The 121,896-nt window shown below is 49.6% G+C and overlaps 2 protein-coding genes across 6 annotated transcripts; one reads left to right on the forward strand and one right to left on the reverse strand.

Moving 5' to 3' along the window:
- Positions 1-54,100: 54,100 nt before the first annotated feature.
- NUP50 (nucleoporin 50) lies at positions 54,101-75,517 on the forward strand. Of its 4 annotated transcripts, none has more exons than XM_004279581.3 (8): positions 54,101-54,506; positions 59,439-59,517; positions 61,515-61,598; positions 65,318-65,504; positions 66,534-67,199; positions 69,174-69,255; positions 70,901-71,019; positions 72,024-75,517. In XM_004279581.3, the coding sequence occupies exons 2-8, from the start codon at positions 59,449-59,451 to the stop codon at positions 72,224-72,226; spliced, it is 1,410 nt and encodes a 469-aa protein (XP_004279629.1). In that variant the 5' UTR covers positions 54,101-54,506; positions 59,439-59,448; the 3' UTR covers positions 72,227-75,517. The 4 variants fall into 4 exon arrangements, with proteins under 4 accessions (XP_004279629.1, XP_033261119.1, XP_012392046.1 ...); XM_033405228.2 differs by having other exon boundaries at positions 54,118-54,506; positions 75,143-75,517; XM_012536592.3 differs by having other exon boundaries at positions 54,118-54,506; positions 71,282-72,132.
- A 1,442-nt stretch (positions 75,518-76,959) lies between these two features.
- On the reverse strand, positions 76,960-121,447 carry KIAA0930 (KIAA0930 ortholog). 2 transcript variants are annotated; one of them, XM_012536591.3, is made up of 10 exons: positions 121,188-121,447; positions 93,952-94,103; positions 90,142-90,267; positions 89,964-90,041; positions 89,555-89,656; positions 88,160-88,300; positions 87,384-87,578; positions 84,458-84,620; positions 83,143-83,301; positions 76,960-82,784 (listed from the first exon to the last, which is right to left on the reverse strand). In XM_012536591.3, exons 1-10 carry the CDS (start codon positions 121,408-121,410, stop codon positions 82,744-82,746), a joined length of 1,380 nt encoding a protein of 459 aa, XP_012392045.3. In that variant the 5' UTR covers positions 121,411-121,447; the 3' UTR covers positions 76,960-82,743. The 2 variants fall into 2 exon arrangements, with proteins under 2 accessions (XP_012392045.3, XP_049551008.1); XM_049695051.1 differs by lacking the exon at positions 121,188-121,447 and adding an exon at positions 113,405-113,474.
- Positions 121,448-121,896: the final 449 nt, after the last annotated feature.

Here is a 121,896-nt window from a genome sequence, read left to right on the forward strand (position 1 = left end):
ACTAGAAGCTTTGTGAACCTGCTTTTACTGTTTATTGTTTCTCCTGGGTTTTGATCATATGGTCTTATTTTCTTGACGCTCTCTTATTTTTGATTGAGTGTCAGACTCAATCATTCTATATGAAAAAATTATAGAAATAATTTGAGGGCTAAAATGATATATTCCTCCACAGAGGATCTACTTTTGCTTCTGGTAGGCACCAAGGGCCTCTAGAAATCCCAGGTTGCCTTAATCCAATTATAGGGATTAAGATTATTTGAAGTTTACTAGTGAGAATGGGAGCAGGAGATGGATTTGAAAACCCATCTGTTCTCTCTGCTAAGTACCAGAGATCAGAGCAAAACCAGCAGTCCAAGGCCCCATGGACCAATACCAGCAGCCTGGACACATATACCCCCCATCAAAGCGGCATTGTAGAGAAAGTGCTGTTTACTTGGCCCACCCCTTTTCGGCACGATAATCCTGTCCAACCATATGTAGAAAATAATATGTAGATGGAGTCTTTAATCCTAGGCTTTGTGAGATGACAAAAGGATTTTCTCAGAATGACTGAATCCAAACTCTGAAAAGAAACCTGTAAACATTTCTTCACAAACCCATGAATAATAGTCTCACTGAAGAATCATCAATGAGCCTTCATTATTTCATGCAAAGAAAATGTCCATCTACTCTGCCCCAAGCTCTTCAGTGCCTTTATACACACACACACACACACTCGATGCATATGTTCTAATACTAGAATGTTCACTTCTTGTTTTAGAACCAAGATTATCCAGCTTGGAAAATTCTAAGTCCTCGTTCATGCCTTTAGGCAAAGCACGGTCTTTAAGAACAGAACCTTCCAGTGAGCACTCAAGCCCCTCCACAGTCCTGCCTGGTGAGGGCTGCGGCCCTGCTCGATGCCAAGGGGCCTTATTCTCCCTTAACCCGCAGGGCCCGTTTACGTGCTTAGGACTCTGCTGTCTGGGTCACTGTTCTCCAGGCCAATCCTGCTCTTTCCATAGCTGTGATCTCTCAGCATTCTCAGACAGCAGTGCCGTAGCAGAAGGGGAGATATTTGAATGCTACTGGCAGTAGTAATCTCTTCTTGCTTGTGGACAAGATGCAACAGGCCCCCCATACTCATGCCCTGAATATGGCCAAACGTCATCATTCACCCTGAGGGACACTGCTGAACATCTTTGCAGGATCTCAGGTGCCAGTGACCAGCTAACTTGTCCTCCATATCGTGGAGGCTATGGGCAGAGTTAGAAGAAGTGGGATGCAGGCATTTCATCATTTTCACGGGTTTTAAGAGACAGAGCAAGACAGATCATTGGAAAAGGCTGAGTGAGCAGGAACTTTCTCCCCCCGCCAGCTCCTACGTGCACCTCCAGACTCAGCTCAGGCACCTCTCTTCCGTCGAGCTTCCTAATCTACTGCCCCTGTGCTTGCCTCTGGCCCCATCATAACTGTCTGTTTGTAAGTCCGTCTCCCCAGCTTGTCCGCGCCTCCAGGGCAGGGGCACGTCTGGTTAAGTGAGTGTTCCCCAAACCAGAACTGGGGTGGCATAGCAGATGCTCACGAGCCCCGCCAACAAGCGTATGGGGCCACGGGCGCACCCCCGCGTGGCACAGGGACACTGATCAAACCAGCTCTGTCTCCCTTCCTTGACAGGGGGTCTGGCCTAGGGGTCGGCCCGAGAGGCTCTCCTAAGGTGCCTCATCGGGCAGGAAGCTGGCGGGGAGCCTCCCAGAGTGCGGGCAGCCCTCAGGGCTCCCCCAGGGAAGGGGAGCCGCACTCTCCTCCCTCCATGGGGCTCTCACCCTCGGGGACGCAGCCACCCTGGTACAGCTCCCTAGAGGGGGGCTTCAGGGCCTGAGCTTGGTGGAAGGGCAGGAGTGATGTGCAGGCACCCGAGCTGCACTCCAGGCCTGGAAGCTCATCCCCTTTCTCCTCCGCACTTGGACTTTGGAGTGAGACTCACGCCTCATCTTACGGGAGAACAGCGGCCGACAGCAGGAGCACAGGTGTGTGGGTGGTGCTTCCCAAATTACCCGACTGCAAGCCCCTGTGCAGAAGCCTGGGGCGGGGGGCGGAGATGGGGCGGCAGGGGCAAGCACTCAGGTTATGAGAAGCAGAAGGGTTTCTGCCCCAAACAGTACCAGGAGCCACAGGTTGGATGGGACTCAGGGGGTCACAGAGCCCACCCTCCCCACGTGTGATGAATCGTTCCTCACTAAACGGTCACCCAGACCTTGCTGAGCGCCTCCTGAGACAGCCCACGGGATGGCCGGGGCTCTGCCATTTGCATCGGATGCCAAAGCTTTTCATTCCGCCATCAGGCCCTGGCACATCGGCCCAGGAGAGGCTGGAGCAAAGAAGACGGTGTTTCGTGGCCAGGTTTTGATAACGGGGGTTGGGAGGGAAGGAGAGGTTCCTGGAGGGGGAGAAGGGGGAGGTAAGAGAAGGGCATCTCAGGGGCCCCCGGCCCAGGACAGACTTTGCCCAATCCCTCTCCTTCCGGGGACCAGGTCCGCCTCAACCTATGGACGGCCACTGCTTTCTGGAGGTGAGGCGCGAGGAGGGGGCCGTTCCGCTTTGTCCGCGAGGGCAGGAAGAGGGGCTTATGATGGACAGAAACATCTTCCTGCTGCATAGTGACTATTCTTGACATTTTACTAAAATCTTACAAAGTATTTTCACATGAATTAACACATTTGATCCTCACAACAACCCCACTGCAGAGGCAGGGAGGACCTCACGCCCACCTCCCCACTGCTGCACACACACGTGCACCATTTTAGGGATGAAGAAACTGAGGCTAAAGACATGGCTGTAGAGGAAAGCTTCCCGGCTCCGCAGTGGCTGTAACGAAGGCACCTGCACCTCCACCGTGGGGGGCACCCTGAATGCCCCCCCACGGCCGCTGCTTACACAGCTCTCCTCACCTATTAACGTTGGTCAGAGCTCAACCCTCACTGGCTGATGGAGGAGAATTTAATGAAGAGACTTTATGTGAAGGTGTGGGCAGGGCTAAGAAAACCCAGCAAGGGCCAGGAAAGTACCTGGGACCAGCCAGAGTGGGATGTCATTGCCACCCCCCAACAGGAGTGAAGGGAGCAGAAACTGGAACCCCAGGATCTGTGGCAGGGAGAAGGGGGTGCCCCAGGAGCTGGGGTCTCTGGCAGAGGAAAGCCACCAGGCTCGCCCTCTGCAAACCCACAGGGGCTCACAGGGTGGCCAGATTTAGCAAATGAAGATACAGGATGCCCAGATAAATTTGAACTTCAGATTAATGAATAACTTTTTGTATAAGTACTTCCCAAAGATTGCATGGGATATACTGATACTAAAAATGTTTTTGTTTATCTAAAATTCAAAACTAACCGGGCATCCTGTATTTTATCTGGCAACGCTAACAGGGAAGGAGCCGGGGAATAAATACCCAGACCTCTCTCTCCTCCCAGTACCTCCCATTGGCCCGACCAAAGTGGAAACCCAGTGGAAAGAGAGCTGGTTTGATGAAGTCTGTAGAGATCAGCACCTAAGGGCCCAGGGAAGGAGGAGAAGCTGGGGGGTGGGGCTGAGGGAGCAGCAGGGACTAGCTCACACAGCATATTGTAAGGAGAGAAGCTGCTCAAACCCAGCTCGTGACAGCGACCCAAGAGGGCAGGTAGAATGGTGAAGACGCCCATCCCATAGCAACTCGCCAAGCGTCCTGGCAGCCCACTTAGCTGCTCTGACCTCAGTTCCCTAATCAATAGAAGGGGGAGTTATTAGACAATATTTATTTCTAAGATCCCTTCTAACGTTAAAATTCTTTGACTTGTAAATGACAACAAAAGAAATAGGTGCTCTACTGTTTAAAAAACATCTTACTGCACAGCAGCCCAGGACCCTCGTGCAGAGAATCCAACCAGCCTGGTCCCAAGGCAGATGCATGACCAGGACTCCAGGGTGCTGACCAGAAGTGGAATCCTACCCAGGACCCTCTGTTTCAGAATGAAAGAAAGTATGGGAATGTCAAATGGTGGAACCACTATGGAAAACAGTATGGTGGTTCCTCAAAAAATTAAACACAGAATTACCACGCGATCCAGTAATGTCGCTTATGGGCATACACCCAAAAGAATTGAAAGCAGGGACTCGGTTATCTGTATGCCCATGTTCATAACAGCATCATTTACAAGCGCCAAAAGGTGGAAACAACCCAAGTGTCCGTCAACAGATGAATGAATAAACAAAATGTGGTCCTTACGGACAATGGAATATTGCTTGGCTTCTAAAAGGAAGGGAACGTTGACTCCTACTATGACATGGATGAACCTTGAGGATATTATGCTCAGTGAAATAAGCAGCCACTAAAGACAAACATCGTATGATTCCACTTATGTGCGGTCCCTAGAGTAGTCACACTCGTAGAGACAGAAAGCACAATGGTGGTTGCCAAGGGCCAGGGCGAGAGCGGGTGAGGAGCTAGTGTTTAACGGGGACACAGTTTCAGTTTAAGAAGATGAAACAGTCCTGGAGATGGATGGTGGTGACGGTTGCACAGCAATGTGAAGGGACTGAATCATACATTTAAAAATGGTTAAAATGGTAAATTTGATGCTATGTGTATTTTACCACATTTTTTAAAGGATGAAAAAAAGTGTATCTTCTAGTTTAGAACAGTTTCTATCTAAAGCATTAAACTGGAGGACCTTAACTTTAAGTTAAGGTTAACCTTAAGTTAATTAAACTTAACCTTAAGTTAATTAAACTTAAAATCTTTTGCACAGCAAAGGAAACATCAACAAAACGAAAAGACAACCTACTGAATGGGAGAAAATATTTGCAAATAATATGAAGATAAGGGGTGAATATCCAACGTATATAAACAACTCGTATAACTCAACATCAAAAAACCCCCAACAACCCAGTTAAAATATGGGCAGAAGATCTGAATAGATATTTTTCAAAAGAGGAAATGCAGATGGCCAACAGGCGCATGAACAGATGCTCAACATCACTAAACAGCACGGAAATGCAAATCAAACCCACAATGAGATATCACCTCACCCCTGTCAGAACGGCTATCATCAAAAAGAACACAAATACCAAATGCTGGAGAGGGTGTGGAGAAAAGGGAACCCTCGTGCACTGTCGCTGGGAATGTAAATTGGTGCAACTACTGTGGAAAACAGTATGGAGTTTTCTAAAACACTAAAAATAGAACTCCCATATGACCCAGCAATTCCACTCCTGGATATATATCCACTCCTGGATATGTATCTGAAAGAAACAAAAACACTAATTTGAAGAGATACATGCACCCCAGTGTTCACAGCCTTATTTACAATTGCCAAGATATTGAAGCAACCTACGTGTCCATCAACAGATGAGTGGATAAAGAAGATGTAGTACGTATGTGCAATGGAATACTACTCAGCCATGAAAAAGAATGAAATTCTGCCATTTGCAACAATGTGGATGGACCTAGAGGGTATTATGCTTAGGGAAATAAGTCAGACAGAGAGAGACAAACACTGTATCACTTACATGCAGAATCTAAAAGACACAACAAACTAGTGAATATAACAAAAAAGAAGCAGACTCACAGACACAGAGAAGAAACTAGTGGTTACCAGCATGGGGTGGGGGACAATATAGGGAATCGGGGGGTGGGAGGTACAAACTATTGGGTGTAAGAGAGGCTTACAACACAGGGAACATAGCCAATATTTTGTAATAACTGTAAGTAGAAATAAACTTTAAAAATTGTATAAAAAAGAAAAAAAATTTTGGATAAAAACAACAAGTTAAACTGGAAAAAGGATTTTAGCCCACAAAGGAGTAGTCTTCAGTTATCTGGAAAGTTCATTTGTAGCAAAAGCAGCATTTTCTCATGATGTTGGATAACAGTGGTTTGATTGCAACTAGATCACCTTCATTAAGAATGTTTTGAAACATTAATCATAAAAGTCAAGTTGTATGGAGGGCCCTGTAGTGTCTTCATCACAGGACCCTCACACGTTCGTATGATCAATGCTTAGATTTTGTGACACTAAGAACAAACAGCCCATAGGTATTTCCTTTCAGATCTTTTTTTTTTTTTTTTGGAGTATAGTTGATTTACAGTGTTGTGTTAGTTTCTGCTGTGCAGCAAAATGATTCAGTTATATACGTACATACCTCCACTCTTTTTTAATTTCTTTTCCCATATAGGGCATTACAGAGTATTGAGTAGTGTTCCCTGTGCTATACAGCAGGTCCTTATTAGTTATGTATTTTATGTATAGTAGTGTGTATATGTCAATCCCAATCTCCCAGTTTACACCTCCACCCTTCCTCCTTGGTAACCATACGTTTCTTTTCTACATCTGTGACTCTGTGTGTTTCTGTTTTGTAACTAGTTTCGTTTGTACCATTGTTTTTGATTCCACATATAAGCACTATCATATGACATTTGTCTTTCTCTGACTTACTTCACTGAGTATGACAATATCTAGGTCCATCCTTGTTGCTGCAAATGGCATTATTTCATTCTTTTTTATGGCTAATAGTCCATTGTATATATGTACCACATCTTCTTTATCCATTCCTTCATCTCCTTTCAGATCTTTACATGTAACTTGTCTTCCGGATACATTATTCTTCTCTTCCCAGATCTTTCCAGAAAAGTAGGGAGTTCAGACTGACTTTCATTAATTTTCATGCCCACCTCAGTGGAGAGAGAGTGATCTTTTTTTTTAAAATTTTTTGGCCGTGCCATGCAACATGCGGGATCTAAGTTCCTCCACCAGGGATCAAACCCATGCCCCCTGCAGTGGAAGCACGGAGTCTTAACCACTGGACCGCCAGGGTAATGTGTCTGTTCATTTCGAAGAGTGAAGAGTCAGCCCTTCCCACTCTTCCGGAGCAGCGTCATGTCCTTCTCTGGGAGGTGGGGAAGTCTTAGCACGGGCTGAAAACAATTTCACAGAATCCCTACAGGCCCGCTGTGCAGGGCAGAGCAGGGCACACACAGGTGAGGAAGAACTGGTTCCTGCCTCTGAGAAATTTCTAATCTGGTGATGGATAAGGCTCGCATGTAATAACAATTAAACAGGGGAGACCCTTTTGCTCATACCCCGTCAGGGGAATTTAAGGAAAAAAAGAGACGTATCCAGCTAAAGGGTTCAGGAAAGGGCTCACAACTTCATAAGAGAACATATATGAATGAACACGTGAGAAGTAACTCAATATCACTAGCCATCAGGGAAATGCAAATGCAGATCACAGTGAGACACGTCTACACACACACGACAATGGCTACAAGTTTTATTTAATTGTAAAACCCAATACGAAGAGTTGGAAAGAACGTAGCAGAACTGAATCACTCACACATTGCAGTTTCACAAGCGAAAACATCTGTCAAAACTCATCAAAGCTTATGTAAATGGGTTCAGCTTATTGTACATAAATTATACTGCAATAAGGTAATTATTTTAAAAATTCATAAAGCCACAGTGCAAAAGGAGAAGAAAAGCAAACAAAAATGTCAATACAGTTGTTTAACAGCTATTCAGATATAATTGATATACCCCAAACTGCACATATTAACTGCACATATATTTAATGTATATAATTTGATGAGTTTGGAGAGAGAGAAGGGAGGGAGGAAAGGAGGGAAAGGAAGGAAGGAAGGAAGGAAGGAAGGGAAGGAGGGAGGGAGGGAGGGAGGGAGGGAGGGAGGACAGACTCCCTTCCTGGATTGCAGACAGCTGCCATGAAAGGACACAGCAAGAAGGCAGCTGTCTGTAAGCCAGGAAGAGAACCCAACCTTGCTCGTACCCTGATCTCACGCTTGCAGCTTCCAGAACTGTGAGAAATAAACATGTTATTTAAGCCCCCCAAGCTGTGGTATTTGGTTATGGCGGCCTGAGGAGGCAAATCCAGGCTGTTGACCTTTACCCCCTCTACCCACCCCCAAGCTGCTCTCCTGCTCAGCCGCTGTCCTTCAGCTCCCACCCAGACCACCCCTGAGGGTGCAGGGGCTAAGGGCGCCGGTTCCAAAGCCAGTGGGTGCATTGATGCCCCTTGACTTTCGCCTCACTGTGCACATTGTGTGACTCTCACTTCCCTCCAGGCCTGACTTCTCTGGCCATGGGACAGGTCCCCATGACAGCCCAGTGAGCACCTCCCACACCCCAAACTCCCTAACTCAACCCTCCCCAGTCTCCCAGGTCCTTGCAGTCGCTCAGGCTGCCAAGCATGGCGTCCTCACAACGCCTCTGTCATTCGCACATCCAATCCATCAGCAATCCCGGTGGCTCTGCCTTTGAGACACGGCCAGGCTGACCTGTCCTCCCCTTCTCCGCTGCCACCGCCAGACGCAGAGACTACCGGGCCGTCTTAGTCTCCTCTGGATGAACGCCCTGCTTCCACCCTCACCCTTGTCCCTCCACTGGGCCACAGTGGTCCTTTGAGACCTAAGTCACCTAAGTCAGGGTGTGTTCTTCCCCTGCGAGGCCCCAGCAGTACCCAACCCCTCCCCCTCCCCCTCCTCCCCCACCCCCCACCCCGCGGCTGCTGAACTGACTCCCGATGCTCCATCCCCAGAGTTCCCTGCCTGGACTACAGCGTCACCCTCCTCCTCCAGGTCTCCCTCCTCACCCCTCCTTCTTCCTGCTTCCCCCTCAATGCTCCATCAAGCAGCCACGGGGAGCAGGAATTCCAGAACATTCCCCTGCTTTAAACCCTTTCGGGCTTTTTCAGAACCCGCGGGACAGAGCTCAGACTTCTGACTGAGGGACCTCAGGGTGTGGCCTCCGCTCTTACCTACCCCAGCTTCCCCACCAGGGAGCGCGCCCGCCTCACTCTCCATCCTGCAGGGCCCGCCGGGAGGAGGGCTCCGTCAGGGGACGGGTGGTCAAGCCTAGTGGTCCTGCGCCAGCCCCCTGCTGCCCACCCCCCCCACCACACATCCCCGCTGCCTGGGGAGAAACCCCCCACCCTTCCTTCTCTTGCTAATTCCTGGTTGGCCTTCAAGACTCAGGTCTGGTGTCACTTTCTTCCAAAAGCTTTCCTTAATTAAATGAGGTATTTAATCAAACATTAGTTGAGCATCTAGCGAGTACAGTACCGGGGGACATTTCAAAGGCCTCAGAGCTGGACCTGCCCAGTCCCAAGGATTCAAGTTCGTCCCACGGATTCAGGAGCTCGGGATGTGGGTCCCTGGGCAGCAGGTGTCTTGTGAGAGACCCCCTTTGTGTACCCCTGCCGCCTGCGCTTTGAGCAAAGCTCGTCTGAGCACTGTGCAATGGGGTTGTACTCATACTGTGTCCTCTAATGATCACACCCCAGGTGAGAATAGATACCATTATTATTCCCATTGTATACGATGAAAAAGCTGGGGCTCAAGAGGGTTCCTTGCTCCAGGTCAGCCAGCTGGTAAGGGACAGAGCCTCTTACAGCTAGAAAGGATTTCAGGGACCATGTAACCCAGGGGCTCTCCACCCACTGCATCAGAACCACCCGGGGCTTCAAAACACATTTCTCCTAGAGATTCTGATTCAACCAACGTGGATGTTCTCTCTTCCCAGGGGACCCTCGGGCATGGCCGGAATCGAGAACCACTGACTAATCCAACTCTTTGACTTTACAGGTAGGGAAACTACGGTTTGGAGAGCCCAGATGATGTTTCCAGGTCACACACAAATTTGACAGACCTAGGATTAAAATGCAGGTTTTTCTGACACCGCATCTGATGTTCTTTCCAACGTGCCGGTGTTTTCCCAACAACTTTACCCCTTTTAGGGAGGATAATGTGGGCTTCTCCAACTAAAGACATTAGACGCTCAAAAACGTGGCCAACTTTCTAGTCAATGTGACCCCAGGCAGGGGACACTGCAGAGCAATCCCCCCACCCTGGCACAAGGAATCTCTACCCCCCAGGAGAAGGAGACAAAAGAGGTCTTTCTCCCCAAGGAAAAAACCCAAACTGCTCTCCGGCGCCATCTAGTGACACGGAGAGGTGTGTGTCAGCGCTTTCGGAAGCCGGGAAGGACAAACTGACTCGGTTCAACACAACTGGAGCTTTGGACACAGAAGTCCTCAGGTGAGAGTCTCCGCAGTGGAGGGGGCCACAGAATTGTCACCAGGGAGGTGAGCGCTGAGGAAAGGTAGGAATTTACATTAAAACAAAGCACTTTACTGAGAAGGGATAAAGACAATTAGGTATGGCAGCTCTCCAAAAAATTAAACATAGAATTACCATATGACCAGCAATCCCATCCCTGGGTATGCACACAAAAGACCTGAAAGTAGGGCGTCATGCAGGTGTTGGAACCCCATGTTCACAGCAGCTCTAGTCACAATAGCCCAAAGGTGGAAACAACCCAGGTGTCCATCGACAGAGGAGCGGGTAAACAAAATGGGGTCTGTACGTAAGACAGAATATTAGTCAGCCTTAAAAAGGAAGGAGATTCTGCAGGAGGCTACATCATGGCTGAACCTCGAAGACATCATGCTCAGTGAAGTAAGCCAGACATGAAAGGACAAATACTGTGTGATCCCACCGTACGAGGCGCCTAGAGCGGTCATGCTCATGGGGACGGAACGCAAACAATAGCAGGGTAGCTACCAGGCGCTGAGGGAGGGGGACATTACGGGGAGTTATTGTTTAATGAACATCGAGTTTCAGTTTGGGAAGATGAAAAACTTCTGCAGATGGGTGGTGGTCATGGCTGCACAACAATGAGAACGTACTTAATACCCCTGAGCTGTGCACTCAGAAAAAGGTTAAAATGGGAAATTTTATGTTACGTATATGTCAGCACAATAGAGGAGAGAGAGAGAGAGAGAGAGAGAGAGTTAGGCGTCAGGCTCCAAGTGCTGGGTGAGACTGAATCGAGCAGCGCAGCCCAGAACAGGGAAGGCATTCACTCCTCACTCACTCATTCATTCAACCACCAGCAAATACTGACACCACCACATGCCAAGAATCATTCCAGGCACTGCAGACCTGGTATCGAAACCAAGGGGATGAAACTCCCCACCATGCTGGAGCCTACAGTCTAATGACAACAACCAGATAAGCAAGTAAATACCTCAAGTGACAGATGGTGATTCTGCTGGAGAAAAGAGCAGGGCCGACGCAGGGGCCGGGCCGGGGCTGGTGGTTGAAGAAGGAAGGGAAGGGTTTTCTGACATGATGACATCTGACAAAGGATCTTGAAGACAGTGGGCTGCATCTAGGCAAATGGACTCAAGTGCACGGGTCCTGGAGGGGACCTTGCTCTGGGTGCTGGGGTGGGGATGGGGGAGGAGTGGGCAGAGGGGCAGAGAGGTGGCCAGGGCCAGATCCTGCAGGGCCTTGCTGGCCCTCGTGAGGCCTGTGGTTTTCCCCACAAATGAGCTTGGGAGTCACGGGGCGCGGGAGTTTGGGCAGAGCAGGGTGTGAACAGGATCATGCGGGCTCCTGTGGGAGAAGAGACGAGTGGGTGACACAGGTGGAGAGGAAGGCCAGGGTGAGGCCGCTGTAGAAATCCAGGCCAGAGGCAATGGAAGATTGACCAGGGAGGCCTGGTAGAGAGAGCCAAAGAAGGGTGGCCCGAGTGGGTCCACATCAGGAGCCATGGGATTTCCCGGTGGCGCGGACACAGGTAAGAGGAGGAGAGGAGTGAAGGGTGACTCCAAAGTGTTTGGCTTCTGTCCCGAGTGCCTGGAGGGAAGGGCTGTCCACTTAGTGAGACGGGAAAGAGGGGCGGGTTTGGGGAGAAGCAGCCGAATGACGCTCTGGGACATACTCGGCCTGAGATGGCTGTGCGATGTCCTAGGGGAGAGGCGGAGGAGACACGAATGGGGTGTCTGGGGACTGGAAGCCATGATGTGATCACACAGGGAGCGGATGCAGATGCACAGGAAGGAGCCCCTGCGTGCGGACTGCACAGAGGGGCCTGAGAAGGAGAACAGCGTGTCCTAGACAGCGAGAAGGAGAGGGGAGGAGACTGTGCTCGCTTTGAGCGCGGTCAGCCGAGTCAAATGCCGCTGACGGGTCAAGGTGATTACGACTGAGAACTGACCATTGGATCCAGCAACGTGCAGGCCACTGACCTTGACGAGTTAGACCCTGGCAAATGAGAACTGGAGTAGGAAGTTCTAGTTTTGTCATCCCCGTGTCCTTGAGGACCCGGATTCTTGTGGGGAAGAAGAGATGCACGTGCAACCTAGAAGAGGTTAAGGAAAACCGCTGCAGAACCAGGACCTCCCATGTGAGCCGTATCACCAGGTGGCCAACTAGGAGGTGAGGAAGCATCTCTTCATAGAAATATTCCAACCAATAAGAGAAAGTAGGGAGAGGATATCACCATTTTGCACCACCCCGTGTACTTGTGGACTTCAGCATGAACAACTGCTGACATCACCAAGAGGGAGGCAACCAGACATTATGATCCCCTCTGATTAAAAAAAAAAAAAAAAAAAAAAAAAGGCATCAGCATTAAGAGTCCTGCCAGCGACTTCCCTGGCGGTCCAGGGGTTAAGACTCTGCGCTTGCATTGCAGGGGGTATGGGTTTGATCCCTGGTCGGGGAACTAAGCTCCCACAGGCCACGTGGCACAGCCAAAAAAACCAAAAAAAAAAAAAAGAGTCCTGCCAAAGGAAGGCAACATAGCCTTCCAGTGCCAGCGTGCAGGAAACACAGCAGACAGAGGAGCAAGCTAAACTGCACCATGAGGACGAATTAGAAGGATCCAGACAGCAGGGAATGCTACAGGTCAAACAGCCCCCATCCCCAGCAGATACGCTGTTAAGGGAAAAAATACTTTTAAAAAGCACGGAGATGGAACATAGATGAAAAGAATTGAAACACATATTAAAATTTTTAACTACGCAAAAGTAAACTGTAGTGTCCAGGGATACATACTTGAGTGCTATCAAGAAACACGAGGAAGTGATTACTGTAAAAGTCAGGCTAACTGAACCCCAACCCTTGCGGGGGGAAGGGCGGGGGCTGGGATTGTGACAGGCTTACGGCGGGGCTTCTGGAATAGTTGCAGAGTTCTATTTGGGTGTTATTTGTTTTTAATCGTTTATTAAGGTGCACATTTGTTTGTGTTTCTTCCTGTATACGGCCCCCTTAGGGGGCATTTTGGAAACATGAAAAAGTTCCAGAAACGGATAGGGGTGATAGTTGCACAACAATGTGAACGTACTTAATGCCACTGCAGTGTGCACTTAAAAACGGTCAAAATGGTAAATTTGATGCCATATATATTTTATCATAATAAAAAAGAGGGGATAGCGTTACCCAGACAATTATTCAGAGCCCTCTTAGACCGAAGCTGTTGTTTTGTTCTGAGTTCACGGGAACATTTTATTCTCCGTTTTTGTTTTTTCCCTTCTTAATAGTCACGGGCCCCATCTTCCCCACGAGGATCACCTACGGAGTTTGCTAATACAGGTTTCTGGGCCCCTCCCAACACAGATGCGGTCAGCCCATAGGTCACCCTTTGAGAAAGACCCTTGCAGACCCTCTGGCCCGCTGTAGGCAGTTGGCCAAGTCACGTGAGCCAACGCCTAGGCCTACTTTCCTTCCTAGGAAACTGTCCTCACACTTAGGGCGACAGCGTGGAATTGCTTCGTGCAGACTTGGGCTCTGTCCCTCCATAACTGCTCTGAAGGTCCGTTCATTCCTGCGTTCGTTCATTCAACAAGCCTCAGCACCTACTTCGCGCGGGGCCTGTGGCTTAGCTGCTTCCCGCAGCCAATCGGAGTGCGCAGGCCAGGGTCCCACCTCCCCCTCCTGAAGTCCCCGTGGGAGCCAGAACAGCCGCCTGTGTCCTGCCCGAAGACAGGAGCTCCAGAGCACTCCCGTTTCCCATTCGGTGCGACACATTCCTTCCAAACACCGGACGGCTGGCCTGGCAGGCTCCTCGGGCCGGCCTCCCTGCCCTCCTGTTCCCAGGGTCTCTCTTGCCCTCCAGGCTGCTGTCACCTGAGGACAAGTCAGGCTAACAGCCCCAGTCAGCTGGCCGGGACCGGACTCCGCAGAGGTCCTGGCGGCCCTGCAGCTCCCACACTGGGCCCTGGGAGACCTGGTCTCGCCTTTGCCCCACCCCCAGAGCTCTCCTCCCAGGGACGACCCTTCTTGTCCCTCCTCCCCTGGGGGTGTGCCTCCTCTCTGTCCCCCCAACCAGGCATCCCTGGATTTCTGACACCCCTGGGACCTGGGAGGGGGCCACAATGTTCCCCCTTAGAATGTGAGAGCCAGACAAGAGCCTGTTACTGTGAAATGAAAGCATTTCACCATCTGCCCGTCAGGGTCTTTGCCAGCTGATCGATGCTAAGTGAGCACTTACTGTGTACACTTTGGGAATACAAAGACTAAGGTGGCTTGGCTTTGAGAAGTGAAGAATGCACATTAGCGGAGCCAGCCAGCTAATAATTCCAGCAGGGATACGGGGGCCAAACCAGTAGCTGTGACCTCGGAGAGGCAGCCCGTCTACTGGGTTCTGGGCTGGACTCCTAAGGTCTGTGGCCTGGGTCCAGATCTTCACTCTGCGTCCGACCAGCCGTGTGGCTGGGGCAGGTCACTTAGCCTGTCCTGCCTCAGTTTCCTGATCCAAGTAACAGGAAAGACGTCAAGTGGCGTGGTGCACTGTTGCATTACGTCGATTAACACAGATAAAGGATTTAGAACATGGTGGTCCCAGGGCCTCACAGAGTGGGTGTTGGCTGTCATCATCATATCGTCATCGTCACTGTCATCACTGTTGGCACTGTCACCACCCTCAGGATTTGGAGGCAAGGGGAGCACCAGTGGGCCGGGGATCTTTCACAGAGGTGGGTCTTGAGTTAGAGCTCAAAGCAGAGGGACCTGGCTGCATGCCTACACCATGAACACTTACATGGCCCTTCCTCTGTTCTTTACACACGTTACAGAGGGTTTACTAAGAAAGAGCGGGAATTGGATGCCAGCCAAACAAAAAGTTGTGCATGGAAATACAGAAAAGGGTTCAGGGATGTTTGCGAGCCCATAGAATATAGACGGAGTTAAGGATTGGCGTTCCAGTAGAAGCGCCTGCCAGTTTTTCTCATGCCGGCTTTCTAGAAGGAGTGACGTGACGCGACGCCCCTTCTCACCCCCAGCCTCGCTCTTCTACCCCTGCCCCCTGCCCCCATTTCCACAGGCTCTCAGTGGACTGACTGTTCAGGCCTTAACCACTCTGGAGAGCTATTATGATCTAGCAGGTGAAGAAAGTCATTCACTTTTCAAAGCGGTGTGTGTGATTTTCACCATTGACTGTAACAGCAACAGAGAATCATTTCAGCTGGCTGAGGGCATAGTCTGTGTGTGCTAAACTTCTCTAAGCGTGGATTTACACAATGAAGCAATTAGCCCCCGGGACCCACTCAGTGCCGTGGAGTACATAGTGTGTGTTTCATAGACGGGCTAAGCAGGTGCCAGAACCATTGCTCAGGACTCAACGTCGGTCTGGAGACCAGTGAACACTCAGAGACTGTCTTCCCAAAGCTTCCGTGGTGAGGCGGGGGCCCCAGCGATCACTCACCCAGCCAGCAAACAGGCATGATGTTCTGCTCATCTGCCACCAGCCAGTGAAAGAAAAGAGCAGAGGCGGGACCCCCCTGGTGGTTGAGTGGTTAACACTCCACGCTCCCAACGCAGGGGGCCCGGGTTCGATCCCTGGTCGGGGAACTAGATCCCGCATGCCACAGAGAAGATCCCCCATGCCACAACTAAGACCCAGCGCAGCCAAATAAGTAAATAAATAAATTAAAATATTTAAAAAATGAAAAAGCAGAGGAGCTGCCCAAGAAGGCGTGTGCCCCCTTGCTTCTCCCCCCTTCCCACGTTGACAGACTGTGCCCGTGAGTCCAGAGCCATCGTCAGACCGCAGACGAGAAAGCATCCGGGCTCCACTGCTGTGGTCATGGACACAGGACTGTGGTCTTGAATAAGAGCATTGCGGTCGCGACGGTTGCGTTGTCTGAAAGTGTTTCAGGACCCGCCTGGCTCCTTGACCCAGTCTCTCCATTCCCCACCAAAGAGTCTCCTGGGTCCTCCGTGGAGAGCTCAACCTGGCCCCAGGGGCTGGTCACCCTGTCCCGAGATGGGACACTTCAAGGAGCCCCAGGCCGGCCTCCACTCAAGATCCTCGAGACAGAGACCTGAGGAACTTACAATTCCGAGAGAAAAAAGCAGATACAAAGTTACACATACAGCAGGGATGACGCTCACCCGGGTATAGAGAAAGAAATATGCCCCCCTGTCAGCCAGCGTGACCTTTCAGAGTGAGTCGCTTCCTAATTCTTTGCATTTTCTAAAATTGTCTTCGATGAACAAGTGAGAAATAAGGAGTTCCCTCCTGCGATTGACACCTGTTCTTTCTTTCCTCTCAGATTCCTCCCCCCGCCTATGTTACTGTTCCCCACCCCACCTAGCCCTGCCACCCACTCCATGCAATTCCACTTGGATGTCCCTGCTTTTCCAAGTCACAGGGGCTCATGAGGCAGCCTGGCCAGAGACAGATGTGGTCCCTGGTGGGGCAGGAGGGCCTGTCAGCTGGGCAGAGCTGGACGCTGGGAGAAAGAGAAATTCTCCCTTTGGGGGACTCAAGCGCCGAGGATCACACAAGCCTGAAGCTGCCGATTGTGCGGCTGCATGGAGAAAGGCTGCTTCAGAGTGAAGCCAACGAGTGAGAAAACAGAGCTGAGGGACAGAGACCGAGTCTTGGGGATGTCACTTGAGCCCCGAGGTCAGCATGACCAAAGCCAGCCTTGCAAGTTCTTTTTACTGAACCAATAACTTTCCTTCCGGCCTGTGCAAGCCTGGGGGGGAATTTCTACCCCCTTGCCATGGGAAGATTCCTGACGGCACTGCCTTACAGGGCTGTGGTGCGGTGACGCTGCTTAGAAACACAAGGTGCACCCGCCGGGGTGGCCGACAGGTGTCCCGGGTGCCAAAGGCCGCCCACAGATGGGTTTGGTTGGCCCACGTGGGATTAAAAATTTGAGTCAACCCTTTAGAATCTGGATTTTATCTATAATTCTAGATTTTCTGTGTCTCTGAAAAAAATAACAAGACCTGGGAACACTGGGCTTATGTCCTACATGGCAACATTTACCTGGAGCTGCAAAGGGGCTGCCCTTTTGGTTGGGGCATTCATTCTCTAACAGCTCCCACGTCTCCTTATTTTCTCCCCAACACTGTGGCTGGATGTCAGTTAGCATTTGTAATTGGCCTGCAGGACTGACGGCCCCCAGTGAATCCCCCCTCCTGGGCTCTGTGCCCCTGCGTGGCCCCGCCCATGCTTACACCTGCCAGGCCATGTGACTTGCTTTAGCCAATGAGACACCAGCGTGTAACAAAAGCAGAGGTTTGATAAGCCTTGGTGTTGGGGTTGGCCCTCCTTGAAGATGGCGCTGGAATGAGACACCACAAGGGGAGAGAGGCCAGAGAGCCAGGAAGTGCTTATAGGATGAGGGAGACGCATCAACAAATACGGAATCTACTTCTGAAAAGGCTGCCATTGGCCAAATCTAGGAAGATTTGAGCATACAAATAAATAATGGTACCAATAATTAAAATCCACTGACTCTAATAGGAAAGCGTAAATCCACAGAGATATACATAAGTAAAATGAATACATCAAGAGTTAATGACGAACGGAGATCCTTGCAGAGTTTCAAAGAGCCTCCCCACAAAAATGGCAGAAAACCAGGGAAAGAAGTAACTCTTATTATAAAAGAGAAGCCTGGCAGGCACCACCTGCATCACATGGACAAGGAAACGTCACGGATGGGGCCAACTGAAACCACGAGCCACCCGTGGATGCGGTGAGAAAAATACGGCAGCGTTTCTGGGATTGTTTTACCAAATTGTCTAGGGGCTTGAGTAGGAGGGAGGGCAAACAAAGAGAATTACAGGGGAAGAAAAAAGAAATCACGTAGTAGTTCGAAAGTATTATCCTCCCAAGAGAACTGGAAACATGTCCACACAGAGCCCTGTACGTGAACGTTCATGACAGCGTAATATTCATGATCGCCCCAAAGTGGAAAGAACCCAAAAGTGCAGATGCAGTAGGTGTACCCAGACATTCCTCAACACGAAGGAATGAAGTACTGACATTTGCTACAACATGGATGAACCTGAAAAACAATACGCTCGGTGAAGGTCTTGCCTGGGTCACTGTCATAACCTCCTGACCTCATGGCGGCTTCCTGTCTCACCTCACAGCCCACCGTTTCCCACATAGCAGCGAGCAAGCTTCTAAAAACATGAGTCATACTGTGTCATTTTCCTCCCTTCAGTTCTCCAGGAGCTCTCCAGATAATTACTAGGATAAAATTCAAGCCCCTCCCCATGGCCCACCAGGGGCCGAGCGACCAGGCTCCTCCCCAGCTTCCAACTGCTCCTTTCCCCCCTCCCTGGCTCAGCAGGTGGCAGCCACACAGCCTCCTTTCTTCTCACCAAACACGCCAAGCCCTTTCCCACCTCAGGGCCTTTGCACTTGCTGTGAGAAGCACTCTAAGTTGCCCACCCCACCTCTCCACCCCCTCACAAGCCACCTCTGCTGTTGTTCCAAGATACCATCCCATCTCCTTCCTTCATAGCAGCTGGTCATCTGCAGTTGTTACATCTATTCATGTATTTGCTGCATCTTTCCCAACCAGAGACAACATCTCCATGAGTTCAGGGACCTGTTCTGTCCTGTCTCCACCATGTCACCAAGGCTCAATGCAGTACCTGGCATACAGTCATACAGAGCTCAATACATATTTGTCCAGTGAATGAAATAACCAAGAGCTGATCATGTCTTATAAGCTTTATAGCACTTCTTACAGCGTGTTCATTTATTTATTTACTTGTTGACTGTGGCTCTGCCCTGCCTAGAATGTAAACTCCATGCAGGCAGGAACCCTCTATGTCTCAATTCCCACCACACTCACAGCGCCCAGAGCACTGCCAAGCACAGAGCAGACCATTAATGAACAGTTGCTGAACATTGGGTGACTGTTGATGAAATCTTATCATTTCATCAAATTCCTGAAAAAAAAAATATATCTTTTTACGTAGGCTCCTGAGACAGCATCTCAGAGTTACTCTGCTGCGTAGCACGGAAGCTAGGCTTCACCTGAACCCCATCAACGACAGCTGAGGGCTGCTTCTGGGGCATTAACTCTGCTGCACTTCCCGCTTGGCTTGTCCAACGCCCAGGCCCAGGACAGTCTAAGAGCCAGGGGGAAAAGGCCTCAGGACTTGAGTCTCAGGGGCCCGTGGTCAGCAGCTCTCAGTGCGTAGAGACGAGGACTGAGGGAAAGGCAGGAAGCCAGCAGCAACAAACTCAGCCTAATTCTATTTCGTGAAAATCAGAACAAAAATATGAGAAATCCGATCTACTTAGGTTCCACCCAGGTTCTTTAATCCTTAACTATCAACTCAAATGTTCAATGTGGCCACTTGTATGATGGGAAGTCCAAAGATACTGATGCGGTGGGGTCTTGGTACAGAAGCTGGCTGACCATGTACCAAAGATGGCGCTCCAAGTTTTTGCTGGTACAGGAGCTGTTTCTACCACCTTAATCCCTTCCTTTCGGGTTGAAAGAGCCCATGCCCTGAATCAGGAGCTGGAAAGTGCATACCAAGCCTACCCTAAAGTAGTCTGCCCTATTTTATCCCTCGTGCCAATGTGCAGTTAGCATGTGGGGAAGAAAATGGGCCAGGCCTTGATACACCTCATTTCAGAGACTGCCAGCCACTCTAACAGAATCTAACCCTCCTCTTAGCTCTTACACATACAAACCCCAAGGTGCTAGAGTTGTGATGTAACTTGCTTCCTTCAAAAGTGATTAGAGCAAACTTACTCACTAGGGAAAGGCAACAAAGGAGGAGAAAAGATAGTCTAAATATCTTGGGCACATCCCTTGAGATGTAATTAGTGTATCTTGGTAATCACTCATTTTTAGCTCTGTCATAATTTTCAGCAGCAGGTTAAGCTGCTGAAAATGAAGTGACAGCTACTAATTAGCACATAGATTCAGCAAGTAATGATAAGAAATAGGAAAAAGATGGGTTTGGGGAATGGAAAGCATAAATCATTCTATACATCGATTCCCACCATAATTGTAACAGTCTGGCTATTGAGTTTAAGGACCAATGGCCTGGTTGCTGCACTGAGAGCCTGGCATGCTGCTACCACTGGTGACAGGGCAGTGTCACCTCTCCTGGGTGAAGCCTTCCCACACGAGCTCAGCCCAGAGTCACTCTCCTGTTCTCTGAATTCTGAGACCTGCCATTGATGAGTTCATCTCGTCCCATCCCGGGATACAGCTTTTGCTCATGCCTTCTATCATTGCTAAACTCAGACTGTCGTTTGACTTCTACTGTCACACTTAAATATTCCCTATGAAAATATAAATTCGAGGGTAGAGACCACAGCCATTCCCTACGTATCCAGAATGGAGTCCTGGTATCAACAGAGTTACTTAAGAAATCATGACAACTGTAATTGAGGGATGTATTACCTTCCTGCAGAAAAGACACTTAGCCCATCGAATGGGAACTTGTATATCATCAGCTTCAGGTGATTCAGAACTGAGGCCGTGGAACAGCAACTGACCAGTGCACAGGGATGGAGGGACCACTGAAACAATCTCAGGGTCATGGAGGCCGAAACCCAACATTGACTCACGGAGAGTGACTGTGGTGATGGAAATGGGAGCTAGACGTTCCTTGTTTGAACTAAATGTCCTTTTCCAAATATCCATAAAACTTCACTAGTCTCATTTGGGCTCTAATGAAAGTAACTGCTTTACCTTCATGGTCTAGCCCTTTTGGATACAGTGAAAGATCAATAGAGAAATCCTGAGTGATCCTGATTTGGGCCATGGAGACAAGCTTGGGTGTGTGTATTTGGATCTCTTCCATCAGGCAATGTCTTAGAGGACTGTTCATTCTTTCAAACATCAAATACGTACTGAGTCCTAACAACGGGCAAGGGATGGTGCTAGACACCATCTGGGGAAGGCTGGGTCTAGTGGGTGGAAAGGAGGATGGACAGACAGATGACTCAAAGATCAAGCCTGACCTCGAGATACTTAGAGATGAAATTGGCACATAAATAACTACAATTCTCAGACTTCCCTGGTGGCGCAGTGGTTAAGAATCTGCCTGCCTATGCAGGGGACACAGGTTCGAGCCCTGGTCCAGGAAGATCCCACATGCCGCGACGCAACTAAGTCCATGTGCCACAGCTACTGAGCCTGCGCTCTAGAGCCCGTGAGCCACAACTACTGAAGCCCATGTGCCTAGAGCCCGTGCTCTGCAACAAGAGAAGCCACCGCAGTGAGAAGCCTGCGCACCGCAACGAAGAGCAGCCCCTGCTCGCCACAACTAGAGAAAGCCCACACATAGCCATAAATAAATAAATAAATAAAATAACTACAATTCTATAGGGAATGATAAGGGGCCTGAGAAGTTCAGAGAAAGTTCTTGGAAGCACTGAGAAAATATGAAAGTAACTGAAATACCACAACATTGTGTAGATTACCTCTCTCTTAGAATTTCTAGCTGGAAAGCATTGAAACTAGAGAACCCTCTGGAACCAGGTAAGTGTCCATTTAGGGTCCCTTAATCATTTCATTCATTGATTTAAATACACTGTGTTTGTTTACTATGTATCTGGATACATTGTGTTTAGTTATATTTGAATACATTCTATTTATCAATTTAAATACATTGTATTTATTGATTTAAGGATCATGGTGAGTAGATATTGTGCACACATCATGTAAAAGTTGATGTTCCATGACAAATAAAATTACTTTGAAGTGGCTGCAAATGTGCCAATGCTTAAATGGCCTCGGTGGTTCTTCTCCAACAAGGGAGAGTGATATTTAAGGACCTTGGCTCAGGCATCCAAAACAAAGATTCAGTGCTAGACTGGGAGCAGGTCCCAGAGAGTTTCCTGTGGCCCAGAGTGCAGGCTCCGAATGCCAGCTGCAGCTCAGATATGGCCTCAGATACTCAACTGTGACCAGGGCAATCAGCTCAATCTCTCATGCCTCAGTTTCTTTACCCTTTCAGGTTGTTATGAGGATTACATGAGCCAACATGTAGAGGTGGAGAGGGCTGCACATATGTTAGCTTGTTACTACCATCATCACCACCATCATCACCACCATCACCATCATCATCACCATCATCACCACCATCACCACCACCATCACCATCATCACCATCACCATCATCACCACCATCATCACCACCATCATCACCATCATCACCATCACCATCATCATCACCACCATCATCATCATCACCATCACCATGATCATCATCACCACCATCATCATCATCACCATCACCATCATGATCATCATCATCACCATGATCATCATCACCATCATCATCTCATCGCCACCATCATCACCATCACCATGATCATCATCACCACCATCACCACCATCACTACCATCATCACCATCACCATGATCATCATCATCATCACCACCATGATCACCATCATCATCACCATCACTATGATGATCATCACCATCGTCTCATCACCACCATCATCACCACCACCATCACCATCACCATGATCATCACCATCATCACCATCACCATCATCAGGACTGAGGCAGACTCTGTCCTGATAGCTCCTAGCACAAAGACTAGCAGGCAGGTAAAGAGGAGAAAAGTCCAGAAGCAGCCAATCCAAGCTGATTTTAAACCTATAATCCTGAACAAGAGGTATGTAAGACTGTTCTTTCCTTTCTCCAAAAGATGGCAATGTCAGGAGACTGGCTGTCTTCAGTCTTGGAAGAAAGGGGGGGGGGGCAGCAGTGTGGTGTAGGGGAAGGACGTTCAGGACAGACTTGGCAGTGCCCTTCAAGAGCAATGCATGAAGCCCATGATGAGGGACTTTCTGTTCCCACCCTCTCTCTCCTGAGGCCTGCGGATAACCTGGGCACCAAGGCAGAGCTGACTGGGTCTGGCTGCAAAGCACGGAGAGTTGATTGGATTTTTCTGGCAGAAAGTATGGACTCTGATTTGCTTAGATTGGAAATCAGTGGAAAAAGAAAAAAGGCAGGGCAGTGGAGGGGGGAAATCTGGTCTTGGTGTGAATGGGAAAAAACATTTTTGAAATAAAATCTAACCCCCTGCTATGGTCACAAAGAAAAGAAAAATGGTTGATGAAAGTCACATACATTTCTTTTTTTTTTTTAAATAAATTTATTTATTTTTTAAATTTTTGGCTGCATTGGGTCTTCGTTGCTGTGCGCGGGCTTTCTCTAGTTGCGGCGAGCGGGGGCTACTCTTCGTTGCAGTGCGCAGGCTTCTCATTGTGGTTTCTTGTCTTGTTGCAGAGCACAGGCTCTAGGCACGCGGGCTTCAGTAGTTGTGGCACATGGGCTCAGCAGTTGTGGCTCACAGGCTCTAGAGCACAGGCTCAGTAGTTTTGGCGCACAGGCTTAGGTGCTCAGCAGCACATGGAATCTTCCCAGACCAGGGCTCGAACCCGTGTCCCCTGCATTGGCAGGCAGATTCTTAACTACTGCGCCACCAGGGAAGTCCCCCACATACATTTCTTTTTATATTAAAGACTTTGCCATGCATTTAATTTGCAATGATTGTTAAAAAATTATTCAGAGACACTTGTTAAAGACGGTAAGGCAGACTTTATTCAGAACCATCATGATATGTACAGGGAGCACTGCAATGGGATCTGCAGTCAGGGGAAAGAGATTGGGCTCTGCTCTGAACACAGGGTGGGCAGGTGGGGATTTAGAGCCAAGGAGAGGTAGGAGTCAGTGGATGGAAAACGACTAAGAGGAAACATCAGGGGTAAGGGGGATTCTGGCGAAGCCAATCTAACAGGATTCTTGCAGAAGACAGGTCAGGCTGTTAAGGCAGCACCTGGTGTGGGGCCGTGGGGAGGGCGGGTGGTGAGGAACCAGATCAGATTATCGAGGGTGATCAAGTATCAAGGATGAGGGTCCTGGTCAAATCGACTTAGCAGGGTGCTTGCCAAAGCTGGATTTAACAGGGACCCCCAGACTGGCCTAGGAGGAGGTTTAGGAGCCTGACTAAAGTTGGACCAAACAAATAATCTTTATCATGGTAAAATGTCTTCTTTTCAAAAAAAACGTAATATTAAGAGACCCTATGAGACAAACTACATTTTACAGCTAAGTAATCTGCAAAAAAAGACAAGATAAATTAAAAAGATAAACTACAAAGAAAAGATAAGATAAACTAGTTTCAAAAATATCTTGAACTAAATTTGTTCAAAGGTAGAATGTTAACCTGTGTGCTAGTTAAATAATGCTTTGAAATTTTAACTTTCAAACGAAACGCTTCAAGGATGGAAAAATACAAAAGAATGCATAAAAATAAAGCAGACACAAAAGGACAAACGTATGATTCCATTTCTATAGGTCCTATAATCGGTGAATTCATAGAGACAGAAAGTTTAACAGAGGTTGCCAGGGGCTGGGGGAGGGGGAATGGGGAGTAAGTGTTTAATGGGGAGAGAGTTTCTGTTTGGGCAGATTTAAAAGTTCTGGAAATGGATAGTGGTAAGGTTGTACAATATTGCAAATGTACTTAATGACACTGCATTATACACTTAAAAATGGTTAAAATGGTCAATTTTTGTTATATTTTGCCACAATAAAAGTTATCAATTAAAAAAATACAGGACTTCCCTGGTGGAGCAGTGGTTAAGAATCTGCCTGTCAGTGCAGGGGACTCAGGTTCGATCCCTGGTCCAGGAAGATCCCACATGCCACGGAGCAACTAAGCCCATGCACCACAACTACTGAGCCTGCGCTCTAGAGCCCGCGAGCCGCGGCTACTGAGCTCACGTGCCACAGCTACTGAGCCCGCGCGCCTAGAGCCCGTGCTCTGCAACAAGAGAAGCCACCGCAATGTGAAGCCCGTGCACTGCAACGAAGAGTGGCCCCCGCTGTCCACAACTACAGAGAGCCTGCATGCAGCAACGAAGACCCAATGCAGCCATAAATAAATAAATAATAAAATAATAAATAAAAAAGATATATTCATTAAAAAATACATAAGTACAGGGCTGTTGAATACCACCATGCCATTTTGCACCCTTGGACTTGTGCAGTGCACAACCTGTATATGGCATCCCTGTCCAGATATTCTATTTCCTGATAAAAAGATAGTAGTACTTGTATTCATATATTTTTTTCTTTAAGGCAAGACCCCAAGTTGACTTTTGTTTGAGAAAGAAAGAGAGGAAGGAAGGAAGAGAGGGAGGGAGGGAGGGAGGAAGGAAGGAAAGTTCATCAATGCACCAAAAAGAGCAAGGGTTGTATTCAGAGATAATAGGTGTGAGAGGAAGAAAACCAGGGAATCTTTAAGCAGAGGAAATGGATAAAAGTAGTTGAATACAGCAGGTTATGTTTCGGTGTGGAGTCAACCAGAGCTTTTGTTTAAAAATGGGATCTGAGAGAAAGGGACGAATCAAAGATGCCCTAGCTAGTGGCAGTGCTGTCCACAGGGACAGGGGAGGCTAGGAGAGAAGCAGCTGCAGGATGGGGCTGGTGCGGGGGAGAAACAGTTGGGTTTCGGCAGCATTAACGTTGAGAAGCCTTTAGACATCCAAATGGCAATAATGAGAAGGCAGTTGGATATGAGTCTAGAATTCCTGAGAAAGGTCAGGGCAGGACATATACATTTTTGAGTCAAAGTTAAAGGGATACATGAGATCACCTGGTGAGTGTAGGTAAAACAAGAGGAAAGAGCAGAGGACAGAGCCCTAGGGAACTCCAACATTTAGAGATCTGGTGGAGAAGGGGCAGTCTCTGAGGCAGGAAGGGATCCAGACAAGTGCAGTATCATAGTGGCCTCCAGAAGGAAGTATTTCAAGGAGAGAGCAGTCAACCATGGCAAAGGATGCTGAGAGACTTGGTAACTCTGGGTGTGGGAAATGGGGTAGTTCTCGTTTAATTACATCTCTGTTCTCCATAAAATATGAGGCAGTCATCAACTAAGTAGCGTCAGATATAAGGACAGGTGAAAAGCTATATAATAGCATGAAAGTAAATTTACTAGGGAAGTGTAGCAAGATTGTCTGGCAGTTTTGAGTTCCCATCTGAGAGTTGTGGTGAATAAATGAAAATGAAGTACCCACCTCATTCCATTAGGCCAGGATCACCATGATATTAAAACCAGTCAAAGACATCCCGAGAATAGAAAACTATAGATCCATGTCTCTTTTGAATATTATGTAACAGTCCTCAACAAAACACTGGCGAATTGAATCCAGAAACATATAAAATGGATTATGCAGCATGACCAAAATGGGATTTATCCCAGAATCAAATGGGATTCTTATCCCAGGAATGCAAGCTTGTTTTAACATCTCAAAATCAATTAATATATCGTATCGACAGAATAAAGGACAAAAAACACACGATCATCTCAATAAACACAGAAAAGGCATTTGACAAAATTTACTTTTTTATAAAGATGTTTGGCAAACTGAGAATAGAAAGGAACTTCCTCAACTTGATAAAAGTATCAGTGAAAAACCCACAGTTACATCACTCTTAATGATGAAAGGCTGAATCCCCCTAGAATTCCCTCAGGGTCAGGAACAAAACTGGGATGTTTTCCCTTGCTACTTCCTTTCAACATTTTTACTAGAAGTTCCAGGCAGGGAAATTAGGCAATAAAAAGAAATAAAAGCCATTCAGATTAGAAATGAAAGGGTATGGGACTTCCCTGGTGGTCCAGTGGTAAAGAATCCGCCTTACAATGCAGGGGATGCGGGTTCAATCCCCGGTCAGGGAACTAAGACCCCACATGCCAGGGGGCAACTAAGCCCGTGCACCGCAACTACTGAGCTCATGTGCCTCAACTAGAGAGCCCGTGTGCCGCAAACTACAGAGCCCAAGCGCTCTGAAACCCACACGCCCTAACTACAGAGCCCATGCATCCTGGAGTCTGAGCACCACAACTAGAGAGAAGCCAGCGCACCACAACAAAGGGCCCACACGCTGCAACTCAAGATCCCTCATGCCTCAATGAAGATCCCACGTGCTGCAACGAAGACCCGACGCAGCCAGAAATAAATTAAATAATTATTTAATTTATTAAATCAAATAATAATTATTAATAATTTAAAATTATTATTTATTTATTAAATAAATAAATTATTATTTATTTGATTTATTTTTTGCTGTGTTGGGTCTTCGTTGCAGCACGTGGGCTTTTTTCTGGTTGTGGCAAGCGGGGGCTACACTTCATTGCGGTGCAAGGGCTTCTCATCGTGGTGGCTTCTCTTATTGCAGAGCACGGGTTCTAGGAGTGTGAGCTTCAGCAGTTGTGGCACATGAGCTCAGTAGTTGCAGCTTGTGGGTTCTAGAGTGCACGCTCAGTAGTTGTCATGCACGGGCTTAGTTGCTCCACAGCATGTGGCATCTTCCCAGACCAGGGCTCGAACCTGTGTCCCCTGCATTGACAGGAGGATTCTTAACTACTGCACCACCAGGGAAGCCCAATAAATCTTTTTTTTTTTTTTTAAAAAAGAAATGAAATGAAAGGGTAGAACTATTTGTATTCACAAACACGATCTTATATGTAGAAAATCCTAAGGAATCCACAAAAACTATTAGAATAAACAAGTTCAGCAAAGCTACGGTATACGAGACGACTGTACAAAAGTCTACTGTATATCTATACACTACCAGTGAAAAATCTGAAAATGAGACAAAGACAATTGCAATTACAACAGCATCAATAAGAATAAAATCCTTAGGAAGAAACTTAACAAAAGATGTGTAAGGCTTGAACACTTCAAACTATGTAACATTGTTGGAAGAAATTAGAGAAGAGCTAAATAAATGGAAAATCAGCCGTACTCATGGATTGGAAGACTCACTACTATTAGAATGGCAACAGTCCCCATCCACAGAGTCAGTGGAATCCCTATCAAGAGTCCAGCTGGTGTAGAGGAAGCCAGACAGCCGGGTGCTAACGCTGCACGAAGGGAAATGATTGGAATGCTGCTCGATGAAAGCAACAAGAAGGGGAAGTGATGGGAGCATAGCAGATGATTAGTAAATGACCAGTGAGTGAATGAATGAATACATGAAATCTTCTCTAGCTGTTTCGTGTAGCTCTTGCTGCATAACAACCACCCCAAAACTTATTGGCTTAAAACAATAACTATTTCTTTGTTTCTCATGATCTGGGATTAACTAGAGCTCAGCTGAACAGTTCTTCTGCCAGTCTCCCTTGGGGTCTCTGATGGATGCAGCTGCTGTCAGACGGCAGCAGGGGCTGAAACCTCTGCTGTGGCTTTTCCCATGTGTCCAGTGCCATGGCTGGGACAACCGGAATGCTGGGTGGGCTCATCTGGGGCTCCCTCCTTCTCCTGTCAGTCCCTCTGTCTGTCTCTCCCTCTCTCCCCTTGTAGCCTCAGGGCTTCTCCCTCTCAATGTGGCTTCTTCACATGGTCTCTCTGGGTAACTGGGCTTTTTACATGGCAGCTCAGGGCTCCCAAAAGTGCAAACACATCTTTAAGGCTTAGACCCAGAATTGGTGCAGCATCCCTTGGGCCCCGCTGTATCGGTTAAAGTGAGTCACAGGGCCAGAGTGGGAGGGGCCCAGGCAGGGGGTGACTTCCAGGCGTGGGGTCCGTCGGAGCCATTGCTGGGACAAGCCACCACACCAGGCTCAATGTCAGTCCCCCAATCCCAACCACACCAGGCCCCTCTTTTTGCTACTTCTATCACCATCTTTATCAAAAGTAAACATCCACCTATAGCTAAGTACGTTTCACACACAGAAATAAATTGTCATGAGCCTCGCAGTCAGCACGATAAACGCCAAGCCGAGAATCCTGGGCCACCTTGATCCAGCAGCATCATTCTCGGAACCTCAGCGTCTCCTGCAGGTGCGAGAAGACAGAAATACAACATAGTTTGCCCATCTCATCCCCTCACGTGTTACAAGAACTTCAATAAAATAACGTAGCTAGCATTTCCCTGGCGGTCCAGTGGTTATGACTCCAGGCTTCCACTGCAGGGGGTGCGGGTTTGATCCCTGGTCAGGGAACTAAGATCCCATGTGCCGCGTGGTGAAGCCAAAAACAAACAAACAAACAACGCAGGTGAAGAATCTTTGGAAAAGCTTAGAGGACTGCACAGGTAGGTATTATTTGAAAAGAAAGTATATGAATATGTTAGCTCTGCATCTTCCTTCTTTAAAAGCCCATTTCTTTGGAGGGTCTGGCCCTCGAGGAGGATGCTGATTTATACACTGTCATGTTACTGTAAATATGAGAAGCTACAGGCTCTCATCAGCTGATTTAATGGGGTTCTTCTGTGCTGACGGCTGTTTATTTTTCTCAGTCCTTTTTGCTGCCATCAAGTCACCCTGCGTGAATACTGAATAAGTACTCGACCTCACTCTTGGGTTTGGTCTTCATGACTTAATGGGAAACGTGGACAGACTCTGTCTCCAAAAGGAGACTTTTCTGAATCAACTACAACCACCCGTGGAGGCTGAGATAATTATTCAAGGAACAGCCTATTTACAAGGCAATCAGAACTGTACTTCAGGCTACGCTCGGAGGCAAAACAAAACAAAACAAGACAAAACAAAAAACTTTCTTGCTCAGGACACCATCATTACAGGGCTTAACAGGGAAAAATCTCAGGTTACAGGAAATAGACTTTTGATGTAGATTAATAAGAATAGTCATCTGAGATGCTCATGTATAAATAAACACAGTAAAAACCATGAATTCTTCTCATCGACAGTTGTCACTCCACGACCAAAGATTTTCTGTCCTCTGGATGCTTGATTTGACTTAGTTTTTGCATAACAAACCCAAGGGTCTGTTTCTGAAAAATATCTATCTCCTGGGATTCAAGGGCCCTGAAAACATTGACCAATTTGGAAGACAGGTGTGGAGAGAGAAGTGTCAATGGACTGATGTATAGTGGCATCCTGAGAAGCCTCGAGATTCTCAGTAATTCTGGGAGAATGTTTCCTCAAGTGGTAGAATGGGGCTGCTCTCAAATGAAATGGCCATCCAGGCAGTAGATGCGTGTGCATCCCATGCAGGCCTCTGTCACCGTTCCCCAGACGGTACAGCAGCTTCCAAGCTCAGCTTCCTCTGTCACTCGTCTTACACTGCTCTTCAAGGCTGTTCACAGTCTGGCCTTTGCTGGTTCATGGGGCAAAAATAAAATGTTCCCCCGGGAATCCAGAGATAAGAGAAATGAGGCTGCTCTCCAAGATGTACCCTTGAACCCTTGGACGACGATAACACGAAGGATCTGCAGGAGTGATCAGGGGATTTCTAGAAATGTGAGACCCAAGATTTTGGAATATCCCCCCAAACTCCAATGGAGAAGTCCGGGCAGTGGTGTGCTGGTAAACGTTTAACAATGGGCTCTCTGGGAAGAAGTCCTGATCTGTAATATTTACAGCTTCCATGGCGTCAATGCTCCACCACGGCCAATGCAAGCTACTAACTCAAAATAATTGGCTGCAGAGTCGGGAAGAGACACGCCCAGTAAGTTCTTGCAGGCCAGTACGAGCTGGCTTCAGCACAGCCCGAGTTCTCAGAGAGACGGGACTCGAATGTTGAGTGTAAGTTACTGAGCAGAAACCAAGTTAATGACATTTTACCCTGAAAATTCTGAAGGAATTCTGTGCAAACTAAAAGCATGGTGCTCATAGAAAAGAGAGAAACGGGGAGACCAAGGAGTCAATCAATGGTGCCTCCAGGGACAGGGTGCCAGTTCTAGGGCTTGAGCCACCCACCACGGAGCAGCCAGCCCTTGTCAGGCTGACCGCACTGGACTGGAAACATGCAACTCTACCCCCACCAGAATCTGATTCCACACTCATCAAGAACTTTCTGATGAAGATCTGTCTGTCCAGGGAGGGGAAGGCATGGGCTGCTGAGCAAGTGCCTTACGGAACAGTTTTATTTCTCATTTATTGTTAATTAAGTGACAAACTGGGATTGTAAAACATGTCTCCATTCACAATCTTTTATCACATCCTCACTGCTTTGGTGGCAGTGGTCTTCAGTGTGTCCCCAGCACCCTGAGACTGCCGGAAGCTCTGGGCAGCACTTCTGCCTCTGGGCTCCATGCCACGAATCATCAGTGCCCTGAAGGGAGAGGCAGAGACCATATCCTGGTTGCTTTGGTTACTCACCAACGCCTTCAAACAGGTGTCTGGTATTTTATCCAGCTCTTATGATTGCTCATGGTAGGAAGGTTGGTCTGTTATAAGTACCCTTCGTAGCCAGAAGTGGGACCCCCTGAAAACACCCCTTTCCATGTTTGATGACGTTTACCCATATTTCAAGATCCTGTTGAAAGGATACCTCCTCTTATTTCTATCCAGGAAGAATGGCTGCCTCGGGAGCTGCCAACAATAGCTACTCGCTCCCATTGTCCAAGGAAGGGAAGGGAAGCTGCTGTGGTGTGCTGACTTCTTCCAGCCATGGGGAATTTCTCTTCGACTCCGTGGGAGCAGGTAGAGGGGATGAGGAACCTAGCAACAGGACCTGCCTTCAAAGTCAAGGTCCAAAAACGGGGTGGCCTCTGCTCTCCTGACATTTAGCTGCTCGAAATTAGACTGCGATCCGTATCAATGTTGCCACATGCCACGGGACACTGTGCTTCCTGACAGACGTGGACACGTTAATTAAGACAGCAAACGCTTGCCCAGTGAAAAGGCAGCTCCAGGGTGCTTTCAACATGCAGACACTCAGGGGGAGTGGAAGAAATGACAGCTAGGAATCAGAGGCTCACAAAGGAGCAGCTCTATGAAAGACCATCACGTGGATTAGTGGAAGGCAACCAACAGCCTAACCACCGTCTGACTACCGGCTCCACTGATGAATGTGTTATTGTGAGAATGGTGATGCTTGCAAGGAGGTCTAAACGGTCTTACATTTTCAGAAATGACATAAAGATCATACGTCTGCTCAACATTCTTTTTTAAACTCAAAGCATAGGATCCATTTTTAAAAAATCTTAGCACAGTTGATGACTGGGCACCTTTTCCTTAGACTCTTTGGTACTGACAAAGGCGATACACAGCTTTAAAGGACTCCAAAAATGAAAAGTGATCATTCGCTGCTGTGATTATGCCCATCTGGTTTGATCTCGTTCTTTACTATTTTATACTTTCTCATTTTGAAGCTCTGCAGCTGTCCTTTGTAGGTTTGCGAGAACGATTTGCAAAGCTTTGGAAACGTTTACCTCATTTCCAATCCTAATTCCCTACATAATTCTGGGGCCTATTGCTCGCGGGACCCCTTGGGTTCCCCCATCGTCTTTGGGATGTACTATGCACAGCACGGGGGAGGAAGGCATGGGAGGAAACACTCCTTTGCTCTCTTGAAATGAGCATCCCTGCTTTGGGCGAGAGGAGCAAACTCAACACTGGTTGTGCTTTCCAGGATTTTGCAGATAAATGTCCAAAGCGGCGGGGTTGGGACTTCCCTGGCGGTCCAGTGGTTAAGACTTTGCCTCCCAATGCAGGGGGTGCGGGTTCCATCTCTGGTGGGGGAGCTAGGATGCCTCACGGCCGGAAAACCAGGAACATAAAATCAAAACAATATTGTAACAAATTCAATAAAGACTTTAAAAAATGGGCCACATCAAAAAAATCTTTAAAAAAAAAAAAAAGACAAAGCTGCTGGGTTGCCTTCCACTCTGGGAGCACTCCCTTACTGCTGAAAGAAACAAGGGAAGGTAGCTATTCCTGGAAATAACAGGAGTGATGAGTAGCTGTTCTCTTAGGATAATGAAGCACATCGACCACTCTGTCATCCTTCCGCTGGACCGGACTTCAGCAAAGGCATCTTCCCGTCTGGCTAGTGAACCTGACGTGGTTACCAGCCCATGCTGGCTGAAAGGCAGCTTCTCAGAGGCCAAGAAACATGGCTTTACCTATCCCTTTGTTTGGGTGATGGACGTCGGGTGACTGTTCAATATATAAATTATGAGAGAGGCATTGTTTTGACCAATAAAATAACGCCAGGGGCTTCCCCAAGCTACCTTGTGCTAGTTTAATTCACATACGGCTGCACAATGCCAAAAGTATCCCACTTTAAGCAAAATTTCTTATGATATTCAACCAAAGCATGTCTTTTAATATACAAAGAGTCAGTCAGGGATGCCTTTAAACAGCCAGCTCAACTCCACAATCCATCTAAGGTACATCTAAAGGTAGTAAACATCCAATTCAACATACAGATCTGTGGAAACAAGTGAGAGTCCATGATTAAGAGCAGTTACTTACTATACAAATCATTCCTAAAGAAGTACCCGCTCTTGGAGTGTTTATGTTCTAAGTTGGCAAAGGGGAGGACAGAACATCATTTCCTTTATTTCCCCTCTGCTTCCTTGATGTGAAATTGTATGAAAGGGAATAGCTGTTTGTTGGAGTGAGGGGTGTGGTTATAAAAGAAGGCTCAAGTATGAGAAAAGAGTAGTGTGCCATCTTGCAGCAAAGAGGATGGAGGAGCCCTGCAAGAGGTTTCTAGTCCAGCAAAAAGTTGTCCTGACACACTCCCACCAAAAATCCCAAAGTTCTAGATTAAATGTAAAAAGCGTCCTCTTAAATGCATGACTGGGCTTATGAAAAAGAAAAGGAAATTCTCAGATGCTAAAAACAAAGCAGGAACAGGGATGCTGGGAGGAGAACCAGCCCTGAGGCCTGAGGCCAGCCCTGAGGCATCCTGTGTCAACTGTGGGAAAGAAGAGCTTCAGTTTTAGAAGACTAGTCTCAGGCGCACACAAGGGGGGCATTTCCATCAGAAACCACTGAAAGTGTGAGCAAGAAAGAATCTGCCCTGAAAAGGGGTCAGTGAGGAAATGAGTCTGTCTCAGCTTCAACTCTGGGTGGAGGGGGAACGGCTGCCCTGAAAAATCTTAGCAGCTAACCAGTCCTCACACAGGTTGGTGGCTTCAGTTAACACTACTACCTGCATGGCCAGAAAAACATCAAACTGAGAATTTCATTCAAAGTGGTCCCAGGTTGGTGGTGTACTCAGGAGCCTGACAGAATCAAACTAAAATCTTCGCCCTCAAGCAAGTCCTCAAAGAATTCCCAGTGACAAGGTTTCAAGCATCTTGAACTTTTGACCAAAATACACGCACACGCACACACACACACACACACACACACACACAAAGAAATAAGTCTCCATGAGAGAGAATGAGCAGATACAACATAAAGTAGACTAGCAAAAGCTCCAGGTTTTGAAAATTATCAGATACAAAACAGAAAAAAGTATATCCAACACAGTTAAAGAGAAAATTGAAAATATGAATAAAAATGAGAAACTATACAGAAAAAGACCATGCAGATTTGAAAAAGAATCAATTAAAACTTACAGAAATAAAAAGCATAAAACTTGAAATTAAAAACTCTATCAATATGTTAAACAGCTGGTTAGACATAGGTGGAGAAATAATTAGTGAACAGGATGATACATCTAAAGAAATTACACAGAGTACAATACAGACAGAAATAAAGATGGAAAATATAAGAAGCTGAGAAACAAGGAAGAGGTTCCAGAAGATGACAGAAGAATAGGGAAGAGAAAGTAGTTGATAATTTTCCTAATTTAATTAAAGAAATGAATTCTCAGATTTGAGATTCTCAGTGAATTCTAACCTGGGTTGTTGGTTTTTTTTTAATCCATACTTTGAAATATCACTGTGAAACTGCAGAATACAAAAGACAAAAAGGTCTTTTCACCAAGTGTGAAAACGAGGCCACTTGTAAAGGGACAATAATTAGACTGACAGCTGACTTCTGAACAGCAATAATATTGATAAAAGACAGAAGCCAGTGGAATGCTATCTTCTGAAAAAATAAATAACAGGATTGTACATAGTATGAAACCATCTCTCAAGAACAAGGACAAAATTAATTCAAACAAAATTGAGAAAGTTTACCAGAAATATATCCTGTCAAAAGGAACAAATAAAAGATAATTTCAAGGGACCTCCCTGGTGGCGCAGTGGTTAAGAATCCGCCTGCCAATGCAGGGGACATGGGTTTGATCCCTGGTCCGGGAGGATCCCACATGCCATGGAGCAACTAAGCCCATGTGCCACAACTACTAAGCCTGCACTCTTGAGCCCGCGAGCCACAACTACTGAGCCCACGTGCTGCAACTACTGAAGCCCATGCACCTAGAGCCCATGCTATGCAACAGGAGAAGCCGCTGCAATGGGAAGCCACACACTGCAACGAAGAGTAGCCCCCGCTCACCGCAACTGGAGAAAACCCATGTGCAGCCAAAATAAATAAATTAATTAATTAATTTAAAAAAAAAGGATAACTTCAAGAAGAAGGACAGTTATCCCAGAAGGAAAGTCTGAGATACAAGGAGTAAAGGTGAGCAAAGAATATGGCAAATACTGAGGAAACCTTAACAAATTACTGTATAATATAATAACAAAAATAACAATAACGGAAATTTGTTAAGGTTTTAAAGATCCCAATAAAAAGCATTTCTTTTCCATATATGGATTATGAATGGATTGTAAAACAAGAATGTACAAGAAGGCAGAGAGAAGGATAAAATTTTGCTTTTATTACCAACGAAACTAATGTTGGGAAATGTAGCTTATATCTGCAGGCAAATACATCTCATAATATTGAACCCTAGAATTAGGCCAACTTACCCAGCCAGTCACAGGCAGTTCCAGGTCTCCACAGCTGCACCGTCACCCTCCCTTCTGCCAAGTACATGGGAACCTGCCTCTGTAAGACTTACAGCTTGGAGGTAAAGAATCATATGTGTTCTTCCTGAAAACAACTCCCTCTCAAGAAAAGACAAGGCTACACATGCCTAGTTTCCCTTCCAAATTCACCCATTAGTTTAAGTCAGGCAGAGAAGGGCTAGAAGTGTCATGCTAGCGAATCTCCATACACATAGAGGGAAACAGAAGGAGTAATGAATAAACCATACTACCTTACAATAAAGACTAATGTCAGCGAGAGAGGGGTAAAGCTAAAACACTCAACAACAACAAAAACACATAAGCTAAAAGGGAGGTGCCTGGAGTTAAAATGTTATAAGGTCCTTATATTATTTGGAAGGAAGCTAAAGTTATTAAATTTAGACTTCAGAAAGTTAAATGTGCCTGTTAAAGTATTTCAAGCCTAAGTATTAAAAGAATAAAAACAAAGTTTACCCCTTTACAACAGCAGAAGGAAAATAATGGAATGAAAAAATAAATGAATTCCCAAGGATTTAAGAAAAGAGAATTTTTTAATTTAAAAAGGAGGACAAATAGAAAACATAAAATAACATGCCATAATTAACTCTATACTAATTACAACAATAAATATGAGTGGACTGAACATTCTCGTTAAAAGACAAGGATTGTCAGATTAGATATGAAAAGAAAAATTAATAATTTGTTGTTTCCAAGAAACTCACATAAAACATTAGGTCACAGAAAGGTTGAAAGTAAAGAATACAAAAATATGTACCACACAAATATTTACCAAAAGAAAACTCTGTGTGTTAGTCAGAAAAATATAACTTTCATTTAAAAAATTACTATAAAACCCACGAGATGTCACTTTACACTCATGAGAATGCCAACTATCAAAAAAAAAAATCCGGAAAACAGAAGTGTTGGTGAGGGTGTGGATAAATTGAACCCTTAGTACATTGCTTGTGATAATATAAAATGGTGCTGCCACTGTGGAAAACAGTATGGCAGTTACTCAAAAAATTAACTGGAATTACCATATGATCCAGCAGTTCCACTTCTGGGTCTATACAAAAAAAAACCCAAAAAACCTGAAAGCAGGGATTTGAACAGATATTTGCACACCCATGTTCATAGCAGCATTACTGACAACAGTCAAAATGTAGAAGCAACCAAAGTGTCCATTAGCAAATTAATGGGCAAACAAAATGTGGTCTATACATATAATGGAATATTATTCCACCTTAGAAAGGAAGGAAATTCTGACACATGCTACAAGATGGATGAACCTGGAAGATATTATGCTAGGCAAAATAAGCCAGACACAACAGGACAAATACTGTATGATCCCACTACATGAGGTACCTAGAGCAGTCAAATTCACAGAGACAGAAAGTAGAATGGTGGTTCCCAGGGGCTAAAGGGAGGGAGAAAAGGGGAATTATTGTTTAATGGTGACAGAGTTTCAGTTTTGCAAGATGAAAAAGTTCTGGAGATAAATGGTGGTGATGGTTGCAGAACAATGTACTTATGTCTCTGACTTCTATACTCAAAAATGATAAAAATGGTAAATTTTATGTTATGTATGTTTAACTACTATGAAACAAGAAAGAAAATTGCTACAGATAGAGAGCTAATTTGGGAAGTTAAACACAAAGACGGAACAATTCTAAATTTGTGTGCATCTAGTAATATAGCTTCTGAAGATACAAAGCAAAAACTAAAATAATTACAAGGAGAAATTCACAAGTCAACCATCACATTTGGGAGATTCTAACATATCTTTTTCCATGACTGAATAAGCAAGGAAAAATCCAGTAGAGAGATTCTATAGTTGAAAATCAAAATTAACAAACCTGAACTAAGGGACATATACACAACAGTATACTCCGGAATACGCTCTCACATACACAGGCAGGAAACAGCTTCCGCTGTTTAAATATTATATTTAAAATAAGGCAATAACAATATATATTAATATAAATAGATAATTCTTTTTCATAAGGATAAAAACCCATCCACAAAATCTATATATTACTCTCCACTCCTTCATATTTAAACATTCAATACAGTTCAACTTAATGTTCTATTTGTTCAAAACTATTAAATTTTAAAAAAACTATACTAAGGTGTTTATAAAATGTTATAATAGCTCCTTGGAGACATGGTTGACTCTAGGGCTTGGGCAGAGAAAATAGGAGATAACCCTGGAGCATCTTGTAGTGCCAGAAAGAAAGGAAGTGTTCGAAAAAAAATGCGGCACGTTGAACAAAAGAAAGAATGTGGTGTTGGATTACAACAAAAGTATAAAATAAATAGATATGAGTGCACACTGATATAAATAAATGATTGAATACAAAAAGGGGGAAGAAGAGACAAATCTTCCTTTCAGAAGGATTCCAAATGATATATGTAGATACTCCCCCCATAAAGAGGTGGCACTTCACTTCCTAACCCCACCCCTTTGAGGATGACCTTAATGACTCTGTCCCAAAGAACAGAGCATTGGAAGAGGAAAACAGTAACTTCACAGTGGAAATGTCCGGCAGACACCACCTCAACCAAGTGATCAAATTTAACATCACAGTATTGTCATGTTGAAATCATGTACCTCTGAAATCATGGGAAAAGGAGGGCTTTTCATCTCTGTTTTGTATTCACCCCCAAAATCCCAAACACCAGTCTAAACATGAGGAAAACATCAGAGAGATTCGAATTGACGGATATCTACAAAATACTTGACCAGTACTCCTAACTGACTAAGCAATGACAAACAAGAACTATCACAGACCAGAGGAGACCAAGAGCCCATGACAGGTCGATGCAACATGGGATCCTTCATCGGATCCTGGAGCAGAAAAAGGATGCTAGTGAGAAAATGGTGAAATAGGAATAAAGTCTAGAGTATAGTTAATAGTAACGTACCAATGTTAATCTCTTAGTGGTAACAAGTGTGTCATGGTTATATGAGATGTAAGATTAGGGAAACTGGGGAAAGGGGATGAGTGAACTCTATTATCTTTGTAACTTTTCTATAAATCTAAAATTATTGCAAAATTTAAAGTTTATTTTTAAAAAATTTTATAATCTAATATTGTAGTATCAACTAGTAAACTGGTTTACATCTTTTTTTTTTTTTTTTTGCGCTACGCGGGCCTCTCACTGTTGTGGCCTCTCCCGTTGCGGAGCACAGGCTCCGGACGCGCAGGCTCAGCAGCCATGGCTCACGGCCCCAGCCGCTCCGCGGCATGTGGGATCTTCCCGGACCGGGGCACGAACCTGTGTCCCCTGCATCGGCAGGCGGACTCTCAACCACTGTGCCACCAGGGAAGCCCTGGTTTACATCTTAAATACATGTATTGTACAAAAGAAAAATTTCCAAAACTCCACTTGGCTAATTCCATGCAAATTAACACAAGGGAAGAAGTTGGTGGGGAAAGTGAAAATAAGATAACACTGAGTTTCACAAAATTATCTAAATAAAACAACAGTCAATTCTGAATAATCTTCCAGGTAAAGCTTTCCCAATTAGTAACCAAGCTGAATTTTTCTGTGTAAGAACTTCACTGTGTGTCCCAATCTGCTCTTCCTCCCCCTCCCTGTCCAGTTCACTGATGTTTAGAAGTGGACATAGCTTGCCCTTTCAGAACTATCCGTGCCTTTGTTTTTGCAATTTCCTCTGTCTAATGCCATTCTGCTGCCCCTTCCCCACCTACCAGGTCCTTGTGTCTCCTTCAAGGTCCAGCCTACATATTCCCTCATCAATTTATTCATGACTTAGGAGGCTTTTGCAATAGTCCGGGTAGAAATGTTGGTGGCTTGGGCCAAGGTAATCATGGAGGTGGTGAGGAATGGCCTGTGCTCGAGTTCTCCAGAGAAACACCCAAGAAGATGTGTATAGTTCTCTGGTTGTCTAGTAGCCGGGGTTCACGAGTCCAGGAGTCAAGGGGTGGAAATGGCATCACTTACTCTTACCCCTAGGGTCCTACTAGCAGAGATTTTTGCTTCCTATACCTGTGACCTATGTTCAGCTGGCTTTGAGGTCTTAGTTCCAAAGGGAGGACATGCTTCTACCAGTAGATGCAACAATGATTCCACTGAACGGAAGTTAAGACTGCCACCCAGTCTCTGAATTGACAGGCAAATAAGGGAGTTGCTGTGCTGGCTGGGGTGATTGACCCTGATCACCAAGGGGAAATTGGGTATGTCTGGAACACGGGAGGTCACTTAGGGCATCTCTTAGTATTATCACGCCCTGTGATAAAAGCTGATGGAAAACTACAACAATCCAATTCAAGCAGGACTATAATGGCCCAGACCCTGCAGGAATGACAGTTTGGGTCCCCCCACCAGGCAAAGAACCACAACAAGCTAAGTGCTTGCTGAGGGCAAAGGAAATACAGAATGGGTAGTAGAAGAAGGTACTTAAAAATACCAATGACAGCCACGTGAAGAGTTACAGAAATGAGGACTGTGGCCGTCATGAGCATTTCTTCTTTCTCCAGAGAGGGATTTACTATAAGGAAATGGCTCACACAATTATGGAGACTGGCAAGTTCAAAATCTGCAGGGTAGGCCTGCAGGCTGGAGACCCAGGGAAGAGCTGATGTTGCAACTCAAGCCCAAAGGCCACCTGCAGGCAGAACTCCCTCTCCCTTGGGGGAGATCAATCTTTTCCTTAAGGTCTTCAACTGATTGGATGAGGCCCACCCACATTAAGAAGGGTAATCTGCTTTATTCAAAATCAATTTATTTAAATGTTAATCTCATCTAAAAAAATGCCTTTACAGCAACATCTAGACTAGTGTTTGACCAAATACCTGGGTACCATTAGCCAAACTGACACATTAACCATCACATGGTCAGATGGTGGATGTGCATAATTTGGAGAGCCAATGGGATGCATCTGCTGATTATATGTGGGGCCTGAGAGAAGGACAGGTTTTCTATAAATAGAGTTGCCACGTGATCCAGCAGTCCCACTCCCAGGCACACACCCAGACAAAAATATAATTCGAAAAGGTACATGCACCCCAACGTTCATAGCAGCACTATTTACAATAGCCAAGACTTGGAAACAATGTAAATGCCCACTGACAGATGAATGGATAAAAATGATGTAGTATATATATACAATGGACTATTAGCCATAAAAAAGAATGAAATAATGCCATTGGCAGCAACATGGATGGGCCTAGAGATTATCACACCACGCAAAGTAAGTCAGAAAGAGAAAGACAAATACCACATGATATCATTTATATATAGAATCTAAAATACAACACAAATGAACCTGTCTAAGAAACAGAAACAGACTCACAGACATAGAGAAGAGACTTGTGGTTGCCAAGGGGGAGAGGGTGGGGGAGGGAAGGATTGGGAGTTTGGGATTAGCAGATGCAAACTATTATATACTGAATGGATAAACAAGTACAGGGAACTATATTCAACAGCCTTTGAAAAACCATAATGGAAAAGAATATATATATGTATAACTGAGTCACTTTACTGTACAGCAGAAATTAACACAACATTGTAAATCAACTAAACTTCAATAACATTTTTAAAAAATAAAAAATAAATCAAGAAGGAGAGGTTTTTTCCCAAGTACCTGGGGTTATGGAGATACCATTAACTGACATGGGGAGACTGCAGGGGGCAGTAGACAAGGAGGTAGAGTCAAAGATGGAGATCAGGCTTTGGGGGTTCAGGCTTTGAAATCTGACATCCAGATAGAGATGTTGTGTAAGCAACTGGATATATGGAGCTGGAGTTCAGGGTAGAGGTTCAGGCTGGAAATTAGAGTCTCATATCATCATCTCTGTGAGCCTTTTGTAAGATTTCCCACACAGATTCCTAAATTAAAACAAGTCCTTTGTGCCCCAGTTTGGGCTGCAGAAAGGAACTATAATTAAAAAGCCAAGAAGGATTAAAACCTAGAGAGGCCAGCTTTACAGAAGAAGCAGAGGGTTAACAGGCTGGATTATAAAGGTTGACAGGAACGTGCCAGCTGAAGCGATGCCAGAAGGAAAGTTAATGAATTGCCTTCGCTGAAAAGATGAGAATGACATTAAACCAGGATTGCCCTGGAAAACTGGTGATAGCTGGGCGCCTGGCATTTTGGCGAGTTGCTTTCCTGAGACATGATTTATGAACAAGGGCCAGCACGTGATGATGTCATGAAAAGCACACCCTCCAGAGTGATTTCTCTGGGGTTTCAGTCCCACAATTTCTTTTAACCTAGAACGAGTAATTTAACTTCTCTGCACCTCTGTTCCTTTGGCTGTTAGATCAGAATCACATGGCTGCTCACTTCCTGGGCTGTTGTGAGAACTCAGCGCTATGACTGCATGGCCCGAAGTCCATGCTCCACGAACATTAGCTCTGATCATGGTTACCTGTCTCCCCCACTTCTCTCTGACTCCAAGAGAGCCTTAGATTCGCTCTCACTTACCTCACCAGCTCATAGCCTAGTGTCTGGGAACAAGTATTTGTGGAGTTGAATTGAACAGAAAAGTGGCACCTTCCATAGCATTAAGGACGGGACTGTCACTACCCAGACTCACCTGTGCCCGTGAACATCCTCTCCTCCTTCCCTCCTGCTCTCCTGGGTTAAGCACCCCCGTGTGCCCTGGGTCCCAGCCCCTCTCACCTTCTCAAGAACTGCATTCTATTATCCGTCTCTCTTCTTTATTTTCAGCCTCTTCTTAGATCATTCCGCTCTGCATGTTAACATGCTCGGGACTCTTCTACTTTGAAAGACATTTAAAAAAATCACCCCTCCACCCCACTGCCCTCTCTGGCTATTTCCTGATCTCTGAGCTTCAGTTCTCAGCCAAACCTCTGTAAAGTAATGTACAGTGTCTCCGCTCCTCATTTCTCAAACCACTGCAAAGGGCTTCTACTCAAACTTCCCTTCTCCAAAATGGCTTCCTGCAGGGTCACCAATGACCAATGATTTTGCTAGATCCAGTAGATATTGTACAATCTTCATCTTACTTAACCTTTCAGCACATTCAAGACCCCTAACCATTCCCTCTTTCTTGAAACATTAGACACCTTCCCCTAGTTTTCTTCTTATATTTTGAGTTGACCGTCCTCAGCATCCCAGGCTGGCTCACCATCCAACTAGCAATTTTTAATACAATGGAACTCCTCAAGAACACGCCTTCCTATATACCATGGAATACTACTCAGCCATAAAAAAGAATGAAATAGGGACTTCCCTGGTGGCACAGTGGATAAGAATCTGCCTGCCAATTCAGGGAACACGGGTTCGAGCCCTGGTCCAGGAAGAGCCCACTTGCCACGGAGCAACTAGGCCCATGCAACACAACTGCTGAGCCTGTGCTCTAGAGCCCGTGAGCCACAACTATTGAAGGCCGTGCGCCTAGAGCCCATGCTCCGCAACAACAGAAGCCCCTGCTCGCCCCAACTAGAGAACGCCCACGCGCATCAACAAAGACCCAACGCAGAAAAAAATAAATAAAATTAAATCTTAAAAAAAAAAAAGAAAAAGAACTAAATAATGCCATTTGCAGCAATATGGATGGACCTAGAGATTATCATACTAAGTGAAGTAAATCAGACAAAGACAAGTATCATATGATATCAGTTATATGTGGAATCTAATAAAGATGATACAAATGAACTTATTTACAAAACAGAAACCGACTCACAGATCTTGCAATCAAACTTGTGGTTACCAAAGGGGAAACATGGGGAGACGTGATAAATTACATCCCAGGAGACTGGGATTAACATATACCCACTAGTATATATAGAATAGATAACTAATAAGAACCTACTGTATAGGGGACTCTACTCAATACTCTGAAATGGCCTATATGGGAAAGGAATCTAAAAAAGACTGGATATATGTATATGTATAACTGATTCACTTTGCTGCACACCTGAAACTAACACAACATTGTAAGTCAACTATACTCCAATAAAATTTGGAGGAGAAGGGGCAGCACCTGCAGGGACCCGGCCAGTGGGGTCCCCCTCGCTTGTCTGTTCTGGGTCCTCCTCCAGGGCTCCTCCTTTCAAGGCCTCTGTATAGTGTCCTGGGGGGGCAGGGACAAAGCTCCACAGGCTGTGGGGTTTGCACAATGGACACTTATTCTCTCACAGTCTGGAGGCCAGAATCCGAGATCAAGGTGTGCACAGGGCAGGTTATTTCTGCGGGCTCCGAGGGAGGCAGTTCCAGGCCTCTCCCCTGGTTTCTGGGGGTCTGCTGGCCATCTGGGGTGTTCACTGGCTTGAAGACTTATCTCCCCGATCTCTGCTCCATCTTCACGTGGCCTGCCTTCTCGCTGTGTACCTGTGTCCAAATTTCCTCTTTATATGGACGCCAGTCGTGTTCGATTAGGGGCTCACCCTACTCCAGTGTGACTGCATCTTAACTAATTACATCTGCGGCAACCCTATTCCCAAATAAGGTCACATTCGGAGCTCCTGGGGGTTAGGACTTCACCGTGAACTTTGAGGAGATGTGATCCAAAGCTCCCTGTTAGGAGTCTTTATGTCCCCCACCCGCCCACTCAGACCTCCCCTCACTGGTCCAGAGGGGTAGACTTCTGCTCTTCCCCCAGGAGGGGGTACTGAATGCCGCCCATCACTCACTGCTCCCTTCTCTCACTGGCAGGACCAGCAACGAGAGGACAGAGGACACTGGGCCTCATCTACCAGATGACGTTAATTCCTTCTCCCTCAGACCGCCGCTCTCCCCGCGCCGAACAAATCAGACCAGGCTATGCTGGGTGCTGCCCCTCTGCCTGTGATGGGAGAGTCAGGGTTATGGTGGGAGGTGGGTCCACCAGCTCCAGTCCAGCGGCACCTGGAACTCTGCTCTTCCCAGGCTACTGGGCACTTGCGTGGCCCGTTAATAAAGCTGATACGTACCTTGGTTTTCAGTGGCTCCTTGTGACTCTGTTTCTCAGTTGGTTAGAATCTGACACATGTATTACTCAGTATATATTTAACGAATGGATTAAGCCTTGCTTTGAATACAAATGAGTGTCCGCGCATGCATGAGATTCCAGGGAAGCAGGCAGAGGAGAAAAGCGAGGCAGGAAGGGGGGGAAGGAGAAGAGAGGGAACCCCACACCTGGAATCCCCAGGAACCTGCAAGGCCTTAGAAATCACCTGCCTTATGGCTTTAGACACCAAGACTTTAAACTGTGATCGTAACACCCTCATCATGGCAGACCTCCCCGGCCTCAGGAGCTTCAGGGCTCTCACTCAAAATTGACCACGGCTTTCCCAGACTAGCTTTCATTTCCTCAACCTTGAGGGTCAGAATCCCCAGCACCTCTCATCTTTTCCTCCGTCCCATCAAGGTCAGCAATGCTGTCATAAACCAAGGACTGCTGTCTTTTCGCACCTTCTCTTTCGTAGTGAACTAAATCTACCCCGTCACACACACACACATCTCTCAGAATTGGAAGAAGAAAATAATCCTAAATAATCACTCCTAAAAGGAGTGTGAAAGAACTTTTTAAACTTCCTTTATAAATCACATTCCTTTCAGAGGGAGCCTCAGACACCTTCTGAGAGAGTGGGATATAAAGTAACTCAAGCAAAACTTTTTAATAATGGATTCTCCCAAATTTTTCTGAGGAAAGAAATGAGTATTTGTGAACAGTGTACAAAATGCCCAGAAATATGCAGGAGCCCTTTGTCTCAATGATATGTGATCTCCCCAGCAACCCTTGGAAGCAGACAGTGGTGCCCCATTTAAGAGCTGGATAAAATAATAAAAAGGGACTTGGGGAGATTAAGTGACTTCACTGTTAAGTGATAAAGTTGGAATGTGGGCTTAGCTCTGCCTCATGTTTTCAAGTGCATTGGGCTTTTCCCACTCTAGGAAAATTTCCTCAGCCCCAATTTCCACGCAGACTCTGGTTAATAAATGTGTGTCATTTATTAATATTTGTATTAATTAATATTATATAAATTATTATATTTATAATATAATATATTATATATAATATATATAATATATAGTATATATATTATATATAAATATATATATAATATATTAATATAATTAATATTATATTAATTATTAATATAAATAATTAATATTTATATTAATATATAAATATATTATTTATAAAAGTCCTGGCCAAGGCCACGAAAAGAAAAGCAGGGGTGTCGTTATATCAGCTCCACCTTCTCTGCCCAAGGCTTCACAAAGAAGATGGCTTAATATGAGCTTAACGCTTTCGTCGAGAGTTATTCTACAGGAATGCAGGAAAGGCAAGGGCTGTCCATCCTTCATGTCTCTGGTATAGAATTAGAATGGTCCTCAATGTCTCCTGCCCCCTCCAACGTAACATCCTCACTGAGAGAAAATTAAGGCCAAAAGATTCTGGCCCAACATGAGTTTAGTGTCAAAGGAAGAGGACTTCGTTATATGAGACTCACGCTGACACTGTACTCATAGTAACAGGACAGAGTCCAGGCTGCAGAAACAAAGAGACTCTAACATAAAGGACAGTGTCTTAAAGAAAAGCTGATTGCCTTACCACATAACAGGCCCAAGGTCCAGATGGTGAGCCAGGCCCTTTCCAGCTTGTTGCCGTGCTGGCTGCGGGCACGGTCTTCCTCCCGAGGTCAAAGCTGGGTGGTGAGCACATTCACATTCCAGCTTGCGAGGAGGGAAAAGAGCTGCATTCCGGGCTGGGGCTCGTTGTCTATGTGGAAGATGACCTAGAAGTTGCACCATCGTCTCTGCGTGCATCCCTGCATTTGGGCACAAGGCCACACCAGCAACAAAGGAGACAGTCAGGGCCATCTCTCGCTGAGCCCCACGGCAGTCCATTCCTGCGGAAGACGGGGGAGCAGATTGTGGTGGCCAGCTAGCAAACTCTGCCGTGGTAACAGTCACAGCCCGCAGCTGTGCTCGGCTTCAGAGCTGTTAGTGCTTTCACACCCACCACTTTGTGTAATCGAGCAATGAACCTCTGAGTAGCTAACATGTACCTCATGTTATAGATGAGAAGATGGGGCCAAAGGGTTAAGGGACTGGGGTAAGGTCTAACCGTAGAGGTTTTTTTTGTTGTTGTTTTTTTGCGGTACCCGGGCCTCTCACTGTTGCGGCCTCTCCCGTTGCGGAGCACAGCCTCCAGACGCGCAGGCTCAGCGGCCATGGCTCATGGGCCCAGCCGCTCCACGGCATGTGGGATCTTCCCGGACCGGGGCACGAACCCGCGTCCCCTGCATCGGCAGGCGGACTCTCAACCGCTGCACCACCAGGGAAGCCCTAACCGTGGAGTTTTAAAAGCACGATGAGAATGGACCCGTATGGTAGAGTCGAAAAGCAAAGCCTGTTCAGTTTGTTTTAGCCACATTTATTCAGCAATTAATAAGAACCACAGAACTGAGAAACAGGAAGAGAGGGTGGATCCGTGGCCTCAAGGGCTTCATGGCAGCTGGGAGAGTGAAACAGTATTCTCATACCGTGTGGTCATGAGCATTGCAGGACAGAAAGACCGACAGTGACATCCAAGGACAGAGGGGATCATTAGTACAGCAAAGACATTGGTGGTTTCTGGAGAGTAACAAAAACTAAATGCTTTTCCTACCGTGAGTGGGAGAAACAGTAACTCTAAAAGTCTCCAGTAGAAAATGGAGAAGGGTGTTCACTGAGGAAAACTAAGGTAGTCAGAAGGAATTATGACTCTCTTACGCCCTGGCCTTATATTCTCCCGTCCTACCTTTTATTCCAGCCAGTGCTGGTGCATCCTGCATGTGTACCTTGATGCAGGTGTACCCTGATGCAGGTGTACCCTGATGCAGGTGTACCCTGATGCAGGTGTATCCTGATGCTCCTGGCCACACTTCTGACCCAGGCATCTCTGGCGTTCTGCCCCAGGGTTGCCCTGACACTACAGTGCAGGACGCCTGCAGGAATCTGCCCAAAATTCATGCATCCACAGGCAAGAAGGCCTTGGCCATGGGGCGCAGCACCAACAGACAACTGCTCCCTATCTGTCCCAGGTAGCACCGTCTGAGGCACATTCTACACACTGCTAGGTGGTACCGGAGGACCAAGCCTGTGATGGTTAATTTTATATGTCAATTTGGAGAGCTTTTTGGATGAGATCAACATGAAAATGGTGAACTTTGGGTAAAGCAGAGTGCCCTCCACAGTATGGGTGGGCCTCATCCAATCAGTTGAAGCCTTGAAGGGAACAGGGACTGAACTCCCTGAAGCAGGAGGAGTTCTCCAGCACAACGCCCTCAGACTTTGTCTGTACCATCAGCTCTCCGGGGTCTCGAGCCCGCCGGCCAACGCTGCAGATTTTGGATTTCCCAGCCCCCATAATCGCGCGAGCCAATTCCTTACAGTAAATCTCTTGGTTCTACGTCTCTGGAGAGCCCTGGTTAAGACAGACCCCAGCCCCAGCTTGAGAATGCACTCTTGTATTGGTTTTCCTTTTTCCCTGTTATACTCCCCCAGTCTCTGGAATCACTCACTTTCCCCAATCAATTAGGTATGTGCATGCCCCTGTCCAGGCTTGCTTTCAGGGGGCTCCTCAGCCAGGATACAATGTTTGCATATGTATTCCTGAGGGTAATCGGTATACAAGCACATTTATAGCTCAAAGAGAGCCTTACGTGTTTGCTATTTCCCAGCATCACAAGACCTAGGACCCTGGCTGGGATGCTGAAGTGTGTTGGAACGAATGCTGCCGTGCTTCCCACCTCCCCAGGGAGATGGTGCTGCCCCCACCAAAGCACAGTATCTTTTGTGTGCCCCGCGTTGCTCAGCATTTGGGAAGTGTGCAAAAGATGCTTGCTGCGCTGCACTGAATATTGTATTTTAAAATTTGCCTGTGTGTTGTCACGATGTAGATACACTGTGCACCTGTTACTGTTCACGTTGTATTATTTGATGAATCCAAATACAAAGGATTCAGCTGGTAACTTCAGCTCTAGCGTCACGTGGGCATGGATTCAAGCCTCCGTCCTCCGCTAAGTGGCTGTGGCACAGCATGATCTCTCTATAAAGAAATATACGTAAATTTTTCTGCTGAGAGAAATAAATGTCCACCTATAATTACCTTCCCGGCTAAATGTCGATACAACAATGAGGAAGAGAAGAGGTTTGTTTTCTTCTGAAGAGCCTAAAAGAATACCACTATAAAGATTTTCACTGAGAGAAATACTACAGCATTTATTTCAGAAAGAAAAGATTTGAAAAAAAGATGTAAGAAAAAATGGTAGCAAAGTAATTCGTAACTAACTACATGGCGACTCTACATCAGCACCAACTGTTTAAAAACAACAGCAATAGTAAATAATTTGAAGAATATAAAAATGAGCTGGGGCTTCCCTGGTGGCGCAGTGGTTGAGAGTCCGCCTGCCGATGCAGGGGACACGGGTTCGTGCCCCGGTCCAGGAGGATCCCACATGCCGCGGAGCGGCTGGGTCCGTGAGCCATGGCCGCTGAGCCTGCGCGTCCGGAGCCTGTGCTCCGCAGTGGGAGAGGCCACAACAGTGAGAGGCCCGCGTACCGCAAAAAAAAAAAAATGATAACAGCTCTAGAAAATTTAGCCATTAGTTTTCCTTTTGCATTGAAGCCTGAAATATGAAAATACAAGTCAATGGACTGCAACCTCCAGGACAAAATAAGTCAGGCATTGCACAAAGTCTCAGGAGAATCCAGCTGAATCCCAGTTTAACATTAATTTTTAATTTTGAAGCTAACTGTGTTGACATTGAGAAAAATGTAGTCTAGAACCTATGAAAAGGCACAGGGATTCTCTGACCCATAAGTAACGTTTCAAAGAGCCTACTGGAAATCATAAGTCTAACTCATCATAAAACTGCTCCAGCTATAACATCACAGATCTTTGCTTTTAGCTGGAATAACAAGAACCTGGTGAGATTATATTAGTTATGGTAAGGAGGCAAAAACCTCCGCATGTCGGTTACATTTCTGATTAGTAAAGGGAAACTGAATTATCATTTCACAAATACAATCTTTGATAGTAAATAAAATCTTTTAGAACAAGAATCCTATTCGAAAAAAATAATTAAAATCCTTTCAGTGTTTGAGGAGGGAAAACCTCCAAGGAACTTAAAAACAGGGGCTATTGTCTTAATAATAATGATCCATTTATACCGAGCCCTTACTGTGTGCCTTACATCAATGTTCTCCTTTAACGCTCACAACTCCATGAAGGCACTATTACCTTCAGCTTACAGATGAGGAAACTGAGCTCAGAGTTCAATAGCTTGTCTGAGGACACCCAACTGGTATGAGACATGTTTAAGAATCAAACTCAGGGCTTCCATGGTGGCAGCAGTGGTAAGAATCCGCCTGCCAGTGCAGGGGACATGGGTTCGAGCCCTGGTCCGGGAAGATCCCACATGCCGCGGAGCAACTAAGCCCATGAGCCACGACTACTGAGCCTGCACTCCAGAGCCCACGAGCCACAACTACTGAAGCCCACGTGCCACGCTACTGAAGCCCGCGCGCCTAGAGCCCGTGCTCCACAACGAGAAGCCACGACAAATGAGAAGTCTGTGCACCGCAATGAAGAGTAGCCCCTGCTCTCCGCAGCTAGAGAAAACCCGCACACAGCAACGAAGACCCAACACAGCCAAAAATAAATAAATAAGTAAATAAATTAATTGATTAAAAAAAAAAGAATCAAACTCAGGACAATTAACTCCAAAGCTTGTTCTTAATCACCATATTTCCTATTTTATTCATCTTCTTTCCCTCACTCAGCTGGATAACCTTTGCGTGCCCAACAACTAAAGGAGGCGGACTTTCCACTAGGTTCAAACTCGAGCAAGAGTCTGGGAGGAAAACAAGACTCTTGGTGCCTGTTAATACACACATCACCCACCAGACGTCTGGCTCTCAGACCAGGTCTGGGGGAATGCGAATCTTCCAAGAACTCTGTGACTTCCTGTGGCACAACTATTGAAGAATTCCATGCTCTGTGATCTGGTAACGCTAACCCCAAATTCTTCATTCTGCTGCCTTTAGTACTTACCTTCTCTTGACTGTGGAGGTCGTTTTATCAGTATTCAACACCAAACTCATGAAGAACTGAAGAACAGGAAGAGAAAAGCAGTATACAACATTCTTTAAGGCAGTGCATGCTATCTGCCCATCTGTCCTAACCTTTTTTTCCTGTTCTTTAGGTACAACCTACTCTAGGACAGGGCACAGATATTGGTCAACAAATGACCCAAAATAAAAGAGAAAAGTGCAATTGCATTTCTGGATTCAAAGAGGTCACTTCAAACACAAAAGAGGTACCGATTTCTATTAGTTGGGATCTTCAGCCGGACCACTCCATGACAGCAGCCCCACTGCTGGGCTGATGATAGAAAAACACTTCCTTTTTCAATTCCTTAATATTAGGAGCACAGTGTGGTCCTATAGGCTTCCTGTTGTTGGATGTTTTCTGTTAAGTCCAAACAGAGAATGATTCCAATCTCAAGGTTCTCCATCTGAAACAAAGGCCAGGACACAGCTGGAATTCAACAAATGTTATCTTCCCATTTTCTTCATTAGGGTAAACTAGGCTTGAATTATCTGAGACGTTTATGACTTGATCACAGTGGCAAAGCTGACACAATGGTGGTTCCTGTCATGGAACTCAAGCAGGAGAAAGGAATGCAAGATTACATTGCCATGAACTCATTCTGAATTAGGTTAAGAAGGGAAACGGATGCGTCTGGTTACTTATTGACTTAACGTAAAGATGAAAGTGACCTAACCTGGCAACCATAAAAATCCTCAGAGGTTAAGCAAATTCAAAGAGATTTTTGAAAGGTAGATTTCAGAAAAAAACTCGCTAATGCTCTTGGAGGACTATTTAATAAAATGAGTGACAAATGGAAGCTGAATTCAGTGGAGGTAGGGGTTGCATACAGACTGCCTTCATTCTCCTGAGTTATAGCCTGTTTAAAGCTGCCATTTTAGTAGAGCACTAAAATCCACCAGTTTTGTGCAAGTCAGCTAAAGTGCTATTGTGCAATTATATGCATAAGTCTTTATTTGCATTAGAAAGGCATCAATTACCTCATACTACAATACGTAATTAAGAAATAAATGTACCAGCTCAGCCTTACAAGATAAATAATGGATTACTGCAAGAATAAAAGTTGTGATTTTAACTAGCCACATTTCAATGTTGACTACAAGAAAGCCTAGCACCACCTAAGCTGGGTCCTTTATGTAGTAAGGACCAGATATTATATAGCAAGTTGTCTAGTAATCACACTTGCCTGGGAAAAACAAAAATTACCATTCAGTTTCTAAGGCACTAATAAGTTTGGAATGAATGAGCTTCACACAGACCGAACCAAACCTGAAGATTCACAAACCACTAGTCAGAAGGGAACCCAGAAATATCTGGGATAATGTCTCTCAATGAAGAAAAATAAAAGGCGTTCATTCATTTGGTAACTAGTTGAATGCATAGCATGTACTAAGGATGGTTAGGCAGGAGGTGAGGCTGGGGGTTGGGAGGTGGAATATGGAGAAATGTGGCTAGTGAGGTTTAAGTGGTAAGGACTTAGAACAGCCAGTGTGACGTGTGGGAAAGCTGACCTGGGACAGCTGGAAGAGATGAGAGGCCACTTGTAACATCTGTGGAGTGTCCAGCAGTAGGCATTCCATGATTGTTGAAATGAACGATGGTTTGGAAGTGAGACCTGGGCTCTGGCCCTAGCTCTGCCACTAACCAACTGCATAGCTTTGCCAAGTCATGTATCATCCTGAAGGGTATTATGTCTCTTTTTGTAGAAAAACAAACAAACAAAAAAAACACTTAAGAGCATGCCTCTGGAGATCTCTCTTTCTGTAATACACTGTCAGTCAACATTCTCTGACTAGTCATACGTACAGTTCACATTCCATCCAATTTACAAGGACGGTGTGAAAGATACACAATAATACAGTTCCCTGGCTGGGTATTTATCACGTACACCCTCAGAAAAAGAACAAACACCTGGCAACAACTGTTTTGAATGTCTCATCCTAGGAGAAGTAAACATAATAGGGGTCACCTTTGTTCTTCTTTAAACCCTTATGATGTGTAATCTAGTACCTAGACAAGCAGTCTTTAACACGCTAGTCAGTCCATGGATAGGCTTTTAGGGAGGACTCACAAACACCCTGAAATTATGTGCAAACTGGTTTCCTACATGAATGTATGCACAAACTTTCTTTGCATTTTCAAGTAATCCATAAACCCTTCCTCCCAAAAAAGGTTAATAACCACTAGTTATTTATTCATTTATTTATTTTTATTTTGGGCCGTGTTGGGTCTTTGTTGCTGCGCGCAGGCTTTCTCTAGTTGCAGCGAGTGGAGCACGGGCTCTTGGCGCGCGGGTTTCAGGAGGTGTGGCGCGTGGGCTCAGTAGTTGTGGCTCACGGGCTGTAGAGCGCAGGCTCAGTAGTTGTGGCGCACAGGCTTAGTTGCTCCACAGCACGTGGGATCTTCCCCGACCAGGGCTCGACCCCGTGTCCCCTGCACTGGCAGGCGGATTCTTAACCACTGCGCCACCAGTAAAGTCCCAGAATGTTCTTTTTCTGAGGCAACTTTCCTGATGCGTTAATAATGGGTCAAATTCCCATAATGTCCTATTAACCGTTAGGCAAGGAGAATTAAAGTTGAACCGCTTTGTACAGCTTAATCTATTAATGTACGTGATATCTGAGACGCTATACTGTAGTACTCAAATAAAAACACACGAACACAAATCCTGACACTGGACACATGTATTAGTCCCACAGTTTAAAAATGTGTTTGCAGACTTCATCTTCGTTGACCCCGACTAGGTGCGCAAATGGCAAGTTACTTGGCCTCTAGGGAACCCACCACGGAAAACAAATACAAGGTGGCCGTGGAACGGCGGACGGGTCCGGTTTTCTCATCCACGCCCGCGGCCGTCCCTCCCGGCTCCGCAATCCCAGGCCTTCCGAGCATCCGCAGCCGGCGCGTCGCGGACCCCCGGCGCCGAGGTCCCGCCGTGACGCTACCCGAATTCACTCACGTCTCTGGGAGTCACAGCCTATCTCTCCTCAGCCCTCCAGCACCATACACGGACACCACGAGCCCCGGCCACACTGCCTGACTGACCCCGCTCTCCCTGGCGCCTCGCGACTCCCAGCCGCGCCCACCACCACCAGCGACCGGCGAGCGGACGTCTCAAACGCTTACGGCCGCCGACACGTGACCAACGCGCGCTAACCGCTGGCCGCCGGCACCCGTTGCCCTAGAGGCCGGCGTGTGGAGTGCGCGCATGCGCGCGCGCATGCGTGAGAAGGGAGCGCTCCGGCGGCCGTTTTTTTAAAGCAGTTGGGCGCATGCGCTGCGTGACGCCCCGCTGCCGCCGTAGGAGGAGCTGCAAACCAAGGCTCCGGCGCACTTGCGTAGTAGCCAGACGCGGGCGTTTCTTTCCTCCCTTTTTTTCGAATTGGTCGTGAGGGGTAGATTCGAGTTAGAAAATGGCGGCGTGGGGCGTGTGGGCCGCCGTTCTCCCAACTGTCTCCTGCTGAACGGACGGCTCTCCCCCTCACTGCCCAACGCAGAGAGACGAGGTCCCCGAGGGACATGGTGTTTGAGTCTCAGGGCTTGCCGACCACCGAATCCTTCGAGGCTCTCAGAGCACCGGAAGCGACCGGGCGCCGCTTCAGACCCGAGCGCCGCGGCCGCGACCTCGCACCTGCTCGCCGCTACGCACCCGGGCTTCGCCGCACCCACAACCCAGCGAGGGCTGCGGCTGCCGCCGGCGAGGTGAGAGGCGGGCGGGTGGCGCGGTAGGGGCGGGGGCCGAGCGCGGAAGCCGGGGTGCGGGGCCCGGGTCTGGGAGGAGGAAGCCGGGATCCGGGTGCGGGACCCGGGCCTGGAATGGGGACCCTGGGAGGGAGGAGCTGGGTGCGGGGCCCGACTTGGGTAAGGCCCGCCCGGGCGCAGGGCCCCTGCGGCCCTGGTGGAGGCAGGAGCCGCAGCGGGCACGGACCGTCCTGGCGAGGCCCCCTCGGTTTATTTCCTAGCGGTTCCTCTCGGTACTCGTTTCTTTCTTTTAGCTCCTTCCACCACCACCTTGGTCTGGCTTCACTTTCTTATTGCAGTCTCAGGCCACTGATCACCCGTTAGGCTGTCCAATTAAGAAGCAGTGTTAGAGGGCTTCCCTGGTGGCGGTTGAGAGTCTGCCTGCCGATGCAGGGGACGCGGGTTCGTGCCCCGGTCCGGGAAGATCCCACATGCCGCGGAGCGGCTGGGCCCCTGAGCCATGGCCGCTGAGCCTGCGCGTCCGGAGCCTGTGCTCCGCAACGGGAGAGGCCACAACAGTGAGACGCCCGCGTACCGCAAAAAAAAAAAAAAAAAAAGAAGCAGTGTTAGAGATTTCGTTTTTCCTTAGCGTTTCAGCTTCCGGGGTCCGGCCCCATGTTCCCTTTTTCCTCCGGGCATCACACCGTCGAGTATGTTCAAATCTGTTTCCATCTTAAAACTGATGTGGACTGAAGTTAAACCCCAAGGGTGGGGCAGCACCAGGTGGTAGAGATCGCATACCTCACTATGTCGGGCACAAATAAAGTTTTCTCCAATTACCAAAAGTTTCAATTTGCTATCACAAGGTATGTTTCATACCTAGTAATCATTTCATAATTTGGTGCCTTTTAAACCACAAGCCCACATGTTTTTTAAGTTCTTCGTAATAGCACATAAGACTCTAGGTGCCAGACTTTGTGTTAAGTACTTTACAGGGATTTTTTTTTCCTTTTTCTCTTCTGGCATAAAAAGAAGATTATTGTCTGAAGTATCATGCTTTGAAATAAAATATGGATTTGGTAACGTATTTTTTAAAGCCAGACTCATAATTCAGGTTAATTCTTTTCCCACACTACAGCTTTTAAGTTAGGAGAAGTAGTATTTTGTAGCCCTTGCTTCTAACAAAACTTGTTCCTTTAATAATATTTATTGAGTCCTTCCTCTGTTCCAGGCACTGTTCTAAACTAGGCTTTTTGTGTATCTCATTTAAATTTCACAACACCTCCCTGTTCTACAAATGAAGAAACTGAAGCACAAAAATTAAATAAAATTTGCCCAAGGTCTCCAGCAACAAAATGGCAAAACTGTATTCTAGCATTTTATAGTATTTTCTCAAATACATCGTGCCGCAGATCTCTGATTCTGCAACAGCCGGACCGTCAGCCATTGGGGGGGCGGGTGGGGGAGTGGATTTGAGGTACATGAGTGAGTGAAACAAAGATACCTGCCCCTCTGGTTAGTCATTGATGGGATAAATATGGTGGAACAAGAAGCAGCTACATTAATTTAGGTTGTTTCCGTATGCCAGTTGTCTCTTCAATTGTGGGTATGAGTTAGGTGTTACAATTTTACGCTTATCACAGGTTTTGCACTTTCACCTCCACCCCTTTTTGCCAGTTAATCTTAATACCTATTAAGTTATTAAGTTGATAGCCAAAAAAATGCCTGTTTCAGATTCTCCCCTCTTCCGCCCTCTGGTGGAGGTGCTAGTTACTGAGTAGGAAAATGGCCCAAAAGAATCCATACAGAGACCTGGCCTCTGAACAGTTCAAGTTTAGTAAGGATTTATGTGTAAGGGTACCTTATTTGTTTTCTGGATGACAAAGATTAATAGCAAAACTTGACCAAGTGTTTGGGAGGGAGGCATTAGAAAAGAGGATTTGCAGGTAATGAATGAAAATTACGTTAATTCTCATTTATGTTTTAGAATTTGGGACTTTAAAACCATTTATTCTGTAATCAGAAAGAAGCACTTGTACAAGAAAAATTGAGAGATTATTAGAAGAGTATTAAAAGCTGAAAGGCCCTCTGTGATTACCCTACCAGGGGGTCAGATTTTGGAGGACTTCGGAATGCCAGCATTTGAATTTTATTTTATAGATACTAACATGCAGTGGGTGATGTGTAAGTTCTTTTTTTTTTTGGCTGTGCTGCTGGGTCTTCGTTTCTCTGCGACGGCTTTCTCTAGTTGCGGCAAGCGGGGGCCACTCTTCATCACGGTGCGCGGCCTCACTATCGTGGCCTCTCCTGTTGCGGAGCACAGGCTCCAGACGCTCAGGCTCAGTAGTTGTGGCTCACGGGCCTAGTTGCTCCGTGGCATGTGGGATCCTCCCAGACCAGGGCTCGAACCCGTGTCCCCTGCATTGGCAGGCAGACTCTCAACCACTGCGCCACCAGATAAGCCCCCTGGCAGGAGTTCTTTAGACCCAACCGAGTTGTCAGTTACTTGCCGCGCAGTCTTAATTTGGATGTTTGGTGGTCATCTGGGTGGATCTTTTCAAGTCCGAAGAGATAGAGCAATAGGAGAATGAGACAGACTGAGGGGGAAAAGCCTTGGCCTCAGTGCGCTTCTTCACGGCCAGAGAACTGGTCTCTGGCAGATCCTGCAGGCGACGTCAGCTGCTCCTTAACGGGCTGCTTGAATCTCCATGGCTCAGGATAAGGCCCAGCCTCCCTTCAGAGGAGAGCCATAGCCCAGTAGGCGGATCGAGATGATGGCCTTGGAGGCCCCGCACTGGGTGCCAGAAAAGATGCTGCAGCAAAGAGAGTGGGGTGCGAGAGGATGGTCACATCCCAAGTCATGTCTGCGTCCCTGGGATGGCCGCCAAGTGTGGGTTCTTGGCTTTGTGCAGGCAAGAATTCAAGAGCAAGACATAGTAGAGTGAAAGAAGGTTTATTCAGGGAGATACACACTCCATAGACAGAGTGTGGGCCATCTTGGAAGGCAAGAGGCCTGTTGTGTAAGTTTGTATCTTAATGACCAGGAGGTTCTAGAAACTTACTCTGGTGGGTTGTGGTGTTGAGGGCAAATGAGACTGGGGAAGGACTATAGGAAGGAAGCTAGGCTGGTTTTCAGGAATGCTAGCTAGTGTTCCAAACTAATTGATAAATTCCTGGGCAAGGTAAGTAGCAGAGGAAATGGAATTTTTTGGTCCATTTAACTGGTAAGTTAGGGAAGAATCCAGCACAACACTCACAGTGGAGCTCTCCATTGATTGTTTCTGTTTTTAATAGCAAAGGATTTATGATCTTAGGATCACAAAATAAATTGGAAATTTTAAGGGATGGATACAAGTACCCACCTTGAATAAGTGCTCGTAGAGATAATACTGTCAATCCCTGACTCTTATTCCTCCCCGTAACACCATGGTTTTTAAGGAGTTGAGCTGATGGCTTTTTTTTGTTTTATAAATGTATTTTATTTTTATTTTTGGCTGTGTTGGGTCTTCGTTGCTGTGTATGGGCTTTCTCTGGTTGCGGCGAGTGGGGGCTACTCTTCATTGCGGTGCGCGGGCTTCTCATTGTTGTGGCTTCTCTTGTGGAGCACGGGCTCTAGGCGTGCGGGCTCAGTAGTTGTGGCTTGCGGGCTGTAGAGCGCAGGCTCAGTAGTTGTGGCTTGCGGGCTGTAGAGCGCAGGCTCAGTAGTTGTGGCGCACAGGCTTAGTTGCTCCGTGGCATGTGGGATCTTCCCGGACCAGGGCTCGAACCCTTGTCTCCTGCATTGGCAGGTGGATTCTTAACCACTGCGCCACCAGGGAAGCCCTGATGGCTTATTTTTGAAGAGTTAAAAATTCTAGGAATGTTAACACATCCATATTAATCATATTTTAAACTTTTAAATGATGTCCTAGCTTAGAAATATGCAATTTGGGGTAATTAAATGTTCAATCTTGGGAAATAGATTACTGTCAACTTGTTTGTAGCCTAAAAATGAATAGAGATCTTCCTCAACATATGTTGGGGTTTCGTCACAATAAACCCATGGTAAGATGAAAATACTGTAAGTCGAAAATGCATTTAATGCACCTACCCTACCGAACATCATAGCTCAGCCTACCTTAAATGTACTCAGAACACTTACATTAGCCTACAGTTGGGCAAAATCATCTAACATAAAGACTGTTTTATAGTAGTGTTGAATATCTCGTAATTTATTGAGTAGTGTACTGAAAATGAAAAACAGAACGACTGTATGGGTACAGAATGGTTGTAAGTGTATCGATTGTGATGGCGTGGCCGGCTGACTGGAAGCTGTGGCTTGCTGCCGCTGGCCAGCATCACAAGAGAATATCATACCGCCTATTGTTAGCCTGAGAAAAGATCAAAATCTGAAAGAAGGTTTCTACTCAATGCGTATTGCTTTCACACCATTGTAAACTTGAAAACTTGCAAGGCGAACCATTGTAAGTCAGGGGCCATCTGTACTCATGTTGGGAAGGTAATTCCAATACCTTATTCAAATTCTTAACTAAGGTTGTACTTTATCATCCTTAAGAGAATTTTAAATATTAAAAATGTCTTGCCTGTAGCAAGACTCTGTGTAAGTATAAGTTGCATGGAATAAGTTAGTTAAGTATTTGTTGATTATTATTCAGTTCTTTAGATTTCTGATTTTTAAAAATCAGTGTTTCATTGTAATTTTTTCAAATGCAGTTGATTTAGTATATTGTTCACTGTGCCTTAGAGGACCTCACTGCCTCCTCCAGTAATCTTTATTGGATTCGTGACACTAGGAGCCCCACAGTGCTACAGAGTTCTCGTTAAAGCAGTGCCCACTGGTATCAGGAATGTTTTTATCTCATTTCATGCTAGAGTGAATTTTTAAAATCTTTGTAAGAGTTAAATCATATTCTAGAAAAGTGAACTTATTACTTCTAATCTTTTTGCTTTTAGGTTCGAAAAAATGGCCAAAAGAATTGCCGAGAAGGAACTGACGGATAGGAATTGGGATCAAGAAGATGAAGCAGAAGAGGTAAGAAATAATTTCCCTAAGAATGATTTCCTTCTACTTCCAAATTTAAATTCATTTTGGGATTCCTCGTGAAGACTCTGGTAAAATTAAAAGGCCTTTTTAAAACATCCAGAACTGGAAATAGTCTGGTTTCTTACGATCTGTACTTAGTCTAGAAATTGATGACATTTGGGTGTGCTTTTCCATTAGCAACTGTTCCCTAAATACTCTGCTCCTTTGTAGAAGCACCTTCCTCCTGAATTTCGTGTAGCATTTCATTGGAGCATTCTAAACCCATGGTTTTAGCCCAGATTGAAGGGTGAGTGAACGATCTAGTCATAAACTTAGCCAGCACTAAGCACGTAAACTTAGTGCTAGCACTCAAACTTGAAAAGTGGTTCACCACCACTGTCTTAGTCTGCCATGCTCACAGTTTTAGATTTTAGAAGATTGAGGTCGCCTCCCTTACTGTAATGTAATGCTTCTTGGAGGCCCATTTTATTTCATATTCTTAAGACACTCCCCATCCCCCACCCCCCAACAATTGCGTTAATAGGAATAGAATTTAGATGGCCTAGTTTCTTTCCTAACAAAATAAAAATGGTCTTCCCTGAGGAAATCTTTTAATTTTTGTCTTACAAAGAATAGAACACAGCTGCATTTCTAAAGTGCCTCATCAGCAGTGTGATACTCCCAGGCCAGTTCACTAAGGAAATCTGCACGAAGTTAGCCTTTCCAGTTAGTAGACGTGTGCTAGGTTACAAAATAGGCGTATATTTTCAAGAGTTTGCAAAAGTGTTTCCAAGATAATTCTTAGGCTGCTGTTCTCCTTTTTTCTCAATCTGTTTCCTAATATTAATATTTTTTCCCTTACAAATATGTGTACTGGTATGTTTGGGGAAACCAAAATCACAAGTATGGGCTTTTAAAAGAGCTTTTAACAATTCTGACTGACTTGGTACTTTTTAAGCAAGTCTTTGGTAACTTTAGTTCTTTCCAGGTTTTAGGCACAGTTACATTCTGGGCCTACCATATAATGATTTGTTTTGACATTAAAATACTTCAGGAATGAAAAAACTTCCATTTGGACAGATTCTAATGAAATGAGTGTGGAAGGACATTACATTTAATTTGGGTCAGGTGTAGCCAAATGGTCCCTTCTGTGGGTGTAGAGATCTCTTTAAGTTTAGCATTATCTGAAATAAGTACAGATGAGAACTTTTTACAGAAAATATTTTATGCCATTCCTCCAGGGTAAAAAGAAGGGTTGAAGTAAAGCGAAAGGTTTTCAGCAGGTTTCCAACAGGTTACTTAGAGTCCCAGTCTCAGTGGTGTTCTGGATCATGGGCAAATGGGCGAAGCTCTTCTTTAAAATAATATGTATTATGAACATAAAATTTATGTTTAAAAACCATAGTTGTAAGAGATTAGATTTGGGCATCTGGGTAATGTCTTTGAATATGTTTGACATATTCGAAGAATTGATCATGAACAGCTTTGCGCCAAAGTTTTGACGATCTTGGTCTTTTTAGAACTTTGATGTATGCGCTCTTGTCTCTGAATTGTGATAAAGTCTGGATTTATAGTTTCTGGAAGGTTTCTGATTCACCTGACTAGCATTGGAATTCACAAGATACTAGACGTAAACTTTAACGTGCCCTCTCCATAATTTGTGTTACTTAAAAAGCAGAAGAAGGCTTCCCTGGTGGCGCAGTGGTTGAGAGTCCGCCTGCCGATGCAGGGGACACGAGTTCGTGCCCCGGTCCGGGAAGATCCCACATGCCGCGGAGTGGCTGGGCCCGTGAGCCATGGTCGCTGAGCCTGTATGTCCGGAGCCTGTGCTCTGCAACAGGAGAGGCCACAGCAGTGAGAGGCCTGCGTACCGGAAAAAAAAACCAAACCAAAATAAAAAGAAACCAGAAGATATTGATAAGTTTGTCTGGTCTAGCTTTTTTGTTCAGCATTTTATCTCCTTTTTGGCCTTATCTTGTTGCTGATTAATTTGTACACTCCTGCAGGTGGGAACATTCTCGGTGGCCAGTGAGGAAGTCTTGAAGAATAGAGCCATAAAGAAAGCAAAGCGGAGGAATGTTGGATTTGAAGTGAGTGTTTTCTTACAGCTTCTGGTATTAAATGCTAACTTGATTTCTGAGCTGTAGAGTGTTTCCACCTCTGGGAGCAGTCAGATGAATAAATGCTTTTATTTTAATTACTGTCTTTTATGTAATCTATCAAGAATGTCTTTTTTTTAATACATATAATGATTTTTCATTGTTAAGTTCATTATTACAAGATATTGAGTATAATTCCCTGTGTTGTACAGCAATTCCTTGGTTGGTTATCTATTTAATATATAGTAGTGTTGTATATATGTTAATCCCAAACTCGTAATTTATCCCTCCCCCCACCTTTCCCCTTTGGTAACCATAAGTTTGTTTTCTAAGTCTGTGAGTCATATTTCTGTTTTGTAGGGAAGTTCATTTGTATCATTGTTTTAGATTCCATATATAAGCGATATCATATTTGTCTTTCTCTGTTTGGCTTACTTCACTTACTATGATATTCTCTAGGTCCATCCATGTTGCTGCAAATGGTATTATTTCATTCTTTTTTATGGCTGAGTAACATTCCATTGTGTATACATATACCACATCTTTATCCAGTCATCTGTCAGTGGACATTAGGGTTGCTTCCCTGTCTTGACTCTTGTAAATAGTGCTGCAGTGAACATTAGGGTACAAGTATCTTTTCGAATTATATCAATAGTTTTGTCCAGATATGTGCCGAGGAGTGGGATTGTATGGTAGTTTTTAGTTTTTTTAAGTAACCTCCATGCTGTTCGCCATAGTGGCTGCACAAATTTACATTCCTGCCAGCAGTGTAGGAGGGTTCCTTTTTCTCCACATTCTCCAGCATTTATTACTTGTAGACTTTTTGATGGTGGCCATTCTGACCGGCGTGAGGTGATACCTCATTGTATTGATAGTTTTGATTTGCATTTGTCTAATAATTAGCGATGTTGAACATTTTTTTATGTGCCTGTTGGCCATCTGTATGTCTTCTTTGGGGAAATGTCTGTTTAGATCTTATGCCCATTTTTTTATTGGGTTGTTAATAAATGCTTTTTTAAATGCCTAGTGCACCAAGAATTTGTGAAAATCCTTGGTGTAGACCATGGGAGATAGAAAAAGATAATAAATATGAGATCTGGGACTTCCCTGGTGGCACAGTGGTTAAGAATCCACCTGCCAGTGCAGGAGACACGGGTTCCAGCCCTGGTCCGGGAAGATCCCACATGCCACAGAGCAGCTAAGCCCATGCACCACAACTACCAAGCCTGCGCTCCAGAGCACGTGAGCCACAACCACTGAGCCCATGTGCCACAACTACTGAAGCCCACATGCCTAGAGCCCGTGCTCCACAACAAGAGAAGCCACCACAATGAGAAGCCTGCGCACCGCAGCAGAGTAGCCCCCGCTCACCACAACTAAAGGAAGCCCATGCACAGCAACAAAGACCCAACTCAGCCAAAAATAAACAAAATAAAATAAATAACTTTATATTAAAGAAGAAAAAATAAATAAATAAATAAGAGATCTGTACCTTAAAGGGAACTTATCCAGTTGCAGAAATAAGATATAGATGTAGACAAATTTGAGTTGAGTGACAGTATGAAGAGGGAAAAGAGTATAGCAGTAGGAAACAGGGGAAGTGGGTGTTGGAAGTAAGAAAGGAAAATGCAGGATATTCTCAAAGTGTTGTCTGCTCCCTAGGATCGAGCTGTGGGTAGGCTGATACCTTTGAGAATAATAGAAGCGTTGCCCATTTTGTTTTTCCTTCTAGTGTAATATGGTATATTAAAATGTTTCATTCCTGTGTTCCAAAGGATAAAAGATGAGTTATAACTCGTGAACTGAAATCATGTGGTCAGTATTCAGCTATCACTCCTTGTTTAATAACTCTTCCCCAGTATAGTCCTCATCCCTCAAATAAATTCCAGACACGTGAGTGCTGTCCTGGTGACCTGGACATCTGTTGTCAGGCAGGAGAGGCTGGTTTGAACATCTTGGGTGGCATCCTCGGAATAAACCTACGGAACTGCATGTTCTGTGGTGGCTCTGTTCAGTTTTTCTTTATTCCGAGTTCTTTTCTGGCCTGATTTCATTCTTAAGACTGGTGACTGGCTGGATGTAGGTGTTGAGCCAAGTTACATTTGGTGGCTCTTTCATGAAGATACCGGGGGGAGGGACAGCTTCATTAGGGAGGAGGTGATCGATTTTGTTTTAGAAATGTATTTCGGGACTTCCCTGGCAGTCTGGTGGTTAAGACTCCGCCTCTCAATTCAGGGGGTGCAGGTTCGAGCCCTGGTCGGGGAACTAAGATCCCACACGCCTCCAGGTGTGGCCAAAAAAATAAATAAATTGCACATCTCTCTTTTTTTTTTAACTTTTTAGTTTATATTGGGGTATAGCAAATTAACAATATTGTGACAGTTTCAGGTGCACAGCAAAGCGACTCACCCCATATCCATGTATCCATTCTCCCCCAAACTCTCCTGCCATCTGGGCTGCCATGCACATCTCTTAAAAAAAAAAAAAAAGAAAAATGTATTTCAAGGGCCTGTGGTACATCCAAGTGGAGTTCTCTAGGAGACCACTAGGTGTACTGATTGGCCACTCAGAACAGGAAGTGGCGTAAGAGGTGGGTGCAGCTCTGAGAAATTTCCGCATCAAGGAGGTTGAAGCCAGGGGAAATGAGAAGAGGTCTAAGAGTGCAAATTCATGATGAAGAACGAGATGCCTAGGGGAGACAGGCTCAAGGAGGGACGGGCCAGCTGTGGACAAGTGACAGTGAAGAGGCAGAAACAGTGCAGACCACAGCCCAGGGGCAGAGAGCAGCGTTAGAATTTCATAAGGCATGCCAAACATTTCCAGAGCATCTTGGGTTAGAGATGGGAGAGAGCTACCAACAGCAGGATAGGTCTGCGAGAAAGACCTTGCTAAAGAAAGCAGAGAAAACCTTGGGAATAAAATGTTGCCTCTGGGGCTTCCCTGGTGGCGCAGTGGTTGAGAGTCCGCCTGCCGATGCAGGGGACGTGGGTTCGTGCCCCGGTCTGGGAAGATCCCACATGCCGCGGAGCGGCTGGGCCTGTGAGCCATGGCCGCTGAGCCTGCGCGTCCGGAGCCTGTGCTCCGCAACGGGAGAGGCCACAACAGTGAGAGGCCCGCCTACTGCAAAAAAAAAAAAAAAAAAAATGTTGCCTCTGGATTTCTCAACTAACGGAAAATCTAGAATTGGGACTCAGTCAACTTTGCAAGTTTCTGTATACTGAAAGCAGGCTGAAAGCAACAAAAGTTCTTAGGAAATTATAAGTAGTGGGTAAAGTACTTTTAGTTAACCTCACTTGATGTTTCTACAACTTCCTTAGGCAAAGGGTCTTTGAGTAGTATATGAAAAATCTTTCATTTGGGGTTTAGTTGTGTTGAGAATGTGTTTTTAGTTACAGTTCTGTGCCTCGGTGGTGAGTCCATCAATTTATTTGAATTAGTCTTTTTAACCTTTTATATCCTAAATATATTTTAAAAAATTATTTCACTGTAAATTACATCTATTCTTCCTGTTTTAGGAAGGCAGCTTCGGGCTGCAAAGCTGTCACGAGTAAAATCCATGTTCTGTTTCTGCTTGTGCTGGTAGTTTCCTTTAATGATGGTTGCATAAGGATTCTGGGTACTGTTTAGCCAAGATAATACTGTCATTCACTTGCTTATTTGGAGACAAAAAAGTAGAGTTATCTAATGCGTGCTCTTCCTTTATATTTCAGTCTGATGGTGGAGGGGCCTTTAAAGACTTTAAAGGTTTGGTCATACCTTCTGGAGGAGGAGGGTTTTCTGGGTTTGGTAATGGCGCTGAAGGGAAGCCTTTGGAAGGACTGTCAAACGGAAACAGCATAACTAGTGCCCCTCCCTTCTCCAGTGCAAGGACAGCGACCGAGACCAAGGCCACCTTTGGTGAGTAGGTTCTTCTCCCCCGAGTCACATCTGTGTAAAGATGATCTATGAAAAACAACTTTCAAAGATGTTTTTCTTGTACTTTTTCTGGGTCCTGAGGCTGTATGAGCAAAAACAGGGTAATGGTGAAAGGGATGGAAATTAGGGAGCTTTTGGCTCTTTACAGAGTAACTGAGTAGAGCACAGGCCAAAATAGACATGGGTTCTGTTCTCAGTTCTGCCAGTTACCAGCTTTGTGTGACCTCGGTGAAGTTCCTTAACCTTTGAGCCTCCAAATCTTCAACTGCGAAATGAGAATGACCTCAGAATCAACCTAAGGGTCAAAGGAGAAAAAGAAGCTCTTAGCAGACCCTCTGTAAAGGCCTCCCATCCCACCCCCTCATTCATTATAAATGTACCAAGAATTTCCTGTGTGCCACATACCTTACTGTTCCCAGTCTAGATTTATTTTGCCCAGGACATGTTGATTGCCTAATCCTGTTTTGAGGGGATTGGTCAAGAAGTCTTGGGATTAACAACAGAGAATGGGATCATGGGTTAAAATCTTTGGTTCTTAGAAATGATCCTGACTCATTGGATCATACTTAGCTAGTTATTCTAAGAGTATATACGGTTTCATTTAAATTAGGCAGAATGTTTAGTGTGATTAAGATAAGTACTTTCTATTAAGATTTTAACTGCATTAATATATGTTCCTCCTTACAACCTTGGGGATTAAGTTTTGTACTAACATAGTATTTCGACAGTTATAGGTAAAAAAAAAGCCATCCTTTTGAAGGAAGAGATTATTTTAAAATTATAGCGGTTTAATGCAAGCATGTAAAAAATAGATATATTCATATATATAATGTTTGATTTGATTTTTGTAATAACTAGTTTCCAAATACTATATGTGCACATACTTCCTGAACTGTCACAAAAATGGGATACAGTAAAAGCACAAAATACGAGGACAGAGTGGTGTGAAAATCAAGATGACTTAATTAAATCAGCTTCTGAATAAATGCTTAAAACTGTAATTTCCTGTAGGGTCTGTTGCTGTAAATGGCCCTACCTCCTTGGTCGATAAAAAGATTTCAAATCCCAAAACTAATGGCGACAGTCAGCAGCCTGCCTCCTCTGGCCTTACCTCCAGTGCCGCCCGCCACAGGAATGCCTATCATAAGCAGTTGGCGGCCTTAAACTGCTCTGTTCGGGATTGGATTGTGAAGCACGTGAACACGAACCCGCTCTGTGATCTGACACCTATCTTTAAAGACTATGAGAAATACTTAGCAAGCATCGAACAGCAACATGGGAACAGTGGCAGCAGTAATTCTGAAGGTGAAACCAACAAAGTATCAGTTGAAACACAGCCTCCTTCCCTGTTTGGTTCAACAGAATTACAGCAAGAGTCAACATTTTTGTTTCATGGCAACAAAACTGAGGATACATCTGAAAAGAAGGTGGAGGCTGTGTCTGAAAAGAACAAGGACCCGTCACTAGGAGCAACAAGTGCCTCATTTAATTTCGGCAAGAAAATTGATAGTTCTGTTTTGGGCTCCTTAAACTCTGGCCCCTTGACTGGATTTTCATTTTCTTCTGGAAACTCCAGTTTATTTGGCAAAGATATTACCCAGAGTAAACCAGTTTCTTCACCATTTTCCACTAAAACGTTGGAGAGCCGAGCAGAAGTTGGCGGCAGCGACTGCAAAGGTAAACACAGAGTCACCCCTGGAAGTCTTCTAGGTTTGTGGGAGTTCTGTATTTGGTGGGAAAAGTGTAGCCTTGTGCACGAGGTGGATCTGGATTCGCGTCACAACTCCATCATTTCCCCGACGTGAGTGTGATCCCGGACAGAGTTGATTAACTCCTTTGAGTCTGTCTCCTTATTCGTGAAATGGAGTAAGACCAATTTGGTAGGGTTATTTTAAGGATTAAGAGTATGAAAATAAAAATAATATAAAAACATCTGGCACAGTGACTTTGAAAATTATCAAATACTTGGCTTTCCATTAAAAAAAATTGTATTTTATTGAAAAATTCATGATGGACGTTCACTGAATTGTTTGTTTTTAAGAGATTTGCTTATAAATAAATTCACACGGCAAAACCATACTCTAAAAAAGGTAGACTTCATAGCTGTGGGGGAACAAATTGACAGTGTTTTCCCAAGAGGTGTCTGGATTGCAGCCACCTTTCTAGAAGTTTCTGTGGTGTGTCATGTTAGTGCCCCAAACCAGGCCTTAATCCCAGCCCCTCCACTCCCTATGTGGTTCTTAGCTCCCTGAAAAGAGGGGTTGTATCATAATCCCTCTTCACCACATGGTGGTTGTGAACAAACTGTGTGTATGCAGGCTCTTACTTACAAGCAGTTAAAAGTACGTCTCTCTGGCATCGGCATATTGATCCTCGAGAAGGAAAACTGCAGTTGCCAGTGGGCCGTTAAATACTATGTTTTCCTACCTGGAGGGAAACTCTCCTTATGTTGCCTTGCCCTCCTCACCTGTATCCTCAGGTAAGGGCCCTCCAGGGCAAAGCATAGAATAAAGAAGTCCCCTCTTCTCTGCCCTAAATACGACAGAGGGAGAGTCTGTCATAGTCACAGGGGCTCTGCCGCTTGTGGAAGGGATGTCGAGTTTGAATTAAGTCTCCGTCTCAGCAGGATGCCCCTCCATAAAGCACTTACTCCTTATCTTGCGGTTAACACATCTTACGCACAGGAAGACTTGGAGAGCTTGTTAAAATAACACATGCCCGGGGCTTCCCTGGTGGCGCAGTGGTTGGGAGTCCGCCTGCCGATGCAGGGGACGCGGGTTCGTGCCCCGGTACGGGAAGATTCCACATGCCGCGGAGCGGCTGGGCCCGTGAGCCATGGCCGCTGAGCCTGTGCGTCCGGAGCCTGTGCTCCGCAACGGGAGAGGCCACAACAGTGAGAGGCCCACGTACCAAAAAAAAAGATGCCCGGGCCCCACGCTGGAGGGCCTAACTCAGGAGTGCCTTCTTAAAATCAAAATGAGTTTGTGACCTGAATTGTTTGAGCACCAGAACTGTTTTTCTTAGTTTTATGCAGTTGCCTTCTCCTTAAGGGGATTGTAATTTGTGTCCAGCAGTGACTTAGCTCTCCCCTGAGGTTGAGGCACTGGAGTGAAGGGAAGTGCTGTTGGACTCAGCCCGGGAGGGTGCCCGTGGTACCAGCATGTCCAGGGGCGTGGTGGCCCAGACAGAGCTTAAGTTGCTTACAGGTGGCTTTGGACTAATTTCTCTGACAACTTGTCCTGTAAAGTTGTTATTTTCTCCATTGTCTTTGGTCATTGCTCTCATTGGTTATTCCTTGGCCTGATGCAGCTACAGTCACAGGAGCATTCGGGGATGAAAGTGTTGGAAGCCCATCTGAGGTTTTTATTTCCCAGTGGGTAATCTGAGTATATGTGAGTGTTGACTGATTGTTTTCCTGTGTGAGTTTGCCTGTTCACTGAATACAAGCACAGACACTTGGATTCAAAGGCTTTCTGCAGAAATCCAGTGAGTGCCTCCTTACCCCGCCCCCACACGATTAGATTGTGTTTCAGTTTCTGTATCAGCTTACATGGAATTTGTAGGTTGGGGGGTGTAGGTAACGAACTTCTTTTGTCACACTTTCAAGCTCTTGATTTGACTCTTACTGAGTTAGTGTTGTTTTTATAAAAGGTGGAGATGAAGAGGAGAGTGATGAGCCCCCCAAAGTAGTAGTTACTGAAGTAAGAGAAGAAGATGCTTTTTACTCCAAAAAGTAAGTAACGGTCACGGGAATTCCACTTTTCAGAGACGTGGAAAGAGGCTTCTGGCTGGAGAGCGCAGGCGACATTGTCCCTGCAGCACTTACTGGGCGTCCCATCCTGGGGTCAGGCTGTGCCCATTCTTTGAATTGGAACAAGGAAGAATTCTTAGCCTGTTTATTTAAAAATAACCGACTCTAAAAATTTCCTGCTGGGCGTGTCCTACTCTTTTCTGTTAGTTTAGCTCTCTTCTGCTTTTCAGGTGCTTTAGAGACAGTCTTTTCTTTTTGATCTTCCTGCCCCAGTCTCATCTCATCATTCTCTCCCTTTTTCTCCTTTCTTCTCTTCCCCTCCTCCTTCCCCTACAAAGACAGTCACCTGGTCACTGATTTGAGGTTTGGTTTTACTTCTGCTCTTAAATTAGGTGGCATCTCGGATTCCTTCCTAGAGACACATTAACCTTTGTGGATATTCTCACAGCCAAGAAGTTCTCCACAGCAGCCGCTCCTTCCCGTTAAGGATGTGTAAATACTTTCTCTTTCCCTCGATGATGAGAGCTGGTTTGGGCTTTTTGTTTTTTGTTTGTCTAATGAGAGCTGCTGATTTCAGTAGAAGGCTGAAGAGAAATTTTGAATTATCTCTCAATGAAATTCGTGCTTTTTAACAAAGATATTTACTGAAAAACATTTGTGCCCTTTTAGAAGCTTCCCTGGATGTGTTTTTCTAATACAAACATTGCAGACTTAAGTCAGCAATTTTCATAGTGTGAATCACCAAATCCTGTGGGATTCCCAAATGTTGTTTATTTTTGAGAACTTTTAAAAGAAACCAGCAATTCCTTTTGCCTGTTTAAAGATTTAATTACACAGATGAGGTAAAAGAATGACCCTGACTTGAGATTTTTTTCCCTTTTTTTTTTTTTGTCTACACCGCACAGCTTGTGTGATCTTAGTTCCCCGACCAGGGATTGAACCCGGGCCCCAGCAGTGAAAGCGCCGTGTCCTAACCACTGGACCGCCAGGGGATTCCCAAGGGTTTTTTTCTAATCAGAGTAAATCAAAGGAACAGGCAGTAGTTTTGATTTGTTTATTAATAACCTAAGGAGATGTGTGACAGGAGGCTGGGGAAACATTTGACAGCATTATTTTAGGCCTTGCTTAGGCATGTTTCCAGACTTATTTCAACATCTTGGGAGATCAAAAATTGAAGGAGTCCTGAAGAGAATTCAAAAATAAGAAGTAGGAAAGGGGGGTGGTGTTTGTGTGGCAGAGTGTGTGTTCTTTATTTGTTCCTCTTCTTTAAGGACCAGGTCAGTTCTTTTGAGCTCAGGGCCGAAAGAGCACGTCAGGGAGGTGTGGGATGCTTGGCTGTGATTTTGACTGACTTTTGAGAAAAGATGGTTTCAGAAGCGTTGTTAAAGAGTTGTATAGGACCCACTGTATAATAGAAAAAAATATGGAGGGACTCCAGCCTGTCTCACCAGATTCTCTTACCTGCCTGTGTCCAGACCTGATCTGGGTCAGTAGAAGGCTCTTCCTAAGCTTCCTCTGCTGTCATTTAATAACAGACTTCCACACAAGTGTGAACAGGGGCTGTTAGAAAACTGTGACTGTTGTGATCTGTCATTGAGTGTCTGATCATACCTATTTTTCTCTGTAGGTGTAAACTATTTTACAAGAAAGACAATGAATTTAAAGAGAAGGGTGTAGGCACTCTACATTTAAAACCTACGGCTAATCAGAAGACACAGCTTTTAGTGCGGGCAGACACCAATTTAGGTGGGTATCTTTCTTTTCAGGTGGTACAAAATAATCATAATCACATAGTATGTAAAAGCCCTTTGCTGATTTAGTCGAGATTTTCAAGTATATTAATGTGTTCTTTGGAACGGAATAGAGTTTGTTCAGGCCAAATTCATCCTGTACTTACTGATTATAGATTTAGTCGAGTACCGGGGTAGTAGTGTATAAGAAAACCTGGATGTATTGAAAGCTATTGCCAAGAAGTAACTGAAATGGTTTTCATTTTCCTTTGTGCTAGGTATGTGACTAAGAAGCTACAGGTAAATCGGATGGTTTAGTAAACACACAAGGGAAATTAACTGTTTTAAAGGAATCCTTTTTATGTACCAAATATTCATTAACTCGTTGCTGTCCACCCTTTACCCCATCCTCCAGCTTTACCCTTAAAACAGTCCTCTGAAAGGAAGAGGTAGTGGCTGGGCTCAGGGCGGGTCTAAGGGGAAGTGGTCGGTGGTGGCAGACTACACCAGACTGTGTCCTGGAAAGAAACTTGTGTGAGTCTTCTTTCCTGTGGACTTGACCAATTTGTGATACTATCATAGCAACATCACTCTCACCCTGTGAGCGGTGCTGGCCTCTGACAGAGCCGTTTTTCTGCTGACCGTTCTCTGTTCGAATGACATAGTGAAGCCTCCACGTCATGCTGGCGTGTTTTTTCTGCAGTGCAAGAAAGCACGGTGTGTTCTAAAGCGCTGCTGGTTTAGGGCTGCTGCCATGATTGTGGGAGACTTGGGGCAGGTGTGCAGAAGGTGGGTCTTCCTCGGGGAGGCCCAGTCCACTTCCTGCCAGAGGCCCACGGTCCTCTCTCGGGGACACCGTGCTGGCATCTGGCAGGGAACTGTGGCCATCCTTAGGACATTCCTGTGGCTCCATTAAGTATAAGTTGCTCCGGTGTTTAATGTTTAGCCTGTTAAAGCTGTAGTTTCACAGAACTATAGTTTATATATTTTGATGCGTTTTTTCCCTGTGTTTAAATGCAGGCAACATACTGCTCAATGTTCTGATTCCGCCCAATATGCCGTGTACTCGCACAGGGAAAAACAATGTGCTTATTGTCTGCGTTCCAAACCCACCCATTGATGAGAAAAACGCCACCACCCCAGTTACCATGTTAATTCGGGTAAAAACAAGCGAGGATGCAGATGAGCTGCACAGAATTTTACAGGAGAAAAAGGATGCCTGAACACACTTCGGCTGAGGAGTTGTTGCCGAGTTGCTGCTTCCCCACCGCCCCCTAAACTTAGTTTTCTTGTCTTCCTACTTTGACATTCTAGGGCTTATAGATAACTTAAAAGTTTTGTGAGGAAGATTAATATGGCCAATAAAACCTTTGAAGTTAAGTGTCAAGAAACTGTATTCTCCCTTCTTAAGAACTGTCTAATGTGTGAAATACATTTGAAAGGAAATTTTTGGAAGATTTTTAATGTTCATTTATTAAACTAACCACAGGTGATTTCTTAATGGACTGAAATCAGGGTATCGATTAGATTTCCCAAAGGCTTTTCCGATCCAGGGGTTTGGGGTCAGCTGCCGCCACCGGCGCGGCTTCTCACGGCGGCGTGTCCAGAAGGGAGCTTGCCTGTAGCGGTCTTTCTGGCGGGCTTGGCTGACGTGTGTCCACGTGAACCGTGCTGCCGTGCTGTGGCGGAGATGTTGCTTTGCTTTATTGTGTTATTTTACAGCTGAAATGTGAGCACTGAATGTTTGCCTTCAGCTTTTTCTGTGTGGACGCTGGCCTCTAACCCCATCGGCTGCTTTACTGTGATTCTGGAACTGCTGTTTCATTTTAAACGGAAATGAGTAGCTTGTTCTTTGGTCTTGTAGGTTTATTCATGAGGTGCTCTTACTTCTGTATCCCCCTGGAGACAAATGGGATGGGGGGGATTGCCAGGAATGAGATTTAAAAGCACAAATTTGTAGTTTGTAGACCCTTATAGAAAAGAAAGGGTTAAAGCATACAACAAAAGGAAGAGAATATGCTCTTGGTTGTTTGTCCCATGGTGAACCCTATGGATCTAAAACCTAAACTTATTAAATCATAGGGGTTTTATTACACAGGAGCCGTGTGAACTAACCAGGAAACATGCAATAAGGAAATGGAAGAGAAAACCGTGTGTAAATGTTGCCTTTAACTTTTAGACAGCAGTGTATTCTGCATTTGATACTGAAATTTCCATTTACTTTTTAAAAAGTAAGATATTCAGTATGTCCATTTGGAAGGGAGCCATGGGTACACACACGAATACCCACTTCTCCATAGCTGTCAGGTAACTAACACTAGGGTTCTTTGAAGACTCTGGTCATATGAACTAGAGGTAAAGTTCTAAATGTCCGCTTTCATTCATTCCTCATGAATCCTTAATGCTGGTACCAGATGATCTTGTTGAAAGGCTCAGGGTCCGTGCCCGAGGGCTCACATGCGTATATTATGATCTTCAGCACGTGATGTCTCTGACTTTAAAAAAAGTCAAAATCAGTGTAGATAGTACAGCTGCTTTTATTTAAAAAGAAAAAAAGCTTTAACTTTTAGAGGTACAGGAGGCGGGGAATCCATTTTGCGATGTGTCACTCTTAAGCACCTGAGGTCAGGTAGTCGCGCCAGTGCCTCACGACACCTGCGCTGCAGCTCGCTGCCCAGTGTGCGACCTCGTCCGGACACTCACAGAGGGAGGCGCTCGCTGTCTTGGGTGGGGGTGGCATCATCCCGGGTGTGGCGTGAGGTTGAGGGGAGGGGCGGTCACCTCGCTCTTTCTTTTTACAACTGGGAGTATTCATGAGGAGTTTAGTCAACTGGTGGCGGATGCTGTTAAAGTAACCCTGGCCCTGCCCTGTTGACCTTAGGGTTATCCAGCTGCTAACGGGCTGAGGAAATAAGGGGGACAGACCTCAGCAGGTCACAGCTTAGCTGCGCGTGCTCCTGGGTCCCACCAGAAAGTAAGGCTCACACACCTCGTTGGGGACCCTTCAGTGCATCCTTCTGCTTGCTTTTGCATGCGATGCGGAATGTTCACCAAAAATGGCATGAAAGTCATGATTGGATTAACTCTTCACACCCCCATCCACCCCCCCACCCCTGGGTAAAAATAGTTTGTCTTTTTAAATTGCTGGATATGTGTGGCTTTCTTTTTCCTAACATTCCCAGCAAGTTCTTGCTAAGACTGTACTGTTAAAGTGAAGATTACAGGGGGAAATGTGATGTGCCCGCCATAAGTCAAAATGTGATATTTTCTTAAAATCACTCTTACTCTTTAGGAACTTGCCAGTCTCCACTTTAATTATGTATTAGTGTAAAAGAGCCTAATACGCGCATGTGGATTTCACTGTAAACTCTCAGTCCCGGTATTGTTACTGGGGGAGGGGCTCCTTGGCCCCTGGAGGGCTTGCCTTTTCATCCCCTGTGTAACACCTCAGTTCTGCCCTGTGGGTTTAGATTTATTTTTAACAAATTATTAGCAATTAGGCTTTAAAATGTTTAATGTGGACTAAAATTTTTGTCTTTAGTTTGAGAATCTAGAAAGAGTGTGTCATAAGTGTGGCCTAAAGGGTGTATATATCTTTAATTCTAAATCAGATTGTGTTATCTCTTGACAAACACTGAGTATCCCAGTGGCCTTTTTGTTTTTAAACCGCTGTTCGTTCATCTCCTTCTGAGCATTCCCATTAAGCAAAACATTGAATGTTATGTTGTGTGTAAATGTCTGCATTGTTAGAATTACAGGCTAAAACGCGTGTCCAGTTTTTAAAGTTTAGATTGTGTTTTCCATGGAAGGACAGGTCTGTTTATGGACTGATTTTCCTTAAAAGGATTATTGTTTTACAGTTTCAATTCTAAATTGTATTTTTGATATGCTGCATGCCAAAAAATATCTACCTGTTCTGGGGTAGAGCAAAAAAAACTAACATTCTACCTTACTGTTAAGAGTTCAGAACCAGTTTTCACTGAGACAGCTCCTTTGGTTTAGTTTTAAAGGTAAACAAGTTGCTTGTTTTGAGCATTTGTCAGATACCCTTATATTTCAGAACAGTCCAAATGTAGGCACAGTGCATTTGAAGGCTTTGCAGATTTCCAGACTAAAGGGCTTTACTCCCAAACCCCTAGGATCCATTCTCGTTCTGGAAGTGAGGGCTTTTCAGTAGAAACGGATTTGTCCAGCTGGTGACGGTGAGGAGCCCGTCAAAACCTTTCTTCCCACTCGGTGTTCTGAGCACAGGGCCTCCGTGTGTCGGTGGCGGGTGGCAGTGATGGTCCAGGCTGAGGCCTCTCTGTTTGATGCGGACACAGCTATGGCAGAGGCAGGAAACTTCTCAGCAATCAGATGGATAAATTGTTTGCTTTCTATTTTAAATCGGAAATCGTTCTCTAAAATACTTGAATCGTTGGACAATGTGATCTCAGTTTGTATTAGTTTTTGAATGATCCCATTGAGGAAGTGTATCAATCCATGAAATGTGAATAAATGGAAAGTAAACAGAATCACAGTGTTTGACACTCTCTGTGTTCCTCTGTGCTGCACCTGGCCTTAGTATGAGGCAAGAGGCAAGCCAGCCGGCGGGGGAAGCACCACGCAGAAGCGGTGCCTAGAAGAGGTGAGGAGAGACCCGGACCCTTTTATCATCAGCCCCCTTGTGCCAGATGAGACCAATTCCAGGCCATTCAGGAATTTGTCGGATTCACGTTTTTACAAACTAGAATGGGAATAACAGATCTTACGTTGGATAATGTGCAAAGCATTGCACTAGGGGCTTTGTATATATTCTCTTGTTCAGTGCTTGCAGCAAACCTTCCAGACAGGGGCTCCTGGGTGGGCTTTCCAAAGAAACTGGAGTTGAGGCAGGCGAGGTTTCTCCCACAAGTGGAGTTGGGATCTGTGTCCAGGAGGACATTTAAAAACTAAGGATCAAAATGAAGGAAGAAATGTATTTTAAGTTTATGTTACTTTAAGTTTTTGGTGATTTAGAAAATCACTCTTAAGGCATTAACAGATTACATTGTAATATACCTTTGAAAGTTTTAGAATAAGGTTCATACCTTTAAAACGTTTCTGAGTTATTCAGCACTTAGCTGGTTTTTAAGAGGTGTCTCCTGGTAAAGAAAATATTATAAAGACTGAGTTACCCATCAAAATATTTTTCTTGAACTGACAACATCTGACGGAAACTGCTGAAGACACTACGCGGGTAGGTACTGTGTAGAGGAGTGCATCTCCGCTGCGCTGAATGGCCGGGCTGGAGCAGTGGGTCTGCAGTGTGGTCCGTGGGGGCGGCAGCGGCAACACCCAGGGACCTGTTAGAGATGCCAGCTCTGGGGCCCCACCCTACACCCACCCAGCCAGATCCTCGGGCAGGGGCCCAGGCATGTGTTCTGGTTTTTATTGAGGTGTAATTCACATACTATAGAATTCACCCTTTTAACGTGCACAGTTCAGCTGTTTTTACTAGATTCAGAGTTGTGCAACCATTACCACTATCTAATTCCAGAATATTTCATCACCAGCCGTCTGGGTTTTAACAGGTGTTTCTGACACAAGTCAAATTTGAGAACAACTGGGCTACATCTGTGCTCTCTTATGACTTGTTTAAAGATAATCTATGAAACACCCTTTGGGCACGTATTTCAGGAGGAAACTGATTATCACAGTTGCCAGGAACTATGCCAGCCTTTGTACGTGTCTCCAGCTTCATTGCATCTGGGAAGGTGGGTGGTGATTCTACTCTACAGTTCACAAAACCCTAAGGAGGTGCAGCTTGTCGAGGGAACAGCCACGCGGGCTCCCTCCAGTGTGACTTGAAGGTATGTATGTGCCCAGTGAAGGACTGTGCTTCACTGGTTTCTGAAATTGGCTAAAATCTTTTTAACAAAATTGTTTATTTAAATTATAATCACTAAAGTTTACTAAAAACCATGGTATTTCAAACTGAGCAGTCTAATTGTTTTATTAAAGTCAGGTTCCAGGATGAAAGACCCTTAACCCACAAATAGGAAAGAAGTATCTTGTTAATAAGCCTGTTGGCTTACGTGGAGGCCAAGTCAGGAGGGAATTTAATGTTGCTGTGGGCAAAAGCAAAGACATCTTTTGTTTGATCATCCCCAGAACAAATATTTTTCCTTCCTCATATAAATTTTCCAGCTGTTCTGTCATTTTAACAATCGAGCACGAAGTACAGCATGTTTACACATCCAACACATATATATACAGTGAACCGTGTTATTGTCTGGAGTCAGTTACTTTACATTTACCCCTTCTGCCGGTATAAAATTCCCAAAGGTTTTCCCTTCCAGTCAAAATTTTTTTCCTAAGCCAGGGCATGACAGTAGTTCCTAAAAGTGCATCTAGGTCAGAATAAAAACGCAAACAGCAGCATAGCCCTCAAGAGTAAGCAGTGAACAGGAATGCAGTTACTGCAGGTACAGCTTCCAGGGTACAGACTGTCTCCCCACCTCTACTAATCAGGTGACTGTCTTAAAAGGACCTCCTCACTATTAACAACAAGGGGGCTGATGTGGGTGAGAAGGAAGTCACCTTTTTCACCTACTAAACTGCCTCCTTTCTAGGTACCGTCTGTACGCCTTCCGAAGGACAGGCCACCCTTGGTGACGCCAGTTCAGAGAATCCTGGCTCCGGTGTTTCTGAGAGAGATGTGCTGTGATGACCTTTACCCTATTTCTAGATTTGTGGAAGTGTCCCTCGCAGACCGCCCCCCTTTTTGTTGTCGTTTTCTATAACCTTCTACAGTGTCTTAGGCCTTACTTGTGCCCATCACCCTATGACGTAAGAGTGCACCTGACCATGGAAAGAAAAAGCCCACTGCCTGAGCAGTGCTTCCACCTGCAGGAACCGGAGTAGGAGGCTCTGGCAGAGTCAGCCTGAGGGGCTGTGAGCATCCTCGGTGTCAACCCGATGAACTGGGGCTGGGAGGCAACAGCCAGCCACGGTCCAAAACCACCTTCCAGAAGACCAGTAGCTCATGCGAAGCCTGCCAGAACATGAACTTGGGACTCCTTTTATTCTAGTCACTTTCCCACTTCTCTCAGGGCCTTTGCAGAGGTTCTCTGGCAAAGGCTTGGGAATTTTATAACTGACTTCACAGGGGCTGAGAGAGCTGACCCTGAAACAGTCTCCGATTTCATTTTGCAAATACAGCGTCTGACCAAACTGTAGCTGCTGGCCTCCAGACCCCTCGCTGACGCCCAGGCCTGCCAGAGCCAGGGTGTGAAAGCTCCAAAAGACGTTTAAGACACCTCGGGGGGGAATTAAGATTCAATCGGTAAATTAGCACACTGCTGCAGTATCTGTAATCTGAAACACCCACTGGAGAAAAAATAGGTACAGATTCATCAGAGAAGAAATAAATAATACCCAACATGCAAATCAACTTTCAAAAGAAATGCAAAATCATAAAGCCCAGCTAGCAGCCGAACACAAACAACTGCTTAGAAATTATTTCTATTGTATGTGGAAGATGGTTAATCCAGAAGCTGTTGACAGAGCTTATGGAAACAGCACTGCCAGCTAGATCCTAATATAGCCAATGTATGCCGTCCTGGTGTTTCTGCTAAAATATATTTTGTAGAAATCATTTTAGTTAGGCCTCAAAGTAGTGAAAAATCTCAACAGGTTTTCTTCGCAGGTTTACATATTCTCACACACAGAACTCGTTTGGAGACCATAAAAGATTGCTATTTACACCTAAATCGTCCAACCTTCTAGGAAGTGGGGACTAAAGACGACACTGGCAGCCGCTCAGCAGCGTTGGAGCGTCGCTGTTGGTTTTCATCTGCTGAGCTCAGGGCTGGAACCGCAGCCACGAAGATGCCCGCCTGCCCTGGGAAGAGTAGAAAACTACACACCAACGGCTCCACGCGGCTGGCTGCCTCTGCTTCTGAGGCTCTACCCGCTGTGGACTCTGAACCCAGCCCCAGGCCACTCGGTGTTCAAGTGATTTGGCTTCTGTGCGGTGTCCCGAGGAGTTGTCCAGGGCTGTCTGTTCCCGGGGCTTAGACGAAGGGCTGCAGGATTCCTTCTCCGCTGAGGATCACGTCCGTCAGTGAACAGGAACAAAGGTAAGAAGCCCCGGTGCACCCATCACCCGACTCCCGGGGGACTGCTAACGCCTCCAGAGGCTACTTCCACTCCAGGTCCAGGGCCCGATGTCGGCCAGCATCACATCCCTGTCGGAGTCTGTGCCCCATTAGGGCGGTTATCTTTTTGAAGGGAAGTAATTCTGCTGTCTGATACACAGAAGAGAGAAAGCCTGCACAGGAATAATCAATGTACTGGCAAAAGACACTTGGTTTTGTAACTAAATTCCAGCTACGTTGGAAAACTGAACAGAATTATCAGTGAAACCTATCACCAGGGCGCATTAAAAAGTTGACAGTTTTATAGGTAAATCTATATTTTCAGGGTAACTCTTTGAAGAATTTTGGCCAGCAATTTAAAACCCCCTCATTACAATAATGTCGAATGTTGTTCAGAAGTCAGTCGTTAGAATGTACCAACTGCATAGGGACTTCCTCTGGAATGTCTTTTAAGAAATAGTTTTCACATCATTCTTCAAAAATCTCTACTGACTAGTTTGTCTGTGATTAAAACAGCAAAAATAGGTCCTGGTTCGATTCTAGCTAGATTCTTTGAAAAAAAAATCACATCAGGAACATGCCTGTCTGCCGTTACTATCATTGACAGAAACCTAATTGATTTCTGATGATTTGTTCACAGTCCTTGAGAAGCCCAAACGTTAGCAAGGCTCTGACTCGCCAGAAAACCCACGCTATCTCCAAGTTGACTGGCTTTAGAATGTTCTGCCCTTTCTTCTCTTTGACTACTTCTCTGTTACTTAAAAATAATATCCTTCTTTTGAAATAACAAGCCTCAGCTGTTTGCACAGACAACTGAAAGTTCCTTCCATCAGACATCGGAATGGAGACTAAACACTGCCTGAACCTTCGGGTGCTGAAGGAGATGGAAACAGAGAAGACACGGGTCTGATTCTAAAAAGAAGATAACTTTCTTATTAATGTCCTAAAAAGCTTAGAGGTTACAGGTTTCTTCAAAGGAAAACTGCACTTTAATTCCAATTCCCGTTTAAGAGATGTTCACGCGCTTTGGCTGTCCCCTCCTTATACAAGAGACAGGCATGTTCCCAGAAAATGAAAGACGGCCCTACAGGAAGTAAGATGTGTCAACACCAGGACGCCCTGGGATGTCGGGGCCCCGGTTCTGGCCCCGTCACTTGTCACTCTGTTACTGATGTCATTTGTGACTTTGAGAAAAGCAAAACTCAGAGTAACAGCTTACTGCCTAGTTACCAAGTGCCTCTAAGCATGTTTCAAATTCAGTGTCAGAAGTAGCCTCTGGAGGATTTAAGACTGAGAAAGGTCGATTCCACGGAACGTTCGTGCATCAGTCCTGGGGCAGCACGGTGTCGAGGCTCAGTGTCGACTGGGGCCAGACGCCTGGGTTGGGCTCCTGTTGTCCCAACCTCTCCGTGTGTGGCTGCTCCCTCATCTGTAAGAAGGGGGTGATGACAAGCAGCTAAACGTTTAGCACGGTGCCGGCACACGCTAGGTGCTACCTAAGTTCACACGCTTTACCAGTGAGGCGTGATCTCTCAGACCACTGTGGCCCGCATGTCTATGCTCTGCAAAGCACGTTCACGCGTTCCTTGCAACTGGCCCTCAGTTACCCTTCGAGGCAGAACTTTCGTTTGAGGAGGAGCCGATTTCTGGCTCCAGTGTGGGCGGACCCTTCTCGGGCTCCTCCCCCATGAGAACGGGGAGGGCGGCTGCACTGCGCATGTGCGAAACGACCTCATCCCTCCGCGGCAGATACGTTAGGACTGCATTTCTCCCAAGAACTGAGCCAGAGTCTTCAGACCCCAGAAGACCAGGAAGAAAAGGAGCCTGAAGGAAAAGCTGTAATTCAGCTGCCTCGGACACAGACGTGGCTGCAGAGTTGGGCTCCCCAGAGAACACTCACCCGGCACCCGGGAACACCGGGCCAGGCTCACGGCTCCCTGAGGCGCTCTCTGCTCCAACACCCTGGGGCGTGACCTGACTCTGTGCTGCGCTAAGACAGTTTTGGAACGTGAAGCTGTGCGGGGAGCTGAGATGCAGCCGAGCACGAGCCGGGCGCTGTCAGAGAACGCAAGAACGTTCGCCCCGACCCCACCACTCACCTCCCCGGCCTGGTGACCAGGGTGTGGGGTAGGGTAAGCGTCCCGATGGTCTTCCACCTGACCTGAGCTGAGCTATGCAGGAGGGCTGGCCATCTCGCCCTGACCCGGTCGTGCACCGGAACCCTGGAGACTGCGGTGAGGTAGGTGGTATCAGCCCCATCGACAGGTGGGCAAACTGAGGCAGAATGAAATGCAGTAGCTCGCTTTTAATAACAGCATACAAAATCTGGAGAAGCCCCAAAGTAGTCCCCGGTTCCCGGAGCCCAGCGCAGACCCTTAGAACGCGCAGAATGGAAACGGACGGGAAAACGCGCCCCTCCTCCTCTCCCTCTTCTCCCCCAGAGGATCTCTAACCCTAGTACACCAGGAACCCTTCAAACACTCCTGAGGACGCAAGCAAAACAGAGCAGCAGAGACCCAGCTGATGGCTTATTCCCGTGGGCAGGGGAAACGGTTCTGTTATCCAGGGGGCTCACGGTCTTCAGAAGAGCGCAATGTGTCACCATAGGTGGAAACCCCTCAAGCTGGAACGGGGCCTGACAAGCCACATGGAAGCCAGTTCCCCTTTGCCTCAGTGACTGGTCTGAGAAATGGGACCAGCACGCCCATTCAAAGGAAATACGCTCTAAGAAACCAGGGAAGATGAAACACCGTATCCCCTCCCCTGGCCCCAGAGGACGGAGGTTCTGCCTGGAACCTTCCTGGGAGAACGCAGACCCCTCCTCGCCCTTTGGCAGGGACCCCACCCTTCTCCTGCCCGGCTACCAAGCACTCTCTCCTGCCCTCAGAATCCAAATTCCGCAGGCCACGCCAGCTGAGGCGCAGATGGGGTGGCTGTCTCCAAGCTGGAGGTGTGTGTGTTGGTGATGCTCTTTGGCTGGAAGCAAAGGCCATTCTGGCAGGATGGGGGCCTGTCTGGAACCGGGCACGGGGTGAGGTATTCCCAGCCCAGGGCAAAACCATCAGACAGCCGTGTTCCCCGCTCCCCGTGGAAACCCATCTACAACCAGGAGTAAACGAGGGAGGACAGACGATCGGGACTAACTTGGATGCTGAAGGTCATCGGTACAGTGTCACAAAATCGGAAACCACTGTTCCTTAAGTGCTGACAGTCTGACACACTGCGTGCCCCCAGCCAGTGGTCTCTGCCTGCCGCCTGTCGGGATGCGTACATCGGGTCCGTAGGGCTGGACTCCCTCTGGATGCTGGCTGCTCCTCTGCTCTCTCTTATGCCTCTTGGCATCTCTGGTCCTCTTTGGGTGCAGAGAGTTCTCCAGAGACGGGCTGAGGGTGCCGGGTGGGTGGGCAGGAGCAGAGCCAGCGGGGAGGAGAACGAGGCACTTCAGTTTGGGCTGGTGTTGGTGGAGCTGGCCCTGGCCCCGGGAGTCGAGTGGTCCCGCCTGGCTCCGGCTGCGGCGCTGGGTGGTCCCGGAAGACCCCAGTGACGGTGGACAGGTAGGCACTTGGCAGCACTCCCAGGACTGGGCAGGGCTGGAGGCTCCGCGTGGGCCCCGCACACGGCTAGGTCATCAGGATGGGCTTCTGCCGTACTTCCAGGATGTCTAGGGCGGTGGGGAAGACGCGGGCGGTCACACCCCCAGTGCTCCATTTATGAAGGAAGCACGCCACGTCGTTCACGGGCGTTTTCTCTTCCAACCCTCGGGTAACTGCGGTGCTGTGACCGCCCTCCGTGCAGACGGGGAACGAATGGGCTTGGAGCAGCTGCACCGCCTGGCGAGGCCACGGGGAACGGGGCTCACGCGGGGACTCTGGAGCCGCTGCCCGGCACCGCCCTGCGGCCCGTCAGTGACAGCTCTGCCTCCCCCTCGACTATAACGGGGTGGGCGCCAGGGCACGGCCCAAGGGGACACCTTCAGGGGCCATGGTTTTCCCAGAGGTCCCACACAAAGTCAAAATTACCTGTTAAGATCCGGTGCAGCGGCAAAGTGACGTAGGTTAAATGTGCATAAAGAAGGAAATTCCCGTCTGTTCGGTTCAGCTTCAGCCAGGACCCGACCAGGGAGCGCCCCGTGCCGGACAGGGACCGAGACCGCAGGTTGGTGGCATTGTGCAGGTCGGCTGGAGGGGAGAAGGCCGGTCAGGCCCAGGCGGCGGGGAGAACACCTCCCATTCCAGGTGGCGCCTCCCTGGCCCAGCGCGACCCTCTGCTGGGCGCCCCATCGCCCCGGCCTGCAACACCCAGTGCCCCTTCCTGCCTATCCAGCCCAATCCTACCCCTCAGGGCCCACCCCTCTGAGCCCTCCCCGACACCCCCTTCTCTGTCCTGGAGAGTCTCCTCTGTGGGGTCTGGCCCATCGCCACACTGTGTCACTTCGCTGCTCCCCTCTGGTACTGTCTGTCACTGGGAGGCCATGGGGGTGAGGCTGGGATGACCTGTCACCATCAGCCTATCTACGGGTCGCCTGGGAAGGCAGGCTGGGGGCTACGAGTGCTTTCCTGCTGGTCTGGAAGTAAGCCAAGGTGAGGAAGGCGCTCGCCCAAGCTCACTCAAGAGCAGGTTGAGGCCGGTGCCGGCGTCTCCTGGCCCTGGCCAGGGTCTCGTCCAGCAGGCCCTCTGCCTCTGGGTCCTGCCAGTCAGGACCGTTCAACGCCACAGCCCAGCTCCTCCAGATGGCTTCCCGCTGCTCTTCTGACGAACACGGACCCGCCGCCCCGCCGCACGGCTGGCTGACGGCGAGGCCCACGTGCACAGAGGCAGCAGCGGGAAGGCGCAGGCCAGCCAGGAGACACTGCACACTGAGTGGCTGAGAACCAGGGCCTCTGCGACATCCGGGCCGAGATGCCCAGCGGCAGACAGACAGGCCCGCGGGCTCGGGGAGGGCAGGTGAGCCCTGAGGGGACCGCACGGAACAAGGAGAGACCCTGAGGGATGCTCCCCCCACCCGGGGTTCCAGAGCGACCTGAGAAGAAAAGCCAGGGAGGGAGGTGACAGCATGTGCATGCGGACCACGGAGCTCCCCTCACCCGGCAGGCGTTTCCCCCACCCGCTCGGCCGAACAGGCAGACCAGTGACGTCGGGAAGGCTCTGAACCCCTGAAATCAGTGCAGACTGCCAGCTGTGCCTCACACGCTGAGCGCTGAGAGCGCCGGGCTGGGGGCGCCTCTCGGTGGGCCTCTGTCTGTCTGTCTGTCCATGGCTCCGTCCCCGCCCGGGACGGCCGGCCCTCTAACTGTGGATGGGGGAAGGAAGCAGCTTGGGGAGGGGCAGCGTCACCTGCCCCGTCATCCTCCCGGAAGAGTTCCTCGCTGTCGTTGGCCGAGTGAGACTTCTTCATCTCCGCCATCCGGCTGCGGGGCACCTTCCTCCTGAGGGACGGGGAGAAGAAGGCGGGCCGGTGGTTGCGCTCGGGCGTTGGGGGAGTGCTGAAGGAGGTCACCTGGGAACAAGGGGCGAGTCACCAGAGCGGCCCACCGACCCGGGGTCCCAGTGCCCACCCACCTCCCACCTCGGACGACAAGGACACCCGCCCTGCTGGGGCCCAGCGGGAGCTGGCCTCCAGCGCTGCCCCGGGAGGGACCGGGCTGCCCTCCTGCGGGCCTCAAACGCCAGTCAGAGGGTCGTCAGAGCCCAACGCAAGCCTGGCCGCTGATGCGGCTCAAGCACCCGCCACGGCACCGAACCTTCCCAACCTCCCACAACGGGAACCGGCATCAGCCCATCTGACAAAGAAGAAACTAAGGCGGGACGGCGACCCTGACGTGCCCGAGGTCACCCAGCAGGATGGTGGCCACACCGGGTTGCAACCCAGGTCTTCTGCCCCTAAGGCCATGCTCTTCACCCTGATTTCTTCTTTTGGCTACTATGTCCCATCCCCCCTCTCTCCCACCATCCTTTCATAGACGTGCAGTGGCCAAGCGGTCCATGCTTCCATCTCCTCCTCTCCTCTCTTCCAGCCACACTGCCAGTCACCACCCATTCTCCACACCCACTCAGGGCAGCACTAAGGACAGACAGGCACGTGACAGTGGTCCCTGCCCTCAAGGAGCTCACAGTCTGCTGGGGGCAGGAGACCCAAAAGTGACAACCACAGACCGAATGTTGTTGTTGAGACAGAAAAACGGAAGCACAGGATACAGGGGAGCACAGAGGCAAAAGGAATCAACAGCCTGGGAAATCAGGAAAGGCTTCCCGGAGGAGATGCCGCTTGAGCTGGGTCTTGAAGGACGAGTAGGAGTTCGCTAGGTGAAGAAGGGGGGGAAGGGCGTTCCAGGCAGAGGGAACGTGGCCCATCTCCTCCCTCCTCCCCATGCAAACAAGAATCTGAGGAACAAGACGAGCTGGGACTGAGACTTCGGGAGCCCCATCAGCCTCCTCGTCACGGCTCCGACATCCACCAGAGTCCCGGCGGCCGCTGGGCTCCAGACGGTCCTCCCACAAGCCAGGGAAGGTTTTTAAAAGATAAAAAACAAACACCAGAAACCACAATACACACAGAGTCTGCATTTGTCATGCGCTGGTTACAAACGACCCCTCTGGAAAAGGGAGGGGACAAGCGACAGTGAGCACAGAGGTGGAGGGGGCCCGTGCAGTCCTGGGAGGTCAGGGCCTGCCACTGACAGCTGCGTGACCCTGGCAAGCCCCTCCCCTTGACCCCAGGCCTCCCTGCTACTATGGGCCAGGGACTTTCCCAGGCACCGTCTCCTTCACCCCCGCAGCCACCCTGAGCGAGAAAGATCATCACCCCCATTTGACAGATGGAAAATCAAGGCCCGGGCAGGTCTAGTAACCGATCTGCGGTCACTCGGCAAACAAGTGGCTGGAACGGGCACCCAGGTTTGTCCAGCCCAAGCCCAGGCCACGTCTTCACAAGGGGTTTCACATACACATTCGTTAGGGCCTCAGTGGGCAATTTAGGACCAAGGAGAAGAAGAAACCTCCTTATCCCGACTGTAAACCCCCTCTATTCCCAAGACAACAGAGGCCCCTGCCTGGAATTCTCACCCATCATCACAAAAAAGAGCATTTATTGTTTCTGTTCTGCTTATAAAACACATTCATTGCAGAAACTTCAAAGCAAAAAAAAGACATACAAAGAAAGAAAACCGCCATCTGACTACCTGGAGATGTGCAAGGTGAACGTAATTTTACAGAATTAGAAGTATTTCACGTATGCGCTCCCCCGCCTAAGGCGCGCCCGCAGTGATGCGTGACTTACACGCTCAGGAGCCATTTTCCCAGGCAGACCAGCCGCCGTCCCCACAGCGGCTGTGACCTGAGGGCCCCATCTGATGTTCAGCGGCTCCTCTGAGCCCCCAGCACCTCGGGAGGCAGGTGTTTTCACCCCGTTTCTGGATGAGCAAACTGAGGCTCAGGAGAAGAGACCTGTCCCAGTTCACGCAAGCAGCAGCACCTGGATTCCAGCCCCCCAGCAGCCCCTCTCTTGGAGGTGCCCCCAGTACCCTGTCTTCATCCAAGACGCCCAGCTCTGAGCTGCCCCCTCTGAAGACCCAACTGGGGCAAAGCAGCCAGCGGGCTGGAGACTTTCCCCTGCCTGAGCCCTGGGGCCCCCTGGAGGCTCTGCGAATAAAGCTGCCACTGACCTCAGCTTCCCACCCCTGGGGAAGGACAGTGGCTAGAAAGAGCAGGGCTCAAAGGCTCAGTGCTGTCACATGAGAGCCATGTGACCTGGGACAGGGCAAGTAAATCAGGCAAGCCTGGGTCCCCAGGCCTGCAGACCCGAAAGCTCAGGCCCACCCACGGGCTGCTGGTGGCCTCCCAGCAGTTCAGGTGCACAACACCTTGTAAACGAGTGGCCCGGGCAGAGAGAAGAGCTAGGCGGCCCCAGGGCCTCTGCGCTCTCCGGCTGATGCTGCTGGGGCAGGAGGGGAGGCTGGCTCCTCCTCACCCCTGGCTCACCCTCCGGGAAGGCCGGTCACGTGCCCACACTCGCCCAGCAGGTCCAATGAGGCAGGCGCCAGAACCCTGGAGACAGAGCCCCGCCACAGCGGCAGCTCAGGGCCCAGGCGCTAACCTGCTGTGCGACCCTGGGCAAGTCACTTGCCCTCTCTGAACCTCGGCCTCCTCCCCAGAAGGCTGGGGATGATGACACCTACCTCACCGGGGGCTGTAAGGATCAGGGAGACGGTGGGAAGCAGATCTGAGGGACGGGAGGCCCCTCCCCGAGCTGCGCAGCCCTTACCCGCTCGTGCATGGGCGAAGCCGGGCTGGAATCCTCTTCGGTCCCGCAGGGGGACGTGTCACCAGTGGACACACGGCTGACCGCCATCTCGGCGTGGCCCTTGCCCTGTGGCCCCTTCATGCGCACAAACTCCATGTTGTTGTACTTGTAGAAGCCAAAGGACATCTTCTGTGCCATGCGGGCAGCCACACTCACCTGCAGACGCGTGGGAGAGGGCCTGAGTCAGGCAGGTAGGGATGCCCGCTCCCTGGGGGCATGAGCAGCCCCTGAGGACTGCCAGCCCGCCTCCAGGGGGACCGAGCCCCGGCTGACCTGGGCTCGCCCACGAGGCAGGGCAGTGCCGGGGCGCTAGGGATCCCTGGCTGATGCCCCTCTCAGCCCGATGACCATGCCCCACGCAGGGCCAGCACAGGCCGGGAAGAGAGCCCCAGCCCAGTGGGACCTGAGACCACCTCCCCTGTCCCTTCCTCCCAGGCTCCAGAGAGAGGACGTCCTCGGGACAGTGCTCAGCTGCGGGAGAGCGGCCCGTCCACCTGGACTCCTCTCCCCTCAGTTCAGTCCAGCAGGGGCTAATCCCAGGAGGGTCTTCCCTCGGGGGCCGGAGTGGGCCGGAGTGGGCCGAGACGTGCTGTAGAGAGCACAACACAACCGCCTAAGGGGGCTCCGGGGGGCTGCGGGCGCTCCGAGGAGGGGCAGGTACAGCTCCGAGCCGGGCGAGGGCAGAAGGGGGCCTGGGGGGCGCCCGCCCCTGGGCCCTGCACCCGCCCTGCACTCACGCGGTTGTCGTACACCTTCTTGAGCGCCTCGTAGCGGATGGAGCCCTGAAAGATGACCCCTTGGAATGTGTTGGATTTGTCACTGGCCACCAGCTCCACACAGACCATCTCTCCTTCGCCCACGGTCATGTCGCTGAACACCTGGGGTGGGGCACGAGGCAGAGACGGGTTCATCGCCTGCCAGCTGCCACCACCCAGCCGCAGCCCGGCTCCCAGCCCAGCACCCTCTCACTGGCCCAGGGCGGACTGCTCAGGAACTCCCACTTTGCAGGTGGGAACGCTGAGCCACAGATGTCAGGGTATTTGCTCAAGGCCCCCCGCGGCTCCACCAAGACCAGCACAGGAAGGCGGACAGGCTACCGCGGGGCGGGGGCAGCGTCTACAAGGGGGTGGGGTTGATAACGGTGACTCTGGGACCGGAAGAGGATGCACCTGCCCTGGCCACCAGAAGGACACTGCCCCCATCACTCTTCCTCATGCCAGGGAGTTAAACGGTCCACGGGGACCGTCTGGCCCGCTTTCTAGGATCTCCTGCACCCTGGCTGTGGGCACTCGGCCCACCCGCCCCGAGCTTCACGGCTCGCGTGCAGGCACCAGCTCAGTTGCCCGACGGATGGACCGCCGGACCGCCAGGGTGGCCTGCGGGGGACTCGGCACCCCGCCCCTGCTCGAGTCACCGCTCCCGGGGGCCAGCGTATAGGCCGAGCTCTGAGGTCACACAGACTGAGGTTCAAATCTCAGCTCTGCCACGGACGAGCCGTGTGAGCCTGAGATGCCTCAACACACCAATCCAATCGAGAAGAGCCCTGAAACACAGGCCCCCTTCTTCCTGAGTCCTCCCAGGGCCCCGACCCACTCCGGTGGGTACCGGCACCGCTGCCAGGGCCTCGACAGGGGAGAGTGGCTGGACAGGAGCTGGCAGGGTCGCAAGTGGGAAGCAGCTGGGTTCCGGGCACCCCACATTTCCCAGTCGAATCACCTGCCTTGGGCCCCAGTTTTCCCAACCTTAAAATAGAAGCTTGGTCCACATGACTTCTAGAGCCCCAGCCATCTTGGACATCCTAGGATCCCAAGGTGTGGGGGCCCTGATTCAGAGTTTAAGGGCCATAACAATGATTCCTCCCGCCTGGGAAGCACTCTCTGTAGGCGTTTACGGCGCATTTTCCCATTATTCATGAGCTCTTTGACCTTTCAACTCTGATGCCCATTTTACAGATGAGAAAACCGAGGCTCTGAGCCAGGTGAACTCACTTGCCCCGAGTCAAACAGCAGGAAGAGCGCAACCCCAGCCCAGCGCCCACCGCCTTTCTGAAGGCGTGTGAGGCCTGAGGGAAAAGCGTCTCGTATTCCCTCGTATTCCCTGATGAGGGGGAGCTAGAGGGAAACAAAGCCCACCTCCTCGAAGCTGTCGATCATGAAGAAGATGTTGGGGTAGCTGATCTTGGATTCTTCCCCTTTGCTGTCCATGGGATGTTTACTGGGGGATGCGAACACTTGCTGAAAGAAAGGAGATGCGAAGGACTGGGTGTGGCCCCGGCCCTGCACCCAGACCAGGAGCCACTCAGTGGGGTGGAGTGTGCTGCCCAAGGCACAGGTCACCGCGGTCACACTGCCCAGAGCCAGGCCACGCTCAAGGTTGCCACTTGGGAAGAAGCCGTCTGGGATGACTGGTTTAGCGCTCCTGAGCAGGACATAGGCCCCCGGGGGCTGAATGGACTTCTGGAGCCGGACGCTCACTTCGGGGCAGGGAAGGCAGCAGGAGGACTTGCCTCCCAAGTAAACACAGGGCAGCCAGAGGGCTCACCTGGGATTTCTTCTTATGGACGTGGATGTCCCCGCCATCAGCTCGTGTGCACACAGCACATGTCACCATGTAGTCCAGCTGGAAGAGAGCGCAGGACGGGGGTGTGGAGGGGTCTGCTGTCCCTCAGGGCCTTCTGACAGCCCCCCTCCTGGAGCCCTGCCCCGCGGCTCCCCTGTACCTTCTGCAGGATGAGGTTCAAGCAGACGCTCTCCTCCCAGTCGATGTCAGGGTCTCCGAGGCCCGGCAGCTTCTTGGAGTCCCGCCGGTACACCTCCACCTCCACCTCGGGCTCGGCCTCAGCCAGCTGCGCGGCCCAGGGCAGAAGTGAGTCCCAGCCCCACGGGGGCGTCTTCTCCCTCACCACTGCACCCGCCAGGTGCTAACACAGACGTGGACTCCTTACTCCTGGGCTCTCTAGCTATGCGACCCAGAGTTCACCGAGAACTCAGCCTCCAAGGTTGTCCCTCAGGCCCTGCAGTTTGGGGGGGGGGGTCCCAGCAACCTGTGCCACCCACGCTGCTCTCCTCACCTCGCCTACAGGCGGCCCGTCCACCCATCCACCCTCCACCACTGGCCTAGCGCAGGCAGCCCTGGGGTTGCTATGGTGACCGGGTACCGCTAGGCTGCAGGGCGAGGAGGGGGCCAGAGGCAGCCCGGGCTTGCCGCAGAGAACCCGCAGCGCGCAGGCGCTGCGGTAGGGCCCGCAGCACACCTGCCAGGGGCTTGCCTTTCCGTTCTTCTGAGCAGCGCGGGCAGAGAAGCTGCCTGGGAGTGGCTGTGTGGTCTCCTCACTCCCCCTCCCTGCCCACCTCGCACCCCCAGGCCTGAGGGATCTCCCCACATCGCTGCCCATCGGCTGCCTTCCAAACACTACCGGCAGATGTGACATGGCCCAGCCCGGCAGGGCACCGTCGTATGTGCGCCTGACACGCCCCTCCCGCTCTGCGTGTGCTGGTCCCTCCACACGAATGTCCTCAGTCCACTGCCGTCCCCTCTCTCTGTCCTACAACATTCCGGCCAGGTGTCACCTCCTCCTCTTTGTGGGTCCCCAGACACCCGCACTCTTCCCACCATCACAGCACCGACGGCTCCACGTGCCACTGGCCACACTGTCTGTCCATCCCAACAGACTGCAGGCTCCCCGAGGACCGGGCCAAGTCTGAGTCATTTTGTGCTCCCAGTGCCGGGAGAGAGGCATCTGTACAGAGCTCACGGCAGGTGTTCGATGGAACATTCCAGCACGTGAACAGCTAGACTGCCACACACTCCCATGGACTCAGGCTCCCCACCGACCTCAATAGCCCCCAACCTTCAGGAGAGCTCGCACGTGGCCCCGGGCCTCCTGCTTCAAACTCCTCAGTCCTGAGTCCAGGGTTCTTTCCCTGCGAGAAAGAGACCATCGTCTGCCCATTCCTTTCGCCTCCCTGCCCGGCCACTCTGGGAACACGCAGACCTGACCTCTCCTTGTTCCCGCCTGCCCGCCTGGAGAATTCAAGGCCAAGTCAGGCTAAGAAAACCCTCCCTGACTAGAGCCGGGTCCTCTCCAGGCACCGAAATCCAAGGCACAGCTGAGAGTCTCAGATGTGCCCAGTCCTTACTGGAGCCTCTGGTCTCCCTGCCTTTGGGAAAACACCAAGATTTTGCAAAAAAAAAAAAAAAGTCATCTGTAATCTGGACCCCAGCAGATGCCAACAGGCCGGAGAGGCGGTGGACGGAAGTCGGAGCCCACAGCCCTGCTGCCTCCCGGCTGTCTGCCCCCAGGCAGATGCGCCCTGGCTCCAGTCTCCCCGCTGGCGAACCGTGGAGGGAGCTGTGCCGAGGACAGAGGACAGCGCGCCGATCACGGGAGTCGCCAGCTCCGAGGCACCCAAGACTCTCACCGCCCTCCGCCAGGGGACTCGTGTGGTCACATCGCCCAAACCTCTGGCCCCCCAGTTGTGTGCGATGGGATGGCCTTAACCCGGCCCCCTTTTCTAGGAGAGGCTGAGCCCTAGAGAGGAGCTGACTGGACTAGGTTACAAGGCCAGTCGGGGGAGACGATGCTGGACCGGAAGGGTGGGTGTGGTGACCGGGGACCTTGGGCCAGGCTCCCGAAGGCGCTCAGCTCAGGACCTCTCCACCCACACCTGCCCCCAAATTCCACCCCTCCATCCCTCCCAGGGCTCCCCCTGCCCACACTGAGTGTGGCTCGGGTCCCACCCAGCACCAAGGCCGTGCAGGCGAGGCCTGTGCCACAGCCTCTGGTCACCAGATCCAATGGCCCGTCCCCCTCTCGTCCTGCATCCCCACGCCTGCCCACTTCTGGAGCCCTCCACCTCTCCAGCCAGTCGCTCAACGTCTCCAGCTGGTCCCTCCCACGTCAGGCTGGCTCAGGGCTCTGTCCTAGGCCTCTTTGTTACTCCCCCGAGGCTCCCTCCTCTTCCCATGCCATCTTGGTGCCCATGGTCCCAAATCAGCTCCTCCCTGACCTCTCTGCTCAGTTTCACACAGGAAACCCACTGCCTGGAAGACACCGCCATCTGGATGTCCCACGGGCACCTGCGACTCAACCCGTCCAACACCTGCCCTCCTCCTGTGTCCCCTCCAGATTCACCCCGGGCCCAAGCCAGAGACCTGGCTGCCAGGCCGAGCCTTCCCTCCGCCCCACATTCAATCACCTGAAGCCCTGGTAGTTAAGCCCACTTCCTGGGCCTTCCTCGGAGCTGACCCCACCCCAACACCCCTCCCTCCGCCCGGCTCGGCGCAGCACGGCAGCTCCTCACTTCTACTCTGACGCCCCCCAACCCTTCCCCCACCTATGCCCGAGAGCCTGCCACGTGGAACTCTGACCACGTCCCCTTCGTTGGTTTGTCAGGCTCAGCGGTTTCCCAGGGCTCTGGGGATAAAACCCAAATTCTGGTCACTGCAGTTGCCACACTGTGTTGGCGCCACGCGATGCACTTCAGGGTCCCAGTGCCCACTGGCCCCAGTGACAACGCGGCTACACAGCCAGCTGCTGCAGACACCAGATGGACACCAGAGGACCCTGGCCCACCCCTGGGCCTTCCTGCATGACACGCAGCCCGGCCAGACCAGCCATGCGGCCGCCGGCATTGCAAGCCACCATGCCTCCTCTGCAGCAGGTACCAGGCCTGTCCATCTGCAGAAAACCCATCACGCGTCAGGCTCAAAGAGCAGGCACACGGCAGGGGAGGCACCAGCCCCAGGTAACAAGCCCCGGCCCGGGGCTGCAGGCCCTGCAGTGGGCAAGCTGCGAAGACCTGCCTCCACGGCCCTCCCGTTTCCGTGTATTTAAAGGGAAGCAACGTGTTTCCATGTTTGGCATACAGGTTGCTTAAACATTTTACAAAATACTAAATAAAGCTTCTGAAAAACATGCAAAGTCTGTTCGATCAACTGCTCTACACAAACTTAGGGGATGAAACACCTGAGGCGACTCATTCCACCTGTGAGCCCTCGGCTTCCTCTTCTGTAAAGCGGGGATAATAACCCCTGCCCTGCTGGGTCGCTGGGAAGACACAACGAGATCGGGAGGCAGAGAGCTCAGCACCGTGTCGGGCGCGTGGTGAGCGCTCAGGGACTGGTAGGCACCAGCATCGTCACCAAGCCGGCTCAACTGCCCGCGGCCAGGGAGGACCCCAGCCCGCTGGGGTCAAAATCTTTGCTCCCCCATTTATTTACTAATTATGAGATGCTGGCCAAATCACCCAGCCTCTGTCCATGTTTCCTCCAAGGTACTACAGTGATGATAATCGCTGCTTTCCAGGGTCGTGGTGAAGATTAATAATGATGTCTATCTACACAAGCCCAGCGCATCCCGCCATCAGACGCGTGTGTGGCCATCCCTGCACAGTTCCTGAAGCCTGGCAGGTGCTAAATGAACACCATGTTCCCCTCTCGACTCGCACAAGGACTGCAGGGAAGCCCCTCTCTCACACCAAGAGCAGACCTCCAGGGAGGCTTGGCTGGGCCCCGAGGGGCCACTCACCTTCCGCCCGTCGACGGCACCCTCGCTGCCCACGTACGCCAGCTTCCGGCGCACGTAGAAGAGCATGTCGTCCTGCCGCGGGGCCCACTTCTCCATGAAGTAGGTAGAGAACATCCAAGTCCAGAAGACGATGCGGTCATCCTTGAAGCACCCTGCACAGGGAGGCCAGAGAGGAGTGAGGAAGGATGGGTCAACCTGGCCCCAGCCCTGTGACCTTGGCCGGGCCCGGGCCCTGTCCCCCACCCCGCCCCCGACCTGTGTTTCTGGTCAGAAAGCAGCCAGGACTCTGTGATGTTCAGAGCCCCCTTTTCCCTCACACCCCACCATGGGGCACCCAAAGAGGCTCAAGGCCACGAGACCCCCCATGGCACAGTGGACTCCAGCCTGTGGATGAATCAGCGGCTTCGGTGGGGAAGGAAAGACGGAATCAGAGGGAACGTCATGGGCAGGCTGTCTGGCTGGGAGCCGGAAGGGCTTAGGAGGGGAGATCTGTCAGGCAGGCACCTCCCTCCCCCCATCCCCACCCCAGGCTGCCGCAGCTCCCACGGAGAATCCGACTTAAAGGAACAGCTGCCCCTTTGCCAACCACGCTCAGCTGCAGGCAGGAAGCAGGGAGGACGTCCACCCTACCCTCACCCTGGCGCCACGGAGCCTTTCGGCATGCCAGACTGACTGACTTCTTTTTATTACAAACAGGATTCCTTTATGATAAATCTTTACGGTACTCTTTCCCACACAAAGCCCACAGGCTCTGGTAGGAAGGACTGAGTTTCCACTCCAGCTCTGCACTTGCCACGTGACAGCGGGCAAGCATCACAGCCTCTCTGACCCCCAGGTTTCTGGGGGTGAACACAGACTGAGACCATGGGCATGGAGAGCCCGCGCCTGGCACAGAGCGGGACCCACAAAGGCGGGTGTCTAGACAGATCCGACAAAATTCCAAGATATGCTGCAGAGCTGTTTCTTAGAAACCCAAGATATTAAATTGCTCCTGGTTTCTTTCTCTTCTCCAGAAACTACTTTACCACCGTGACTGAGCCCTCGCACTTGGGTCCTGGAAGGACCTGACCTAACCCAACCTTGGAGGCGGGAACCTGGGGGCCGCTGATGCGGGGCTCTCCCTTGTCCTCACAGGCAGTACAGGGACTGGCCAGGCCCCCTGACTTGCAGCCCATGCCCCCTCCTCTGGGGAGTCGGCCATCAGGCTCTGGAAGACTGAGCCGCGGGCAGAAAACCCCAGCCTTTGCTTACATCACCATGACCAGAGACCCAGGCTCCACACCAGCTCCTGCCCTCTGCCCTCTGCAGGGCTGCCACTCCCACGCCCTGCCTGGCTCCCATGTGAGGGAAACAGAAGGGGCCTCATCAGTGAGGCGTCCAGGTCAGCGAGCCTGATTAAGACAAAGGCCACCCATCAGCCTTGGCGGCAAAGGCTGGGAGAGGCCGCAGGACTGACGGCCGCATCCGCAAGCTGGCAGGCAGCAGGTGGAATGTCGCCGCCTTCCGCATCATTCTGCATCACCGCCCCGACGTTCCTGCCACACCTTTACGACAGGCGACACCCAGTTCACGCCCCTACAGATCCCTACAAAACTAAGCAAAGGGGCCGTGTTATTCCAAACAAAACAGGAACTCTCCCGTGACTCTGTTTACTCTCAGCTCCCTCAGCCCAAAGCCCAGCAGAAGGCCGATCAGGCGAAATGCTCAAAGACTGCCCACGCCGACTGCTTCCTGGTCCCGCGGAGGGTACAGAAGTGACAAGCAGTGGGTCAGGTCTCCAGTCCCCACCACCTGCCACAGCGAAGTACAAGTTCACCATCAGCGTCACTCAGGGTCAAGCTCTGCCCCCCTCGGGCGGCACTCTCTTTTTATTCTGCAAGCAGAAGGAGCCTCGTGGTACCTCGGGCACCCAGATGGTTACGATTTGTTACACATTTGCCATGTCGAGTGAGCACCAGGTAGAGCTACGTAGATCATCTCACTAAACTCTGCCTGCATTCTGTTATGTCTACTGCCCTGTTTCACAGACGCAGCTGACTCTCAAGAGGTTAAAAAGGAGGCCAAGATCACAGAGTTAGAAACCGCCAAGTCCTCAGAGCTGTCAGACCCCCGCGTTGACATTCTTGGAAAATGCTGGACCCAGATAATGAATGCAAAGCGCTTAGCAGGCAGCTGGCAACCCCGGGAGCGCGATGAGGGAGGGGTTCTGGGGTTGGGGGAGGATGCAGGGTTTGCATGCGGGAGTGGAGTGCTGGAGGTGGCACAAAGTACATGCCACTGTATTCTCTAGGATTCCACGTGCCGCCAGGCCTGGCCCAGTGGGGGCCACACAAGGGGTCCCATGTCCCTGCTTTAAATGCTGAAAAATCACTTTCTTCACAGCTCATCCCGCCCGGTTAGTGAGGGAGTCTGCAGGTCCCAAGAGTCTGAAGCAGACTGCCTGCCAGTACTTCGTCCTAACACGAAGGCTCAGCCCACACAGGGGCTGCTGGCGCCCAGCCCGAAGGTCACCCCGGGCCGGCTGCCGGCCCCCCCACCCCGACGGGCCACTCCCAAACAGCCTCTCAGAGGGGACCAGCCCACCCGCCGTACGCTTCCAGCCCACGTGGCCATCAGAAAGTCCCCCTCACTGCCAGCTCCCCACCCGGGCTGCTGCCATCACCCCTAGAATGCACTGGTTGCCCCTTCCACTCCCATCCGACAGTCTGCCCTCCACACCACAGCCACAGGATCTTTATTTAAAGATCGTTCCCTGCCCCCCTTAGAACCTTCCCAGGGAATTCGGAGTAAAACCCAAAGTTCTGAGAAAGCTCTCCAAGACAGCCCCTCCTCGCGCTGCTCACCAGCCCTGCTGGCCTCCTCCCCCTCCGATTCTCTGCCCCGGTGCCTTTGCACAGGCGTCTCCTTCCTGTCATTCCAGCTGCAGCTTAGACGACTCTCACCTCTTCAGAGAGCCTCTCTGGACACCACATTAAACGTGGCCCGAGGGGCTTCCCTGTCACAGCACTTTGTTTTACTGCCATCATCACCACTGGTGTTTCATATCGGTTTGCTGTCTGTCCCCCACTGCATGAAAGCAGCTCAGGAGGAGGGACTTGTGTGGATGACCATCAGATTTCAGTGCCCAGAGCAGAGCCAGGCACACAGCAGGCGCTCCATAAACGCTGTGTGAATAAATGGGTTGTCTCAAGTTAACAGGAAGCAGGTTCAGTGAGGTGGGTGACTTGTCCAGGTGACCACAGCAGGGACGTGGCCCAGCCACTGTCCACCTGAGGCCTGGGTGCCCCACGCAGGACACTGGGCCTGGACTTGCCACTTTATTTCAGTCGCAAGGGCCCTGACTTAGAAAGATCTTCCGAAGATGCCCCAAACACCACACGACACAAGGGCTGCAGCCCCCTCACTTAGCTCGCCCAGGCTCCACAGGCAGGTGGGCGTGTGCTAAGAAGACCCCTGGGCGTCCAGACAGGGCCCACCCCGACCCCGCCTTTCTGAGCACCTGCAGCCCCTGTGCGCTCGGCAGGTGCAGGTTGGGAGACCCAGCACCAACACGCTCCGAAAGGCACAGGGGGGCTAGACGTTCGCTGTCAGCTGTGGACACCACACGGATGTTATCATTAGCGTAACTACTTCGGTACCAATGACAAACTCATTGTCATTGAGTAGGAAGAAACTCTACTCTCTCAGGGAAACCCCACGCACCTGCCTCTCTCACCCATGAGGTGGGGAGAGGCCTGCTAGAACCATCGCCAGGACCAGCCGTGGGCACCACACCCAGAGACACTGGCGGAACAGACACGCAGACCACGGCCACACCCAGGACACCCAGTTTAAAGCCAGAAGAGAAATCGCAAAGGTCTAGAGCTGCCCCCGACCCGGAGCACTCAAAATTCCCTATGCCCAAGAGAAGCATGGCTGAAATCAAAAGGAACATGAAAACCAGCGGAGGGAAATTCACAATAAATAACTAATGTCCATGTAATAAAGAATTCACGGGGCTTCTCTGGTGGCACAGTGGTTAAGAATCCACCTGCCAATGCAGGGGACACGGGTTTGAGCCCTGGTCCGGGAAGATCCCACATGCCGTGGAGCAGCTAAGCCCACGCGCCACAACTACTGAGCCTGCGCTCTAGAGCCTGCGAGCCACAACTACTGAGCTTGCGTCTCACAACTACTGAAGCCCGTGTGCCACAACTACTGAAGCCTGCGTGCCTAGAGCCCGTGCTCCGCAACAAGAGAAGCCACTGCAATGAGAAGCCCGCGCACCGCAACCAAGAGTAGCCCCCGCTCGCTGCAGCTAGAGAAAAGCCCGCGCAGCAACGAAGACCCAACGCAGCCTAAATTAATAAACAAACCAAAAAAATAAAAAAAATAAAGAATTCACATCATAGCAAGTTATGAAAGAAAATGCCTAAGAGCCCAATAGATAAACGGGTAAAACACCAAAACAGGTAATTGCCAAAAAGGAAACATAACCACTTAACAAAAATGTGGGAAAATATAAATCGCACTAGTTTTTAAAAATTCACATTGAAAGAACAAGTTGTCCTTTGTTTTTTTTTTTTTGGCCACACCCCGCAGCCTGCAGGATCTTTGTTCCCCAACCAGGGATCGAATCCGGGACTTCGGCACTGAAAGCATGAAGTCTTAACCACTGGACCACCAGGGAATTCCCCAAGTTGTCATTTTTAAGAAGGCAAATTTGGTATTTTAAAAATACCACTTAGGACTTCCCTGGTGGTGCAGTGGTTAAGAACCTGCCTGCCAATGCAGGGGATATGGGTTCAAGCCCTGGTCCGGGAAGATCCCACATGCCGCGGAGCAACTAAGCCCGTGTGCCACAACTACTGAGCCTGTGCTCTAGAGCCCGAGAGCCACAACTACTGAGTCCACGTGCCACAACTACTGAAGCCCGTGTGCCACAACTATTGAAGCCCGCATGCCTAGAGCCCGTGCTCTGCAACAAGAGAAGCCACTGCAATGAGAAGCCCACACACCACAAGGAAGAGTAGCCCCCGCTCGCTGCTACGAGAGAAAGCCTGCACGCAGCAACGAAGACACAATGCAGCCAAAAACAATAATTAAATGAATAAATAATTTAAAAAAAAAGAGTGCAAAAAGAAAAAAAAATACCACTTAGGAAAACTGGCAGATTCGACAAAGTTAAACACATATTTACCAGTGATTCAGCCATTCCCAGGTACTTGCCCAAGAGAAATGAAGCATGTGTCTGGCACAGACACTGGTATACAAGTGCTCACAGACACTTTGTCCCTAGTAAACCCAAACTGGAAACCAGGAGGAGGTACACGTGAAACATGACGTAGCCACTCAATGTTCCTGGCAATGAGAACAAACTACTGATCCGCACTGCACTACGCATAAATCTCAAAATCATCATGCTGAGTGAACGTCAGGCATAGAAAAAGCTACACCTGAAAGGCCACGTTCACATGACGCTTCAGAAAAGGTACAACTACAGTGACAGAAAGCAGACTGGTAGTTGCCCCAAAACGTTCTGTGTCTGGTGGTGCTTTCACAACCATCAAAACTCATCCAGTTACTTACTTTACACGGACACAGTTTATTTTACATAAATTATACTCCAATAAAGTTGATAAAAAGTTACGACAGCCAAAGCTGGGAAGAGTACATTGAACTGGGAGCTCTCATATATGGCTAGAGAACAAAAATCACTCTATCCTTTGTGAAAAGCAAGTGAGCATTTTCCTGCTTCTGTGAATCTATCTTATGGAAAAGAAAAAATAGGAGTAAAGTAAATAAATGCCTTTTGCAGAAAGACATTCCCTCTGTATCAATGAGAGCAAATAATATAACAACAATAATCATAATAATAAGGAAGGAGAAAAAGAAAGTAATGTTCTGTAATTATTGACATTTAATCTAGGTAAATTATGCTGTATGTACTAAACCTAACCTCCGTCAGTCTTTTAAAAGGATGCCTATGAAGACAAGTAGGTACATGGAAATGCGCGTAATACGTTTGGTGAAAGAGCGGAAGCTCAGGCTGTACACGCTGACCACAACTACATACGTCACACGCCCGAAACGCAGGAGCTGCTCTACCTCACAGGATATATGTTTTCTTTTTTCTTTGTTTTTACTTTTAATATGTTGTGGGTTTTTTTGGTTGTTTTTTTTTTTTTGCGGTACGTGGGCCTCTCACTGTTGTGGCCTCTACCTTTGCGGAGCACAGGCTCTGGACACGCAGGCTCAGTGGCCACAGCTCACGGGCCCAGCCGCTCCGCCGCATGTGGGATCCTCCCGGACCGGGGCACGAACCCGTGTCCCCTGCATCGGCAGGCGGACTCTCAACCACTGCGCCACCAGGGAAGCCCTACTTTTAATATTTGTAAGAGTAAGATGACACTTTTTCCCATGAATGTACGACTTTTGATGAATGTCATAAGGCTCATTAAAGTGAGAGGAGGGGGACAGAGAAGGGACTCCCCATCTTCAGAGGGAGGAGAGGAGGGTGGGATAGGAGACAGTCCAAGTCCAAAAGCTAGGAAGGGTCAAGGTCACAGAGAGAGTCCAGACTCGTGCAAGCACAGTACAGCGTGTGGATCTACAGCCAGACATACCTGAGTTCAGGCCCTGACTCTCCCGCCCCCCAACCAGGTGGCCACTGCACCCCTCTGGATCCCAGGAACTCCATCTGTCAGAGGGGTCTAACCTGCCACCCTCCCAGAACCAACAGTGAGGACGGGGGGCGGGGGGAGAGGCCAGTACGAAAGTCCTTTGTAAGCCGTAAAGTTCTGTCCATAGGTACATTCGGGGGGACCCTCTGCACTGCTGCTTCGTGTGTCTCTGTCGGCAGTGTGGCTCGCTCAGATGAGGTCATGGATCCCAAACCTGCCAGTGTCCCTAAACTACGCGGTGCAGTAACTGTGTGAACAGACACATGAGGGGTATTTGGACCCTTGTGTGGCCTGTGAAATCAGTACCAGCTTTTCCCAAGACCTGTCCAGCAAGAAATCCCCTGGGTCATAAACCCTGAGAGCCGCCAGTCCAACAGAGAGCTCCCTAATCTCCATGACTCTCTCCGTCCCTGTCTCCCTGCCATCTGGCCACAAGGGCAGCAAGTTTCCGGACCCTTGAATCCAGTGGATGACAGACTTATGGGAGAGATGCAGCCCCAGATGCTGAGCCACTCACTGGGGCAGCACCACGGACAGCTCCAGGCCCCCAGGCTGCTCCCTGCTGGGCTGTGGTCCTTACAATCTGTTCTCATAATCCATGGTAGTTATGTTCTATAAAGTAGCCACAGACACTGAATTAGCAAATACCGAACGACTGCTCCTAGGGAAATACAGGGTTGAGTTCCTGCAAGTCTCTGGTTACAATTTCGTCCACCGATCAATATGTATAACTTTGTTTTACGTGTTTCTGTTTAAAGACACCTTATTTAATATAGAGTTGGGTTACTAACATTGAACTCCAGGACACCAGCACTGTAACTCGTGCCTGAACGAAGCTTATCTAACATGTATATTCTCCATAAGGCCCATCACAGCCTTCTCTTGCTTGAGACTATCCAGCACTTCAGCTTTACGCTTGGGGCCACTTTAAACAGCAAAATCACCACCAAAAAGCACAAAAATGCAAATACATGGCACTATATAGACCACAAAAATGGTGAGTTGAAACAAGGAGGCGTGGTGTCCACCTTGCTCAACCTCAGCTGGGACCGTGCACCTACCTCGGGTGACTCAGAGTTTCCCACCACTCTGCACACGTCTGCGATTAACCACAAAAGCACCAAAAAGGTACTGACGACTTCGGGGTTATGGATAAATTTCTGTTGAGTAGGTAAATCTGTAATACAGAATCCGTGAATAATGAGGATGGGCTGTATCAGAAAAACTGGTCTCTTCCAGCTCGAAATGGGACTACGGGGATCCAGCCACCTCCCCTGCCTGCAGTGAGTGACCTGCTTTCACAAGCTACCGGCTTTGAACTTCAGAACTGGGAGAGCCCTTTATAGACTAGTGAGTCTGGGGACGCACGGAAGAAGGCACGCAGCTGTGTGAGGAGAAGAACCCGCGCCTCCCACGCCCAGCTCCGTGCTCTGCAACCACCCGGCCACAGATTCTCTACCTCATTCTGCATGACACTGAATGGGGGATGTAATCGTGCCAACAGCTCAACAGCACTGACAGTGATGACGGCTCACGTTTGCCCTGCACTCTACAGTTTATAAAGCCCTTTCACCTGTTACCTCTTCATGGCAACTTGATGAGGTGGGGATAACCTCGGTTTAGTTTAAAACCTCAGTCTTTGGTTTAAAAATAAGGCAGGGCGGGCTTCCCTGGTGGCGCAGTGGTTGAGAGTCCGCCTGCCAATGCAGGGGACACGGGTTCGTGCCCCTGGTCCGGGAAGATCCCACATGCCGCGGAGCGGCTGGGCCCGTGAGCCATGGCCGCTGAGCCTGTGCTCCGCAACGGGAGAGGCCACAACAGTGACAGGCCCGCGTACCGCAAAAAAATAAATAAATAAGGCAACTGAAGCTTGGGAATCCAGTGGCTCGACAGCATCTGGGGCTCAAACCCTGCCACTCATATTCTTTCCAAGGTCCCAGATGTAGGCATATGCACCTGAGTCTTCAGCAAGTCAATCTTTTTACAGTAGTGACGTCAAAGATCACTGATCACAGATCACCATGGCAAGCATAATAATAATAGAATATTCAAATCATAGAGGGAGCAATTCTAACTAATTTGATCTATTAATTTAACATGACCCAATAGAAAATGCCAAGAGAATGTTTTAAAATAAGAACAGCCAGGAAAATTCAGAGTGATGTGGGATCCTGATTCTTATCAGATATTAAAACATACTAGAAAGCTAAATCCTCATGTCACCATCAACACAAACTACACAACCCTTCCGCGTTGCAAACAAAAAACCCACAGACTGTTGGCTGCCTGTCCTGCCATGTGGACGAGGTCGACTTGAAGGCTGGAAAAGGGCCAGAGAGAGCGGAGATAGGACATGGAGACAGTGGGGCCACTCAAGTCCTTAGTATTGGGCATTCCTAGTCTTCTGGAGGCTTTAGTTTTCAACTCTTCCACAGATTGTGAGCCAAAAATTTTATTTTTTTTAATTTTTTTTATTGAAGTATAGTTGATTTTACAAATTTGTAAAAAATTTACAAATTTTTTTATTGAAGTATAGTTTCCGGTGTACAGCAAAGTGATTCCGTTATATATACATGTACATATATACGTGTATATATTCTTTTTCAGATTCTTTTCCTATAGGTTATTACAAATACTGAGTATAGTTCCCTGTGCTATATAGTAGGTCCTTGTTGGTTATTTTATTTTTTTAAATTTTTAAAATTTAAAAAAATTTTTAAATTATTTATCTTATTTAGTTTTGGCTACGTTGGGTCTTAGTTGAAGCACGCAGGATCTTCGTTGAGTCACGCGGGATCTTTCGTTGCGGCACGCCGGCTCTTCATTGTGGTGCATGGGCTTCTCACTAGTTGTGGCATGCGGGTTTTCTCTTCTCTAGTTGTGGCATGCAGGCTCCAGGGCGCGTGGGCTCTGTAGTTGTGGCGCGCGAGTTCCAGAGCGCGTGGGCTCTGTAGTTTACAGCACACGGGCTCTAGTTGAGGCGCGTGGGCTTAGTAGTTGAGGCGCGTGGGCTCAGTAGTTGCAGCGCGCGGGCTTAGCTGCCCCGCGGCTTGTGGGATCTTAGTTACCCGACCAGGGATCAAACCCGCGTCCCCTGTACTGGAAGGCGGATTCTTAACCACTGGACAGGGAAGCCCCTTTGTTGGTTATTTTAATAAATTTCTTATTGTCTAAGCTACCATGGATTAGTTTCTTCACTTCTAACCCTAAGAAAGAACTCAAGAGTCACCCAACTTTAAGGAAACAAACCAAAAACCCTCCCTTAATCCCATATCACCTCTAGCTACTGTCTCACCAGAAGCTGTCTCCAGCGGAAAGTTTTCAGTCCTCTCTTACTTGGACAGATATGTTAATTTACAGATCTGTTAAATTCTACCACTGATTTTCGGTTTTGGTTTTTGCTTTCCTGCAGAACTCTCTGACTTCATCTCTGCATCGTTTCACTGATTCTACCTTTAAATGTACCTGGAAGCCAACCACTTCTCACAAACCACTCTGGCACTGGGGCCAAGCACCACCATCTCCTGCCTCTATTCCTGCCCAGCTCCCTAACTGGTCCCCATGCTTGAATCAGCTCTTGCCACACCCCTGCTCTCAATCCTCCATGAGGCTGACGTCCTCACCTCCCCCCAAACCACCCTGTTTAAAATTGTAAATCCACCCCAACAGTCCCTACCCCACTTCCTGCTTTATCTTTCTCCATGGCACCTATCACTCTGTAGCATCATATATTTTTTACCTATCATCTTCTTTGCTCTCAGTCCTTCCTGAGTACAGGAGCCAGCAAACTTTTTCTGTTAAGGTCCAGATAGAAAATAGTTTAGGCTCTGCAGACCACACGGTCCTGTCTCAACTACAAAATCACCCACAGCGATACATAAAGAAATGGGCATGGCTATGTCCCAATAAAATACCAAAAGAGGTAGCAGGCTGGAGGTGGCCTGGGGCCATCGTGCGCCAGCACCTGCCTTACTAGAACATATCTCTTTTAACAGAGCATTTTCCCTCTTTGATTGTTTTGTTCACTGCTGTACACTTAGCTCCTAGAATAGTATTTGGCCTATAGGAAACAATAAATATTGGCTAATTAAGTGAATAAATGAAATGAACCGAACGATTAATGAGAGCAAGGTGGTACTGGTACACAATGAGATCAATAGAACAGAATAGAAAGTACAAAAGCAGAATGAAAATACATGGTAATTTAGTTTATATAAATATTCATCCTTCCAATCAGTAGGATGAAGACAGTTCTTCAACAGGTGGTCTTGGAACAACTGGCCAGCTGAGGAAAAAGAATAAGGTTGGGCCCCTGGTCACGTCAAAACCGATTCCAAAAAAGAAAAACTTCTGATGCCAAAAGTAAAATCATAAGAAAACCAAATAAACCTTGAGTGAATTTTTTATTCTCTCAGAAAGGGGAAAGCCTTTCTGAGTAGAACACAAAGGCTGTCAAAGAAAAGAATGATATTAAAAGAAAAAAGACAAAAATTAATAAAAGAAAAACAAGAAGAATGATAGATAAATCAAACAACAGAAAAAATTTCCATAGGAAAACACCCCCATACAATAGAAACAAAGGCAAAAACAAACACCACCACACTGGAAAAATCACTGGATCTCTTAAATGAGGGTTAATTTTCTTAACAAATAAGTTTCATACACTGCATAATAAAATGAAACAGGATGGAAAGGCAAAGGGAGATATAAACGTCTTCTAAGACAGGAAACTATGCTCAGCTTCACACAATTAGAGACATGTAAATGAAAACTGAAAAATTCTATTTTTCACCTATCAGATGCGAAAAAAATCAAAACACCTGACAACATTCCGTGCTGAAGAGGGTGTGGAGAAAGGGGGACTTCATATCAGGCAGCAGGATAAGAAACTGATGAAATCTGTAAGGAGAGAGCTGGGCAACCAAACCACAACTGATTCTCCCTTTGACCCAGCAGCCCCTCCCCTGAGGGGTTTTTCCTACAGTCTTCCACCGGCCGTGTAAAATTCTGTAATTCCTACAGCACTGCTTACAAAGTACTGGAATGGTCCCATCAACAGGAAAGTTAACTGAATAAATGAGAGATCATTCACAGAATGGGATACCGTGTAGCTTTCAAACACGAACTGAAGCAGCTCTATCTGTACCGCTAAGGAAAGATCTCTAGGGCAAATGAAGCGAGGGGAAATATGAGGGGCTAACAATATCAGAGGTTTTATATTCATATAAAAGTGAATCGTTCAGAATGACCCAAGTGCTTGTGGGGTGAGAGGCTGGGGCACTGGGATAATGGAACCCAGCCCTCGGGGCTGTTAGGAGTTTTTAATTAGTTGATACCCTCGAAGCCCAACCAGGCTGCCACTGAGCAGGGGCCCAGGGTCAGCAAGTGTTATTTACATCATTGCCAGTATGATCACAGCCTCTGGAGAGAGACCAGGGAGGAGAAAGGCGTCTTGGCCTTTTCTCTATGACTCTTCTCAGACATTTGAATTTTGTGCCCTGACCATGTTTACCTATTCCAAGAGTAACAAACATTTTTAATCACAATGCAGTTACTTGGGAAAATGCTTATGATAGAAAGCTAAAGAAAAAAGAACAGCAAAAAACAAAGAGCAGGCCACAAAAATTGTACAGAACGCTTGAAGGAAGGAAATTGCTTTTTTAAAAAAATGCCTAAGAAGAAAGACTGAAAGGAAGTTGAACCCAAACGCCCACAGTGGTTAGTGTCGAGAGTGGGGGAATTACAACGTTTTCCTGTTTCTCAAACATTCTGTATGTATCAATAATACGCTGTGCATCTAAACAGCACTAAGGACTCACCGTGTGCCAGGCACTGTGCTAACCACCGACCACCCTCACCTCGGCTGCAGCGGGTACTTGAACCCAGCCATCCACACCTTGCTTATGCTGAAGCAAGCATCTACCGAGTGCCACCATTCAAGGCTGGGTGCTCAGTGCTGGGTGGGACGGGGACCAGAACCCAGCACGGACCCTGCCCACCTGGCGCTGAGCGGGAGGAAGATTTTTATCAGCAACTCACACAGACAAGCAGGACGCTGCCTCGGGAGGGCCGGGAGGGCAGGCTGTGCTCCCTGAGCCTGCACGACGGGCGCCGCGCCTCGTTCGTCAGGAGCGTGCCCTGAGGAGGGGAGTTTCCTGCTGGGGGGGTGGGAAGAGCATCCAAGGTCCTCCTGGTGAGGCCGAGATGGGAAAGGGTCCAGAGCCAGGATGCCACGTGGGAGCCCGAGCTGGAAAGGACGCGACCACACAGGGCCTCCTGGCTGGGTTGCGGGCTTTGCGTTTATCCTCAGAGAACCGGGGACCCCTGAAGGGTTTGAGACAGAGTCTCTCTGCTGTGGGGAGAAGGAAGGGGCAGAGGTATGACCCACGGCCTGTAGATGCCCGATGCCCAGCCCGTCCAAGGGCCACCTGGGCCAAGGGTCCCGAGAGGGACCTCCTGGGAGCCGCCTCGGCTCAGCCTGGCCCCTCCCAAAGGCTGGGGGGGGTCAACTGGCCTCTTTGGGGAGAGTCCAAGGCAGCCCTTGGCCGCTTCCTCCCCCCGGCAGCCAGGGCAGCATGAATAGGCTTCTGTGGCCCCTCAATAGGCCTTTCATCAACTCGTGCCTCTCAGTGCCCCTCATGGGCTAGAGACCCTCCCTCAGGGCACAAAAGACAAAGAAGCTGCCCAGGGAGGCCCAGGGCTGCCCTGATGAGGCACTTGGATGGAGAAGTACTGGTCAGACGGGTCCCCACGTGAGCAATCCCACAGGCCAGGCCGGTCCTCCGCTCCAGCCTAAGGGAAGCACGGGGTCTCAAGGACGGCAAGGCGGCCGGGTCAGGAGAGCCCATCACCTGCCTGGTCCCCTTCTTCTCCAGGAAAAAGTCGAGCCTCCTTCCCCAGATGAGCCAGGCCCTACAGACAGCCCCTCCAGTCTGCGCTGTGGTCCCCCATGCTGCAGCCCCTCCCTCCGCCCCTGACCAAACACCCTGCGCGTCCTCAGGCCACCCCACCCCTCACCATGGAGTCTTCCTGGACCGAACCACGGGGCCCTAGGCCCGTCCCAACCCAGCCTGTGCAAGTCAGCTTGGCCATCACGTCCCTGGGGCCTGTTCCCACCACCCGCCCCACGCACCTCCTCTGACCCACCTGGGCCACTTTACCTCATTGGATCTTCACAAAGACCCTGTGAGATAATGTTACTACCTTCATTTAACTGATGAGGAAATCGAGGCTCAAGGTTTGCTTCCCTCATCTGATGTCGCACTGCTGGCACGTGGCAGAGCCAGACCACAGCCCAGAGCTGCCTTCTAAGCCTGCCACATGAACACACTAATGTGTCCCTTCCCACCGTGACAAGACAGCTCACTGGCAGGGTGATCAGGTACCCACCATAGGGCAGGGCCCACAGCGGGGAGTCAGTGAATGTTGAACAAACAACCACATGACTGCACTCCAGTTTCCCAGTTTACTCAGCGAGCACCACGGCAGCTTTGAAACCCAAAGCCACTGTCCCTTCTCACAATATGCGCAATGTTGCGAAACCCTTAAAGTGCTCCTGCGGCCCTCAGGTCACCTCCAGGAGGCCCTCGGTCCTGCTTACCCAGCAAGATCACGATGGGAGCTGGCACTGGAATCCAAGTCGGGTTCAGCACCCACTCTGAGCCTGCTCCGTGCTGGGCATCACCTGAGGCCCCAGGTGCAGTGAGAAACAAACCCTGACCCCGATCTCAAGGTCACTTTCAAGGGTGGGGCTTCAGTCCCCACGGCCCACAGTTCCCCAAAGCAATCCTCTGCGTTCTCCAGAACAGCAGTGCCTGCAAACCCGCAGCCCTGCGGCCACTTCGCTCCCCACCACCTCTTCCCAGGGGGCTTCGAGCTCGCCTAAGCAGTCATCAGGCCAAAACAGGAGCTCCACATTCAAATTCCCGTCTCCTAGGAGCTCGTCACCGACGTGGCCTTATTCAAACTCCTGACTCACTGCTCTGCTCTGACACATAAACGGGCCTCCAAGACGAGGTGCCGTTCTCCTGAGGGATCTTCGGTGGACACCCACACAAGGTGCCCCAGCCCGACAGGAGCCGCCACCCAGCCACCGTGGCTCCCGCCTCCCGCCCACCCTCCCCACCTTCCTGGGCTGCGATCACCTGGTCACCGCCCTGATCACTGCCCTGGTCCCTGTTCCACCTCCTCCTGCCCCCGCCCCACCACGCCATGCAGCACGAGGCGCGCGACAGAAGCCCAGAAGCCTGGCCAGCACCGCAAGAGGCTCACAGCCCACCTGCTCCCACCACTGCGCCAGAGCAGATGCTGAAACCCAGCAACCCCAGGCCGTGTTGGTGCACCCATCCTGGCCCACGAACCAGGCTCAGAGCTGGGGACCAGGCACAGCTGGACCACCCCACCCAGTGAGTCTAGGCGGAAGGGACTGTCTTGCTCACCACTGTGCCCAGCACCTACTCCTGCAGGCTTCGGGCTCCAGGCTGACGTTTACCAAGCGCTTCCGGCGGGCCAGGATGCAAAGCTGATGACACACTGCGTGAAGCTAGGATTCAAGTCCCCCCACCCCCGGCCCCTGGGCAGACCCAAAGGACACCTGCCCCTCAGGTGTTCTACGTTCAGCGTCACCTAGCGTAGTCCCTCCAAACACGCCCCCAGCCCTCCCCCAGGGGCCACTTGTCTCATCTCTCCTCGCTCCTGGGGTCTTGGTTCCCTTGCGCAATTCCAGCTGCAGCTTCTCCGCCAGGAACGCCCACTCCCGAGCCTGTCTCCTCTTTCATTTCCCTCCTTTATTCTCGCTTCTTCTAAGACTTCCTTCTCTGTGACAACCATGGGGTGGGGTTCTTCTTCATACACTAGACCGGGGCGAGGCCACACGGAAATAAAGGCGCCAAATGCCTCTCCCTGGAGAGATGGATGTCCAAGCGTGAGAGGGACAGGCCACAGCCTCGAGTCCAGGAGAGCTGGGCCCAGAACCCAGACTGACTACCTGGGACGCTGAACGAGGGCCTTCCCCTCTCTCAGTCTAATCTTCTTCGTCTGCCGGCAGGGGTGACCCCCCCCCCTTCACCACAGGCTGCTATGGGAACGACCCAGTGCTGGGCCTGCAGTAACGGGGCGGCAGCCGGACTCGCAGGGAGGCTCCCAGACACGTGCCCGCTGAGATGACGCCATCCCCGCTCCCTGCGCGGCTCAGCAGCTCCAGCCTAAGTCGACTCCTTGGGGTTTGCCACACGGAGCGGGGGCGGGACGAGGGCTCCCAGGAGCTGAGCAAGAGCTGATGAGCCCCACGGGGTGGGCAGCTCCCTCCTCCCCGGGGCCGGAGGCAGCTGGAATGCTAGGCCCCCACCTCCCGGCAGGGGACGCAGTCGGGGACCACCCGAGGCAGCACCAGCCACCAGGTGCTGTGGTTCGGTAGGACGGACCTGCAGACAAAGCTGGGGGCTCGGCGGGCATGACAGCTACAGCCCCGAGCGTGACGGTGTAGCTCTGGGTGGTGGGACGACCGGGTTCTTACTTCCAGCTCTGGGCTGCAGGGTGGCGTATGCGATTCTTCCTACTTCTGCTTCTTCCTATTTCATTTCCGTTGTCCCCGAATCAGAGCACAGAGCAGCACTGACCTCCCTGAGGCGCAGTGTAACTGGCCCTGCTTCTGTCAAGTGGCTCGGGTTAGGCAGTAATGCCTGTGGACTGCTGACCACACATCCCAGAACCACGGGCTGCGAACAGTGGTCCACGTCAACCTTCCTCTCCCCATTTTACCTAAGAGGAAACTGAGAGCTGGAAGGGGGAAGGGCTCTGCCCACAGAGACTCCCACAGGCCCCCTGGCCTTGACCCAGGGCCGTCACCTGTCACGGGCAGCCTTCGTGACACTCTCTGATGCTCTAGGTCTGGAGGCTGACCTCTGCCCGAGGTGGACGCAGGGCAGTAATCAGTCCTGCTCTGCCAGGAGAACGGAGGCCCAGAGAGCTGCAGCGACTTCCCCAAAGTGACACAGCATTCAGGGAAAATTAATTTCTGAGCCTCCTCTGCCTTCTTCCCTGCTCTGTCTCTGCCCAGCGGGACCCCCCGTGAGGACGGCTCCACTCAAGGGCTACCTCCCCAAGAAATGACCACCCTCTTCACTCAACAGATACCAACCCATCGATTCATCACCAACACTCCCCTCACAGCCCCTTCCCTGGGCCTCGCTCCACCATCAGTCCCACCCTGAGCTGGCACAAGGGATGCAGAGCCAGTGCCAATGACCCTGCAGGGGACCCCAGGGGGTGAGGGAAAGGAAGTCACACACAGGAGGCTATGCAGCGTCACAGGACTGATGGCAGAAATCAGTACAGGTGCCGTCAAGAACAAAGGCGGGGGGGCCCAGCTGATCCTCTCAAGGGGTCAGGAAAGGGCCAGACGGGCCCTTGAGCCGAGAACTGAGAGGTGAGGCTCCCCTGACAGATGGGGCGACAGAGTGGCAAAGTGTGGAGGAGCCCCTGAGAAGACTCGCACGGCTGGGGCTTAGCTGTCAGCAGGGCCAGGTCGGAAAGGATCTTGAACTCTGACTTGTAGGCCGCAGAGGTTTCTAGGGGTGTAAGCAGCAGAGTATAACACAGTCGGGAGCGGCAGCCGTGGTGGGACGGAGGGCCAGGCGCGGGGGCTGGTGTAGTCCAGCCCACAGGTGACCCAGGTGGGGATGAGGGATGGCTCAGGGCAGACAGAACTCGGCCACAGCTGGAGGGGCAGGTGAAGAAGGGCTGACCCTTGCCCAGTCTCAGTCAGGCTGAGCTGGAGGCGACACACTGGGGAGACGGGTGTTCGAGGGCAGTCAGCAGTGGAGGCTGGCCCAGGGAGTGTCTGGGCTGGTCCGTGATGGGTGTGGGTGGGATCAGGGGGCGGCATGATTGGTTACCCTCTACCCACCTGCCCCTACCATCTCCCGGGGAAGCTCTCAGCCCCGGGAAGCAGGGCCAAGCCCAGTCCAGCTCTGCATCCCCGGGTGCTCAGTCACGATGGCCTGCACGAGGGAGGCAACAGTGACTACGGTTACCTAAAAATGTACACTGAGAGAGGGGTGGAGATCGCAGAAAAGGTGAGCAATCAACTGGTACGAGGGTCTTGGGTGGCGGTGCGGCTGCAATGGTGCCCGTGAGCAACGTTCCAGAAAGAACGAGAAGGCAGAAGGCCAGGCCCGCCTCACTCGAGGTCCCCGTCACTCTGAGCCTCAATCCCTCTGTAAACAGGGACAAAACCCGCCCATGATTCCGCTCAGCAGCTGTGAGCACCAGTGAGGACGCGGCAGAGCCCTTTGTAAAAGTCGGGCTCTTTCCTGATGATCTTGGTAGTACACGCTCCCCGTAAAGAGTAGTTTGTACTCTGCTTTTCTCACTTGTTCTGTCCTAAGTGTTGTCCCAAGTGTAAACAGTCAAGATTCAAAGCACGTCCCAAACCAAAGGATTTTTACACTAAAGATAAACAGCAACAGCACCTCCAACTACAGGACTAAAAATTAAGCCCCTCTCCTTTTCACTTTGCCAAGAGACATTTCTCACGTATCCACTGGTCATTCAAGGGAGGCAAAGAACATATCCTTTAAAATAGGGGTCCCAACCCCCAGCCCACGGACTGCTACCGGTCCGGGCCGCACAGCAGGAGGTGAGCGGCAGGGGAGCCAGCGAAGCGCCACCTGTATTTACGGCCGCTCCCCATTGCTCGCATTACTGCCTGAGCTCCACCTCCTGTCAGATCAGCGGCGGCATGACCTTCTCGTAGGAGCGTGAGCCCTACTGTGAACTGTGCCTGCAAGGGATCTAGGTTGCGCACTCCTCATGAGAATCTAATGCCTGGTGATCTGAGGGGGAGCTGAGGCAGTGATGCTAGCGCCAGGGAGTGGCTGCAAATACGGCTTATCGTTAGCAGGGAGGTTTGACTGCACAGAGACCGTAATAAATCAGTTGCTTGCAGACTCATATCAAAACCCTATCAGTGAGTGGCAAGTGAAAACAAGCTCAGGGCTCCCACTGATTCTGCATTATGGTGAGTTGTATCATGATTTCATTATATATTACAATGTAATAATAATAGAAATAAAGTGCACAATAAATGTAATGTGCTTGAATCATCCCCAAACCATCCCACCCCCACACTCCGGTCCATGGAAAAACTGTCTTCCACGAAACCAGTCCCTGGTACCAAAAAGGTTGGGGACCGCTGCTTTAAAAGACTCAGGCTAACAGGGTATTTGTCTTGTATCCCATCAGACACAAGACTCCCTTTTTAGGGACTTCCCTGGTGGTCCAGTGGTTAAGACTCCACGCTCCCTATGCAGGGGACCCGGGTTCGATCCATGGTCAGGGAACTAGATCCCACGTGCCGCAACTAAGAAGCCCGCATGCCACAACTAAAAAAGATCCCACATGCCGCAACTGAGGCCCGGCGCAGCCAAATAAATAAAAATAAATAAGTGAATATTAAAAAGGTGGCCCCTCCCAAGTGAGCTGACGCTCATCCTGCGCGGCCTGGACCGTGCAGAGGGTCCTCCCCCAGCTGGGCAGCCCTTACCTCGGCCCCAGACGCCCTGACCCCTCATCTGCAGGTTCACCAACAACCTCTCAGCTCCTGCTGCAGCCAGCTGGGCCCTGAGGGGCCTCCTTGTGCTTCTCTCCCGCCACAGCCCAGCCCGGTCACCTGCCCTGCCCCCAGTGGGCCTCGATCTCTTTACCTGAACCGAGACAACAGGCGGGAGGGCCCATCGGGCATTCTGGCTCTGGTGCTCAGTCTGCCAGGGCCCTCTCGGAGCTTCACCTACCTGTCGGCACAGCAACAGCGACAGGCTGGTTGAATTCTGGATCTTTCTTGTCCATCTCGGCTCCCCCGGGACGGCTGTGACCCTGAGGATGTTCTGCTGCCCAAGCCAAAACCAGGAGGTGGGGAGCAAGCTGCCAGATCAGCCCCGACACCAGGAGGGCGCGACGTCGGACAGAGGGACATCACGTCCGCTCTCGGAAGAACACCTGTCCCAAAGCCGCGCAGCAGCAGCAAGAGGACGGACTGGAGGGCTGCCGATCACACCCAGCACTGTCTCCCCGCCCACACCAGCCCCCGGAGGGTAAGAGCCAGGACCAAGGCCTGCACTGCACCCACAGGCAGCCTGGCACCCGTGCTGATGCGGGGGCCACCGTCTGTTGTCCCCGAGGCTGGGCGGGCAGGGGCCGCGCAGAGCTGGAAGTGAGAGGGTCTTGGAGGCGAGGAGCAGCCTGGGCCACTCAGTTCCCAGGCTTCCCCGTCCCCAGCTGCAGGACAAAGGACACCTGCCTCCCCCGCTCAGCAGGCAAGCCTGCAATCCCAGGGAGGAGACGGGCCTGGAGAATCACCAGCCAGCGGGCAGCCAGCCCCAAGCCCCGTCTGAGGCTGGATCCTCTCTCAGCAGCTGGCACACCTGGGTGCCAGGAAAACGTCACCCGCCACTCACCTTTCTTCCTGTTTGTACCAATGTCAATGATTCAGAACGTTTTCCATGGCACTTCCATGATAGTCCAGTCGTTAAGAATCCGTCTTCCAATGCAGGGGATGCAGGTTCGATCCCCCGTCAGGCAACTAAGATCCCACAGGCCGTGGGGCAACTAAGCTCATGCGCCACAACTACTGAGGCCACGTGCCGCAACTACAGAGCCTGGGCGCCGCAACTACTGAGCCCACACACCACAACTAGAGAGAAGCCCATGCGCTGCAGCAGAGGATCCCGCATGTCGCAACTAAGACCTGACACAGCCAAAAATTAAAATAAATAAATAAATAACAGAAAGTTCTCCATGAGTTTGGTAAACATCTGTCTGCCACCCGCCACATCCACCTATGGTCCTAGTCCTGCCTTGGGGGTCAGACAGCAGCCTCTAAGAAATGGCCTCCCAGGTTGGCAGCCGAAAGAAGTCATCCAAATGCAGAAAGCTTCGCACAAATGAAGAGGCCTGTTGCAAGCTATTTATAAGAGTGAAAAACTGGATCCAAGCTACGTTTCCCACAAGACAAAACCGATTAAGTAAATTATGGCACATCCACTCAACTATCCTGTATCATTTAAATAATGTTTAGAGTTTGAACAACACGGAAACGTTTTAGGAATTTTAAGTAAGAAAGCATGATTAAGAAACTTTATGCATAGAATATCAAGTATTCTTTAAAGGGGCTTTAAAAAGATTGGAAAGCAAGATGTTGTTAACAGTGTGACTGCGTGATTGGAACTATGAGTAATTTTTTTCCATTCTTTATATTTTCCAGTTTCTATATTGTACATGTAACATTTTTTTTTTTTTTTTTTTTTGTGGTACGCGGGCCTCTCACCGTTGTGGCCTCTCCCGTTGCGGAGCACAGGCTCCGGACGCACAGGCTCAGCGGCCATGGCTCACGGGCCCAGCCGCTCCGCGGCATGTGGGATCTTCCTGGACCGGGGCACGAACCCGTGTCCCCTGCATCGGCAGGCGGACTCTCAACCACTGCGCCACCAGGGAAGCCCATGTAACATTTTTTAAATTGGAAAAAACTTGTCTGGGGATTTTGATGCTGTTTTTTTAACAAGCGTCCCGCTCGGGGCTTCTCTGCAGTGGCCTCATGGCTCGGCTGGTATTCCTGAGCCCGCCCAGCCCAGTGAAGGAGGCAGATGTAAATAAGGAGCCAGCGCTGCAAGGAGGGGGCACGGCTTGTGCAAGGCCTCAGGGCAGTGGCAGAGCGGGCACTGGCGCCCAGGCCAGGGGAGGGCGCGAGGACGCCAACACAGCTGATGGCCCTCTCGCTTTGCCAAGAATCCCTGCAGCCATGACCCTCAGTCTCCTTAGAGTGCGAGGTCCAGCGTCCTCAGCGTTCTCTGGAAGGAGACAGAGTCCCTGCCTTGGGAGAGGACCACTCGGGCAGCTGCCCGGGCTGCTCCAGCCCCAGAAACGGATAGAGGCCAGAACCCACAGGCCTTAAAAATAGGCGCAGGAACCGAAAGAGACACCACTGCCACTCTAAACGGCCACACTTCCTCCTCGCGGCACTGCCCCAGAACCGGCTCTGCCTGCCTTGGGGACGGAGGGCCCCAGGGGAACCCAGAAAAACTGGCACCAGCCACTGCAAAGCAGTCTGAACTTCAGAGCTTGAATCCAACCCTAATTCCACATGCGGGCACTGGGCCAGATGTTTGTGTCCTTTATAACAACAACAGCATAGAGGGTCAACGCCGTGCCAGGGCTTGTGCTGGGTCTGTTCCTACCGCATCTCCTGCAGTCCTCACGGGGTGGCATGAGGCTGTGCGTGTCACTTCTCAGACAATTTCCATGACCCTACAGACTTTGTTGTCTCCACTTTACAGGCGAGGACCCAGAAGCTCCAAACGGTGGCGTGCTTAGGCCCCGTTCTTCCCTTCCAGCCACACCTCCCATGAACATCCCCCGCCCACCACTACGCCCAGCTATACTGCACCGAGCAAGACAGAGGGCTGGGCTGAGCGTGCAAGGTCCTCTTCCCGATTCACAGGGTGGTGTCAGGTGCCTGGCACGTGTAGGTGTTCAGCGCAGAGGCGAGGCTCACAGGAAGGCAGTCTCCCCCCTGGCTCATTCCAGAACTCTCTACAGGACGGCTACTGGCACCTGACATGCCTCGGCTGGAACCCCAGGAACCCCAGTTCTGCTACCTCCCAGCTACGTGACCTTGGGTGAGTCATTTTCCCCTCTGAAGCTTCGTTTCCTCATCTGCAAAATGGGCTTTTAACAGAACCTGCCTCCACAGGAGGTGCTGCTGCAGGTCCAGCAGGGCTGGCACACGGCACGTGAGCAGCATCCCTCGTGCTAACGGCCTCTCCAGTGCTGGCCGGTCCATGAGTCAAACACCCGCCGAGATGCTGAAGGCCAGGCCAAAAGAACTCCAAAGTCCCAGCCGGGCGCTCAGAGCCCCAAACACTGCTCCAGCCTCAACTCCCACAGCCAGGCTTCAAGCCTCCCCGCTCCTCCAGGCAAGTCCTGCCCACCCTAAGCCCCTCTCAAAGGCCACGCCTGCACAAACCCCGCTGGTCGGCCAAGGTGGCTCCCTTCTCTGTGCCCCTCACAACCCCTCACACCTCGACTTGGGCCCTTCCTCAGCCCACCTCGTGCCAGGCAGCTGAGCACACCTATGGTGGCCAGGCCACACGCACCCGAGGACAGGTGTGAGGGCCTCACCCCTGCTAAGAGCCCAGACAGATTCTGCCACTTACTGGCCATGGGACTGGGGCATGTTACTTCACCTCTAACCCTGTGTTTCTTCACCAGGACAAAGAGAGCAGTTTAATGATACCTACCTTAAAGGATTATTTTGACGATAAAAGGAAATGGTGAATGTGAAACACTCCTTTTGTCCCACAGCACTCCGAAGAGAGAGAAAATTCCCCAGGCCACCTAAAAGGGGGCGAGGGCCCAAGAATAAACAGCTCTAAAATGCTCAGCCTTGGGGACTTCCCTGGCAGTCCAGTGGTTAGGACTTCGCGCTCTCACTGTGCCGAGGGCACAGGTTCAATCCCTGGTCGGGGAACTAAGATTCCGCAAGCCATCCGCGGCCATGGGAAAAAACAATACAGTAAAATAAATTGAAAAAATAAAATAAAATAAAACGCTCAGCCTAGGCAGGGCCCAAAGACAAGCAGCATGGGAAAGGCCCCTCTGCCACTCAGACCCGAGTCGTGTCCACGTGACTTGACCAAACGCCAGGGGTGTGCTGCCCCTGTTGAAGGGAGCCTGCCCACACAGCATGCATGCGCGAAGGCCCAAGCCCCAGGAGGAAGTGTCAGGCAGGCTATCTCCACCTTTGTTACAGACATCTGCATCACACAACATGTGGGCATTGGACCACCCGATTCTTCCCAACTCAGACTCTGGAGCCCCGCTCAGGCCGCCTCAGCCATCAGCCTGGCTCACCTGTTACCTGGAATCACAGGCAGTTTCCTGTGGATAAAACATCAAAATCCTGCTCAAAATCCTGCACAGCCCTGGCTGCTTCCAGCAGGATTTTTACTTCAGCCAAGTCACCTGTGTATCTGGCTCTCTGTCCCCTCAACTGCACCCACACCCCACGCAGCACGGATCAAGGCTGATCCCCCCACCCGGCATGGAGCAAGTCCTCAAAAAAATGCCTCTACTGCAGAGGCCACAGCAGACAGATTCAAAAATCAGGTTGGGATCTCCAAGGTACTTTTCATCATGCAACCAAGAGACAATGCGGGCAGGGAGAAGGGCGTAGTCGCTTTCTCTCATCTCATAGACAGACACTGTTACTTAAATGATAACAGCGGGACTTCCCTGGTGGCGCAGTGGTTAAGAATCTACCTGCCAGTGCAGGGGACACGGGTTCAAGCCCTGGCTCGGGAAGATCCCACATGCCGTGGAGCAACTAAGCCCGTGCGCCACAACTACTGAGCCTGCGCTCTAGAGCCCGTGAGCCACAACTACTGAGCCCGCATGCCACAACTACTGAAGCCTGTGCGCCTAGAGACCGTGCTCCGCAACAAGAGAAGCCACCGCAATGAGAAGCCCGCGCACCGCAACCAAGAGTAGCCCACTCTCGCCGCAACTAGAGAAAGCCCACGCACAGCAACGAAGACCCAACGGAGCCAAAAATAAATATATAAATAAATAAATAAATTTTTTTTAAAAAGAGGGATTTCCCTGGTGGTCCAGTGGCTAAGACTCTGTGCTCCCAATGCAGGGGGCCTGGGTTCAATCCCTGGTCAGGGAACTATATCCCACATGCCGCAACTGAGACCCGGCGCAGCCAAATAAATAAATAAATAAATAAAAGAAATGACAACAGATTGTCCAGGGTCAAGCGTCTCCCCCAGAGGCTCCCTTATACCTTCAAAACAACCTGAGGTTAGTTCTGAACAACCTAAGCTTTAATTAAACAACAACAATAAAAATCTGGGAGGTTTAAGTTAACTCATAAATGTAACAGGTTGTCCCAGCTGCAAAGTGGAGATGAGCGGGTGACATGGTGAAAGTGCTTTGGGGAGGGCGTTCTGGGCTCACGCCTGGGTGCTCGGGCCAATCATTCTGTCCTAACTCTACTTTGGGCGTGAAGTCACTGTTTAGCTTGTCCCTCTCTGAACATCACATTTCTCATCTGCAAAATGAAGGAGACGGCAACGTGAGCCCTTCTAAGGCTTTGATCTTCCAACTTCCTTGCCCGTCCACACCCTTCATTCCCCAGCCCAGAAAGTAATCCTCTCATTCATTTGCTGAGTGTGCCCTGGGGCTCTGCTCTGCATGGGCCCCGTGCTGGGCACTGAGGAGACTTAGACTTGGGCAATGCCCTGTGTGGGGGGGGGGGTGGGGGCGGGTCACCTGCTAACTGGGGAGACAGCCACACAGACCATCACAGTGCCACCCATGGTCGTCCGTTCGTCCACCGGACGCGAACCCGGTACAAAGAGAGCACAGGCAGCAGGACAGGGGGCGGAGGAAGGGTCCCCGGGTGGCAGCATTAGCTCTGAGGCCTGAAGGGAGACCTGCACGTGCTTGCAGGGCAGGTTAAGTATGAGGTAGCTTTCCAGGCGCAGAAAAGAGCAGAAATAAAAGTGCAGCGCATCAGAGCACTACAGGGACTGAGTTCTGAGGGGCTGGGGGTGGTAAGATGGGAAGAGCTTGTGCATGAGGGGGGACTAGAGGCAGGAGGGGAGACACAGCAATAGTGCAACCACCAGGCTGTGCTCTTGGCCTACTATGGGCAGGTCCCCTCCCCAGATGCAGCGCAGTAGGTGCGGCAAGGCCTGGTTGGGACATTTGCGGGGACAGGCACTGGAGTCCCACTGACCGGGGTCAATCCCAGCTATACAACTTCCTCGCAGGCTGTCCCTGGGCTAGTGTCTTGCCTCTCTGAACTTCAGGCTCCACATCGGTGGAGATAATGTTCCTATATCTGGCAAGGTCAGTATCGAATTGACAGAGCCTGCGTAAGGCACCTGGCACACACTGAGTACCCAGGAAATGCCAGGTGCTACAGCAAATTATTGTTCTTAGGGGGTGGCAGTGCAGGCTCCTGGGGGCAGGGACTGTCTAACAGGGCAGAGAGATGCTCAGAGGACAGTAGGACCGTGTTGACAGGGGAGTGAGGAGGGGTGCCCGGAGCTGCTGAGCAAACAGGGCTGAGGGGCCTGAGCAATGGTCCCTCCAACCCCTCCCCTCTCAGACACTCTGTGCCAGGTGACAGGCGGCCTGCCAGGCGGGCATGCAGCCGGGCACACAGTAGGTGCTCAATGAACATGTGCTGAATGAACGAATGAGGACCCTTCCATTTCTGCTCGAAACTAATTAGTGACACCTTTTCAGAAGAGACCAAAGAACCTCTGTCCTCGTCCACCCCGGCCTGTAGACACCCTACCCCCACCCCCATGCTTGAGGAAAGCTTTGTTCCAGGGCAGGCTGGGCTGAGACCTGCTGAGGGGAAGTATCTTGTACCAAGTCCGCCTCCTGCAAAAAAGGAGGCCGCAAATTTATTTCCTCTCGTCTTCCAGCCTCCAGGGTGTGGCCTGCTGAGGGGCCTGGAATGCCTTGTGACCTTAGGTGGGGATGCGCTGGCTCTTTGGGACTCAGTTTCCCCAATGGTGAATGAAAGGGAGTGGGTCTGGCAGAATCTCCAAGGTTTACATTCCCTTCTCCACAAAATGCTGTCGCCCCCTCAGACAGCCCCAGCCCAGACTGGGGATGAGGGTGGGGCTGGGGGGTGGCTGAGAACGTGGTATGAAGTCATTCCCGCAGGAAGAAGGGAGGGGTCTTTTCAGAGAGAAAACGGCCTCCTCAGGCTTTAGTCTGAACACGATCCGTCAGTAGCCATCACTTCACGCCCAGCCATGACGGAAGACCCCACCTACACCTGGAGCCCCAGGCTCTCTCAAACCACACGGGGCACCTCCACCCCACGTCACCGGCCCATCTAGGACTTAGGGCCTCCTTAGAGCAGCATCACACCCAGAGAGGCGGCCGGCCCCGCTCCCGCTGCCAAGCGGGTGGGTTCATGGGGCGACGGTCCAACAGGTCCCCAGTTAGAGCCAATGTGCAGAGAGAGCGGTGCGGGAAGACAAAGGCTTCAGGACGCCGGAAACCTGCCCTCCCGGCGAGCTGGGACGGTGGTCGGGGCAGCTGGCAGGGAGGTCTGCCCGGAGCCCACGGGGCCCCGGCCCTGCCATGTCGGGCTCCGGGTCTCCCCAGATCCAGCGCCCGCACTCCCTGCAGCGGCACTGAGGCCCCGGGGAGGGCTTCTTGGAGAAGGAAGAGGCCTGGCGGAGCCACGGTGGGGAAGGAGGGAGACGGGCAGACGCCCGGATGGACAGACAGAGGGAGACGCCGAGTGACCCGGGAGACAGACACACAGGGACGAGAGCGTGCCGGACCGCTCTCGGGACCAAAATCAGAGACGGAGACGCGGAGGCACAGGAAACAGCCGGACGCGGGGAGCCGGGGGCGTGAGGGGGATGCGACACGCAGGGAGCCCCAGAGACACACGCAGAGACAGAGACGCGCAGAGACACCCAGAGGCGCGCACACTCCGACGACGCGGCGGCCCCGGCCTCGACCCCGGCCGACCCCACTCACCGAGGCCGCAGACCTCGCGGCGCAGGCTGAGGCGGCCGCGCTCCTCGGCTATGGCGCGCAGCATGTGCTGCAGCGAGCGCTCCTCGGCCTCCGCGCCGCCCGCAGGTTCCGGGGAGGCGGCGGCGGCAGCGGCGGCGGCGGGGAGGGCGGGCGGCCCGGCCCGGAGCCCCGCGGGCGCGGGTGCCGAGGCGCAGGCCCGGCCCGGCGGCCGCGCGGAGGCCATGCCGGGCCCCGGCTCATCGCCTGCGCCGCGCCCGCGGGGGCCCCCGGCGCGCCCCGCCGCCCCCGCCCCGGCGCCGCCCGCCGCGAGCACCAGTGAAGCCACAATCCGCCTTTGTGCGCGTCACCGCCCCCGCCGCCGCCTCCGCCGCCTCCGCCGCCTCCGCCGCCTCCTGCCGAGCCCAGTGAGGCGAGCGCACCTCCGCGTTGCCGACACAGCCCGCCCGCCTCCAGGCCGCCGCCTGCCCCGCCCCGCCTCGCCCGGCCCCGCCCCCAGGCCATCCGGACCCCGCCCCCGGTAGCTTCCCGCCCCGCCCCTGCCCGCCCTCAGGCCACACCCCAGCCATCCAGGTCCCGCCACCGCCCTCAAGACCACGACCCCGATCAGCTAGACCCCGCCCCTTGCGCGTCAGGCCCCACCCCAGACCCGCCCAAGGCCACGCCTCAGGCCGCCCTCCTCTGACCTCCCGCCGTGGACCTACCGGGCTGG

Source organism: Orcinus orca, chromosome 11 (assembly GCF_937001465.1).
Source record: "Orcinus orca chromosome 11, mOrcOrc1.1, whole genome shotgun sequence".
NCBI lineage: Eukaryota > Metazoa > Chordata > Mammalia > Artiodactyla > Delphinidae > Orcinus > Orcinus orca.

Coding starts and splice junctions, on each gene's coding strand:
- KIAA0930 (XM_012536591.3), bottom strand. CDS start 121,410: ATGGCCTCCGCGCGGCCGCCGGGCCGGGCCTGCGCCTCGGCACCCGCG. Junction 94,104..121,187: donor CCGCGAGGTCTGCGGCCTCG/GTGAGTGGGGTC, acceptor CTCCCTGTGCAG/GGTGCTTCAAGGATGACCGC. Junction 83,302..84,457: donor CCGGGAGGATGACGGGGCAG/GTGACGCTGCCC, acceptor TCTCCCCTCCAG/CCGACCTGCACAATGCCACC.
- NUP50 (XM_004279581.3), top strand. CDS start 59,449: ATGGCCAAAAGAATTGCCGAGAAGGAACTGACGGATAGGAATTGGGAT. Junction 69,256..70,900: donor GATGCTTTTTACTCCAAAAA/GTAAGTAACGGT, acceptor TTTTCTCTGTAG/GTGTAAACTATTTTACAAGA. Junction 71,020..72,023: donor GCGGGCAGACACCAATTTAG/GTGGGTATCTTT, acceptor GTTTAAATGCAG/GCAACATACTGCTCAATGTT.